General features: G+C 44.1%; 5 protein-coding genes and 2 long non-coding RNA genes across 17 annotated transcripts in view; 6 read left to right on the top strand and 1 right to left on the bottom strand.

Moving 5' to 3' along the window:
* Positions 1–76, bottom strand: part of LOC147246044 (uncharacterized) — a 2484-nt gene extending 2408 nt beyond the window's left edge. The window contains exon 1 of the long non-coding RNA XR_015109756.1: positions 59–76. This is a non-coding gene — a long non-coding RNA (uncharacterized LOC147246044). The remainder of the gene's footprint in view (positions 1–58) is intronic.
* The window catches only part of LOC147246045 (uncharacterized), a 4534-nt gene extending 238 nt beyond the window's left edge, over positions 1–4296 (top strand). Inside the window, exons 1-3 of the long non-coding RNA XR_015109755.1 lie at positions 1–486; positions 1424–3281; positions 3724–4296. The exon at positions 1–486 is cut by the window's left edge and continues 238 nt beyond it. This is a non-coding gene — a long non-coding RNA (uncharacterized LOC147246045). The remainder of the gene's footprint in view (positions 487–1423; positions 3282–3723) is intronic.
* Positions 4297–16154: 11858 nt separating this feature from the next.
* On the top strand, positions 16155–101030 carry fgfr3 (fibroblast growth factor receptor 3). 11 transcript variants are annotated; one of them, XM_086183520.1, is made up of 18 exons: positions 16155–16594; positions 20844–21063; positions 45861–46124; positions 50533–50598; positions 62193–62362; positions 73395–73518; positions 73706–73896; positions 82838–82982; positions 84524–84699; positions 88742–88890; positions 89140–89261; positions 89490–89600; positions 89694–89884; positions 90649–90771; positions 91908–91978; positions 95811–95948; positions 96260–96365; positions 97716–101030. In XM_086183520.1, the coding sequence occupies exons 2-18, from the start codon at positions 20922–20924 to the stop codon at positions 97878–97880; spliced, it is 2454 nt and encodes an 817-aa protein (XP_086039646.1). In that variant the 5' UTR covers positions 16155–16594; positions 20844–20921; the 3' UTR covers positions 97881–101030. The 11 variants fall into 11 exon arrangements, with proteins under 11 accessions (XP_086039646.1, XP_086039651.1, XP_086039647.1 ...); XM_086183525.1 differs by lacking the exon at positions 16155–16594 and adding an exon at positions 18589–18703; XM_086183521.1 differs by lacking the exon at positions 16155–16594 and adding an exon at positions 19102–19234.
* Positions 101031–118203: 17173 nt separating this feature from the next.
* LOC147246047 (homeodomain-interacting protein kinase 1-like) lies at positions 118204–120240 on the top strand. Its single transcript, XM_086183427.1, has 8 exons — positions 118204–118395; positions 118495–118680; positions 119094–119275; positions 119362–119485; positions 119645–119767; positions 119872–119922; positions 120006–120143; positions 120235–120240. Exons 1-8 carry the CDS (start codon positions 118204–118206, stop codon positions 120238–120240), a joined length of 1002 nt encoding a protein of 333 aa, XP_086039553.1.
* A 4344-nt stretch (positions 120241–124584) lies between these two features.
* LOC147246048 (homeodomain-interacting protein kinase 1-like) lies at positions 124585–126624 on the top strand. The gene is made up of 8 exons (XM_086183428.1): positions 124585–124776; positions 124878–125063; positions 125478–125659; positions 125746–125869; positions 126029–126151; positions 126256–126306; positions 126390–126527; positions 126619–126624. The coding sequence occupies exons 1-8, from the start codon at positions 124585–124587 to the stop codon at positions 126622–126624; spliced, it is 1002 nt and encodes a 333-aa protein (XP_086039554.1).
* A 4015-nt stretch (positions 126625–130639) lies between these two features.
* Positions 130640–132681, top strand: LOC147246049 (homeodomain-interacting protein kinase 1-like). Its single transcript, XM_086183429.1, has 8 exons — positions 130640–130831; positions 130935–131120; positions 131535–131716; positions 131803–131926; positions 132086–132208; positions 132313–132363; positions 132447–132584; positions 132676–132681. The coding sequence occupies exons 1-8, from the start codon at positions 130640–130642 to the stop codon at positions 132679–132681; spliced, it is 1002 nt and encodes a 333-aa protein (XP_086039555.1).
* Positions 132682–136709: 4028 nt separating this feature from the next.
* LOC147246050 (homeodomain-interacting protein kinase 1-like) lies at positions 136710–138751 on the top strand. The gene is made up of 8 exons (XM_086183431.1): positions 136710–136901; positions 137005–137190; positions 137605–137786; positions 137873–137996; positions 138156–138278; positions 138383–138433; positions 138517–138654; positions 138746–138751. The coding sequence occupies exons 1-8, from the start codon at positions 136710–136712 to the stop codon at positions 138749–138751; spliced, it is 1002 nt and encodes a 333-aa protein (XP_086039557.1).
* Positions 138752–142548: the final 3797 nt, after the last annotated feature.

Here is a 142548-nt window from a genome sequence, read left to right on the forward strand (position 1 = left end):
AACTGGAAGTAGACGTCAGCCACGGCCTCCCCCCTTCCCTTAACGCTGAATGATTTACCTGAAACGAGTCTTTGCTCTTTGACGCCGAGAGCCTGACATTTCCATTGACAGTCTTCATCGTTTCAGGTGTAGTTGCACCCATTATCTCAGTCCTCCACGGCTGAGGAGAGCACTGCACCCACCAGCAGAACTGCGCTGAGATGACGTCACCTGTACCTGTTGAGTGTGTTTCCTTTTAACCACCTGAGGCTTCCACACAATACCTCTGCCATGCTAATGCAACTATCCTGGAGCTTATCTTCCTCTCTGCAGGGCCTCTGCGCAGCTGCCCTACTTCTCTGACACTGTCAGCAGTAGCCTCAGGTGAACACGCTACCCAGATGCCTGTGTGTCCTTACCGATGTCGCGCTGGTGTAGGATGATCACAGCGCCTGCAAGATAAAACTCAGGGGCTCTGATTTGGCTCTGAGAAGAGCAGCAGATCCGGTGAGTGCAACGGAGACGGCGACGTTTATGTAACCGAAACAGATGAGCTTGTATACTGACTTGGCCGGCTGCCGGCTCACTGCTGGCTTCCATGTATGTTTGTGGAGTGAAATGTAGTCTGCTGTCGACTGTGTGTCTTGGATTGTCTCATGGAACCGAACACATCGTCCTGCTGTCCCCACAACATGGAAAAATACCTCAAACGAGTCAATTTGTTTGGAGAAGCAGAATCTCAGTGAAAAAATAAATAAATAAATAAACTGATCCGAGTGACAGTCCTTTGTTTGTTACTCTACCGTCTGTCACGCTCGCTGAGTTACTGCTTCGGTACTTTAACCTGTTCTCATCCCACGGCGTCCCATAACACCCCCAGCCTGTTGCCCCTGTACCATAAACACCATGCTTACTGGGAACGATGGTACAAGCCAATGGGTCTTTATTTCCTATTGATAAGTTACAAGTCTGGAGCCCAGGAATGGAAATAGAGGGGAAAAAAATATATCAGTATTTTGTTCTCACAAGTTAATAGTTAATTTATTATTTTGAGGTGTTAAAATCATCACGTTTTGGAGGCAAGTTAGGTCTCCCGGCCACTTGTGAATTTTTAATTTTTTTTTTTTTTTTGGTGGGGATCAAACTAATAAAATTGTTGGGATAAGTTCTATCTTTTGGCCACAAATTGATTTACTGTTGAAGAAAGTTATACCTTTAGATTTAAAATGACTAAGTAGGGGGCGCAAGTTGTGTGCTGTGGCCTGAAAAAAATCCAAATTGAGGGAACGATCTACAAATAAAATACATTGAAGGAACAGGTTCCCTCTTGTGGCCTCAGAGTATTTTTTTCTCTCTCACAGAATGTGTTTCGTATTGCCGCTTGAGTGCTCGGTATAAAACAAATGCTGGCAGAATGTTAAATCACTGTCTTTTTTTTTAATAGGGTGATAAACTGAGGGAAGATGGACAAGAAAACTCTCCATCCATCCATTTTCCAACTTAGGCGGTTTTGGTGGCAGTGCACGGGGTAAAGGGCCCCTCCTGGGAACACCTTCTGAGGCCTCCCCACACAGGATGAGATATGTGATCCCCCCCAGTGTGTTCTGGGTCGACCAAAGAGCCTCTTACCGGTTGAACGTGCCCTGAATCCCTCAAATCAGGTGCTGAACCACCTCAGCTGACTCCTCGAGCAGTGGGAAGCAGCTGTGCTCCTGGAGCTCTCCCCTCCTCTCTGAGGCTAAGCCCAGTCGCCCTGTGGAGGTAAACTGATTGGGCAGCGTACGGGACCACAGTATATTGAGAGATTCACTTTCCGACTCAGCCCCTTTCTCAGCACCAAGGGCCCACGGAGCTCCTGCTTACTGCTGCTGCCTCCCGCATCCACATGTCTCACTCTGACACTCCCGCTGAATTCCTTCATTTGGGGCACAAACTTGCCGAACAGGGGAACAGCAGCCGGATACAAAAAAACTACCTTAAATTCCCCTTTTAAATGTGCAGTTATAAAATGAAGAAATGCTGCATTCACATAAAAACATGTCAAGATTTTTTTTTTTTAACATTAAACTTTCAACTCAGGGGTAAATTCAAGAAGGAATGAGATTCTTGAAAATCAAGACCTTAGATTTTCACTTGATACAGAGATCAGCTGGTGTCTGAATGTTTCTTTCAACACCAACGACATGTTTCCCTTTCAGTGAGCTCCACCTGTGAGTGGTGGTTCACTTTGACAAGTATTAACTCTACAATATTTAAGAAGTTCCTAAGATGACGAGCTCGCAACATTTTTTTGGTTTTGTTTTATTTTTTGCAGACTTGCTCTCCTGAAGATTTTTCTCTAGCAACTGAGCAACTTCTGGGTAAATAAGCGTGTTGTTCATCATCTTTAGAGCCAGACATCTCTGAGCGCAGTATGGAGCTCCAGACCTCCACCGGACAGCTGGCTGCTAGTTAGCTTAGCTCCAGTGAATGCTAGCAATGGGGCAGAGGAAACAATCAAGTACACTTTGTGGTTTTCAGTTGTTGTTGTTGTTTTTTTTCTCACAGAAAAAGCTAAGCAGAAACGCCCATCAGTTGATACAGGGTAAAGAGTGTTTTGGAGAAAAGTATGCTTGAAGACTTTTTCCACTGCCTCACTGCTAGCATTCATTGCTAAGCTTGCTTAGCTAAGCTAACCAGCAGTTTGTCATCTGGTGGGGGTCTGGAGCCCACAGAGAGGACAGAAGGGTCTCCGTCTGCTTGTTTTGATTGAAATTACGATGGACAATAAGTTCATTTCCCAAAAGTTGCCAAGTTCCTTTCTGAATTATCCTAAATGTGATCTTAATAATTCCTATTTTAATCTGGTCCCAGACCTTCCAAAAACAAAGATTTTATAATCTTGGTGTGTCGTCAGTCGGTTAAAACCATTGATTTGTCGTGTCCTCAATTCAAGTTTTGAAGTCATTCAGTGGCTTTAATTTCCCAGATTTTCCCCCGCAGCTCCGGTTGTGATCTGTTCTGTCCAGACTTTAAGATTTGAAGAAGAAAAGAACAGCAACATTTCGCTCTAATTCGAGTTCGTATCTGTGCCTCCACTGTCTCCACCTTGATTCAATAAAGTTCAATAAAGTTTTTTCTCACACTGTCTGGCTGGCACGGAAGCAGTCGGCCAAATGGTCCCGCTACACTCCAGCTGACACACAGCAGACTGAGCTTCACATTTTTTTTATTTTTCCTTTTGTTAACGCTGAGATTGATTTTATTTTTTTTGCCAAGCTCTCACTGCCGCCGATTTAACCGAGCTATCACTTGACGTTCAGGTCTGACGATTAGATAACAGCGTTTTGTTTGATCAGACAGAAGTGCTGCAGTTTGTGCTGAGACACTGCATGGGAACAGAAATCTACCCAGAAGTGTGGTGTCTCTTTATGATTTCGTCTCCCCCCACCCCCCCCCCACCCCACCCTTTTGTAGGAACTGGTGCTACGTCTCAAAGCCAGACGTGAGGCCTGCACGCTACGATCACAAGCGACGTTCCCTCCTGTTTGATTTTGTCTGAGTTAAATATAAATGGATATGTGCAGCCCAGAGCTTCTGTTGTTTGTCCCTCGTAAACAGCTGATTTTTCTTGAGTTCTATGAGAAGGCTGAAAATAAAAGAGCTTCTTTTTCCAGTTGTTGTTTTTTTTTTTGGCGGGGGGGGGGGGGGTTGGAAATGCAAATATGGCTGAAGGCTTGTTTTGTTTGCTCTGTTGACTCTAAGGTTCACACCTCCGCTCATAATCAGAGCTGAAGGGAGGGAAGAGATGGAAACAGAGACGGTCGGAGTGTGCCAAGGCCCGGACGTGGAACAACCAGCCAGTGTGTGTGCCGGGACAACAGAGACAAGATTTAGCATCACACCAACTTTGTGCCCAAACAAGCGTTGAATAGCAGCAAATAATCTACTAACGAACTTCTTTTAATTCCCTTGAGGGAGCCACATCAGGAGGATCCAGATGGCGCCAAGCTTCAATAAACCCACTGAAGACAAATAGATAAATATATTGATGAAAAAAAAAAAAGAAGCTCATTTGTGGCATAACCAGAGACAAAAGTCAGACAAGTAATAAAAGAAATCTGGAAGAATCATTCCGCATAAATATTAACCAGCTTTATTCAACTTATAATTGTTTTTTTCCAGCCAATTCTGAAGATTTGGTGTCGTTTGATTACTTTAAAATTAATGAGAGTTTGAAAAAAAACATTTTTTTAATATCTTACATGTTACAACATCCTTCCAAAGTATTTTGATGTGAGTATTGCTAGTAGAGCAAATGGCAAAATTAAAAAAAAACAAAACAAAAAACAGTTCTTATGCTTGTTTGAGTTTGCTTTCTTCTTTTCCAAAAAAGAAACAAAGGTGAATTTATAAAAAATGGGAAATGAAGATTTGTATGAAAGCATCTTTACTACACTTATTATCCGTCCTGTTCAGTGTGGAGCAGACGGAGACCCTTCTGTCCTCTGTGTCCACATCACGGAGCTCCACATGGCTGAGTGCTAGTGCCACTACCATCACTCGGCAAATATCGTCTCAAGCCAAAGCGGTCTTTGTCTGCATCAGGAGAAGAAGGGTGGCGCCCAATAAAAACGCTGTAAATTACTTGACGTTATTTTAGAGTTTGATACATGGCCAGAGCTACTTTCTTGACCAGGCACAGTGATTTGATGCAGCACCTCAAAAGCCACATTTCAATTTTGGTCAAAACAACAACAACAAGTGTGCGTCCACCCAGACGTTGCGCGGTAACTCAAGTGACAGCATTCAATACTACTAGAAACTGAAACTACATTCCTAGAAACCTGTCTATTTTTAGTTGGTAGGCGTAGTTGCTGGTGAAGACTCCTGGTGTTTTCAGCCGATACCATCGCTGTCTGATGAAAATACACATTGTGTAGCCTAGTTTATTTGCTGCAAACCAGTTAGGAGACACGCCTAATTCAAGCTGTAGGGCACTGTGTCCTCACAGCAAGAAGGTTCCGGGTTCAAGCCCCGGCTGCAGCACGGGGTCTTTCTGTGTGAGTCTCCATGTTCTCCCTGTTCCTGCTGGGTTCTCTCTGGTACTCCAGCTTCCTCCACAGTCCAAAGACATCAAGAGGGGACCAGGTTAATCCAGACTCTAAATTGACCGTAGGCGTGGCTGGGAGAGCCAATGGTTGTCTGTCTCTATGTGTTGGCCCTGCAATGGACTGGTGACCTGTCCAGGGGGAAGGCTGCTGGGATAGGCTCCACCCTCACCACCCTCAACAGGAGAAGAGGGGGAAAATGGATGGATGGGTGGATGGAGACTTTGGGGTAAAAAATAATACTTTGATACCTCCATAACTAATGAACCATTTCAGTCGTCGTTGGTTGGTTTTATTTCCTTCCTCTTCCTCTTGTGTTCCTTATTTGTCTTTCTTTCCAAAGGACCAGATACTTTCTAAAAATAAGTGAGTTGCTCATCTTTTCTACTGAGGATTCAAATGGAGTTCTTCCAAGATTTTGACTCACCCCAACTGCCAATCAGCTAAATTGGTCTTTGGAGAAAGTGAGTTGTATCTGTGAGGGTGCAAAATAACTTCTCACACTTGCGCTAAATGTGTAAGCAGCCATGTGGATGGAAGCCCAAACTTTGAGAAACAAAGTTGGTTTATCTGCTTTATTCTTAAACTAATTGTCAGTATAGAATCTTATCTGGAGGTCATGTTAGAGAATGTGAACAGCGGTGATATTGAGTCTGACATTTCATGTTCTCATTCACCCATTTCCAAAAGAGACAACAATCAATTCCCAGGACTGGCGGTGTGAGCACACGGATCCAGTTGTGCTTCACTGATTTAGTCTTTGGATGTATATCTCTGAGCAAACAGCCCCAGGCTCAGCGTCGAGCTGTCAAACTGTTTTGTGGCCATGCCAACAAGGCCCCTCTCTCACACTGAGGAAAAACGTCAAACCGCAGCGAAAAAAATGACTCGCAGCTCGGTGGTCTTCAGCAGAAGTGTAATGGGGCCGACTGCGCCAAATAGGCAGACTGGCTCACTTCTCTACACTCTCCTCCAAAAAAGCTCCCATTACGGAGGCCATTACTCCCAGCAGAAAGAGAGACAACACAAACAGTGAGTGGGAGCCCCACAGAGCTGCAGCCGAGCGCTCAGCTCCGCTCACGTCGCTCAAAGCTGCTGATCTCATTTTGTTTTGAGGAACACGAGTCGCTGCACACTCTGGCTGGCTGGCTGCCTTTGTTCTGGGGTTGTCATAGCACACAGCAAACATTTTCATGGGAAGGAGTTTACATGCAGATGTACAATCATGACCAAACAAACAGAGTGAACGGCCCTCCAGAGTAGACGAGGACCAACTAGAACCTTATCTGGAGGTCTGTCCAGAGATGGCACTTGTTGGCCAGGTTGCACTGAGAGTGATCGTCAAGCCTACTCTCTGTGTGCCTGACTGCTCTTGCTGACTGCTGATAGATGTTTCTATCAGACAAGGTTGCACTTAAGTCCTCAAGACTGGAGACTTAGCCAGGACCCGGGTTTTGGGACTCATGAGCAATCTTAATCTGGTGCTGGATCTCAGCCATTTGGTCACTCCTCCGTCTGAGTGGTGAGTAGCGAGCCGTCTTCGTTTCCACAGACGTTCACGTGGACTCAGTGGGGTATAACACTCTGACTGTGTGTTCACACCAAACGCAAATGCGAATTTCGCGTCTTGTTATTCGCGCGAATTTGACCGCCAGATCATTTTAGTGTCCATTTGTGTCATTTGCGCGAATTCGCTCACTTGCCCGAGCAGCGACTATTTCCGGCAACATATTTTTCCGCCATTTCACCATAGATATTCAAAGAACTGCTGCGTTGTACCTGCTGTGGAAGGCTGAAATACGTCGGAAAACTAAACGCCGTCGTATCTGGGTTCACAACACCATCTAGAGGCGAGCACAGCTCGGTGAATTTCACAGAGCAGTGAAATTCACCCAGGGGCTCCATCTGCATAACCGCCGCTTCGGATTTTCGGGTGACGACTGGCCAGTTTGACGACCTGCTAGCTAGGATCGATGACAGAATTTCACGAATGGACACCAACTTATTCAACCGGTTCTTGTAATTTTGACATGTAGTGTCATACAGCACTGGGTTACCACACACAGCCACAATCAACTTGTCCTCCATCTTGTGACACAGTCAGCCGTGACGTCAGGACAACCTCAACGCTCATTGGCTGTCGTAACAGGGATTTTTCACCAAAGTTGAATATTTTCAACTTGCAAAAAATTTCGCTTTGCGAATTTGCGTGATTCGCGCCGCCCGACTGAAAATTCACGTTTCGTGTGAACACACAGTGAGGGTGCCCCGTTCCTCTATCCTAGCATGAGAGACTAACTTTGTCTGGTTTTTGATGCCAAAGTAAGGAATATCTGCATCGACCACTAGCTAACCTCAGAGATAGCAATCGCCTGTTAGCTCACTCACAGCCTGTTAGCTTCATTTTGCCAGCATAAATTCCACAGTCAATCTGAGCTTTCTGGAAGAAGTCAAGTTTTTCAACGTACCAGACAGGAGGAGGAGCTTCACAAACCCAGCGAGGCTTCCTGTGTACTGTACGGAGTTACGAACGTTAGAGTCGAAGGGTTTTACTGACGGATTTTGATGTCTTTTTTTTTTTTTTAAAGGACATCTCTTTTAATTTGACAGCCATTAAAAATCTATACATTTTTCAGAAAGAAATTTCATGCAATTCAGTCACTGAGCTGACAACTCCAAGGTTAAAAACCCTTAAAAATGTAAAGAGGAATAAAACTTTGTGTTATGATCCAGCATTCCTGTGCTATTTCCCTCTCTCTACCCAGTTCCGAGCTCCGCCCCTGTTGGTGATTGGCTGCTCCCTTTGTCAGTCACTCTGCGGCACACCGGAAACACCAGTTGAATCCATTCCCTGATTACCCCCCCTAGGTATTTAAGTCTCAGCTGGTTGTTTCCGTGTGCCGGAATATTAAATAGCATCCGTCGTCTTGACCTGTTCACATTCCGTGCATTTTGTACGTTTTTTCCGAGTTTGCTTTCTTGTCGCTGTTTTCTAGTTTTTTCTCATTGTTACCTTCCTAGTCCGAGTAGAGAGACCTCCTCGTTGATTGTTACTTTTTCTAAGTGTGATTTCGCTCCACTTTCTCCTGAGCCACTAAGGTGTGCCAGAAGACCCAGTATTTCTGTGGTATTTTTTGTTAAAGCCATTTGCTGGATTATAGCAGCAGAGTGCTGACCTTTTGATTTCCTTAGATTTCCGTTCCCATTCTAATTTGGCTCGCTGATTCCTCAGCCTTGATTTATTTTTCCCCCAAATTCTTATTTCACCCCAGAGTTAGTCTGGCGGTCGCCTTTTGTTATCGTTCCTTCAGCTTGTAGTGCTGCCCGTGTTTAGATTTAGTGTTTTTCCAAATTTTAGTTTTCGCGCCCCGTGCGTTTTATTAGCGTTCCACTTGTTTGTTGTGTCTCAGAGAAACCTCGACCACTGTACACCAATAAACCTCGTTTGTTAGACCTTGAGCTCCGTGTGTGGACGCGTTGTCTCCTTGTGCTGATTCTGGTAGCCTGGTGAAGGCAGGTCTAACACTTTGGTGATGACAAAAAAAGGTTTTATTTGCTTGTATGTATATGCCACTCTCGGAGAAAGAGGTGCTCTCAGGGGCAGACGGAATGACCTTTCCTTGTTACATTTGGGGATACAGAACATTTATCTCACATTAGAAAAATAACAACATGCAAGATATGCGTCCAGAGCTGAGGATGCCTTCCCACTGGGGATTATGTCTGATGTGCATCGCGGCAGCTTTTGATCATCGAGGGACAAATTAAAATCGTTGAACCCTTAGTTATGTAAACCTATGCAGACAGAATGAATTGGGTCATAAAATTGCGAAGCTGAGACAGAAACAGAGACAGAATCATATTTTGATGAACCGACTTAGGATGTTGTCATTGTCCTGTCAAAAGTTTCCAACACATTGGAATCAAAACCGCACAACTTATTGCATGAGCAGTTTCTCCAAATATTTGATTTTGCTCTGTAAATTATTTGTAAAAACTTTTCACAAACAGGCCCATAAATTCAGGTGGACAATGTTTTCTTTTTCCATTAATCATCCTCTGACCCCTCTGATTCATCCCCGCAGGGTCTCAACCTCCCGCATGGGACTCGCTGGACTACAGTGTGTTTGTGAGAGGCGGCTCCAGAGACCAGCCGCCACAGTTGCTGGCCGGCGAGTGTGTATCTGGGTCAGGAGTACAGAGCAGAGTGCAGCGCCAAGTCGAGTGTGAAGTGGTCTCCGTGATCACCTCCCTCCCTTTGTGTTCATCTTTGTCTGGCCAGAATCACTTGTGTTAATGATTGGTCCTGCTGCTTTTGTCCACCTCGTACACACAAAACCCACCCGAGTTCATCGCCTGCTGCCCACACAGGCGGCACGCAGCGTGCACAGAGCCCGGAGAGAACGCAGCCACCAGCTACTTGGCTGTATCAGTGGAAATATGCAGGCTGATAACAGTGCTGGGCAGAAGAAAGAGAATTTTTGAAGGGTTGCTGGTATGTTTTGGGTTCTTTGGAGCTCAGTCATCAAACTTAACACTGAGGTCTCTCGTTTAATTTTTAACTCAGTTTTAAATGAAAAGCACTCACCTTTCATCTCCCGCTGATCGGCTCCCCTGGGGGGCTGGGAAAGGAGGAGTGAAAGTGGTGTGTGTGTGTGTGTGTGAATCTCCATTTTGTTGGGACATCAACATTTTCTCACCTTCCTTTAAAGGAGGGGTAGGCTCCAAGACTTTTATGTACTTTTTGTTATAATCCCTGAGTTTGTCATGATGTCTCGATGGCAATCAATAAACTATGATGTTTAAAAAAAAGGAAGCATCAAAATCCCTAATACATAAGGGGAGGCAGGGACAAATTTACCTCCACCCAATCAAAACCAACTACCAGCTAGATTGGTTGGAACTGTTCAGCTGTCCATCAACAGCCAAAACCAGCCTGCACATGATTGGGCAGCTTAGCTGTCCGTCAAAAGGCTGAGAGCGGGAAGCCTTCAGCGAGCATCAACGTCTTGTTTGATCGGTGTTGGGCGAGCAGCCTCAAGGAGGACGAGCATGAATCCAGAAGAAAACACTTCAAAAAGAAAAAGGTCTTTTTTCTAACAAGCAACAGGTAAGAGGGAGAAGGATAAAAGGCTCGGTGCAGATCGAGTGATTCTTGCTCGCTCATTTGCTCGCTGGGGGAGTCTAGAAGAGCCAAAAGGTTTTGCTACAGACGCGCAAGTAGCAGCCTTTCTTTTGGACGGGTAAGAAACCCATTTGCTGATTTTGCTAGCAAGCTAGAGAGGCTATACTTGCAGTGGTTTATTGTCAGTCTGGGTTGTGAGCGAGAGCAAAACGCTATGTTGCTGATCTGTTCTGTGACAGAGAGCGAGGAGGGAGGTTCATGATCAGAGTATGATCCAGAAACGATTTAGACAGATTCGTGCCATGTTGTTTGTGTATCGTGTCTCTGTTTTTAAATTAAAATAGAAAATAAAAGAATACGTTAAAAGAAAGACAGAATGCCAAAAACAGGCGACGCCCACCCCTCCTTTCAAGAGGCAAATGTCAAGTCCACCTGAGTCTGACAGTTGACGTTTTGCAGGAGACCTGTCACGTCAAAGAGGTAGTTTGGCCTATGAGAGCGGGGTTGTGGGAAGTCTTCTTCTGCATCAGGGTGATGACGTCAGTGCAGAGCGCCGGAAGCAGCGACTTTCTGACTGTCAGTGTCTTCACACTGCTGAAGGCTGGAAACTGCAGAGGAACAGATTTTATCCACCAGATTAAAATCTGTTCCTCTTCCAGTCAAACAGCTCTTTCTTTTGGCTCTACATGTTTGAACCGCAGAACGCTGTTGTATTCCTACGCATGCTGCAGACTTTGCTGTCATGTGTTGGGTTATTTGCATATAAAAGGGAGACAGTGAGCGCTGATGGTGTGGTGACCTGGGGCGTGAGTGGAGAAGCATGTTAAGACCAAGTCCAACCAGGCCTGAGACTCCTTCTGAGGCCAGTTAGGGGTCGAGACTTGGTTCTGGTCTAATTCATGGTTTTGGGTTTAAGTCGAGTTAAGTGGAAGAACTTGGTTTGGCAACAGATTGTGACGGTTATGATTATGATAATGATCACCATCACTCCAACAATTGTGCTGGCTAAGATAGCGATACAAAGCTCTGTGTGTGTGTGTGTGTGTGTGTGTGTGTGTGTGTGTGTGTGTGTGTGTGTGTGTGTGTGTGCAAACGTGTTTGTGTGTATTCATTCATTTAGAGGTTGGGGTGATGCGGGGGTGCAGGGAGGAGTTTTGTTTTTCCTACGAATACGAGGAGTTGCAGAGTGTGTGTGTGTGTGTGTGTGTGTGTGTGTGTGTGTGTGTGTTTGTGTGTGTGTGAGGAGGTCATTTGGTCAGTTTGCCCATCAGTACTCGAGCTGTCTGACTGAGCATTCTCACCATCTGCATGACCTCTCCTCCCCGACTGGCTTTTGTTCCCGGGCTCACCCCCCCCCCCCCACACCCACACACACACACACACACACCCTCCCCCCTCCCACCGACGTCTCTCACAGAGCACTGTAGTCCAAAGGGTCAACGAGCCTTCATCATCCGCTTGCACTCCTCTTCCTCACTTACTTTAATGAAAATAGCATGCTGCTGGTTCTCTGCTTCAACGGTGAAGTCAAGCAAAGTGGGACGAGTGTTAGGCAGCTGCGGAGAATCTGCACTTCTTTAGGAAATAAGCTGCATTTATTTAAAGTTTAAGCGATTCAGTTGATCTGTCCTGAAACAGTTACATGGTACAGCAGGTTAAAAGGTAGGAGCTTAAAGGAAAAGGCATTTAATTTACAGGTAACAGCAGAATTTTCACACTGAACCCCTGACATAGAAACTGCGATTTTTATTTAATCAGGGAAACAGGGATACAGCTTTTTATGACAATGTCAACTTTTAAGATATTTACCAATGCAAAAACAAACCAAACAAAATCAGCACGAGACTGAAAAAAACCACAGAAAATTTCAACAAAATTTCTAACATAATTTTTCAGCTTGAAGCGTTAACATTAATAATGGGAACTTTTTTTTAACAAAAACATACTTGACATGTTATAAGCAACAAAGCTGAGTTTCTGAAACGTCACTGTAATAAAGCAAGCACATACAGAGACTGAAATGAGCCAGGAGTCATTGGTTGGATCATATAAACGTCAATCTTTTGAGTGACAGCTGCTAAATCCCTGGTCACAGCCACGTTTCCAGCAGCAGGCTTCCCATTTTCAACAGTCATTCAAAAATGTCTCTTCAGCTGTCTGAAATTACTCACTGCTCACGAGCAGGACGTTTTCCGGTGCTGTCCGAAGGTGCGGTGAAAGGGATTCTGTCTTACGTCGTCCACACGCAGTTTCCCACAGTGCTGTGGGAAAAGTTGCATACAACCGATGAACAGCAGACGAACAGGCAACAACGATGGCATGTTTATGGTGCAAAGGTCAGTGTGAAGTCCGAAAGTCTTATTTTTTTCATATTATATTTCCTTTTTCATTTTAAGTAGAATCTATCCGCAACTGGACCTGAACTCAACCATCCATCAGCACGTGACGTGAAGGTAATCTAGCTATCCATCCATCTGTCTGTCTGCCTGTCTGTTTTCTGCTGTTTACGGTGTGTTGACGCTGATTGTCACAAATCACGGAGAAGAGCACATCTCTGCTGGACAAACACAGATGGACGACAGCGGCACACTCCTCGCCGGCCTCCAGCCACTCAGCAGAGTGCTGCTCCGCTTTATGGCGTCATAAAGTTTCCCTCTCAAAACAGTGTTGAGGCGATGACAGTAATTGGTGTGTTGTTTAAAGCCGCGTCGGGTGCTATCACCTCTGTCCTGACAGCCGTAATTAGCCTGAAGGCTGCTGGATATGGCAGATTAAATGGGTGGTTAATGGTAATTTACTGGTCACTCAGCACACTTAAGGTTGGACTGGTCAAACACTGGTGCTGATGGTGTGAGTCAAAGACGATATCGGCTGATAATGGCCTCCTTTACACTTACAGAGGGTTTCAATGTGACAGTTGGGATGGCTTGTTTCTAGAGTGACAGAAACACTGGAGTGCTCAAACGAAGATGGACATAACGACGATCAGGTGACATGAATGACAGTCTCAATCTTCCAAAGTGGAAATATCAGAAAAAAACATACATTCCTTGAAAAATCTGAGTTCTTTTATTAAATAGAACCACACAGAGGAGTGACTTTGCTGCTGTCACCTCAGCAAAACCCTCTACAGTTTGTTTGTTTTTGTTTTACAGATCAACCCAAACTTGGAATACTGGCAGTGTCGTTTTTGCGTGATCTTAATGAAAAACAACAGCGCATGTTCCTCGAGTGACATGAGTGAAATACACCCCCACATGCAGGTTTACCCGCTCCCACTGCGAGGAGACGCCTCTCTCCGTGTTTCCTGGCCACGTTTGAGGTCATAAACAGCTTGATGGCACGGGAAGGAAGGGAAACATTGGACTTGTGTACGGTCTTCAGTAGCTGTAGCAGAAGCAGCATGGAGGACAGTGACGGTGTTTCTGCCCTCAGTACCGACTGAACCGTGTTGGACGGTTGGATTTGTGGCTGAGAGGTTTCCAGTTTTCATCGCCTCCCTGTTGATACCAGAGCTCTGGTCTGGTGTTGGAGGCATTGGGCACCATCCAAAAACGACCTCGTTCACCTGGGTTGTGTGTTCCCATAAGTGCTGATTGCTGCCGTGGCTACTGCAGGGTCGCTTGAACTGGGATTGATCACTGGTTAAACTTTTCCCACTGCTGAAAAAAAAAAATGGGTGGGGTCATCCAGGGTTATCCTGGCCAGTGGAGTCAAATCTAAAGAAATATGATCATTAAAACAGGATGGAAAGTGTCAGTTATTCTCTTAATCAGAATAAATAACGGCGACAGTCAAACAGCAAACATTAATGTCATCTGAAAAGAAATTTTACCAACTGGATCGTCTCTACAGATTCTGGTTTATTTTACTCTACACTGCATCTCAGCGTGAGGCTACTTTAGCATTAAAGGACGGATCCACCGTTTCTCAAGTCTCCGAGTCTCACTGACACGCACGGATCACCGTGGGAGGTTTTCGGTTGGTTGGGATTCCTGCTCATGCTGGCAATGAAGAAATCTCCTCTAGAACCAACAACCCCGAAACGATGGGTGACAGCAAGCAGAGTTCAGCAGTTTGAGCCCCGCAATTCAACTGGGGATCTCCTGAAATGGCCTTTTTTTTTGGTTAAACTCCCACTTTGCGTCTCTCCCTCTGGTACGGCTCAGCAAGGACGCACAGTTCACGGAAGGATGAAGCAGAATTTCATTCCAAAATGACTGTATAGAACCACTAAATTACAGCGTGAACATATCCTGCCAGATTACCCCGTGTACTCTGTAGCGTGCAGAAACCTCCAAATATAATTTGGCTGGAAGCTGTTTCCACACTGGTAATTGGCCTGTATTTATGTAGCGCTTTTCTACCTTCGAGGCTCTCAAAACCCTTTACAGTGTTGCTTCATTTCAACCATTCAAGGCGCCAACCTACAACATCGTGAGCAATTAGCGGTTCAGACTTGCTCAAGGACCCTTCGTCACTGTCTCCCGGCAAAGTGGAGATCAAATCGGCGAACCTTCAGTTCCTCTACGTCTGCACCACCGCCTCATCGTCATCACACCGTCTGAATAGGTCAAATTACACGGACGCCAATTAAACTGGAGGATTCTCAGAACACAAACCTCAGCTAAACCCCATGTCAAAAAGTGCAGTTTTTCATGATGTTTTTTTATGCATTCTACCCTGGCCAGTGTTACTCCCCTCCATCAAGCTGAGTGAAAACCAGCGTCAGTTTTTGCACGGTCCTGCTGAGACACACATACAGATCCGAACACCTTCCAGGGCCCCTGTCCAGCTGTGGCCCCATGAGGATATCATCCCCCTGAAGGCCATTGCAGGAGAAAATTCTATGAAGAGAAAAATGAATTCTTTTGTTGTGTTAATCAGAAAGCATTCAGTCACAAACTCCATTTCTGATCTACTTTATTCAGGCCCTCTGAGTCCACTTGTGCTCCCCAGGCTCCAGTCAGGCAGCAGCTACACTTAGAGTTTAATCTGAATCTAAATTCATCATTTTTATCTTTGGAATCTGGAATATCTGCTGGTTTGGTTCAGCTATGTCTGAGGAAAGAGATGTGGGAAGTTCTGGACAATCCGTCACTTACTGCCTCCAGCGGTCCCGGAGGGGCGGCGCGCCGAAATCTGATCTCCCTCCCCCCGCTGGCGGCGCGCTGCCCGGCGGAGAGGCAGCCAGGAGGCATCCTGGACCGCGGAGGGAGAGGAGCAGCGTCAAGCCATCGAGGCACACTGGCACACGACGGTCCGGCCTCCAAAATAAAAGCATTTTAATCTCGCATTGTGAACCACCCGGTGTTGAATAGACCTGCACTACTTTGCTTTTCTCCATTCATCGAAGGCTACAACGCGCTGCCTCACTGTACATCCTTGCTGTTGGTGTTCCTTGACAACTGTGGGACACCGGTTGACTTGAAAAGGTAAGTACGTCTCGTGTAATAGGTTTTAATTGTTTCATCACATAAGATCTAGTTTTATTTACTTCCCTGTATGAAGTGGGTCCGACTCAAAAATAGGACCCACAATTAACTTCAGCCCAAGTGTCACAGGAGCCCGAAGTCCAGGTTAACATCAGCTCCAGCAGAGCCTGGCCGCTCATTCTGAACCACTTTCTATGTAATTACGAGGATATTTAACTCTGGAATGAATCCAAATCATGGACATTTTTACACTTTGTTATTGAGAAAGAAAATAAACACATCAAATAAAAGCAGCTTACACAGAAAAGTTGACATGTGTTCATTATCCTTTTCTTGAAGCTTTTTGTGTTATAAAGCTTTTTTCTTTTTTAAACTGCATGTTCCGGGGAAATGTGCCGAACCATTCACAAAAGCATTGCGTCACAGGTTTTACCGCCTTGTGTATTTTGTTTTGAAAGAACCAACCGGAAGTCCTCCTTGTCCCTCGCCGGTCTGACATGACGGCAGCACCACGCAGCTCCCTACTTCCCAGTCAGCCAGCGGAGGAGAGCCACCAGTCCAAGTTGGTCGACCCAAGAGGACGAAACACACTGACTGGCATCCGCACCGGAGAGGAGCCGCGTCCCGCTCGCCTCCTCCACACACACCAGCCCGCGCACCCGAGGATGAACGTACCCGGGAGGTTTGGACACTTTGGACCGCAGCGCGCTGTGGAAAAGGGGATTTAGTGGAGAAGTTGACTTTGGAAGTGGCTGTGCCGGAGCAGGAGACTCTCGCTGAGGGGGGAATTCGGACTTTTTTTTCCCCTTCAGTGTCGCCAAACTGCTCCACGAAGCGCGAGGACTTGAGGATTTCCCAGTTTTGTTGGGTTTCAGGGAGTCTACTGGAAAACTAAGTCTTTATTTCTACTGAGGGCTTGGTGACACCTGGAAAGACAGACTTGCTGTCAGAAGCGAGCTTCTTGGGTCAGTATTTATTATTATTATTATCATCATTATTATTATTATTACTATTATTATTATTATTATTATTATTTACCTGTCATGGGGAGGAGGAGTGAGAGACGCGGTAAACTTCCCCGTAGATGTGGCGTGTACTGAGTGAGTGTGTGTGCGTGTGTGTGAATGTATGTGTGTGTGAGGCGTGGAGCTCCGGGACCAGACTGCCATGGCGCAGGTGGCACTAAAGAACGGCTCGTCCGTCACCGGTCGGTGCGCAATCGGCGCTCCCCGGAATGCACCGGAGCCGCGAGGACGCAACCTGCGCTTCTTTGAATTTGGATAAAGCGCGTGGTTCACGCGGGCTCTGCATGGGGGGTGCAGTTACGCACGCTGCCGGGCTGTGGAGGCGGACCGGGCTCCTGGTCCCAGTGCCAATTAACTTCAATTTTCTGGAATTATTAAAACCTCGTGCTGGATTATTTTATGGACACTGTGGTTCAAGGAAAACAATGAAAAAAAACATGAAGTATGAGAAAATGTAGTGGCAGAATTTAAAGTGTAAAAACGGTGTTTCTTGTTGTTTTAATTTCGCACCTTGATCCAACCATCATATTCACTCGAGAAGTCCAGCACTGCCCTTCCATCATCCTCTGCTGCTCGCGATGAACACGCCTTTCCTCCCTCGCTGCAGTGACGTCTTCTCTCGTTGGGAGCTGAAATATGAATTAGCTTCTGTCAGACTAATAATACCTCTCGTCATCTCTGAAGTTTCTCCAGAAAGCAGCACTTTTTTTTTCTTTTTTTTTGCTTCAGCCCTTTGAAGGGTCGAGCTGTGCGGTTCTCTCCCCCCGCAGCAGCAGCGGCGGGTCCCCTGCTCCACACACGCGCGCCTCCATGGGATTCAGATGGTGATTTTTATTTATTTTTTCCTTCAGATTTCTCAGATTTGACTCCCATCGAGACATATCATCATCGGAATTGAAAAACAAGAGAAAACCCCGGCTTGCAGCTACGCTGAAAGGAGATTTAACCCATTAAACACTGGAGCCAGAGACAAGCGCGCGTGGCAATAGTTCACTTATGCTGCAAATTAATTGCAACTATCGGCTAGAGAGATAACGCCTTCCCGAGGACATACACACACACACCCACACACACACACACACACACGAGCGCGTTTGACTCCAAACGCGTTTCTGATTGCCTTTTTTTTCTTAACCGAAATTGGCCCTAAACACCAACAGATAACTAATAATTAGTGTTTCCTGTTCTACATTACAAAGAGGGACATAATAAGTGAAAGAAAAGAGCTCATTATTATTATTATTATTGTTATTAATTCAATCATGAACTATAACTTTCCAGTGCTCTCCCAGACCGACAATCCCACCCAGGGACTCACACTGGTCTGCGGCCGTCGTTCGCGGTGCTACTGACACCTGCATGAGCTTCCCTGGATGTCTCTAAGTGTCTGCGGTGGCAGAAACTGAGCTTCTAAGCTGTTTGTTTGCACCTGCCGGAATGTTCACGCCACCGCTGCAGGTCTCAGGAGGTTTTGTGTCGTTGCCTCGTTGTTTCTCAAATCTTCTGTGTTTTTTTTTTTTTTTTTTTGGGGGGGGGGGGCGTCCACACCCGGAGCCACGCCGAGCTCGGCTTCGAGGTGCAGAGCTCTCGCTGCCACTCACTCACCTTATCGATGTCTGCTCTCAGGAAGAGTGTGGGGAGTGTGAGGGGAAAGAGTGGAGGGGAAGAGGAGTGGAGGAGTACCCACTCGTCTCGAACCACCTGGCCAAAAATAAAATTAAATTAAAAAAAAAACAACAACTCACTTTCTCTGATTGAATCTGAGGTTTTATTCTGGAAAGGTGCGACAACCACGTGACCAGCGGCTCGCACTGATCTCGGCGGAGGGATGACGGGGGTTTGAACCCGGGTGAAAGCGCCCCTGTGCCTCCGAGCGAGTACAATGTGAAGATAGTTCTGCATGATTAATGTTCATGTATTATTCACCGCCGTGGCTGTGTTTCCCCTTTCAAGCTTTAAGAAAATATTAGCATGAAAACACTTCGGAGGCTTTGAACTGCTCGCTGCTCTTTGGGATCCGTAGCGGCTCTTCTTCTGCTGCTGTTTGAGGTTGTTAAGCGAATTTAAAGCTTTTTTGGGGGCTGTGCTGGTTGAGTTTCACCAGTCAATTATATATATATATATATATATATATATATATATAATAAAAGTAATGAATGATCTAAGGGAACAATTCTGTCAGATATATAAATACATGAGGACTTGCAGAGAGAGCAAAAGTACACAATCTTTACTCACATAGAAGTACCGATTCAACCTGTTTACTCAAAAGTAAAAACTACTGGCTTTTACTACTTCTATACCAGGAGTATAAAGTATTTTTTCTGCTTTGCCTGCTTCACTTTCATCCATGACAGCACGCATGGATATCAAATCCTTCCCTTCGCTGGATGTGATTTCCACCAGGTGGAGCGTTCATGATGTTCACCTGCCTCTCACGCTGCAGTGAACAAGTCCTCCGTCCCTTAGAGCTCTCCTTTGTTTCACTTATTGCATCTTTTCTGTCATTTTTGTCGGCCGTGCGTCGAAAAAGCGATGCACAGAAAGTATAGATGTTGTGTTGGAGTGCGGTAGGAGCAGGTACCTGAGAAATCTGTCACATTTCTACTTGGTTACTTCCCCTCTACCTCTGCTCTCCTTCCTGCACTCAATCACCTGCAAGACTTTCCTGCAGATTCACTTTGCACGTGGAGTTGTCTAAATGATCGTCTGTCACCAAATGAGTCAGTTCAAAACCCTCCGTGGCTTCCCGGTCTCTCCTCACTCTTTGCCGGAGAGGCTGTCATGTTCCTTGTCTAAATAGATCTGCAGGTGAACGCCAACCCGATCTGAGGCAGCTCCCGCGTGCCTGTAAAACGTCAAGATCTCTCCACTTGTGCGTCTGCCAGTGAAAACACGTTTTTCATTCTGAGGGACCTGCAATCAGCTACCTCCCCGCTCGCCGAGTGAAGACTATCGGCCTGTCTAAACAAACCGCAGCGGCGTGCAGGCGTCGCCTGGTGCTGCGTGAAGGTGAGGATGGGCCGAGCGAGAAGAAGAGCAGCTCACATCAAGGGCTGCTGTACGCCGGAGCTGGAAGGTGCGGTGGCGGCGTGTTTACATTGGGACTATCTACTCCTGTGTGAAGTTTCTGTGTTGAAAAGTGATAATGTGCAAACAGAGTCTTGCAGAGCCGGGCTTTGGTTTGTGCTGAGCAAGGAGTGGGTCACAGGTCCTCTGAGGGAAAGAAAAGCAGTACTGTTAAGACTTAAGACAACACAACCTCTCTCTGGACTCGCTGTGTATGTACAATACACCTCTGTGTGCAAGCACTCCGAAATCTTTGTGTGTATGAAGCTGTGTTTTTGCCGGCGTGGATGTCTGACAGCCAAGGTTATTCTGAAGCCTGACAAAGCTGCTAAAGTTTAAGCTAACAGTGCGTGTGTGTGTGTGTGTGTGTGGGGGGGGGGGGGGTGCTCTGCTTTTCTGGGCACCTCGCGCAGAGCTTTCTCTGTGAACCTCACTGCATTCCAGCTTTTCCCCGCTTAAGCAAACAGACAGCAGAGCACTCCGCCGTCGCTCGCCGTGGCCGTCACGCTCCCTCCTCCTACTCTTGCAAGCCGCCGGGCATGTTGAGCAACTGATACTGTAGACTTCGGCATTCCTCATCCTGCAGGAAGATTAGTGAATCCATGTCGATTGGTTGCTAAACCTTGCAGAAAAGTTTCTCAAGCAGAAAAGAGTGGGAAGAGGAATGTCAGGCTGTTCGGGTTCGAAATCTCTCTTTCTCCTCAATCTAACCCGCTTCCACCAGCGGAAGATGAACCTGTGGACTGGAGGCGTGATGGAAAAGGTGTCCTAAACCCTCAGATAATGTTGGTCTAATATCAGCAGACATCTTGACACTCAGGTACTCGGGCAAAAAAAGCCCCTGAGAAAACCTGTGAAACGGGATTTCCAGCCTAATCCCTGAAATCTATGTGGAATGTCAGGTCAGGGAACGGTAGCATGAATGCAGACCCGACGGCGCTTCTTTGTTCACTTTTCAATTTTACAGTCTTACTTCTTCATTTTGTTGATTTCATTTCTGATGGAGTGTTCTCTCACAGCCAGATCTGCCCGGGAATCTCACTCCGAACGCCCAGATCTCTCTCTCCCTCTCTCTCTCTCTCTCTCTCTCAGCTCTGACTTTTAACTTCTTGTTTTTCAGGCCAGTGGCAGGGAATTGTTGGATAGTTTCTTGCGGCGTCGGACGCCGCTGTTGTGCTGGACAGCATGCAAACGGAGGATGTTGTGTGAGTCGGGCCTCACTGCTCTGCGTCTCACCTCGTTGTCCAGAGGAATGACGGCTCTGTGGTGCTCACTCTGGCTTTCCATCCTGCTGCCTCTCTGCGTCTCTCCAGCCAGGCTTCCCACCGCTCAGCCCACAGGTAGGATTCAACCTCCCACTACTGCTAATTGTCATGAAGGAAACCCAATGCTTAAAGCTAACCGTCTGGCACAGTTTTGTTCCTATGTGATCAAAATTAGCTGAGAGAAAAAACTAGGATTTACAGTAACAGAGGAACTAGAGGGGACTTGCGTACCTCCACCAGCTCACCAAGGCAAAAACAATTGTTGTTTGTCAATCTGTTGAGTGGATCAGCCCTCAAATGTATTGGCAGCTCTCCTGGCCCCTGTGACACCCCTAAACCCGAGTTTACTGAAATTCGGTCGCACAGTTTTTGTGCTAACAGACGGATGAACAATACCTGTAACAATGATGGAATCCAATGAGATTTCATGTAAAACATGAATGGAACTTGAAAATATCCTCTTAAGAACCTCATTACCTGTTAAAATTACATGCCATCACCATGGAAACGCTGTCATTAGAGAGTCTTTTGGGATTCGACAGGCCTCGAGTCTGTGGTTCTACAGTGGTTGTTGTCTAACTGTATTTCATCGATATTTCGTGACAAAAGCTGTTCTTATCCTGTCTTTGTACTTCTACCTTTGGAAAGTAATGCATTATCATTATTGTTCTTACGTTCTCCTCAGTTTGTTTTCAACAATTACCCCCCCCCCCCCCCCTTTTTGGTTGATGCTAACGTCTGGTTAGACTGGTCTAAGTCTGGTCTCTCTATAGACCCTTGTCACAGCGGCTCTGGCGTGTATTGCAGGATAAATATTGATCTAATTAATAACCTCAGCTATGGCCCTGGTCAGTCTAGTCCAGGCTGGTATTGTGCGCACTGGCTCACTGGAACGGCTGCGACACTAAAAAGAGCAGAACCATGATTTCAGTTGTTTACCTGCTGTGACATGCGGAAGGACCCACGGAAAAATCTTGTATTATTTTCGATAAAACTGATGGACATCACCGGCTGCTGGTTGAATGTCTGCGGGTTTTGGATCGTCGGTTGTACAAAACGAGCCTCTATGTGCCGACGTGAGGTGAGGCCACAGAAACTGATGCGGCGCCTTCCTGCAGCGCTGGGATGAGAAGGAGCCTAAAAGGGTGCTTGTCCAAAAACAAGAAAGGAAAGGTTTAGCGGCTTGTTCCTCGCTTCATTTTACATGCTAGTATGATATCTGCTCAGCACCATGTTTCTCTGGCTTCATCACTTCAAATAAGGAGATTTCCAAAGGCACCTTTATTGTTTATGCGAATGCGTATGGAGAGGGTTTTTTTATGAGGAGGATTTAATTGGACTCTTCTTGGTTCGCTGAGCTTAGCACGTTCTTCCCTCTTTGTACCCGAGGCGGAGGAATAGCTGAAGATCAATCCAAAGTAAACGTCGACTGTGTTTGCTTTAATCACTCCATATTGCGCAAAAAAACTAACACAGCAGAGTGATCTTTTTTGAGGCGTTAGCCAAGTGTTGTTTTTCCTCTCCCCTCCCTTTCTCTTTTATCTGCGAGTTATTTCAGATGCGGCTCTGACACACTTCACAAGCTACAGCGCAGCGAGGACGACCAGCGCGGTTGTCTTATAATAAGATCATGCATGTTGTTGCTGGCGTGTATGTGGGGCCTCTTCCTAAACACTGAGGTTAGAGCAGTGATAGCAGAGAGGTAAGTAGTGTGGACGTGAGGCTTAGGTGAACTTGATAATTGACGTGTTAAAGATGTGACCTCTAAAAAAAAAAAAAAAGAATGCCTGTTCGGAGACAAACAAAAAGCGTGATTTATTCATCCTTGGAAGAAAAGGGGATTTGAATTTCACGCACTTTTACATATTCATACTTGTTGTGTGTCTTCGCTTTGACACTGACGAGCCGCTGGAGGCTGAAAAGCAGCTCTGGATCAGACTGACGTGATAGTCCTCCACAGCACCTCGGTGTAAATTCCACTCTCCACAGAGCCGCCCCTGCCCTCGCTCATGTACAAACCCAGTGTTTCAATAGATGTGTTGTGATTCTGTCCGCTTGATTGCCTTCCCTGCTGGGAGCCATCACAGCCTATCCCGCTTGGCATCATCCAAGAGCTGAGTGTGTTTTTTTTAAAGCCCTCCGGGTGGCGGCTGTTGGGGCTCTGATCTCCTTGTACCTGCATGTTACAGACGTGGCCCGACGCACAGCTCAGAGGAGGATATTGTTTCAAACTGCCAATGTTTGTCATGTTATTATGTGTTGATTAATCCAATGTGAAGTTTATGATGGCGAGCTGATAACGTGAGAAGTGTCCCACCATGTTTTCCATCTCCTACATTTCCGTGAAGGATAAAAGTCCTTATGCTCAGTGTGAGGCTGAAAATGTCATTTGAAACTCGGGATGGAGTTATTTGTGTTTTATTAAAGGGAGACACCAACCAGAGCCAGACTAGAAGACACTGTAGATCCTCTCCTCTGCTGCGGGAGCGAGCTGAGACCCGCCGACAGCTAGTTAGCTTAGCACACTGAATGGTAGTGAATGGGAAGTGGTAGCATACCACTGTCATCAAACATGCTTCTCTCGAAAAACAAACATCTTTATGTCTAAATTACAAGACGTTGTAATATCTGAATCAGCGCACAGCTGGAACTGGACGAGCAGAGCGACTGCTGCCGCTAATCATAGCCGACTTTGTGAGAGAGGATGAGGAGGATTACTGTTGGATCAACCCAAGAGAGAGTTGCTAACACTTCCCACCCACTGCCATTCATTGTGCTAAGCTACCTCAGGGTCAGCAGGTCTCTTGGGGTTTCAATCCCCTGATGCAGCACAGAGGAGAGAAGGCGATCTATCTTCTAGTCAGGCTCTGAGGGCGATGGACGGGGAACAGAGTTCCAAAAGAGCTTGCGAATTCCTTTAATTTCAGCATTGGTTTTTGCTCTGATTGTGGTTCCTTCCTGATCATGGCAACAGACGGGTGGGTTTATGTCACAGATGAGCAGTGAGACAGGGAGCTTGATGTATTCTGAAGCCTCCTAGACAGGGAGTTCATAGGCTGCGAGGCAAGTCGATACCCAGCATCATCATCAGAGGTCATCAGCGTGCATCCACAGAGGTGACAGTGACACCAAGCAAGACGCCAGCTTTTGTGTTCATGTGAAAAATCTGAACCCAAGAGGAAGAATAGAAAAATGTGTCTCCTGTGTGGTCCTGCTGATCACGGCACCATTTCATACTTCATTTCTGCTGGTTCGTGAGAGGATGGATGATTAATAGTGAAAATGAGAAGAACCCCCCCCCCGTATAGGAGCGGGACCACAAGTCCAAAATTGTAGATTCAAGCTTTGTTTTTGTTGATTGTTGGTTTGTTGGTTTGTTTTTTTTACAAACAAATACCACCAATCATGTATTTTCTTATATTATGAGGTGGGGAAGTGCATGAACCCTAGCAGCAGCCTCAATGCCTGGCGGGTCCTCCGGGCTGCATCGTCTCGTCTCCCCCGTCCCCCTGTGGCCCGCCGGCCTCCAGCTGAGTCCCCCAATCCCACAGATGGATGAGCAGTAGGGATAAAATGACTGTTGTTTACTGGCAGATGGCACGATTTCCCCCTCAGCCGCCACAGCGCCGGCCTGCAAAGTTGCCGCTTAGGTTGGTGTGTTTCAATGACTCAACCAGTGTGTGTGTGCATGTGTGTGTGTACGTGTATGCACACGCGCACAGATTAATGTGTGTGTCAGACATTAGTAGGTGGTAAAGACTGGAACGCCCTTGAAAGTTTACTGCATATCTGTAAATATTAGTTTAATAGTGCAGTTTTGGACTGTTGTATTCGCATATCCAGCTTGTTTTCAGATGAGTGGATGAATGTTAAGAGGGGAGAATGTGTACGTTGACCGAGCAACACGCTGCGTGTTTGTTGGACCACTCCAGATATGGTATCCTGGATTTAAACAAGAACTCTGAAAGTGTCATCAAGTCCATGTAAAAAGAAAAAGGCTGTGTGTAATAAATCTTTAGCTCACCCTGGTATATATTTATGGATGTATGAGGTAAGGAGACCCTGTGGTTTGTGTGTGTGTGTGTGTGTGCGCGCGTGCGTGTGTTTGTGTGTGTGTGAGTGGATGTGTGTGAAGCGTAATTCCTCGTTTCCATTAAGTGCACCTAAACGTTGCTCCAGAGCGCAGTCTTGTTTATTTCTCCAAACGCTGGTGGCAATTCCAAATGTTTGGGAGGCAGAGCTGACCGACTGTAGATGACAAAGAGCAGAGGCTGTTTGTGTGTATGTGTGTGTGCATTATTCTTCTCTCCTCTGTATTTACCGACCACCCACGCCCACCCACCCACCAGTTCCCCGCTGAGCTCCCATGATTTATGTGGCTCCTCTGCCTTTCTGTGAAACAGCAGACGAACAAATTCAGCACATTTGTTTTTGTCGCTGCATCGTTGTGCATGCAAGTCTGTGTGATGGTGTTTGTGTGTGTGTGTGTGTGTGTGTGTGTGTGTGTGTGTCTGTGTGTGTGTGTATGTGAGTGAGCGACAAAGCAGGCCCATGTGTCGTCTGTAGTTAAGTGAGTGTTATGTCTGTCTGAGCAGAAGCAGACTATGAAAGAGAGGCTGTAAAGAAAGATAAAAAGAGAGAAAGATAGAAATGAAAGGATAGTCTGGTTCTGTGTGGTCACTATACTTGTGTGTGTGCGTGTGTGTGTGTGCGTGTGTGTGTGTGTGTGTGTGTGTGTGTGCGGGCACGTGTGTGGTGGAAAGGTTACTGACCACTGTATTCTCATCATCAAATCAGCAGGTGTTGTGTGGGTCGTTAGAAGTCCTATTAAACCCGTGCCATCCACAGATTTACACTCAAGCTCTGTAGTTTACACACACACACACACACACACACATACACACACATGGTGGGTTTCCATCGACCATCAAACCATAGAGATCATTTAATTGGATGACTGTCCTCATCCCTGAACAGGGAGGAATTGGTTTATTCCCTGAAGTTTGTCCACCTCCAGAATGGTAGGTGGCGCTGTCTCCTCCGACAGCTGATGTGCAGTTAGACTTTCTTCCTGTCACACACCAAATATGTTAGCAGGCAGGCGTTCCTGTCAAACATCAGAAGTAAATTCAAAGGCTATTCAGGAAAGAACCTTTAAGCTTGTCGTTGATTCCTCCCCAGGCTGAGTCGCAGCTGGGACGGCGTGTTTCACGTAGTTTGAACGTCTATTTTTCAGTCAGGCTCACACATTTAACAATTAATCAACTTTTTGAAATCTACTTCTCTATCAATCTTTTTTTCCAGGAAACAGATCCCTCCTGTAACTCTGACAGCAGCAGTGTTCTCCTGAAACTCTGTGTGTGTGTGTGTGTGTGTGTGTGTGTGTGTGTGTGTGTGTGTGTGTGTGTGTAAGGGGGAGTAGTATTGTGTGTTTTCAAGCCGTTTCAGTGTCGATCTTTCGTACTTTTGCAGCCAGCTGTGACTCAACTTTTTCAGCTCGCTCAAGTGGATTTTGGCATGAAAATATTTTCCACGTGTTCGTCTAGAGAGGAAAGTCTCTGGTCTTCAGTTACCTAACTGTTTTTTACCTGAACACGCTTAGCTTGCGTTTGTGTACAGCGGTAGAGCCGATTCAGCCCCTCCAGTGACCCGGCGCCTCCCTCGTCATCTCAAGTGCCCCTGTGATCACCGAGTGTTTTTCTGATCCGTCACTGCGCCCCTCTGATGGACCCCCCCCCCACCAAAAAAGAAATAAAGTGACAAGTGTCCCGTCCACCTGGAGTGCTTCTAGATGCTCTTGTAGTCCGAGCTTGTGCAGCAGGGTCAGCGTGCCTCCCTTCAGGTCAGAGAACATGGCGCCAAACCAAGAGCCAAAAATACCATGAAACTGAGGAACAATACTTTTTTCCATAAAATGAAAGTGAAAGTGCAGGAGTCGGTTTAGTCTTATTTTGAAGGAGCACTATGATCCGAGGGCTTCGGCATCATCGTTGCCTGCGTCTGTTCAGTATCTAGTTGCAGTCTTGGCAAGGCAAGCTTCTTGCACGACTGATGGAACAGTCGTAACCATCACGGTTATAGAACCCTGCTGTTGGCTTTTGCACTCCAGCATGTTTCAGTCCCGCGTAGATGCTCGGCCTTGGCCTCTCCAGCGGTGATTCATTGAAGGGCTCTTTTTCTAGGCCACGACGCTTCTGTAATTTTCTGTGGAGCTCTCAAGCTCACTGCTGTTTAATCATCCTATTATGCAAATGAGCACAGCTCCATGTGTGGGCTTTTCATGACCCTAAAAATTCAAGCGTTTGTCCAAGCAGTCCCTCTTCTTCTTCTACAGCTTTGGCTCTCGGAGAGTCTTTTTCCCGGCAGCATTATCAAGAAATCTTTGGCAAAGTGTGCGAGCCAAGAGAGCTGTGGAGAGTGATGATTTGCTGAACAATAGTTGTTCTATCCCGACTCCATCAGGCACTTAATCTGACACTTTTGGCACATTTCTGGATGAGAATTAAACATTAAACACAAGTGAAAGTCTCATTTACCAGTTAATGATCGTGGGGAGCTTCTCTCAGACTTGGAAGGCAGTCCAGCAGGATTAAGCTCAAACATTTGCACCTATAAAGATGGATTTGTATATTAGTATTAAAAGCCCTGAACCGGCGCAAAGATCACTTTTGGTTAGATGCGTAATAAATAGTGTTTACTTTTGAACATGCTGTACTTTGTATCATGTCGTCCTTCTAAGCACCTTATGTATTAGGGAGATTTTCATTAAGTACTCGAAGAGTATTAGTGTCTAGACTGTCTTTTTCCAGGGATAACACACAGCTCAATTACAGTGGAAACAGTGGAAAAGTCTGATGCTGATGCTGCATATCAGATGAATTTACAGCGTTTGGCTTGACTCTGACCATTTTGGGGAATATTTAGGGCACGTCGGGAGCTGCAGTCCTGATCTGAATGTCTGCTTTGGACTGCAGTCCTGTTCACTTGTTGTTTGGAGGGGCGACTTCACTAGAAGGGGCTTTTAATCTCCTTGGTTTGGACATCATTTGATATTTAAGCGCACGGCTATTTTTTTCTTAAATTAGAGATGCAGTTGCATATCTTGAAATTTGCATTAGCAGATTTTTTTTTTTTTTTTGCTTTCTCTTTATCAGTGCAAACAAGCTGTAAACACACTGACATAATAGTTGACTCGTTAGAAACCTGTTGGCAGCCTCTCTGACTGCCTGATGAATGGTAGTGCGGTTTTCACGCTCCTTTTTCTAGTTTACTAAACACAAAAGTTCATATTGTAAGATGCTATTTGCTAGTTCAGCGTCACCTCTCCATGTTGTAGTCACACTTGGTCAGTGACCACGGGGGCTGGCCTCTCTGCTGAAAGGGAAAGCAGTTGCGTCAGCGAACAGGAAACTCTAGAATGGTCACAGGAAGTGCTAGGTCAGGTGGCAAATAAGTGACCCATGGATAAAAATTAATCCAGAGGAAGCTAAAACACATTGTTCCTTCCCTATGAAATGAGGTCATTACGCTGTGTCCGTGTTCCATGGGCAGTAGTTTTTAAAGATGTTCTTGCAAGTGATCGGCACCGGATCGTCTTTGTGCCGCACAAGAAGTTCTGTTTCAAGTCATTCAGTCATCGGAGACAAACGGCAGCACCACGGCTCTCTGATTTAGCTCCAGTTGCTGGTGTCACATGACAATTTCACACATGTGCAGCAGTTCAATTGCTGCCTAGTTGAGCTTTCAATTTCCATATGGAAATATTGGTATTTTCCTGCTTTCATGTTGTCAATTCTATTAAAGGCGTTCAACCAGTACCTGCACTCTTCAGAGTACAGTTGATTTTTACAGATATTTCTGGCTTTATTTCTGAAACCAGTAAAGATGTGCTACATTGTTGTTGGTATTTGATCTTATTTATTGATTTTTAAACATTTTATTAAATGTAGAGGAGGTGAAAGGGAAGACATAGAAGACCCAGAAACCAAAGCTCATGTTTCTATCAGTCGTAGAGGGCGAGTGCACATTTTAGCGGACACTGACAGTTCTATGCCGTGTTCCACTCTCAGGTGGCTGCTTACAAAAGCAGCATGATAAACTTGATTTTTTTCAATGGGTCGAAATGGTTCTCGGACCTTTTATCTTGTAAGGAGAGACTAAAAGCCTACGATGAGTCTCTCAGGTGTACGGTAGAGGAGATGAGCAGGCGGCTGTAGAGGAGCAGGCCACCATCAGCTCGCGGCCTCCGTACGTAGCAGCCCGGGCTGCAGCCACCTATGAATTAATACACCTCATTAATGCCCTTTGAAACCTTCCCTGCATTTCACCCTATGAATTATGGATGAAAACAGGGGACCGTTCTGTGTGGTGGTTTCTTCTCCTTATTGTCTCTTTTTACTTTCACTCCCCGACGCACAAAGAGGCATTATGTGGCAGCCTGTGCGTTTACACGTTGAGCCTTAAATCTTCCTGAATAGTTGCTAATTTGCCCACTTTTTTTTGGCTGGTTTTCAAATCCACATGAGCCCTTTGATGGCGGCATGCATCACCTTCTGCAGCCTAATGATGCCTCTACAGCTCGGTCTCACTCACACCTGTGCATGTCCTCTGCCTTACCTCTGGCTTCGGTTCATGGCGGTTCTTAGCCCGCTGGCTGACAGCGGCGTTGACATACGGCGTGTTTTTAATTACAAACCTCCCCTTAAGGAAATTGTTGAGCTACTTAACAGATAAGGCAGACTCAGAGAAAACAAAGAGGCTCATTGTGTCGTAGCGGGAGGACGGCTCCGGGAGGCCGCGCAGGTAGGGGCGGCTGGGGGCTCGTCAGGTGGAGCGGCGGTTAAATCTGACAAAAGATTTCTGAGCTGCGAAGTGACGGGATGATCCAGTGAAAGTTCTCTCTCTCCTCACGCTGGATTTATTGCCATGTTTTCTGCAATCGCATCACTTTTTTATAGATTTGTCATGACGGCTGGTGAATGCGAGGCACTATACACTGTTAGTGCAAGTACCAACGGGTCTGCGTGTGCGTCCTCGCTCTGAGCCAGTGTGTTTTGTTGCTGGCAGAGGCAAACAGATGGTAGTTTTGTGTGCCAAGCTGCAAGGAGTCCAACGCATCTCTGCACACAAAGGGAGAAAGAGTCCCACCCATCACTCAGCCCGTGGAGCCCCCTCTGACCACACATACATCCAGCTATTTGCTTTTCCCTTTTCTGCTTGTATTTCTTCTTCTATCGCTGTTGCTGCTCAATTCTTTAGGTTTTGATTGGCTGTGTTCAGGCAGCTCCTGAAGGCTGGAGGAGCGCGGGTGCCAGTGCAGAGGCGCGAAATGTTGTGTAATCCGGTCCCGGTGTAAGACGACAGCCCAGACAGTCAACAGCTCCTTAGCATACGTGATATGAGCCCCATGTGCAAAATAAATACATGGATGATCATCCAGGATCATGTGTTCATATGTTGTGATGTATTTACCAGACACTGAAAATCACATGGGAAACACGCTAATCCAAACACTTGCTGTGTTACTCTTGTCCATTTCATTTATCTATCACAGCTCTCTCTCCCTCTTTTCTCTCTCTCTCTCTCTCTCTCTGTCTCTCTACCCCCCCCCCCCCCCCCGTCTCTCTCTGACCACTAATCAGAAGCAGAGCTCTCCTGTCTGGCTCTGCTGCACCCCATTTACATTTCTGTGAATGGAAACAGGGAGCCAACAGACTCTGTGTGTATTTGTGTGTGTGTGTGTGTGTGTGCGTGCGCGCAGAGGGGTGAGTGAGAGGCACGAGTGTGTAAGGGTATGTGTTACCTCCTTGCTCGCGACTGTGCTCAATTCTCTCTCTCCAGCCTATACACTTTTTTCTCTCCTCCATCCTCGTGGTCCCCACTTGGAAAATTCAGATTTGCTTTATTGGCATCACTGAATACAGCAATGCTGATTTATGACGGTATAATAAAGATTGAGATTAAAAGAAAAATGGCAGATTTTCACATTAACACACACATTTCACATCTGTTTCCTTTGTTCTGCCTCTTCTACTTGTTTCCCCTTCTTTGCACCCTCTCTCTCTCTCTCTCTCTCTCTCAGCTGGCTAATCCATCCATCTTTGCTCGCCGTGCTTCAAAAAGATGCTGGGTCTCCCCTCACGCCTCCGCATGCATGTCTGCTTAAAGCCCCACACACGCACACACATCCAGGGCAGCTGACACATCTAATATTGAAACCGAACTCGGCTTCTATCCCCCCCCCGCGTCTCTCCCTCACCCCCCCCCCATCTCTCCCCGTATGTTATTTTGCCAGGAGAGCTAAAATAATAAACCCTTGTACCGTCTGCAGAGCGTAATGGAAGCCTTTTGCTCCCTGGAAAGAAGAAGGGCGACTTTGGTGTTGTGCTGGCTAACTGCAGAGCAGTGACAGTCGAGCTGACTCGAGGTTTGCTTCTTTAGAATAACCCACACCAGACAGTTTTCAAAACGGTGTTATTTTTGAATGCGGTACATCTGGTAATTGGCTGCATCTTTTCCTCGTGTGGCAACTTTCTCCTCCTCGCTGGCACATCAACATGCTCAGAATCAGTAAACAGATTTACGTGTTACAGTTTGTTGTTTTTTTTCAGGATGGAACTTTGAACCCTGCTTCAGACGTCTCCATGGTCTTTACCCTCCATCAGCCACTAGTTGTTTCTCCATTCGATTCCTAAATGTATCAGAAACAAAAACTTGGCATGTTCTCATCAGCTGGTTCGGAGCAATCAAACTCACGTGGCGTGTATTTCTGTCAGTATAAAGGAAGCATTAATCACGTCAGTGACAGAGCAGAGGAGGAGTCGTCTTCGTTATCCATCAGCAAAAACTCCAGGAGAACAAGTTGGAGTTGTTCTCTGGTACAGGCTTGTGCCAGCCATGTTGCGGCTTCCTAAAAAGGTTCTGGGGATGTTGTGAAAGTTTTATAAGCTAAGATTCTATACTCTGGTGCCTTGAAAAAGATTTTCAGAATGTTTTTGAAGAATATTGTCCTGCCTGTTGGAGGAACATAATTAAAAAAATAATAGTAATAATCCAATATGTAATAATCTAAGAACACTTAGAGCTGGGTAGACAAACCTACCTCAAACAAGAACAGACTTTTTTGGGGGTTTTTTTTGCTAAATTGAGGTTGTTTTTTTTTCCAATTTTTATGTGTATGATCATGCGATAATTCAACAAATGCATCAGTAAAGATGGAGGGAAACATGAGTGAAGACATTTTGATATTCATACGTGTCATGAAGCCTTTGGCGCTTGTTCGTTGGTCATCCGCCTTCATCACCGTCCCGTGACTCCAGGTTATTCATGTTTTTTGGTGTCACATCTCCGGTGTCGCACGTTCCTGCTGCTCAGTTCAACCACAGCCTCAACCTGTCAGCCAATGAGCCACTTCACCGAAGCAGCCGGGAGTCAAGTACAAGCGCTTTGCTCAGTGGCACGTTGGCGCTCACTGAATAGGAACATTTTTAGGAAACTCCATTTAGTCTTCAATGAATGGCAAAGAAGAACTGCAGGCCACAGCGGAGAGGAGCACATACAAGCACATGCATGCTGGGTAGTGAAGTGGTTTCCGTAGTTACCTGGGTTTTTTTAGGTACCTGCAGGGAGAAGCTAACGAGTTGGTGATGCTAATAGTCTCAGGTGGATAACAGTGAATTTCTGTTGAGTCAGGATGCTGATGGTGACATGAGAGTGTTCAGGCTGCAGACGTCCCAGCACCACCGTTCTCCAGAGGCTTCCCAGCAGAGGCTCCTGTCTGTGGCCTGTTTGAGCTCCTGGAGGGACGCAGGAGGAAGGGTTTACGGGATTAGAGGCTTTCCTGCTTCTGTCCTGCTCTCTGAACATTTAACATGCCGGTCCAGTGCTCGGTTTCACAACGCTCAGATGGAGAGCTGAATTACTTGACATATTCCTTATGTTTCCCCATCAACAAGAAGAAAAGAAAAGGGAAGAGAGCGGGGCGACTGATCCAGGACAGGAAGGAGCTCAGGAGTGTTTCAGGGAGTCCGGCATGGCGGCAGAGCTCAGTGCAAGTGTCGCTTACCGTAGAGGCAACAAGCAGGTTCAGGGCCATTGATGCTTTAGTTTCCTGCTGATTCCACCCAGGGCCACACCCACCCCACCTCCACCTTACGACCGCTGTGCTTTATTTTATTTCCATGTGAAATATAATTTGATAATTGCTGACTTGTCTGAAATAGAAGCAGTTTTTGAAAGTTTTATTACAAGCAGCTCTGTAGCAACTTGTTTTGAGTTTAGTTTACTAACGCTTCTTCAGAGCCTTCTTTCACGCTGTCAGGAGGGAAAATCCAGATCTTGGAACCTGAACGTTGCCTTGAACTGAGTCTGAGGCGGCTCATAATTCAGACATGGTATGAAGCAACGGTACCTAAAGTGAAAACGCCCTAAAAGTACTGGAGCCTGTGTGTTTATTGCAGTTTTAACTGTTAACCTGCTGTTAACCTTGGTGTTAGCACCTTCCCTCTGCAGGTTCCCGACTTCCTGCTCCGTGCCTCTGCTGCTGTTGATTCCAGGAGAGGAGAACACGCCTTCGCAATGCTTGACAGATTAATTAACGAAGTTGATGAGGTTTTTACGTTGAGCTCAAAGCTTCTCTTCATCGCCTTTGTTAACTTCTCGGAAACACAAAGTTAGTGTGAGAAACTGTAAACACGATTACTGTGGTTGTTTTTCTTATAGCGTGAATGCACAGCGGCACGGCTGTGTAGGTTTGCAGCGTTGCCAGGGCGATGCCTAAATGCAGAACAATCCCGGCTTTCCTCTTGTTCTGTGTGTGTGTGTGTGTGTGTGTGTGTGTGTGTGTGTACGCGCGTGCGCGCGTTCAAGTCCGAAAGCCAACTGTGCCTTTAAACGGATCACACTCCATGACACTGACGTCTCTGTCACCTCCCACAGACACACACCATCACCATCAGATGAGGATGTTGTCCAGTGTGTGCGCGTGTGTGTGCGACCACACAGAGGTCAGGGCAGGGTCCCTGTCGGGGTCAGCTGAGGTTAAAGTTGAACATTTCCATCAGGCGTCTCTTCAGGCTGCTCCTGTGGTGTCAGGGACGGTTTCATCAGCCGTCTCTCCCGTCGACCACTTCGGATACGACATCTTCAGGCATTTTGCAAACACTGCTCCTTATCATTTTTTTTCAGCGTTTTTCAATTGAAGTTCTGGAAATCCCCCTAAATGTACAACCTCCAGCTTTTTAACCACAAACTTGTTCAGCCATGGAAATATGAAGATATTTTCCTTTAGAGGATAGACTTTTTTTACTCACACAGACTTTGTTTTACTACTTTTGAGGGACCAATCCAGGTTTTCCCGTTCATATTCTGGATGTCGGGTACGGAGTACTGATCCAGTCAGACTCATCTGTTTGCCCAACTGGATATCACCAATAAAGACAAATTAATCAGAGCTGTGATTTGAGTCAAAAAGGGAATTGAGTTAATCTCAATAATCTATAAAAGAAAATTAAGGTTTTCAGATGAATTCCAATTTAATAAAACCCTTGCCATGTATTTTTTTATTATGACGCCTTAAATTTGAGAGGATGCTGTCGGATATGAGAAGAGAGCAGCCCATCTCCAGGATTTCACCAGAGCTCAAAGGTCTAGTAGCCAATTCTTCATATCCAGCAGAAGTTTTTTACTCCTCACCAAATCTGTTTTTTTGTCTTTGGCTGATAACTTCCCTGATTCATCAAGACTCTTGGGATAAAGGAGTGCTGACGGAGCATCAAATTTGCCTCCAAAGTTCGAGTGCAGTCATTTGGCCGTCCCACAGTGACCCTAAATCAATATGTTGCTCAACTGGCTCTTACAATATGACCTCTGTTCTCTTTGTTCAGGGAACATAAAGTGCATAAACAACTCAACACTTAAACAGCAAGCTTTCACATTCATATCGCGATGGTGGAACATGCTCAGTAATCGCATTGGTTCCTCTGTGTTGTTTAGAGTGTGTGATTATGTTGTATCGTAGCCCCACACACTTCGCAGACATCCTGGCCTTTGTGGGCTGAGCTTCTTACACTTGTCTGCTGAATTGAAACTAGGCCAGTTCGTCTTTGGAATGACAATTACCGCGGATCCAACCCTATTCTGAGGCTGGAGGGATGGAGGGGAGGCGACGATGAGGGTGTGAAAGGAGCAAAGACGATTGGGTGCTGCCAAGATGCTCTGGACGTACGGTAGCTTCCGATGCTCGTTAGCAAGGCCGAGCAGAGGGAGGGTGACGTTGGCACAGGCCAGGGCGGGATGCTTCCAGGCAATGTCTATCTTTAACTTGATTTTTAGGGGCTCTTTTGGTGTAGCGCAGCTCAGCCTGGCAAAGAATAGAGGCAGCAAGTGAGGGAAACCCTCCCTACCCCCCTCTCCTCCCCTTGATCTCTGCCGAGCCATCACCCTTTTCTCTCCATCTCCTCCTGGCAGGCTTCTCCACAACGGTGTGAGGTTGTCAGGATGGCCCAGATTAAGGCCATTGTTCAGAGGTATTTACATCCGGCCAAACCATATTAAACAGAGATTAGGGGTTTTCACTGCACATTTCAAAAAAAAGAAGGAAAAAAACGGAGGGGGTTAAAAGAAGAGGGAGCTCTTCCAGGACGAGCGGGATTTACAATTGGCATAGCTGTGAAATGGAGGAAGAGAAATGTGGTCTTTATGGAGGGAGGAGGTGATGGCTGGTGGTGGTGGGACGGTCGTTGTGGGGATCCTGTTTGAAGGTCATGTGATTCTGGCTTGTCTGAAGGGACGTTGATCGTGCCAAAGGGTTGGCAGACGGTGCAGTGCTTCAGCATAGGAAGTAAGAGAATCTGTTGGCGGGACAGAGCAGGCAGCGGCTCTCTGTCGGAAGCAGGCTGATTGTACATGTGTCTGGCTCCTCAGTGTACTTCTGTAAGGGATTACTTCATTTTTGTTCAGAATGGAGTCCACCATTCTGTCCTATAGGATATCTGAAAAAAAAAAAAAGCAAAAAACTCTGTCAGTCTCTTTATTCCTATTATTCTCATTTACCTGCATAAACAAACAAAAGGTAAAGGCGACTTTTAAAGGATTACATAAAAAGTTCTTTGTAAACGTCTGTAACAGTTGATTGACTGATTTTCCTGTCACATTTTATCCTTCCATACACATGCGGTATTACAGCACATTCAAGTTTGCCTTCAAGTACACTCATGGGGAAGTCTCTAAACACTAGCGACTGAAGACCGAGGTTTTGATGCAGAAGTGGGTGAAATCTTAAATCAAAGGTTGCTTGGGTGCCGTTCCGGTGATGCGCCGCGGTCGTGTAGCAGTGAATGCTCTCCTACCAGCAACACAGGCAAAGTAGGATGGCACAGTTGCGATCAAGGAAGAAAACACCTCACATTAGTTAGTAGTGTTTTAGAAAAGTGAATTGCTCTGGTTTGTTTTGCTACGAGGGGCGTTAAAGGGCGTCCTTGACTCGATGTATGGAGCGCAGGTTTGTTAGTGCTTGTTCTTCCAAGCATTACCTGGTGATCAGAACTTAGGTAGGCAGAAGGCTCTGATGTCTGGTGGCGTGAGACTAACCTCCGACAAGGAGGCGGAATGCGGCTTGAGGGACTGCATTTTGATGCTATGAATCATTGGCAGCATCATGACGAGGTCCTGACCACCTGTCTTACAATGAGAGTTGAAGAACGCTCAACTTTCAGCTCTCATCAGTGTCACTTTTTACCAAGCAGCCCAATCAAACACCACAGGGACCGTCACAACAAAAACACTGGCGAACCAGACGGTTGAACCCGTCAAGACGTTTACAAGCAACATCTCATGAACCACGAAGACCAGCAGGTCCGTGTTCACTTTGTGTGGTTGAGTCCTCATCCAGTCCTCATCCAGAGAGGAAGCGCTCTTCTTTGTGTCCAGATTTTTACTCCTCAAGATGTTACGTATCTCAGCAACCAAAGCATCCACACTGAAATAACGTTATGATCTCAAACGCTCCCAACTGGGCGTTTTTCGGTGGACGGGGGCCCGAAGTGTTGGCTTGTTTGGAGAATCTATGAAACTTGACAGTGACATACGAACGAATGATTATGCAAAGTGCAGCTTTCGATATCAGATTATCTCTCTGCTGTGTGTTGTGGCATTGCTGCTGCATTCTTACGTCTCAGAATCTTCTGAAACAGTGCAACACTATCACAACCAATAAGAATAATGGCCAGAACTAAGAGACAGACTCTGTTTGGTTTGGTCTCAGCCTCACACACATGCACACCAACTGGCATGATCCCACAAATGTGGAAACTATTTGTTCTCCCAGTTCTAAAAGGAGACGTCCAGCCTTTCTCAGTAGTAGACGCAAACAACTAATTACCTTCAATAAAAAAAAGGTAGTTTTTGGCTGAATTATTTGCCACTGGTTTTGGAGCAGCCCTCTGTGCAGATGTGGGGAAAATAGCCTCATTTTATTATTAGCTCAGTGTGGTGAAGAGGAGGGAGAAAAGGGAGCTTGATAAAGATGAATGTCTCCCCAGCCCATCTGGAATCACTCACATTCAGCAGCAGTTTAAATACAGATAGGGTTTAAAGAGGTATGTGTTGCTGCTTTTCTACCCGACTCAATAAAGGTACCTGTTAAGCCCCTCTGGAGAAAGAGACTCTTGTAATATTTTTGTCTGTTTATGGCCCTTTTCACCGCCCTGTTGGAACCTGCGTGAATGCTGCTTTATGCAAAGCACAACGTCCACAAACCCGCGACCCTCAACTGATAAGCGATATAGAAAATAGATGGATGGAGAATGTCCACAACAGCATGTACGCCCACTAAAGTGCATGCATTTATATATATACTGTATGTATATATATATCTATATATATATATATATATATATATATATATATATATATATATATATATATATATATATAAACTACATTTTTTTCTTTAATTATTTAAAATGATTTTTCAAGGAGATGGAGGAAGCACCCTTCAATGACAATAATAATTTTAAGAATGTTCGGTTTTCTATAGATGGAAGGGAGGAATTTGTGAACGTATGACGCATACGTGAGGGATCACTAAGAGATTATTGATTCAGTTTATCCCGTGAAGATTCTTGAGGTAAAGCAAAAGCCACTCATGCACCAGTCGGCCAGAAAGTGCACATCAACAGTGATGAACCACAACTGCTTCCAGAAGTATTCCAGAACGTATCTGTAATAATAGTTGGTTGTTTGTTTGTTTTTTATGATGTTAATGGCAGACACACATAAGAACCCACTTGCGTTTAAGTTCATTAAATTACTTTTGTTGTCATAGTTACAATAATAACTGAAAATGTGCAACCTGTGCTTGCAAATAGGATTCAGACGGTTAGTTGGAGCATCCACGGCCTCACCTGCGCACGTTCACGTTAGCTTTCAGCGCCATATTTACTGGTAAATTGAATGGCTGCTAAAGTACACGTGTCAGCTTACCGAGGGACAAACAAGTAGGTAATGAAACCAACATTTCCTTTATCCTTTTGACTCTGTGTGCATATGTGTAGTCTTTCTTGATTTATTTTAAAATCCCAAAGGTAAGATACATAAATTGCTTCATTGGAATAAATATCTCAGCTTCAGAATACAGAACATGTCAGAACAGACGCTATATGTGCAGGAACGATGTCGTATTTACTGTCATCAAGACACACACGTGAAGTTGCCCCGCCCTGATTCCCAGTCACTCCTGATAATGGCCTTTTAGTGCACTGATAACATCCACATCTGCTCAGCAGCGTCTCTGAACACGAGGACATCATTTTACAAGAGCGCCATTAATACGCCTGGAGAGGCAGCAGGAAGTTGAAAGGATACCAAACTTATTTATGAAGCGGTGATCCCGAAGAGCCGTTGGCTCGGAGTTTCAGCCCAGAAGAGATTAAACTCTCTATATTTCTCTCCTCCGGAGCAGAAAAGGAATTCATCAAAGTGCCACCACAGCGATGAAATGATACGGGTGTTTACTGACAGATGTGGAATCCAAACAAATACCCCTCTCACTCTGAATTTTAAAGATGGATACACATCAGGAAACATAACACCCTCTTAAAACATTTAGAGACAGTCTAGAAGAGCTTTCTGTTTCTTATTGATACGTGCAGCACATTTGAACCACAGCACTGGTGTCTCCGAAACTTTGCCTATCAGCCTGATGTGGCTGCTCACTGTGTTGGAATCAACAAACTCATTCATGTCGGCCTGCAAGAGACCAAAGAAGTTGAGTAAACGTGACTGAAGTGGCTCTATGGAGCTAAATCAGTGTTCCCTCTTGTGAGCTGATAGGACGGCAGCCGTGGCGACGGCTCCTCATCTGGTCTACACTCCTTCCTGTCCTTCCACCATCCCTCTCTCAGTACCCCAGTGTGTGTGCGTGTGTGTGTGAGAGAGAGAGAGACAGGGAGAGAGACAGAGGGAGAGAGAGAGGCAGGCGTGGAAAGACTTCCCACATAAAGAGGCCTTTTCATCCCCGGGGCCGCAGCCTGCCTGTCGGCCCCTGGAGGAGTTTGTAGAGGATAAATAAACCTCTTCAGCCTCACAGAAAAGATGGAGTCTGTGAGCGGCACGTTAACGGACAGCGTGCCGAAGTATCTCAAAGAGAGACTTTATATTATTCTGAAGGGCTATTTGTTATGATATTGAGCTGAGAGGGTAAGTAGGGCCAGGAGGGCAGGGGCCTCTTGATTTATGGAGTGACCGTCCCGCCTGTACCGCACACACACACACGCACACATTTACAATCGCAGATACATACTGTACACACACATCTACACGCACACACAAATATATCACACATTACTTCCAGCTGGCCTCAGGTTCCGGAGAAAATGTCCCCCCACACACACACACACACACACACACACACACACCAGGCAGTCGATAGCTCACACATGCTGCACCGGACGAGGAAACAGCGGGAAAGTCTAGATGTTGATGTCAAGCTGGACGCCAGCAGAACGCTGCGGCACAGCTTTCATCAGCCTCACTTCAGACCTGATTTATTCAGGAAAAGTGTTTCACGGAGAACAGGACCTTTTGATTTTGCGCTTTTAATTGCACAAGTAAAAATATGACATTCTGGTCAGAGTGGTGTGGTTATTTTCCACCGTATTCATATTTTAGTATAATTGAATGAGTATTTTTGGCCCTCAGTGGCTTCGTTGTTCTCCATCCTGCACTGATGATGTGATGTAGAAGCAGCATGGAGAACAATCATCATTGAGCAGTTATGTCAAGGACATTAAAGATAAAACAGATTACTTTTAATTTTTAGTTTTTTATCACATTTATATGAAGTCTTGTGCAGTTTTTGCATTCACCAAAGTTCATTTTGATGCTCTTGTTATTTTTTTTGCTAAACATTCCATGTGTACGTACTGTGTGCATATAGTCTCTACAAATGTAGGCTACATTTTTTTCCCAATGACTTGTATTTAAAAAATTAAATAAAAATGCCAGTTAAGTAAAAATGGCAATTAAAAGTAACACTGGACCACAATTTTCATAAATTCAGCACAAAAGTATTCAAATGTTGTCCCGGCTAGTGCTGCAAGATTAATGAAATCGCTAGAAAACATCCATCCATCCATCCATCCATCCATCCATCTATTTTCTGTACCGCTTATTCGTTAAGGGTCGCAGGGGGTGGAGCCTATCCCAGCTGACATTGGGTGAGGGCGGGGTTCACCCTGGACGGGTCACCAGTCCATGGCAGGGCCATCAGGAGCAATCAGGGGTTTGGTATCTTGACGCTAGAAAACAATAAAAATGCTTAATTTTTGTAAAAGACATTTTTGTGTTTTTGTCATTTTTCATTTTTTATGTCATTGCACAAATCTTTGATTCGGTGATTTTAGTCTGTATGTTTGAGTTGAGAGAGGCAGATCTTTTTTTTTTGTTTGTGTACATTTTTCTTCAAGTGGAATCATGCTTCCATTTGTGTTTAATACTGAATATTGTACACAAAAATCGCACGACTTTCTTCACCAAATCGTGCAGCCCCAGTCCCAGCCGGACTGGAAACTGCGTCACAGATGCCACAGGAGGCGGTTTTCACAAAGCAGGTGAAGGACCTGACTTCCTGTAAAGGTTTCTGGGAAAGTTCCTCTTTTCTCAAACAACCCCGGAGCTTTTCCTGGTTTGGCGTCACTGTCAGATTCAGGGAACCACAGGAGAACTGGCCCAGTTTGACTCACTAAAAAAAACACACTGACACAGCTCCTGGGTTTTTTTTTTTTCTAAACTTGCGCGCATGCATGTGAAGGTGACTGAGTGTCACATGATCCCACCTGTTTGACCATAGCTGGACGCTCGCAGCTGGAATGTTCCTGTCACTAGCGAGGAATTCCTCCGGCTGTGACACACTTGTACGACCGCATTTACGTGCTGCATCGCTGCCTGTTGTCAAGGTGATCAAACATGTGACCTCACCTGTGGTGCTGGAGGTTGAGCTGCGGCACTAAGTGAAGCCTTTCAAGCCAAATCCACTTTTATTCAAAGTGCAGCATTCGGAGCAGAAACAGTTCTCTGACGGGGACCTTTTTCGCTGTAGGAAGGACGGATCTTTGTTTTGTTCTGTCAGTATTTGCATTTGTTTGTCCTCTGGCGGTGGAACATCCAAACGGTGCACAAGCGGCCAGTCTATCCTCTTTCCTAGGATCAAAGCAAATGTATTCTTTTTAGCACAGGATCAAATGAATGTATTGTAAATCCTAATGAATTAGTTTGTATTTGTAGTTTCCTCCACCGAAGCCACTGTTTGCTTTAAGTGCATATGAATAATGACCAGTAAAACAGTTTGTAGTTGAGCTCCCCCCTTTTTATACAAGACAGCACTTGTCACACTCAGAATCGGAATCAGCTGAAAGCACGCAGGAGGAACAAACCTCAGACTCAGGATGTGGCTCCATAATCCAGATTACAACCACTTCTTCGGTTTATTGCCGCATATAATCCTGGGAGCTCAGCATGGAGGTATTCTGGCGAGTGTTTTAGTTCTTGAGACCACAATTGAAAGGTCTCGGTCTTGTCTTAGGATCTGCCACATTTTTTCTGGGTCTTGTCTCAGTCCTGCAGACTCGAGATTAAATGAGGAGACCCGTCCAGACCACGGCTGTTTCCGACAAATCGCCTGTGTGTTATTTGATATAATGATACAACCATTAACTTGATGAGTTTCTCTCTCTCTCTCTCTCTCTCTCTCTCTCTCTCTCTCTCTCTCACACACACACACACTTGCCTGGAACCAGAATGTTATTCCCTCCCAAATTAATCCCTTGTGGTCTATGATGTGTGGATTCCCAGTTTGAAATTTCATCAAAACCTGTCCATTAGTTTCTGAGGTATTCGGCTCACAACAAACAGACACGCATCACATTATCTGGCTCACTGGTCAAGGGGAAGTCCACACACACCAGCAGAAACAGGGCTTAAACCGAGTCCATCTGCACGGCTCCCCACCAGCAGTGTCAAAATACGTGTCGGTAATTCGGCCCTTTAACGATGAAACGTGTGCTTAATTCAGAGTCATGGTTCCATCCCGCCTCGGGGCCGCCGCTCGCTCTCAGCAGCCAGAGGAGGTTGTTCCTGAGTGCGCAGGCACCATAAAGCTGAAGTGAACTACGACTCTCTGGAGATTCTTATATCTACTCCATCAAGCCCACTTCCTCATGTTTAAGACCTGAAGATATTCTAAGGCCTCTTTTCTCATTTTCTTTCTCCGAGGTCCCAGGTAATACGTGACACTTGGGAGGGGGTCATGCCGGGGTTGGATTTATTCTCCCTGCACCGCCGCCCCTGTGTGTTTCTGCTCCTGAATGGAGCTTTTTGTTAGGAAAATATGTTGTAGATAAAGTTGTGGCTGCCAGAGGCCCCGAGGAGAAGTGCACAGCCGCTCTGAGTACCTCAAATATTCAATCATTTTAATTGGTTTGATAAGACAAAGATGACACATTTCTCATCCGTGAAGGTCACGTTACGTAACACCAGCAGAGGAAAATCTCTGAGCATGTCTGAGGTATGCGGGACAGTTGGTAGTACAGACATGAAGTCAAACCGCGTTATTACGGTAAGGCGGTGCGTGCCTTGGCTATGAGAGGAGTTTTTAAGATTTTGAAAACTCATAAGTGGAGATGAGGACTTTTACAAATCAGAAAAATAAAGACGGCAACGGCTCATGGGGTCCTTTGAATTTAGTACACAATCAATGTTTTTCTTCAGTGACATTGTTACTTCGGCCAAGATGACGCGATGGGAGTGAGTGAATGAATGAGATGATGGATTTGAATGAAATTTGGTGAAAAGTGCAAAATCCTAAACAAAATTCAGGGATACAATATTATTATTATTATTATCATCATTATTATTATATTGTTGTTACACTATGTGTGGTGAACCACACAGCAGAAAATACAAACAAATGCGTTAAATTTAAACACGGTCCAGCGAAGAACTAAACTGTGGTACTGTATCCAGATCAGGACTGACATGCCAACAAGGGACAAGTTATTTGAACTGTTTTTCAAACTGTAGATCCTGGATCCTGACAAAGCTCGAGACCATCGGCAGGATAGAGGTAGTCGCCGTGTTTTATATGTTGTAGAGGAAATTCTATTAACTGGTGAACTGGTTGGAAGTTTCAGCTTCTGGAAATCATCAGGACCTGTGACAGTCAATACCTTTCAACGATTTTGTTGAGCCATGTATTTTAATTGGAAGGAAAAGTATGTTGCTCCTGGAGATGTCGTGGACTGGGATCTGTTTTTTGACGGAACCTTAACCAACAGATTTGTATTCTACGTTTATGTTGTCTCGCCATGTAGCCTCGGATCATAGCTCGGCGACCTGTTTCGAATTACCACTGTTCCGTCTTTTGCACAGCAAGTGAAGCTCACCCGAACAGGGCGCAGTGTGCGTTGATGAGTCCTGAAGCCTGAATGTGAAATAAACCTCCGCGTCACCTGCGTTTCTGCGACGGTGTTTTGGTCTCGGCGGTTTGTCCGCAGCAGCAGCAGGCCTCATATTGAAAGACCCCATCTATAATTCACAGCACCTATTATGTATTCCCCGTGAAGATTGTCTCGTCTGGGCTGGCTCTGATTTCAACCTTGCCCATCAACCGCAATTTCCCAATCTCAGTTGGAGGCTGTCTGTGCCAGATCGCTGGAGCTGCCTGACTTCACATTTGCTGCCTGTCAGTGCCGCCGCTGCCCTTTCAGCGGGTCAACAGCGGGTGTGTTTGCCTTCATAAATCACACTTTTAACACACCTCGTTCAGCCTTTCCCATGAGCGTCTGGGTGTGTGTGTGCTGTGTACTCTGTTGCCTGAGCAGCTCATTGAAAGACGAACACAGCGGGTGTTTCTTGCGCATGTGAAAGTATGCATGTGTACATCCCAGCGTTCCCTTGACTGGTTTCCAGGGCGACAATGAATGTGTCTGAGGCACGCTGACGACGATCATGTGTAATTGAGGTCTGGATGTGAGGAGACACCTCTGATTTAAACGCCGAGGAGACTCCAGGGAAGCCTCTGTTTATTTATTCAGACATGTTCCTCCATCGCTCCTCCAGTACATGTTGATTTTTCCCTGGCGCTAACCAAGCTGGCACGCAGACCGTGGCCAGTAAATTAGCTGATGTTTGACAGAGAACGTTGAAGTGACGAAAGCCCCAAAGCTGTCTTCTTCTTCTTCTTCTTCTTCTTCTTCTTCTGCTTCTACCTGATGGAATAGAATGTTTAGCTGATAGCTTGTCAACAGGTTGCCAAAGATGTGTTGCTGGAGGAGGAGGGGTCCTCTCTCAAACTGAAAAATCCATTTTACGTGCATAGTGGCACGGGTCATATGAATGGAGTGCTTGTCTCAGTGTACTGGAACTGGAGAAGGATCCATCTATTTGTAGAAGTATCTTCACCTCCAGAACACTAGGTGGCAGTATGAACGTTTTATATACGTCTTCTGGGCAACACACAACACCAAGGCTGCGTCCAAATTGCCAAGTGGCAACCTACGTCCTACTGCTACGACCTACCGCTACGTCCTACTCCTTCAACCTAAACATTTTAAATTGGTGGTGAAGCACGACCTCTGCTGGCAGAGCACAGATACTGCAAATAGGTGGACAGCACCAACGAAAGCCCCACCTGCTGGCCTGACGGTCGTACTGCACTCCACTCTGAACGCACCTTTCACTTATTCTCTAATATTAAGCACATGAACGCACCTGTAAAGGTGCGCTCACATGCATCGCGTTTGGTGTGAACACACCTTTTGTCATCAACAACGACTATAAATGTTGGTGTTGCATAAGAATGGGAGACTGTTGGTGGCGCAAACTTTGCTTGCGCGTCCACAAGTTTTTAGGGGACGACGAAGAAGTCCGCGGTGCATTGTGGGCCATAGGTTGCTCCATAGGATGCACCTGAACCGACCTACAATGTGGGCGTATTTAGGCTGGAATTTAGGTTGCGAAGTAGGTCGCTACTCAGTTGTGGTTTCAGACAGCCTACGACCTGCTCTGAGACCTACGATCAGACCTACTTGGCAATTAGGACGCAGCCCAAAATTACGAGCCGAGTATTTGATTCCTGGCTACATTGTGTGGGTGTGTTGTGGGCTTTTAGAGATACGTTTCCCTCTTATTATGTGTTTATATGTATTTTAAAAGTAGGACTAAGACATTAAATCCACCTTTTCTACAATTTGTTAATGTCGTGGCTGTTTGTTTGATCATTAAATGATGATTTGATTCTGAAAACTCACGATTAGATTCAAGTGATCTCAAAACATGTTTTTAAAAAAAACAACACCTTGTTCTCTCTTCCTGCATAGAATCCGTGTCCAGTGAGACGGCCTTCCTGGAGGACTATGTTCTGGGCATGGGGGACACCCTGGAAATGTCATGTGACCTGGAAGACCCCTCCCAGGTTGTTATCTGGTTCAAAGATGGCGTGGGGCTGGTGCCGAACAACCGCACGCGGGTGGGCCAGAGATTGTTGCGCATCATCAACGTGTCGTATGAAGACTCTGGCGTCTACTCGTGTCGGCTCGCACACAACAATGCACTGCTCAGCAACTACACCATCCGGGTGACAGGTGAGACACGTGAAATCCCCAGCTGATGGAAGACGTGCCTCCGTAGAAGCCCCCTGCACCAGAGGCCAGAATTCATACATGAGAAATCTTAGTCTTTAACCAAATCTTCCCATCCAGGAGAATTTTTTAAGCAAAACAAGTGGCTGCAAAGTACCAGTGGAAACAGACGTTTTGGCTGCAGCTCTCTGAAAACTGATCTGCTTTGGGTTTTATGCCCATCTGACAAATAAGAATCAGAGTATTTCCTATCAATAAACATTGTCAAGCCGTCATGTCTCAACATGACAGCTTTTCATAGCCATCACTAGAAAAACTGGGAAAACTTTTCTCTGTTGGAAAAAGGCTTCTTATTTTCTCCCCCTGCTTGGTTTTGACTCCCAGTGAGCTGCCTGCCAAACTGCACGCACACACACACACACACACACACACACACACACACAGCATCACACTAGCACAGACGTTCACCAGCCCTCTCTGAGCCAGGTTTCTCACAGACTGGCCTCCTGATGCACAGATAAAGGTGAAATTTGTTACAATGGAACGTGCAACTTCTTAAACAAGTGTGTGTGTGTGTGTGTGTGTGTGTGTGTGTGTGTGTGTGTGTGAGAGTAGTAGTTTAAAAGTCAGGCAGCATTTTCCTGTAAAACTCACGGACACCAGCTGAGCCTGTTATTGACAACTAATTAGAAAGCAATTAGCTCGAAACATATCAGCATTGAAAACAGATGGGGTGGCAAGAAATGAGAGCATTTGCTCCCCCTGGACTCACCCCCTCCGTCTCCTGACACACACACACACACACACACACACACACACACACGAACATGTTTGGCTGCAAGCCGAGGAGAAAATGGCCTTTTCCAGGCCTGTTCAGAGGTGTGTAGTTTTTCCTCCTGGACCCACATATCAGCTCCAGACTGCAAGAGGACACATGCAAACACACTCCCCACATTAATGATTTAAAAGGAAGAAAACCTGTGTCCTAACCATGTTGGTCAGCCATGAATTATCAGTGTTTTCTGTTCAAACAAGTGCAAAAAAAAAAAACCTACATAGGTGAGACAACTGAATTCAGCCTGCAACCGACGTAGCGCTGGAACGAAGCACGTTCACAGGAAAAAGCACTGCACATCGACCAGTACCGTCTGCTTCCTTTTATATTAAACCCAACTATTTGTTACTTTTATTTGATTTTTTCCTCCATGAGCATTAACTAAATAATGCTGGCCCATTCTACTACAAATGATTCTGAAGCAATACCTCACCTGAAAAGTTTTGCTTTCCTTCAAGCATTCACAAAAGTTCTCTTGGTCACACTCATGTTCTCTTCTCTCCTGCGTGACTTCTTTGAGACTGCAGAAAGAGCAAGCCACGTATGTTTAGCTTGAAGCTAGTGGCAGCTGATAGCTATGCAAAAGCAAAACTGTTCAAAAATATCTCTGGCCACTTCTGCGCTATTTCTCAAAGTGGAAAACAATAGAGAAAACACAATGCGCTAAGAAAAAAAAGCCACTGTCCACACAAGTCTTACACGCTTTACTTTTTACAGTTGTGTGGTGGTGATATCCTGTTCTCGCAGCTGCCGCCATGCACCCACGTTTCCTCCCTCTATAGTAAACACTTGGATGTGCCTCCATCTAAAACACACATGGAGTATTGTGTTTAGCCTCAAATATTTGAGTAAGGTGTCAGATATTTAGAAGCCATATCAGATTTAGCACCTGGATGGTGTCCAGACAGCAGTGGTTCAACGGCCGGCTCATAATACACACACACACACACACACACACGGAAGCACGAAACTGTAATATGAAAGAATAAAATGGTTATTTGTTCGCCAGCTTTCGTCATCTCTGGAGTTCTACTGAAGGAAGAGAAAAAGCGTATAATGTTGGATGAACACAGGCGTCAGTCAGTTTTACCAAAATCAAACCATCAGACAATCGACCTGATCAAAAATAAAATTCTCAAAAATGTTTCTCTGTACTCAACTGAAGAAAAAAACTCCATGACATTTCCATCACTCCCAACAAAACTTTTCTTTTGTCATGTAATGTTCGCAATTGAGATAAACTCTATATCTTCAAACATAACTCTTTCTATTAGCACTACCATGGACCTTTCCCATAAAAGACCTTTTATATCACAATGAGTTGCTTGTCAAAGGTTGCAATTGTCTCCCCGTTGCTGCAGAGGAAACTCAGACTAATGCTTGAAGGCTCTCACGCACATTACATTCCTCCAGAATTTGACCTGGAACTATTCCTGTCATGTTGCTACTCTGGTACTTTTGAGTGTTTTCTTGTCTTATGGTGCTAAACCCTGTGATTTACCACTTGCTGGAAGTTGTAGCGTGTGTGCTCGAGCGGACTGACAGCTCTACGTGTCGTGGATCGTAGCGGACGATGCGCTGGAGACTCTGTAAATGGATGTTTTTAGTTAGTTTTGCCGTGGTTAGCAGTTAGCGTGAAGTCTCCATCAGCCTCCAACTAAATGGATGCGTCTGGCTCTTTCTGGAGTCGCAGAGAAATGATGCTGGAGGGAAAAAAATCGTTGTGAGAACACGTTTTTTTTGGGTGAAATATCGTTTTAATATCAGAATATTCCCATCTATGTAAAGGCATTGAGACATTTGAATGTGGTAGAGTCACTGTTCATGTCATTAGTTACACGTGTGCTTTCACTGCTTTGACAAGTCAGAGTGTGTCCCTGAGAAAGGCCTCCACGCACCAGTTAGCATGCTGACATTAGCGCACGGCAATGCTGAGTCAAGCCGGACAGCCCCAGAGAACACACACTGTTGTCTAAAGAGTCTGTGCTCTCCTGTGAGTTATTTCTTTAGTAACACAATGTTCTATAGTGAGATTTATTTTGACAAGCACTACAATTTTCTAAAGGTTGGATCTCATGTTAATAATGGAGCTGCTCCAGTCTGTAATGTGAGCCAGACAAATGTCTTCCTCCTGAGCAGCTCCACAGTAGTTGTAGAGGGGAGACATTTTCCTTCATAACTCACCCCAGAAATACACCCGCCATCTTTTGATTTAAGAAAAGCATCAATCTGCACTAATTGACAGCACAGTTTGCTATATTTTCACAAATAGATACAGCAGGATGGAGTTTATCGTTTCCCGCACCAGGGAAATTCACGTGTTGCAACAGTTCAACAGTGAGTCATGTCACCTTGACTCAAAAGAGTACACACACCTTTTATAGTACATTCACCTTTTACTTCCCACTGATAGACAGACAGATAGACAGACGGATAGAAAATACAGTACATGTGCATTTTTGGTGTTTACCTTCATTTAGTGTGCTGCTACAAATGAACCACGTTGAATCTGCTCATCAGACAAGCTGACACCACCATATTAATATTCCCGACTATGGTTTGAACACATTCAGTAACCATAGATGCCACATTAACATTATTTGTATGCAATACATTTGTGGGACTTACTTTATTTTTGATCTCATATTACAGTGATGAGCTGCTCTTCTTGAGCAAACATGTTTAGGAACAATGTCACGTGACACTTGATGGTTCAATTCATGAAATGTCCATTTTCTGAAGGTGTGTCAAACAAACAGCCTGATTGGGCAGCCGTGATGAAGTCTCGTATGCCAGTTGGCACCATCTACTTTAGCATCCGATTTTCATTTTAATCCAAATAGAAACCATTCGGAGAAGATGGGCAGCGGAAGAACATGCAGGGAAACCCCCACTGAGCACGTGCCAAGGAAGTGCCATCACTCTCCTGTAGATTTTTTTTTCCCCCTGCTCAGAGGAATTTAGTGTGTCTCCCCTGGAGGTGTCAAATAATGGAAACCCAAAACCTGCTTGTCAGGAAATTATTTCAGGTCAAATCGAAGATTTTTCACCTCAGTGTTCGATGCGGGGAATGTAAACAGTCGAGGAATAATTAGATGTTACATGACGAGCTTGCCAGTGTGTTAAGATATCTGGAGAGAGTTGTTAATGTCTGTAAACGTGTGTGTATTTGTGTGTCTGCATTCATGCACGCACGCACACACACACTCGGGCGAACAGCGACACTAATGACCCTCTCATTTGTAACATCTGTGGAAATGTTTGGCTTGTAATCTCAGAGAGAGCCGCCACACTGAGAACTGTAGGCTCATTCATGACCGTCCCGCCGTGCACACACGCAGGCTTGAGTCTCCGTGCGTACAACCATGCTTATCCATTCGGAGCGCGGAATCACCACTGGGCTTCAGTTCCACACAAAAGTCCTGCGGTGCTGTTTTTATTTGTTTCTTTCTGACCTCTGTTTCCTGGTAGCCGATTAAAAATAAAGGCCTTTTTCTGAGTTGAACAGGTGGAGAGGCTCCCTGTCACCTGACGTTTGACGTTTGATGAACGTGTCCTACTGTTTTTCTCTTGCAGATTCTCTGTCGTCTGGTGATGATGAAGATTATGATGAAGACCCAGAAGATGCAGGTAATACAAATGGTGAATTCTTATTTACTCCCCTTTCAAGCTACATTTTTATGTCATAAGATAGAAATTGTTTGGTTTTTACTAAGCTTCCCTGGTTTTAGATGCGGCTCACAGGCAAAGCCAGTAGGATATGTTACCACTCAAATAACTGAGCCATAAAGCTGCTCTGCTTTTACTGAGAGGGAATGACAAAGTAGATGAGTCACAAAGAGGAGTATGCTGTATACGTTGTCAGGCATTCATCTGGGCATGGGCGTTTGGCTTGTCTGACTAGATGGCAACTAAATGTATGCAGTAGTACATCATAATTCCCCATAAACGCACATCCTCCCTCAGAATCAGGCCCTCAGTGCTCATGAAGCTCATCGTCACCAGGTAAACCTCTCCGCGTCTCGCACCAGGGGGTGATAGCGCGCGTGGCTCCAGCGAAGCGTACAGCGCGCACTCTCTTGGCCGAGCTGGCCACTTCTGCTGAGCCCTGTCCCATTAGCCCATTAGCAAGTTTTCAGATAATAACCATGAGTCCTCTGGAGGTGCAGAAATACTCATCCCCTGATTTGAGTGATTTCACTGCACAGCCACTGGAACGCCGAGCGAGTGCATTTGTGGGCCATTATACATCCATTATTAGATTAATTACACCAGATCACTTTCATACGGTTGGAATCCGAGTGTTACATCAGTATTTGGAGTGATGTGACTTTTATTACCCCTCACTGTCTTGCTGTGCACACATTAAAGCATTTCCCCAGAGCGCTAAAGTAAACGCAGCCAAGGCACAGATGAGAAGCCGGTGATTCTCCAGCGGGTAACACCCCACTCCGCGCGCTGTTGTGATGTGAGCTGTTTTGGCATTCAGAGATGTGCGGAGTTCAGGTGCAGGTGAACAAAGAAAGATGAGGGATGGCTTCTTCTGGTTGCGCACACTTTTTATTTTTTATTTTTTTTTACACGCTCTGTTCTGTCAGCTAGCGTGACTCCGTAGGGACAGACAGTGTCTCCGCCACTCAGCGGGTTCTGGACCAGCTAGACGCCAAGCTGTGCTGTCTTTGTTGTACTATACAGAAGGAAACAGGGGAAGGTGAAGAGCACACTCCCAGAGACAGATGAAAACACACGGAGGACTAACATGATGGATGTGCAGTGGAAGGAAGGTAGAAGACTGACTGAGCTGTTACCACTGCAAACAGCCCCTCATATTGATCTGAGTCCACTTCGGCATAACTGCATGACGGGCTCCCAACCAGGAGCTCAGACCTGAGCAGCCATGGTCACACTCAAGACATATAAGATGAGGGTGCTGATGGTGCTGCTGACACAGCCCAAATCTCTCATGGGTGTCATAAATAAAGACATAACCCCGAAGTCAACTGCAACGATGTGTCGTCCAAAAGCCCTCGTTTCATCGCCGTTTAACACACTCCCAGATAAAATAATGTGCTTTTGAGTTCTTTTCATTCATCTCATTTATCCGTCTGACTTTGTGAAGCGGTGCAGCACGCGCCAAGGAAGAGCCCATTCTGTGTTTTGGCAGATCCGTTGAACGCGGCAAATCAAAAAAATTGCAATTTTTCTTTTATTTCTTTTTTTTTACGTTGGACAGCTGACATCAGCTTGGCAGAGGTTTCTCTGAGTTTTTCCTCACTGTTGCAGGAGAATACACAAAAGAAATCTTTTATTTTTACAAGGCAACTGATGCTCAGGCGAAACTTTAGAGAAGCACAGCGAGTTGAAAACAGACAAAACCTTCAAATAAAGAGTTACAAGTGAAGAAACCACCTGCCATTCTCCTACCACATAATAAGTTATTTCTGTCACGTTTACAGACACAGGAATATACATATATATATATATATATATATATATATTCTGTCTCGCTCATACTTTCAACCTTTAATGTCTTCATTCTATTCACCTCATATGTAAAAGAATTACAAATGTAATCTTGCTTCATATTTGCCCTTTTCTCGAAGGCATTTGGCAGCTGCTCTTATCCAGAGAGATTACAGAGTAGCAGAGGAAGAGAGTAGCAGAGGAAGCTGGAGAGGAACGCGAAGGGAAGCAGCCTGTAGCCACCTTTGTACTGTCATGCTCATAGTTCTGAGAGTTTCGTAGCCTTCTGACAAAAGCACTCGTTCAGAAGCAAATCTGTCCTCTCGATGCTTTGCCAACAATCATTCTTGCATCTTAAATATTTTTGATCGATCGATAAATTTTAAGGCCAACAGGACGGGAGCACGCGACCCAGCGTGAGGGTAAACCTGCTGGAGGTGTTGTCCGTGACAAAAGCAACTGTTGTTTCTGCTCCCCGAACACAACAAACCAGCCGCTGCGAGTGAGCTCCTTCAGGATCAGGCGATACGGTGTTAACGCATTCCAGTAACGTCGAATTCTACCACCCCTCTTTTCTTCTTTTCCCAAACGACTTGAATTTGTTTTTCTGGGACGCACTGTTTTTGAAGGAGAGTACCTGGTGTACGCTTTTCACCCCTTCCAGTGTCATTTCACACCATATATTTGAAACCAGACACACTAATCTTGGACTCCTATGTGAAATCCCTTGTTGCTGCTTTGTCAGGTAGAGTCTAACACACGACTTTAAGATTCACATTCAAGACGGCAAGATATACAAGATACAATACAATGTGATACGATGCAATTAATGACAAGATATGATAAAACACAATATAATGGGACAGGAAGGGCGGCACGGTGCTGCAGGGGTCTTTCTGTGTGAGTCTCCATGTTCTCCCTGTTCCTGCTGGGTTCTCTCTGGTACTCCAGCTTCCTCCCACAGTCCAAAGACATCAAGAGGGGACCAGGTTAATCCAGACTCTAAATTGACCGTAGGCGTGGCTGGGAGAGCCAATGGTTGTCTGTCTCTATGTGTTGGCCCTGCCATGGACTGGTGACCTGTCCAGGGGGAAGGCTGCTGGGATAGGCTCCACCCCCACCACCCTCAACAGGAGAAGAGGGAGAACATGGATGGATGGATGGGATAGGATATACCTTATTGTATCCTTAGGGGACATTGACAGTTCTCGATAAGTTCGTTGTAACTCACCACTTTAGCGTAGCACTGCACAGATCCAGTATTAAGCAAATGCATGCACGTAGGTCAAAGGTCAGGCTGTGTATTGTTGTATTATAGTTTAAGATGTTCATGGAGGCATAAATGAGTTTCTAAATTGAAATTTTAGCATGTGCCAGAGGGTAAAAGCGTGAGAGTGGAGGACGCCTGATGAGCCCGTCATTATTCTCCTCTCAGCACAGGCTGCTCCTGAATAGATTGAAGGGACTGAACAAGACGGGTGGATTTTACCTCTGCGGCTGTGTGAACACTGTGTATCTGACAGCCTTGAATGTCGTGTCTAGTGTGATCTTGCCTAAAGTCCCTGGACAAGCTTGATGCCTGTAATGTAAAGCCTAAATGTGCAGCTTCACTTCACGTTGAAAGACTGGAGGGGTTTTTAAATGGGTCGAGGTGGCAGCAGCAGCTTACAGCAGACATCCCGAATGCCAGTAAATAGCCTCAGACTGCCAGACTTAATCTCTGGAAGTAAGTCTACCTCATGACATACAAGGCTTCGATTTCCTGGCCAAAAGAAGAAGGATTAGCCCAGAAACGTTAAACCCCATATCGCTGCTTAATGTCGACTAAGCCAGCGCTAATTAGCCTGCTGTAACAGGAAGGAGCCATGTGACGAGCCACACAGCCAGACGGAGAGTCCATGGCAACATCCGCATGCAGAGACGACCGTGATGGAGATGTGGAGACGGGGAAGGACTCGGGCTTTTAATGAGGGAGAAGGGGCCGAAAACATTTGCTGACTGAAAGCAAAACAGAGAGAATAGCAAAGCGAGGGGAGAGAAAATATGTGACAGAAAGGAGAAATTGAAGATTTGAGGAGTTGAGTCACTCGGAGCCATTGCTGTAGCTGCCAGTTGAAATAACGCTGCTGGCCTGAGCTGGGGGTTCAGAGACAAACAGAGACAGAGGAGACAGACAAGCTGCTGCAGTGATGAGCTCATTCTGTACCAACTTCTAGGACTCGCTCAGCTGTCTCCCACGGCCTTCTGGGAAAAAGTGGATAGAGTAGCAGCGCACAAACAATATTATCGCCCAATTTATAAGATTGACACTAGATTTAAATCTCAGTTTAATAGGAGGAGAAAGACAAGGACTGTGTGTGTTGCCTCTGTCTTTCCAGTCCACAATGAGTGAGTTAAAGTTTAACAAGCCTTAACACACACAGGAGTGATGTCATCGAATAAACTGTGAGGGGTACAAGTTGTGTTTCTGTGTACCGCTCACACTTCCCGTCAACAGGGGAACTTGATTCCTGTGGCCGCTGGTGCACCGGGAGAGCAGCATGTTGTTCTCCTATGTACTTGACGTAACTGCATCAAGTCAGGCCACATTTCTTTTGAGCATTCACCGAACTTTAGTCCCACAATGGTGAATGAAAATGTTTTGTGCATGAAGAAAAAGTAAAATCTCACTTGGAATCAGGTTTTGTAAAGAAAAAAAAAATCCTCAGAAAAGTCACATTTATTCAAATCAGAGAACGCATTGCAGTTAACACACTTTCAAAAACGGAGGTACGGGACAAAAGCAGTTCCACACTATTTAAGAATGTTTACTCGAAGGTACATGAGTGAATTAAAAAGTGCAGAATTGGTTCTCAAGTCACTAGAGTTTGATGTTTTGACTCTCTCTGAAGGGCATCCCCCAGCAACCAGCTTTTCTCCCGATTCAGGTACTAATTGGTACCTAAACTAAGGAGGCGATGTGGATTCATCAAAATCCATCCATGGCCGCCAAAAATAGGTCTTTGGAGCGTGATCCTAACTGTCCCCAGGGGCTTTATCTCCGATTAAAAATACATGACCTCAACGGATTTCATCAAAACATGCTCACATGTTTTGGAGATGTCAGTCATTTTATGAAAGAAAAAAAAAGGGTCCTCTGGGTCAAGAGGTTTTTCCTGGATGTCTTTGACAGGTCAGCAAAAATATCCTTCCAAAGTTCCCCAACTGTCTTCAAGTGTCTACAAGTTGATCTGAATCACTTCCAGTTAATCACTTGTTCCCTGTAATATGACTTTACACCCAAATTTCATCAAAACCCACCCATTACCATTTGGGATTTCCTGCGAAGGAACGAAGACACACTGGTGATCACATGACCTCCTTGGGGGAGGTGATAAACTGGACTTGAGTAGTTCCTTATTGGGGCAGTGAAACTATGATAACTGACAAAAATGTTATGAAGAGACGTTCAACAAAGTTTCAAAACCAGTGATGACCTGATGCAGACCCCCCTCCAACACACACACACACACACACACACACACACAAGCTCATGTTGGGCATTTGTTATCAAAAAGCGTATTTCTTGTAGTACACGCTCAGAGCCTGGGAAGTGGGAAGGTGCAGTGTGTATGTGTGTGTGTGTGTGTGTGTGTGTGTGTGTGTGTGTGTGTGTGACTGTTTGGGTGGGGGGGAGGAATGTTAACAGAGCTTAATCTGTGCTGTGTTCCTGAGCTATGCAGCCCCCTTGTTTACCCTGGCAGGAGAGCAGAGAGCCGGACGCCAGGCCACGCTACGCTGCTCGCCGGCCACCATTCCTCCGACACTGTTTGCCTTGAGTCCCTGCAGGCTCTCTGGGGCAGCGCACCTTCAAAGAGCACCAGTGTAATCTGTAATGAAATCTGCCTGTGTGCTCGCAGGCGTCAGCGAGAGCAAATTATACAATTACACAATTAACCCCCTCCTCCTCTTCCCCAGATCAGTGAGCGCTTAAGTGCCTTGTGCCATGGCGATCGGCACCACAGCATGCCCTGCTCCAACTAATTGCTGTTGCAGCAAAGTCGGGGTGATTCAGAGCCACAGTCACGCTCCCCCGACCCGCAACGGAGTCAGGAGAGCAAAAGGAAACAGAGCTTTCGGGGGCTGTGTGTGGTGGGCGTGTTTCTATGTGTGTGAAACACTTGTCACGGCAAACCTTGGTCCAAATACAAAGAAAATTGTAGTCACGCTTTGGGAAAAAAAAGCCCAGAGGCAAAAGGCAATCCTCTAAATGTGTTATTTTAACAATACAAAGTATTTGGAGCATTTTAATCTGCTAATCTGGATCTGCATCAAAATACACACGGCGACAGAAAAACGTACGGGTTACAAGCTCCAGATATTCCTCCCTTTGAGTGAGCGCATTAGTTCATGAGAAAATATGAAGAATCCTCTAAAATGCCCTCGCGTAGAAGGACGACAGAAAGAAAGCAAGAAAGAAAGAAAGCAAGAAAGCATTAGAGAAATTCCTGGAGTCTTTCCAAAAACAAATCACTGTGCTTGCTGGCTCACGGCCCAACTTTCCACCGACGTTCAATGAAACCCGCTCTGTTTTTGAGATATTATGCTAATTTACCAGAAGGGGGAGGAAGGAAAGAGTTTGAAGTCCATTCCATTTCTTTTATTGATATATATTGAACACACATTAATAAAACGCTCTGACCATGTGCCCCTTTTACCCAGCTGGTTTAAGATGTTCGGAAACCCAAACTTTTTGTGGATTTGATCAATGAGTCCTGGAGTGAGACCCCCCGCCCTCACACACACTCACACACACACACACACACACACACACACACACGCACACACACACACACACACACACACACTCACAAAGGTTAGTTACTGTTGTCCTTGGCAGTTGTAATAAAAAATAATTTTAAAAAAAACACCACCATGCCTTCAGTTGTAATATTTGTACTTCTCTCTTACCTCATCACCACTGAAATGAGCACATTCTAATCCATGACGGTGCTCCTCCAGCTCCAGTCTTGGACGAGCCCTGAAGAATGTTGCCTTCCTAAACAAAAAGTTTCAAGAACAAACTTTTATGATGTGTTAGTGTCCTGCGTGTGGTCTCGTCTGCTTCAGGTACAAATAACACTTGGTTAAGAAAACATTCTCCTCAAGCTGATGTTATTTAGTCTGGAAGATGACCTAATAGGTTTGTGTCATCCATCACCAAGTGAAAGTAACCAGATGTGTCACTGAGTTGAAGTACTTCATCACCGGGTTGACATACTTCATCACCGAGTTGACGTACTTCATCACCGGGTTGACGTACTTCATCACCGGGTTGGCGTACTTCATCACCGAGTTGACGTACTTCATCACCGGGTTGACGTACTTCATCACCGGGTTGGCGTACTTCATCACCGGGTTGGCGTACTTCATCACCGGGTTGGCGTACTTCATCTAGACTCCAGACAGTTCTGAAAGTGTAAACATAATGAGGTGCTGAGCTCCAGCTTGCATCGGTCGACCGTCGTTTTTGGTGTCATAATCTAACAAACAATATGAATGACTAAATATTGAAATCTGCATGGTCTGTCTTTGTTAGAAAGCACTGGTAGAGAACTAGATCGGCTCTACGCGTGATGAGAACGTGGCGGCGGTTCCTCCTCCTGTGAGTGTTTGTGTTGGAGGGAGTTTCTCCGCATGCGAATGAGACGTATCTCTCACTGCTGGCGACCTCTCCCTGTTGGTGTTCAGTATAACCACAGCCGTGCTCTGGAGTCTGTTATCAAGCCAAACACACAGCGGAAGAGTAACACAGCCGTGTATTTTTAGGCTTCCAGTGGGATTCCCTCCCCAGTTAACCCCCGTAGCTGACAGGTGGACGTGACACCGTAGAGCTCAGACAAGATGTTATGGTGAACCACTCTCAACTAGGATGGCTGCATATCTTCCCAGGGCAGGGTTATCTGCAGCCCCTGTCCCTGTGGGGGTTGTAGGGTATCTGCCATGTCTCCCCTCAGAAAATCCCAGACCCCTCTGCTGAGGAAATACCATCCGGCCAATTAGACATGGGATGGGATTTCTGTGTGTCGCTGAGCGTACAGAGCAGGGCTCCACTGTAAATCCAAGACATGCTGAAATCAAAATACCGACGGCAGTTTTACAGCGGCAGAAACTCCAAGTTTCCTTTTTTTAGGGTGAAAAGTGTCCAAGAATCAATTTGTCAGCTTTTTAAAGAAACTGTGAGCTGTGCTCCTTTATTACAGTCCTAACCACAGTGATGTTCAGTTATGATGTCATCACACCTCCTGATTTAGGGCTCATGATTTTTTTATTTTATTTTTTATAGTTCACATACATAGACGTGAGACATGAGAAATATGTGATCTCATGCAGAAAGCAAAGATGGTATAAATGATGGATCAAATAAAAGTGAGGCCAATGCCTTTACCCTGCATTCTCAGTAATAGCCAGCAGGGGGACACTTGAACGCCCGATAAAATCTGAGATTTTATAATCTGTGAGAAAAATTTAATTTAATACCTCAGTACACAATTTCTAAATGAGTATGTGATCACTAGTTTGAAGTCGTCTTCAATTTAGCGACTGGGAACCAAATGTTCATGAAGCTTACAACTCTCTGAGATTCTCATAATATAAACATAATACACGTAACAAGAAATATGGCAATTACACAGCATCGCACTGTATTTCCTTCTGCTACTGTGACTTGTTGTTTTAACTGAAACTGAAAAGAACCCTGTTTCTAATTGAAATGTTTGAAAAGTCTGACATTTGAGAACTAGAGGGCGCTAGAGAGAGCTGTTTGAGAGCATATGCTAAAGACTGCTCAGTTGTGCCACGCCCTAATCGTTCTACTACATTCAATCAAAATCTATCTTCAACTTTTTGAGTTTTGCTTCCAACAGATAAACGTCGCAATTCTTCTTCACAATTCCAAACATTATGCTTACGGGTGTTGCTAACGTGTGATTGACCAGGTGATACCTCATCAACCAGCTCCACATTCTAATCCAAACAGGGAAAAAAAGCCAAGATGGCGACGGCCAAAATGTCAAAGTCAAGGCTACAAATGCGAGTCCTCAAACCAGTGAGTGAGGTCGCAGTTGCTACATCCACTTCGCCTGTACAGTCTGGAACAGAATCCTCGAAATTCAAGGCCAACAGCTAAGCTTTCAGTTAAAAAAAAACATGTAACAGAGGCGAGATTGTGCTGGATTCACGCCGGCGTCTATTTTGGGTGAAAAACGTGAGCGTGGCTGGTGGATCAGCAGCAGCAGGAAAGCCCAGATGAGTTCAGGAGCGGCAGTGAGGACCACACATCAGGAGGGAGATGGTGTAAAAACTGTGTGTGTGTGTGTGTGTGTGTGTGTGTGTGTGTGTGTGGCTGATTACTATGCCAAGAAAACAATGTGTCCAGACTCCTCCGAGGTTTGTCCCATGCTGCGTGGCTTGTTGCTCCAAATACACAGAGACAGAAGCGAGACAGCCAGAGAGAACTAATGAAATCTAACAGATAATTCCCTTTTAAGGTGGATGCATGTGTGGAGTGTTTGTCTTAGCAAGCTGGGGAGTCTCTAACTCGAGCAGGGAGACACTGCTCTACACACACACACACACACACACACACACACAGAGTTTACAGTCTTTTCAAAAAGAGTGAAGTAACATTCTGTTTCTTGCTTTCTGAGACGACACGTCTGTGTCTTTCATCACTGAATCTCTCTCTCTCCCTCCCTCCCCCCCCACTCCGTCTGGTAGCAATTACTTTGTGAAGCTGAAGCCAAAGCGTGATGGCAGGAGTCAAAGAAATGTGTGTCAGATATAAATCAGAGCACCGCTGGCATTGTGATAATCCTCAACACGCAGATCAGAGACGATCGCGGGCAGGTGTACGTTACACCTTTAAGAGGCAACACCTGACTTTGATCGACATCTCACCTGGGTTGTCCTGATGAGATAAAAACCCACCCTTGTTACGCTCACAGGTGGAATTAGTTGTTTGATAGCACATCACACAAGCATGAACACACAAACATGCATGAGCATTGATATGGTAATTATCTCTCTCTCACTCACTCCCTCTCTCTCTCTCTCTCTCTCTCTCTCTCTCTCTCTTTTTCTCTCCTGCTGGATTGAGAAAGTAAAAGAGACATCTGATGACCGGTCAGCCACCTCCCCTGCTTTTGTCCCAGGAAACACACACACCAACACACACACACGCAGGCCTATAAAGAGAATGAGCCATGCATCAGTGCGCTCGCCCTCCACACCCACACAGCAGCAACAATAGGCCTGTCTGACTCGCTCTACCCTCTTTGTCCGCCGTCCTCTCAATACAACTCAATAAATCGCCCTGACAGGTTTCCAAACTCTCAGAAACGGAGGATTCTAATGAATTCTTGCATTGTTAGTGGGTGAAGAAGATGACGCTTCTCCCAGAAGTTTTACATTCTCTCAGCAGCTGTCAAGTGATGTTTTACACCGCTTGGATGTCTTGTACTTAACTATCTCTGGAGGCTTGACATCGGGGAGACGGGTCGAGACACGGCTCCAACCTGCTGCAGCCACTATCTGCCTGTTTTATATATGACGTTTAACCATTATTTTTGTTTGGTACATAAATGTCAGGAGATGTCTTTATATTATTGACTAAACGAAAAACCCTTGAAATGTAGCTGCTAGACGGTGCATGGACTGCATGTGGGTTAGGGGATCTGAGCGGTACCTCGGGTGAAAACACAACCTCACATCTGTTCTGGCAAACTACATAACTCATCCAAGCTGGACCAATTTGAAGACGGGGCAGAAGAGCAAGTTGTCCCATCTGCGCCATCTTTTAGCAATTATAAAAACATGGAAGTATGAATTCCTGCAGGGTATTTACCAGAATTTCTATGATCTGAGAAAATGGGAGATGAAAACAAACAACAGGTTTGTTTGGATCGATGAAAGTGGTGCTTCTTGGCAGAGGGGGTCCGGCGAAAACCAGAAAAACAGGGACTTGAGTGAGATCTAACTCACCGTTGCCTCTTTTTCCTGCTTCTTGGACCAGTGGATTTGTTGTCAGCTACTTAAAGTCTAAATTGTAAAACCTGCAACTACCTCTGGGCGACCCGATACACCTGCCGCAGCAGCCTGGGAGGAGTCTTTAGGAAACGAGTTGCCTTTTCTCTTTATTGTTTCTCTGCTCAGTCCTGTTCAACGTCCAAATGCATCAGAAAACATGGTAAACAAACGGCTATTCATCTCGTTCCCACTGCTGACAAAAGCCAGATGTTAGCGTGTCCGTTGTTAGTGGCAGAAGGAACAGCTGCCCTGGGTGGCAGAAGGGTGGAGGGTAGGTCGATGGCCCAAACATGCTGCAGAGTTTTGCGGCAGGAGCAATGATCCCAACTCTCACCAAGTGTTTGGGGCCTTCACCTGACCACCAGGTGCTTTGGAGAGCTTTGGAACCTTGTAGACGTGTCCCGCTGCTGTTTGATAAAATATCGTTCCTCTATATAGTATCGACTTTTAGGTTTCGTTGCCAATACTAACTATTCAGCAATGTCTAGTTGGGTGCTTGATTGATGGAATGGGAGAATTCCTCTGGTGTGAGTTGGTTGTTGCCGTACCTTTCTCGTGTTTTTCTCTGCCGTCTTCGTGTGTCTGTTAATTACACAATACTCTATGTGATTAGGGGGCTCCCCACAAAGCACTGGCTTCAACTACCCATTTCTATTTCTGGCAAGTAGTTTTCCCATGACTGACACAACATTCTGTTTCGCTGACAGAAGCACCATACTGGACCAGGCCTGACCGGATGGACAAGAAACTTCTGGCGGTTCCAGCCGCCAACACCGTCAAGTTCCGCTGTGCTGCGGCTGGAAATCCAACACCGAGTATCCACTGGCTGAAGAACGGCAAGGAATTCAAGGGAGAGCAGAGGATGGGCGGCATCAAGGTGAGAAGACCTACATGAACATGTTAACACCTAAAGGTTAGAGGAGCTGGGCTCCAGTCCTTGCAGCAGCTGCAGACATTTGGCGGGAGGAGGTGATGCTCTGGCCTCCCTGAGCTTCCACTGAAGAGCCTTTTAGTATGGCATTTTAATCCCTTCATAGTCAAGTGGAGCTGATGTGTGTCCATCAGTAAATCTGAGTGAGTGCTGCGATGCTCCCTGGTGTTCGTTTCTAGAGAGAGTTGAGAGACTTTGAATGCTTGGTGAATCTTTCCGTGGTAAATGAAGGTCAGAAAACACCCTGCATAGATGGACACCCTCCACAGGATTCATGCTTCTTGCTGACCGGCTACGATGACCAAAATAAATCCTCGCTGTGCTGAAATCAGAGTGGTGCACAAATACGTGCCTGCTCACATGATAAGCACAGTGTTGACAGTAACACAGTGCAGCAAACAGCTGTTGTACTCACTTTTGTCATCATTCCCGCTCCAAACACTGGGCCCTGCTGTGGAATGGCACTGCTGAGAGTAGCAGGCCTGGGTTTACTTGTGTGCTCCTCTAATGGCCCCGAGCTGCAGGGTTAAAAGACAAACTCAGGGTGGTGAGAACGTCGGAATTCAAACAGTCCAAACCTGTGTTTGTTTCAAAATAAACTTGAACTTAATGACACATAAATTCTAAAACGAGTCCCACGTTCATTGTCTTACTCCTTCTCAGGCCTCCCACTGTCTCGATTAAGTCATCACAAGGGGAGTAGATGTCGTCTCTGTCGTCATGGAGACTGTGATGCTGTAATCATCCCTCAAAACATCCCTTTTTCAGTCAGAAGTCACACATGCAGCAGCATCTTGAAATTTCCAATCATGTTTCGCTTTACGAGTTATTAAAGTAACCATGGTGACAGTGTGAGGACCGAGCTGATGCTGTACTAAACCCAACCCTGGGTTGTGCCTCTAATCAAGGGTTTCTTGGGCCTAAATTTAACCAGGTATCAACCATAGTGTTAAAACATTATATTTAAAGACAGATGCGTTTTATTTCGGAAGGTGCCACACTTGCAGGTGTGAGAATATTGGTGAGGTCATGTAGCAGTACGGCGTAGTACATTGGAAGTACAGGACATTTGTATTTGTTTGAAATAAGAGCGAGAGATCTGTAACTTGCCGTTGCATTGGTCACTTTCCTATTTCCAGAATATTTGCTTTTAATGGGGCCAGCTAGTATCAGGGAACAGTACCTTCATAAAGGTGATTTATTTAAAAGCCTCTTTCAAAATATGATTAACTTGTTCTTTCTTGTACTTTATTTCAGAGCAAACAGAGTTATAGCAATTTCATAGATGTTTTTACTGGATATTTAGGTATAAAAGCCAAAACATCGAATTTATAATAAGCCATAAACGCTTCCCAGTTTGTACTGGAGGTTGAATGGAAATTCTGACGTTCAAAGTTGAAGCCCAAAGCTTCTAAATCCTCACGTGCCCCCCCCCCCCCCCCCCCCCCCCCGGAGAGAGAATGTGATTCATGGCTTCATGTTTGATTCTCGCCTACTAGAAAGTGAACAGTACAGCAGACTTTTCCTTTCCTGTTAGCCTGGTTTGTTTTCATTTTCAGAGCCGGAACCGTGTTAACGTTTGCTGAATAGAACAACCTAAAGTGGGAGTTGCAGTTGACAATGATGAATGCGAAAGCATTGAGCAAGAATAGCACAAGTAAAGTCGTAAAGTCACTCAGCGAAGACGGTAATAGAGCAATATTTTAGAGCTAACACCAACCACCGTAAGCTAAGCATCAACTGGGAATTATAACGTTTAAAGGGAAGAATTTTTATTCTACCTTTAATTTAAACACATAAATATAAAAAAAGGCATTTAAAGTGGTTTATTTTATCAGAGTTACAGCAATGAAATTGCACCTTCTTTGGAGTAGCAGCATAGCAGTGAGAGACGCCTTACCCCCCAGGAGCTTTGGCATTTAAAGAGTTAATGGTAATGGGATCCTGCAGCTATTAACAGTTTACAGAGATCTCCAACATCTGCTCCCAGCAGACCAACAGCAGTTGTCTCCCTCCCTCTGTCCCCACTGCCCCACACACACACACACACACACACACACACACACACACACACACACACACACACACACACACCTGTCACGAGCCCTCAGGACCATCATGGCTCTCCGGCAGAGACTTTTAGCCGGTTTATTTACTGTGATCACCAAAGTTTCTCCCAGAGTAGCATCAGGTAGGAAACGGCTCACCAGAGGGATGTTTAGTGTCGATGGAGGCCATCTTAAGATTTTAATGTCAGGCTAATCAGTGCAATTTCCCCACGCTTCAATGACGCAGTGTAGCACTTGTCACCTGATTTATACCCTCGTGCAGCTTTGATTCAGTTTACTTCCCCCACCTGAACACAGGCTGCTATGGGATGTTTACTGTATAATTAGCAGCGGCTACGTATCACTTGCTCTCCATACTAAGCCTTTACAGTATGTCAAGTGCTGTCGGCCTTGTACTGTGTTGTGCTAGTGGGAGCTGTGAGTTGTCAACAAGCCACCGGGACAAATTCCTGTACATTTTCCGCTCCGTATAGCTCAGCAGGTCAAGCTTGGCACCAGCCCGGTCACTGCTGTGGGTTTAGTTCCCACTGTGGCCACCCAAGCTGAAAGTATGGCACCCGCGTCATGTGTCCAAAGAAAGGCATGATACAAACTTTTGGTGCAGATAAAGGAGGGTCAACCAACAACTGTACTTTCTGATTATTATTTTTAGTTTCCAGATAAGTTTTTCAACATTCTGCTTTTCTTTTGAAAAGCACTTAAAGGGCTGGTTCAGTTCACCACTTACTGCTTTCCAGCAATGAGAAACTGAATCTTTGCTACCATCTGACTTCATGAAGCTGTATAGCTCAGTGCTTTAAAGCTTGGTAACCCTACACCCCATCACTACGCTTCCGTGATGTTGGATAAAGGCCATTCATGTTAGTCTGACCAAAACCCGAATTTTCAAACATCAGATGTTAAGCGGTGCAATGCAGGCCTTAAAGATGTCACAAAATGGTCAGAGCCTCAGGAAGACGTTCGTCTCCTTGTTTTTTAACAACTTCTCAGTCTCACCTTTCTGAATTCATGAAACGTTGCCATCCATTCGTTTTCACTCACAAGCGTAGGACGATTCTTGGCAACGATTCCACCGTCAGTACCTTAAAGCGCACGTATCACCGTTTTAGTGTGATTCTGAGATGGCATTCATGAAGACGTCTCTCTTTGTGTCTCTATCGAGGTGTCACATGCCCCTCCCCTCCCACCACTCTCAAGCCATTTTAAAATCCAGTTAGCCAATCACTGCGTGGCGCCTCTTGGCCTGGAGGGAGGTGAACAGAGAGGTCACCGTCTGAAGAATCAGGGTGCTGGGTGACAGACAAGCCTGTGACACGGTCACGCCTCACCAGGGTCAGGGGGTAACAGCTTCGCCCGCTCTTCACCTCTGATGAGCCCTGGATGCTGCCAAAATCTTCAATTATGTCATTTCCTTCATCTGTTTTAGAGTCAGATAAAATCATTGACCAGCTGCACGTAACACGGAGAATTCTCTTCTTGAGTGTAGAGTTCTGACCTTTTAAAAATAAGATTTTTCTACTTCCTGTCAGTAATCAAGATAATCCACTAAGACTGACCAGGGGGAGTTTTTTTTTTAAGGTTCTATTTATTAGACAGCAACATTTATCCTGAATGGTTTTTGTTTTATTAGTTTCTTTTGTAATCCTTTACTTTGCCCTTGAAGGCGTGATGGGCTCTTTTTTTTAAAATTCCTGTGAAAAGCAAAGGCACAGTTACCGACTTGACCAACCTTCACCGGCACCCGCGCCACGTAAGAGATGACGCCCGCCGACGGGTTCATCAGCAGAAGCTGACGGACGCCTGAACCGTCCGACACACATAACTTTACCCAACATTAGACACAGTGTTTCATACAACACTGCACATCCCACACAACCCCCTGTAACAAGTACCTCAAGCTGCATGTGTTTGATATTTAGAAGGAAAAAAGAATATGTGAAATAGTTGTGCCAACGCTGCTGTTAAGGCCCGGTTACATTTGGTCAAAATAAAATGAATGAATTCAATAAAACGGCTGCAAATGTCTCGACGTCTCACTCCTGGCTGACTTCTTCCGATACAAACCAACCGATCGATTTGATTATTTATGGTCCACGTGTGTCACCTCGGGTTTGCTTGGAGTCCTGCCTCAGCACCCTCCTCTAGATTGAATCGTTTTTGTGTTGACAGGCGGCTTGTTGTGAGGGCTCATATTTTTGCGGTGTCACAGTGTCGCAGCCCTCGTCACCTCACCTCACATCTGTTTGTGATGAGTTCATCCAGCGGGGGCCAGGGGTATCAGCGGTATATGGATGGTGTTTGTGTGTGTTGGGGTGGGGGATGCTGTCAGCCTGACAATGGTCCTCTAAAGACTCTATTCCTCCCGCATCCATATTGAAGTAGCAATCATTTCTGATTTGACAGCCATGCTTAATTCTGGTTGACCTTGTGTGATTTTCACTGACGGGTGACGGGTGGGTTTTGTCACAGATCTCTCAGGCTGGGGGGTGTGTATGCGGTTCAAGGGATCCGTGCACACTTGAGTCCTCTCCACTCAGCGCTGCCAGTTTGTCATTTACCTTGAGTGTCTTCAGGACAGGAAGTTTTGGCTTCCAGAGATCACCTTGATTATGTTCTGGTATCATCCAGATGAACTCATACTTAGTTTCCTGAAGTCTGTATCGATCATCTTCTGGATGAGTGATCGATAAGAGGAAACCGTATGGATGGATTTTGATGTTCACATTCTTCCTTCCTGGCACTCAGAGATGCCCAGAAATGTTTAAAAATAATAATAATAAAAAAAGAACCTGCTTGAGTTTCCTGTGTGACATCACCGTCAGGGCTAAAAGGGCTAATAAGTAGCCACCGGCTTTAAAATGCGTTCAACTATTTTCGTCCTGCTTTAATTTCGCTCGTCATTTCTTTGTGCTTGCTGAGAGTTTTTGTGTGAGTGAATGCGAGTGCTCGTGCTGCATTCACATGTTGCCTCCAAGAATTAAAAATATCAGATGGCTTTTTTTGTCCCATTTAGCTTTTAACATGCCAGACGTGTGAATCAATGACTTGAAACGCTGAAATTTGAAGATACACTGCAAGTGTGAGACAAATTAACCATATATTTGACCCTCGCAGTAGTTGATAAAAGCAAAAATTAACCTACTTTTGCATGCGCTCTCTCCCGTGAGAAGCCTGGTTAATTCAGTTCTATCCTTCAAGCGCTTTCTAAGTCTATTGAAGCACAACACAGAGAACTAAATGCCGCGTTTGTGGGGCCTAAATGAAACGGTAAATAGGTTGTATGGCTCATTTGTAAAATGGAAAATAAAATTCCTGCAGGGCGACGGCATGCTGGAGCATTGTGCGTCCTCCCAGACAACTGTGGCGCTCTGAGTCTGCTCCTTTATGGAGGGGCATGGCCTAAAGGTCAAAGTTTATGACTCTATTGAGCCATCAGATGGAAGTGGGGAGAGATGGGCGTGTCGCCCTGCTATTGAGTCGGCCCGAGTCTTTGACAGCCAAAGCCAAAGCACTTGTATGCTGCCACATATGGTGGAAGGGATTTTATTGTGTTCATGCTAAACTGTGGCGGCGCAAGCGAGACAAAAGTTGACAATGTAATTATTGTGTTCATTCCGTCCAGGTCGCTCGCTGACTTTTCAATCCCTGTTTTGACAGGTTTCCAAGGCAGGCTTCTTAAACTGGCTCCTCGCTGTTACTTTTTAAGACTTTAAGCACTTTAAATCCTTGTTTTTTTTCCACTTCAGATTTTAACACAGCATTTATTGTGAGTCTGTTGGAATTTACACTTTGCAAGATTGTTTTTGGATTCTTTTTCATTTGAAACCTGCCATTGAGTTTTCTCCACTGGTCAAGGTCTCTGGTGTATTTCTCCCAAATGCACCATGGATATCTACAACAAATTATTCTAATTTGGGGTGTTTTTCCACCTTTGAGCTCTCACGATCTCACTGTTGTGACACTGGTGTGCAGAGCCAAACAGGCAGGAGCTTTAATAACAAGGCCACTGCTTCTATAGGTTTCTGCCTTCTCTGTGGGTCAAATTAGAGGGTTGCAGAGATCTGGGCCGCTGGTCCGCACTGACACAGTCATAAATTCTGGTAACTGGTCCCCCTGGTTCTGACAGGGCTATTTTTGTAAGGTGAAGATGGAGAGTTTGGACTATAAAGGGATCTGAGCTTCCTGTGTTACCTCAGATTACTGCCACCCTGCAGAAAATGTCTGTTTCTTTACGAGCCCTTTAAGTTAGAAGTTTTGTTGTGGGTTGTTTTGATTAAAATAAGTGAAGGGATCCGTCATTAGTGTGAAGTCACTTCTCAGTTTTCCATGGTGGGGTCCGTGAAGCAAGCAGAAATAACTTCCAATGTGGCAGATTAATTTGCTTCAGGATATTTCCCGCACTAAAACCCTGAATTTAATCTACATTTCAATAGGCGCTGTATGTTGGTTCACTGCTCTTTTCCTATGCACACTTCTTGCAGTGTGAAACTCCTAGTCCATTCCCATGGCTTGTGCCCTTCTTTAGGTCCACGGCCAAAGCCTTAAAACCTTTAAAGCCTCGTATGACTCTAACGTAAGCTCCTTAATAATTTAATTCTGTTTGGAATCTGGCATGATTGGAATGGATGGGATTATCACATTCGGGAACTAATGCCGCAGGTTCAACAGGGGTTAGCCAATCTAACATGGTAATAAAAGCAAGTGGCATGTATGGAGATGTAATTAAATGTGCCAGACAAAGAGAAGTAGGAGAAGAATTCAGCCTGAACTTTAAAACTAACAAACTGTATAAACAGTCAGTGCAATTTGAGGGTGAGTGAAGCTTTAAAACTTTGTTTCCCTAACGAATACCGACATGTAGAGATCCTTTGAAGTTGATGTAAAGATCTACAAATAATAGTAAATAATAAACATAATATCATGCACTTTTTCTTTCAGAGTACCTTCAAAGTAAAAGCTAGCATTTCTTGAACAATATGAGATTTCATTTGTTATATTTCGGTGTTTTTCTTGTTCACTTGGTGGTTTAATATTCATTTCATGGCTGAATCTGCTCAGTAACTACAGCGGTCCAGGCCAAGAAGTGACCCTTTACTCACATATTAGCCTTAATACTGGCAAACTACAGGGAACAAACAAGATGGAGGGAATTGCCGATGTTTGCAGCACAAATTGATTGAACATTATATTACTGTTATTAAATATACCATGCATTATAAACAGTGATACCATGTATCCTGCATATTTTGTGTGGGTTACGTACGTATGATTTTTTTTCCCTATTTTTGCTTATCCTTTTTAGCATGTCTGCAGCCAACTTAACATTAATGCTAAAGAAAATGAATGCTAATAATTCTTGTTTTACGATATATTGTAACAGTAAATGGCCTGGTTTTCCAAAAGGCTACAAAGAGAACATGTAAAGAGAGAAGTTCCCATGCGAACGGAGAGCAAACCAGGACCAGTAAGCCTAGCATTAGCGCAACTCATAGCATTGAGCAGCTTGCTCATGTCGCGTCTGCAACAGTCTGCTGCAGCTGCTACGTTAGCAATGATGCTAGTAAATATGAACGGCAGTGGTACAGTTTATGTATTTGTACTTGTATCCCATATACATATCAAAGAAGTTATTAGCAGCGGTATTATTGATAATGATAATATACTTTTATAAATAATGGTGTTTGATGCTTGACCACTTCAAGAGGAGCGAATCAGAGCAACAAAACTGCAACCAGAGTAACATGAGGTCAGTGGTTTGAGGACAGAATACTTCCAAACACATCATTTAAAATTTGTACTTCTACTTTTAAAACTTATGTTAACTTAACATCAAATACTTCTTTACTTTTTACGTCCTAATATTTTTTGAATGGAGACTTTTACCAAGAACTATTTTATGCGGATATTTACACTTTAACGTGATGGAAGGAACTCTGTACTGCTGGCATGTTAGAAAAAGTGAAAAAATGTCATATGAAGCATTGTTTTGAGTGCTGCTGTGGAGTAAAATTGCAATATTGACCCTCAAAATGGCATATATATATATATGTATGTATGTATGTATATATGTGTATATATATAAGAAACTTCAAAGATTACCTACTTGAGCTCTGAGCTTGACTAAACGTCCTATTTATCATCGTGAATCATGATCATTAATCAGCCAAATGTCATGATTATTATTCTGCATATTTGGATGTGTGACTATTTGAGCGCTAAAGCAGAGGGATCATCACCTCCTTCTGTTTCTGTTGGTGGTCCTGGCCTCTGCTCTTATACCACCTTGTAGCTCGCCTCCTCACGCCATCATTTTCTTCCCCCTGCTCTTGCTCAGCAACCGCAGCTCAAGGCGTCACTCATCTGAGAGCAGCCTTGGACTTCACTTTGACTCCTCGCTCTCTGAGAGGGGTAGACGGGGCGGAGCCAACCACCTCAGAAAAACCATTTGCCAGCGCTGAGCCGGCTGCCTGGTCTATGTTACCACGCAACTGCAAAAAGCACACACAGGCATAATATTTATACTGTTATATTATTTTCCGCGTGCCCCTCCAAGAGAGAGCGAGTGTGTATGCTGAGGTAGGGGGAGGAGCGGGGAGTGTGATTCTCCACCTCCATGTATAAAAGTTCTTTGAATGGCTGGCCAGTTACCTAAATGCGTGGGGTTAAACGTTTGTAAAAACACTAAGCCCCCTCTCTGGGTCGGCACATTTTCCTACACAGGTGATGTTAAATATTCCAGCCTGAAAAGCCTCCTTGTTGACATCACCCATTTCTGTCTTTAGTAATTCTGACCTCTTTGGGAGAAGTTCACTCCGCGCTCGTCTTGCAGCAGTAAACACAGTGGCGGCGTCTGTGGCGCATGTTTCCACTTAAGCTGCTGAGGTCGTCCCTCTTGGCCCCGTGGAGACTCTGCCTATCGACGCGTAGCAAGATCTCTGTTCTCGCCTCGCCACTCACTCACTCCTCTTAGCCGCTTCTGAATATGTCAAGTTAGTATCTGTCTGCTTCTGCCATGCACACGCACCTGGTTTGAATTACGACACAAAATTTACTCCTCGGCTCTCCCGGGATGGATTGCTCTTGACTGGCACAGTGGAACCAATTTCAGTGGTGTAAAAAAATAAAACCCTGTCTGCCTTCTCTGCAAGCAGTTAGAGGAAAATGCTTTAAAGAGAATCCGCTGATCTCTCTCTCTCTCTCTCTCTCTGGTGAAAGGAATACCCAAAGATTATTTCTCTCTATCATTAGTTTAACTGATGGCTCTCTGTTAGAAGACGCCAGAACTGTTAAACAATTGGTTCATCAAACCTACACCTTCACAAAGGCTTTCTCACCGTCATTCACTCAGTGGGAAAACTTCACCCATACAATGCAATCCGGCGATGCATCAGACCGCTTTCAGCTGTGCTCACCTCACCTTAAAACTAATTATATCCACGTGTGAGTAATGGAGGTTTATATTACCATTTGAAATGTGTGTTCAAAAGGACCTGTGAATGTGTACACACACACACACACACACACACACACACACACACACACACATACGCGCACGGTTGTTTACCAACCTGGCTGTCCTATGATGTTGTATATCAAAGGAAGCACTTGATCTGGTGCTGGAGAGGCACTTTTCCCTGGACAGAGCTCAAGCACCTCCTCTGAGCACATACAGGAATATACTGAGTGTTGCAAGCGGGCACCGCATTTAAATTTGAGCAGATAATGTGTGTGTATCTTATGTGTACCTTAAAGGAATACCTGAAATTGAAATAAAGCATTTTACTTTTCGGTTACTCACAAATAGGTTTGTTGAGCTCACAAAGATGTTTTTCCCGTCCTGTGTTTCTTCTTTGTGACTCTAGAATGCAAAAAGAACCAGCCATGTATATTTAGCTTAAAGCTAATGGTGTTTCATTGCCGCCGGATGCGAACAACAGCGAAACTGTCCAAAAGCATCCGCTTACGTCGTCTGGTAGAATGCACATCTTCCCTATCCATCCGTATCACCAATTATCCACCAATGATTCCAAGAAAATGTAAAAGTAGATGGAAATAATAGTAAAATAGTTGTATGTTAAAAAAGTACACAACATTTACCAAAAATAGAAAATGAAAATATATTCGAAAATATGACCGAAATATTGACAATTGAGGAACATACAGTATAAAAAATGTGCCTGCTACGACATGCTATGTAAAAGTAATATGTATCTATACATGCAGAATGCAATAAATACTTAGGAATGCCACTAGATGGCAGTACCTGTGACCAAATCACAACTGAAGCACTTTTGCGCTTCCTATGGACTTTTCCTTAATTAGGTCTAAATTCTTGCTTGTGTTGTACGTTGCTTTGGACAAAAGCGTCTTCTAAATGAAATTGTAGAATTGTAGAATAAAGAAGAAATAGAAGAAATGTATGTGTAATTTTAGCAATAGCAATGTATATATTGGGGGGGACGGCGTGGCTCAGAGGTAAAGTGGCTGTCTAGCAACCGAAGGGTCCCTGGTTCGATCCTCACTTCCCCCAGTGACCATGTCCAAGTGTCCTTGAGCAAGATACTGAACCCCTAACTGCTCCTGATGGCCCTGTGATGAACTGGTGACCCATCCAGGGTGAACCCCGCCTCTCACGTGATGTCAGCTGGTATAAGCTCCACCCTCTCCCCCTTAAAAATGAGCAGTATAGAAAATGGATGGATGATTGATGGATATATTAAGTGCTGCAGCTGAGTTTTTGCACAGGACATAATCAGTATTGCACAGTTAAGGAGATAATAGTGAAAAATGTATGAGGTGTTTCTTGTTACCAAACTATTAAAGTTTTTCCTTCACATCCCAACTTGTTTAAATAAGTTTAATGAGATATGACGGTGGTGGCTGACTGTTCCTCTCTGTCCCGCACACAGCTGAGGCACCAGCAGTGGAGTCTTGTGATGGAGAGCGCCGTGCCGTCGGACCGGGGAAACTACACGTGTGTGGTGCATAACAAGTACGGCACCATCACCCACACCTACCAGCTGGATGTGCTAGGTAAACAACACAAAAACATCCACTTTCATTTCTGTGTAAACGGCGAATAAATTAACATGCACAAGTGCTTCAAGAACCCAGGAGGAATGTTAATGGAATCAAGATGTAAGACTAACTTATTCCTACATTTCTTACAGCATCATTTGTGGTAATGACTTCATGCTAATACGCTGCCGTTCTCTGTCAGAGCGCTCCCCTCACAGGCCCATCCTGCAGGCCGGCCTGCCAGCCAATCAGACGGTGGTGGTCGGCAGCGACGTGGAGTTCCACTGTAAGGTCTACAGCGACGCCCAGCCGCACATCCAGTGGCTGAAACACATCGAGGTCAACGGCAGCCGCTACGGCCCCGACGGCGTCCCCTACGTCAACATACTGAAGGTGGGTTTCATGACTCCATCTTTCAACAGGGTGGGTTTCAGCCTGTGATCGTTTCACTCATGACTTAAAGCCTTATTTAATGGGTTTTTACAGTAAGTGGGTCTGGGGGCCTACAGGCTGTTTGCACTGCAGGGTATAATTGACAAGCTCATTCCTCTGTACTTCACCTCCATCACGGGAGGGAAAACCAAACCTGCTCTATGCTGCTTCAGCTACTACAGAGCAAGTTGATGTTCAGATGTGTGACACAAAAACAGCCTCGGGATGACAGGCTTTTATTCTGTTATACTCTGTTGATGAGTGTAAAATGTACACAGACCAGCAAGATCAGATGAGAGTGTGGAGTGAGAACCAACAGGTTTAACTGGCCTGCAAGAACACAAACTCATCAGATTGTTAGGAGTCAATATCAATCAACATACAATTATGTATCTTGATACACTTATGTATGGAATTGCAACATCCTGTTTGTTGAGCTGCCCTGGAAAACATTAAATCTGCTTGAGAGACTTATAACCAACATATAAACATACATCCAGTTGCACATGTCAGACCGTTAAGGTAGAACCCTCTCAGAGAAAATCCTTCTCACTAAAAATGAAATGCATAAAGTTCAGAATTCTTTATGTGGATACCCGGCCTGAATGGTTTATGGCGTCTTTTTATCTTTTGCACCTCACGTTTTGAAGTGGCATCCAACAACTTCTGACCACAACACACTTGAAGAGACTTAATTGTCTCTGTGCCTCCACAATGAAATTACAACCACATTGCCTCACGTGGTGCAACAGGAGCACGAAGCCGCTGCGTTTATGTGCCGTAGCGTCGCTATCAGATCAACGTGCTTCTGTTTAACATTCCTCTGATGTCGTTTCAAGTTAAATTCTCCGTCGCAGCGGATGCGGACGCACGCAGATGTTTCACACACATCCGGAAACAACCGTTTGTTTGCCGTGTTTGTTTGTCTCGCTGTGTCCAAATGCAACGTACAAGCAATTAAACCTCTGTTTAGGTCGACGTATTGCACTTAAAAGTGGAAACGTTTTCTGTATCTTGACTGCCATCCATCTTTATAACAGGTTAATTTCGTTGTGTATCTATTTAGATCTGGCGGAAACGCACTTCATTAATTGTTGTCTTTTAATCATTTCAGACAAATAATCAAAAACAGCAGATATATTGACCCTGTCAGGGTGAAAAGAAAAGAAGATACAGTAAAGGACAGAGAATTCCAGGACGAATGAAAATGTAAACTTGGGGAAAGAATAAATCCATTTTATGGAAAAAAGGTTAAAAACTGGCGGGAAAAACTTTGGTTTCCACTCCAATTCTAACTTAAATAAGTGATGCACCTTTGTGTTTAATTATCCTGAAACAAAATCCATCTATTATAGACGAAGTAATGAGTAAGAGTGTGAATGTGTGTTTACCTGACTTGCAAGTAGTTCCTTGAAATAATGGACGTATGAATAAATCATCAGTGTTTTGATAGCATGTTTGTCTGCAGCCTTTACGGTGGCTCTGACGCTGCGTCTGTGTCGCTCTTTCAACAGCTCAATCACAAGCACTCCCTCGTGAAATAGAGGTTAAATAAAAGCAGCGGGGAAGGCGTCAGATAGTCTTAGGAGGCTTTGCTCCGGTTGAAGAAACTCCTGGAGGTCTCATCTCCTCCCCAGTCAGCATTCAAGAATAGAGTAGAAATTATTTCTTCACCACGGAGGACAACACCCTAAACCCGCTGCGAGGAGTGTGTTTTTATTTGGGGTGAAGAGAGAAAGGTCCTTTGCTTTCTCATTTGGCCTCCCTTTTCTGCCTCTGGAGCGAGCGAGGGAATAAAACAAACATCTGGTTTAGACTAAGTTAACTGCTGTGGTGGCGGCAACGCAGGGAGAGAGACAGGCCCTGTTAACCGCCGCTGCCGTCAGATGTGCTGCGTCGCGTGGTTTGAGGAGGAGGAGGAGGAGAGAGAGAAGAGGCACTCAAAAAAGCCATGGAAAAAATGAGTGGAGGAGCATAAGGAAGGGCATAGTCAGCAGGGAGAGAGAGGGAGAGAGAGAGTGTGACAGAGTGAAGGGTAAAGATGGAGGGTGAGAGACATTGGCGGGGGAGGACAAAGACAGCGGGGGGGGAAAGAGAATAGAGGGAGGGTGTGACAGAGAAAGACATTAAAGTGGATTAAAGGAAGTGAGAGAGTGAAAGAGAGAGAAAAAAAGATCAGAAGAAGAGTGACAGGAGTCTTTTTCAGACATGATATCTGTGACATTGCTGGGTTCAACTGTTAAATATCTGTGAACGTAATGGCTCCAGGGCTTTCGCACAAAGATTCCCTTCATCTAAGTGTTCCAGACTCGTCGCCAGAGGACACTTAATTGGAAAAACAATATTTTATTCCAACAACATTGTTGGAGAGAGCACACAAAGCGATACGTTAAAAGATGAGGGGCCGCTGCACCTGCTGCATCATCATCTTCAATATTTACACAGCAGGACGTCTTGAAAATGGCTAAAATCTGTTGTGAACCACGACAACTCAACCGTGTCATCCAGGCGCAACTTTGTCAGAAAGCTAGGGGTCAGACATTTTCCTGAGCTTTCATTCCCTCCATGATGAGAAGTACACTTGTCATCACGTAGCACCATTATTTTCATTCTTTTATGTCATTGGAAATGCAACCAGGTCATGAATAATCATAAGAATTAAATGACTAAATAACTTCTCTCGTAATTACGTCAATTGCTTAATTCAATTTCCAACACAAGCTAAGCACTAATTCTCCAACGCGTCATGTTAGCCGTTAGGTGTGTCATTTGGCAAATTCTGGCAACATGTTCTGTAAACATTTCAAACCATCTCCCTTGTTTGGGCCTTCACTACATCACATTAACACTCGCCACACTCACAGTGGCAGACGAGGATACGCGTTGTGTTTACCAGCACACAAGAGAGCCAACTCCTGCAAGATGACTATGAGTCCCCGCCCACATTACAGGACCATGGAAGATGATCTAGTTTATATCACAAATGAGGACTTTCTTAGTCTGAAGAATTTATTTTGTCAAGAATGTCAAGGGATTCGTTTTAATTTGGAAAAGAGCCCAATCCTGAGGATTCTTTTATTTTCCAGGAGCAGTTCAAATGTCAACCTAACCTGACCTCACCCACAGCCTCGTCACAGTTGTTTTAAAACATACTTTCACGTGAGAAGAGTAGAAATGTCCAGCTTAAGGGTTCTACCTCAGGGGTTTTCACCAGACCGTCGAACTCTGGACTCAAACTTATCACCAATAGCATGGGAGGTGGACATGCTGCAAATCTGAGCTGCTGAAATACCTGCCGGCTGCTTTAACTCAAGCACACTGATCACTCGTGTCCTTGTGCATAATTTTGGTTGATATCCATCACAAAACGTTCAAAAAATGGTTGCCAACGATTGGAAACCTGCACAGCCCTCAACACCTGCAGCCTACGTATTTATTATTGTAAGATTTTATTAAAGCATAAACGTACACAAGTACATCCAAAGCAAACTGGGCAGGTGCTGGGCTGAAATAAAGCAAACATAGAAAACAGCAATGAAACAGCTGGTTTGTTTATTACACCGGTGTGACATTTCGGGCCAAGCTGCTCTTCATCAGACTAAATGGAAACGTACATTTCCAAGAGGACGCTGCAGGAGCCCTGCCGTGGGCAGGCCGCTCCACTCGCTGTTGCTTCTTATTCAACAAGTCCTCCAACCGGAAGACCTGAGAAATCTTTTCCATCTCACCTCCATGAAAAATATTGAAATATAATGGTTTATGGCGTGTCAGTGCGGTAAATATGGTCTCGTTAGGGTTAGATACAAAAACACTTGGTGTTTAGCTGCAAATAAGCTTTTTGTGTGTGTGGATGTCAGAGGACAATCGTGGTTTTGAGAAGTCTCGACTCAGGCTGGTAAACAAACAGCCGTCTCCTATTGCTGTCAACCCTGCCGTCTGGCTGTTAGTTTGACCCGTCCAGCTCCCCGGTCCGTCTCCTTTTCAGACTTTCTCGCTTTGTATTGACTTCACCTGATTTAGTGATTTTACTCACCAGATGACATCTGTCACTCAAGGGGTCAGTTTCAAAACTTGAATATATGACTTAGACCCTTGTTTCTGTTTGGCAACAGAAAACATACTTGAAGATACGCGTCTCTTTCAGCTCTGCCACATGTGTTCAGTTAGCCTGCTTATTACTTACAAAACCATAAACCTGAACAGTATTTTGACACCAGAAAGACTTCATGGAATGAATATAAGTGAAATTTTTATAAGTGAAATAATCTGCCAGTGCATTCATAAGATTGCAAGATTTTTTTGGGCCTTTTTTTTTCTTGTATTAAGTTCAGAAGACAGCAAATTTATCAGGCTGATGTTTGGCTTAATTTAAGCTCAATTAACAAGCAGGCACATCTACGGGCAGCCCAATTTCACACCCTTCTACTGGCAGGCTCACTCTGAGTCTGAAATCACTCCATACAATCATGCGGTGTTAAATACATGTTTATTGAGAACTAAAGCAAAGAGAGCCTTGTAATTGTTCATTTATTCTGTAAATTAACACAATGCCGTTATCTCTCGGAATCAAAGAGATGCTGCTATCTGCTGATCAATGCTGTTAAGTGAAAAATGGATTTGTTTTTCATTCATAAGCGCTGCAGGGCAAGTTGAACAAGTAGTCTGTCACTTGGTTGGATTAAGCTCTGTAGAAATTTGATTCTCATCAAATCTTTGGTTCTGAGGTGTAAACTAGGTGATAGTTAATGACCTCATCTGTACGGGGGGAAAAAAAACCTTCCCGATTAAAATGGCAGCCTGCCAGGGCACCGGTATGCCACCCTTCTAAGCAGGTAACTGAGACTCAATCATGGGCACATGATACTGAAAACTTAATAGCCTGAAGTAAAACTTAAGCCTCTGAAATGTTCCGTGATTACTTTATTCAAACATGAAAGTTACATAATGGGCCACAGTGCTCCTGAGTATTTTGGCAGCGGAGAAGTGGAGGGAGCTAACGTTATCATTACCTGCGAGTAATACCTCGGGACAGTTGAGCTTCACACACATCAAACCTCCTCCTCAATTAAGTTGGAACATAGGGAGTTTTTTTTCTTCCTGATTTATTGTCATATTAGCTGTGATGATAAAATGAAGTTTATGGAAGTTTTGAAAAGGCCAAAAGAGACATTTATCATGTCTGCGTGTGTTTAGGCTCGGTGCAGCCTTCACGTCACTGTCTCAAAGTAAAACAGCCCAACGCAGAAAGGCTCCTGTTGAACAGAAAAGTGATTCTGGCACTCAAACAGGAGGCTGACGTGTAAAATTACTAGCATATTTACATAGAGAAGTGCATGTCTAAAAGGAGTGAGAGAAGAGAAGCGGGGAGAATAGAGAGATGAAGGAGGAAAAGACAGACAGGAAGAGAGAGAAAGAGGAGTAGCGGGACGGGGGGAAAGCGAGCCCAGACCGCGGCTCCACGCTCTATTTTCGACTACCACATAATTGAAACAGTATTTAGTGAGTTCGTGTGAGCCTGCCTCTCTCCCTCTCTCTCTCTACCTCTCTCTCTCCTTTTCTCTCTCCCTCTCTCTCTCTCTCTGGCCCCACCACAGTTCATTCAGGCGTTCTGCGACATCTCATGTGTGGTATAGAGGAGTTAAATACAGCTGAGGGTGGAAGGAGAGGAGTTCATGCGGGGGGGGGGGGTTCTTTCTTTTTTGAGAAATGACTGAATCGCTCTTTTGATGCCTGGAAAAAGCTAACGATGAGCAACTCACCCAGCGTGGGGAGGGAGAGGGAGTCTGGAGCCGAGCCCTGGATGTTCATTAAGCAACCATAAAACATGATATGTTTTCTCCTTTATGTGCTTTGCCCATTTAATTATTCATCAGCATCAGCTCGGCTGGAGAGACGCTCAGGAGCAATGTGTGTGTGTGAGAGGGCAAAAGAGAGGGAGTGGGTGTGTGTGCACGTGGTGTACACACTTTATAAAGATTGACACACTGTAATGCCTTTCATCTACTAACAGACAGCATGCGTTACGAAGGATATGCAGTGCACAGCGTGTATTTGCCTGTCTGTTGGTTCGACGGTGTGCAGTTATGCTTCAGTCTCACTGTACTGTGGCTGCATGCGTGTGTGAATACAACCTGCACGGATGAAAAAGTACAATTTATTCTCCTCAGAGGCAACACGAGTAAGTTAAAGTGCTCATTTAAGGAAGAGCTTGTAAATTGACTTCCTCGTTTCAGAGGTTGATGTAAATATTGTATTTTTGCTTTAAAATAAGAGGCTAAGAGGTCATTAGCTTAGCATGAAAACTGAAAGCAGGTTATCTGCCAACTTTAAAAACTGAACCCACAAGTATTTAAAGACTGAGTACTTATGAAGAGGTCAATCTTTTTGTCAATTCCAACAGAATTTTAAAAATCTATTGTTATCATGCTAACTGCTAATGCTACTCCATGACAAACAACAGATCAACTTCTCTCACGTATGCACATGTGTTGGTTTCCTAGAGCAGCTGTGGGGGTGTGAGCGGATGCGTTTACAGGCCCCCTCGCAGCATCAGATAACAAGCTTCGCGCGAGCTGGCTAGCTGATCGCAACACGCGCACAGAAAATGTTTTGACAAAGATTCTGACTGTAAAATAAGGAGGCCTGTTTGGATCTTCTGGTGAGTCGCTGTAAATTTAAACATCAAATATAAAGACTCACAAAGACACCAAATCTTGAATGGAGGCTGGCTTTATTTTATATTTAGAAGAGCACTGTTGTAGCATCCTTTGCTTGGCGCTGTCCGCAGCTCTTATGGGTAGGCTTGCAGAAATTCAAAGAAGCCAGGCCATTTTTGTTGCTGCAGTATTTTCTACAATGTGTTTGTTCACAGTCTTTGGGCTGGTAGAAATATCAGTGACAATGAGGGAAAAATTACCTGCCAGTCCAAAAAAAATGGGGATTGCAGATGTATTGACAGAGCCAACAAGGGTCTCAAAGTCTTCAGATGCTTCCATGCTTGGATGCTTTTCCGTGCACTCACATAACGGGGCTCATCCCAGGTTTCATATCACTTCTTTTAAACAGTCAGCTGTATTTTGATGTACTTGAACACCTGCATGCATGGTGTGTATGTTCGACATATTTGTTTTGTACATGTTCTCTTGCAGGAGCTAAAGGCCTCCCTCACTGTGCCTCTCAATGTTCCCTTTGCAGAGTTTTGTCAGTATGCGCACTGAGGCCCTCGATAAGTTGAAACTGTTCAACGTGACAGTGAAAGACGCTGGGAAGTACTCCTGTCGTGCATCTAACTTTGTAGGCAAGTCAGAAAATGTTTTCTGGCTTAAGATACACGATCCAGGTAAATCCGGCTCCCTTCGCCATGTTTTGATCCTCTGCTGCGCCTCCTCCTCTCCGCGTGGCTCCTTTTGGTTGTGGGTTGGTTTGGCTCGCTGGTTGGCTAATCAGATGATTTACACTCACACACATTCCTCTGCTGGGTTTGGAACGGTCACGTTCTCTTCGCAAATGGCGGTTATCCATTTTAATAGCCTGTGCACTTTGTCTTTCCTCTTAATCAATAATAAACACAATAGCCCCCCGTTTATTATTGTGACAACTTCAAAAGCCCTCATTCTTGCTCACACACACGCGCGCAGACACACACACACACACACATGTAAAAGCCCAAATGAACCCACTCCTCCAGTATCGATTTTCCAGCTCCTTCATATGAAAGCATGCAGCAGGACTGGCTCATGCCTGAGACTGGGTGTCACTGTGCATTACTGAGGCCCGCCAATAGAGAATCCCCCACCTGCCTCCGACCAGACACCGAAATGGACACCCCCCACTGGTCATCACCCCCACCATTAGTCACAGGGAATGCCACAACTGCTCACCTCTGAGACACTCCAGTTACTCTTTATCCATTTTGAAGTGAATATGTAACCATTCCGGAAATATTTGTTGTATTAGTGATCTCACATTTTCACGATTCCTGCAGGTGAAGGGGTCAGCCTTGCTTTGACAGCTACGGCTGGTTCGGTTTAAACTCGCAGCAGCGACTGAGCGAAAACTCTCACTTCATCCAAATCAAGTCAAACTCAATTCGATTTTTGTCCACTACAAAGCCCTTAAGGTCTACTTTATTAGAAAAATGAGAGACCTGACAATGCATTAATAATATTTTCAGGAATTCAGCATCGTTGTTTTTCCTTATTTGTATGTTCTTCATTTTATTTTTTTGTGATATTCAATTTAGTCTAGGGATTTTATTATGGCGCAAGGATTTCCTTGATTGTTAATAAAGCTCTTAACCTAACAAATCAATACTCTAGAAATGAGTGACAGTATCTTACAAGAAGCTCTACACAAGCTGATTGGAGAAACTGGGATAAATTCTTCCTGTGGTGTCACAATTTCCTCTTGTAAGAAAACTAGAGCTTTTAGGACTGGACATCATCCGATCGGAATGAATCACAAAATAGATTTTGCATCAATCTGTCAAAATTTCAATTAAATCCATTCTCACCTTTATGTGGTATCCCGCTACTCGACAGGCCGATACCAGTGATCACATGGCTTGATTGGTTGATGGTTAGTCCCGGCCAGGTAGTACAACATGGGGTCTGCTGGTTTGATTCCCCATGCTGACTTAAAAATGGCTTGATAGGTTGTGGTTGCCATGTGCGAGGGTTCCATGTTTGGTTGTGGCTTCAGGTTGAACGAGCGAGCTTCTCTTAGCGTGGTGACGGTGCTACTCGGGTGTTTCCAGGTGCTGCGGGGGAAAACCTGCCTCCTCTCCCACCTGCTTTCCTCCACGGTGTATCTGGTGTCGCCTCTGAGACGCTTTGGGCTCATGATATCTCCTCTCTTCTCTCTCTTTCCCTCCTCCACCTTATCCTTCTCTCATCCTCCACAGACGGCTGGTATTAATACCACAGATAAGGAGCTAGAGGTTCTCTTCTTGACCAATGTGTCTTTTGAGGATGCAGGCGAGTACACTTGCCTGGCAGGGAACTCTATCGGCTATGCTTACCACTCTGCTTGGCTGACGGTGCTTCCAGGTATATATCTCTTTCTTTTTGTGGGTGTCTGGACCGATGACCTCAAATGTTATTAATTCCATGGAAGAGTGGTTTCCTCTGCAAGGTTCACTGTTTTACTCAGTAGCACACACTTCATTTTCAAGCCTCAGTTTCAAGGTGGTTTCACACCAAATCGGGCACTGCATTCATTTGAATAGGGATAGAACATTTATGGCATGTATGTAATGTAACAAGTCCTTTGTTCCAAACGCCTGGTAAAATACATTTTAGCATGGTTTCATTAAGTTTAGGCAGAAAATCATTTAATGATTTCAAGGAAAAGGTCACAATTGGTTCAAATGAGTATACATATTTAACAGAACCAGGAAGCCAACACTTGTCGCTGGCGACATGAAATCAGGTGGCTCCCGCTGCAGCTGAGTGGTATCACGTATCCACAAATCCCGTCAAAACAGTCACAAGACAGTGTTAAAGAGCAGCAACCATTGGGACAGCTGCCTCCACTCAGTCGCCTCAACCATCGCTCAACCCATCCTTCGCTCCCTCCACCTTCATATACAGGTGGTCGTCCTGTTATTGATGTCATGTGACTTCCCACTTTCGTGTGGTTATAATTACTTCAGCCACTGGGAAGATCAGGCCATCTCTAATTAGGTTCCCGTACCTGTAAAGTCAACCATCCAGAACCTCCCCAGAATCAATCAAGAACCTGACATTGTGTTGCAGTGGCCAGTTGCGTTAGCTAGAGATGAGACCGAAAGGCGCGCGCAGAACGAAACACTTGATTGCAGTTTGCAATGTAGGATTGTAGCATTCTGCTGTTTGCAGAGCAAAATGTAAGAAAGGACAAATTGTCCCTGGAACGTCCTTTCCAGAGCTGCGAATCCTCGAGAAAGTACAGAGACTTGATCTGAACTCACGTGGCCTTGCATTAATTATGTGGTAAGACACTTCCTTTCGTGTTTAATAGTGGTGGGGAAACTCTTTTAAGTTGCGTATTACTGCCACCCTCTGGATTGCAACTAACAACATACGTGACGCAAAGACCTGGCGCGATGGCAGATCTGGTGTGAAACCAGCCAACTGCCCCATGTCGTAGATCTTTGCCCGAGACGATTTTAATTTGGCAATTGTGTCAGCGGCCTTTTCATTGGACAAACCAACCCACAAAAGACGCTTTTCAGTTAGAGCATTCATGTCTCCAGGCTTTGAAGCAAATTAAAGGCATTTCTCTGTTCGGCGCTCATCACAGTACTTTCATCACCGGGGAGAAGCAGGTGTAATTACCTGCTGAAGGATAAAATACGAGCAGACACAACTTTTAAACTAAACACATGCTTGTCGATGCATCAGGAGAGTTTTTAAGCTCCTTTTGTTGTTTAAATCTGCTGAAATGTGCTACTGAGGGAAACAATATTCCTTTTAATCAGAATGTTGAGTGAAGGAAACGGCGTGTAAAAGAATAAAACTGGTTGTTATGTGGAATTGCTTTCTAGGTCTAATTTTGCATTTTGACTGAAAACCCATGTTTTGTAACCTCCTCCTCCTCCTCCCTGAAGCAGTGAGCCCAGAAAAGGAGGACTACTACGCCGACATCCTTATTTATGTGACCGGCTGCGTGCTCTTCATCCTCGCCGTGGTCATCGTCGTTCTTTGCCGCATGAGGATGACCACACAGAAGACGCTGCCCACGCCGCCTGTACAAAAACTCTCAAAGTTTCCCCTCAAGAGACAGGTAACAGAAAGTAGATACAAGATTAGTACAAACACTTTTACATCTTTTCCTCTCTCCTTTGTCTCTTAACCTTAAGCTCCACCAGGTAAATAACTTTAGTCCGACTACATGTGGGTAACGGGGTGTTGCTGTTTTGTCCAAAACACGACCCCCTGAAGTTTTTAATTTTTATATCTATTTTAATTCATTATTTTTTCAATTCAAATCAAGGACAAACATCCATCCATGCATTTTCTATACTGCTTATCTTATGCGTTAAAGGTCTGGGGGGGGGGGGGGGGGGGCTGGAGCCTATCCCAGCTGACGTTGGGCAAGAGGGGTTCACCCTGGACGGGTCAAGCATGATGAATATTAAAAATAATGCTGTTACACGAGTGAATCTATTGTTTCCTTTGAAGCTGACATTAAGTTAAGACTTCCTCATTGTCTAAAATACGTTTTAGCTTATTCTTGTAAAATTAGGTTACAAGTTTTGATCTCTCATGAATTCAGATGTGAGTGATGCCTACAATGTGACACGCTTGTAGCTGCGGGGGCTCATGCAAAATTGGACAGTTCAAGGGAAGAATTTATGACATTCTTTGTCAAAGGTGAAAGCCAGACACTCAAAGTTGGGAAAAAGTCTTGCACATGATTGAAAGATCCTCAAATAACATTTCTTCTGAAATGAAGCCAAAATGCTGATGGTTTTTGATAAGTAACCTTATAAAATGACTGTATCAGTGTTATGAAAGCTGGTCGCATCTGTCCCTTTAACTTGGGGGTATTGCATGCAGGATAGGATTCACATGAGCTGGAGTATAAATAAGTAGAGAAGGTTATTGTGTGGGTATCTGCCATGGATCTCTCCGTCCTGGTGTTTGGCTGCAGCGTGGACACTGGAAGGCATCACACTGGTGACATATGTTCACATTTATCTTGGAGCAGTTTCAGCTCTGGGATATTTATGCCCTCCTGTGACTGTCAGTGTTAGTTTTAGATTTCACTCTCGTGTAATACACACTGGCCCCTCAACTATTTGGAGAGAAACATAGAGAGGAGCAGCTGCATCTTCGCGGCCTGCAGGCTGAAGACGCCCTCACGCCGTTGTCTCTCAGGGCTGCTGTGGTCAAGATGGACTTCAGTTTAGACCGGGTCAAAGTCAAGACCATGTGGGCACTGACAAGATCCCATTGTAAAAGGGAACCACCATTATTCACATTATTCACTACGATAAACAGTCATATATTCAACACTGTAACTGGAAAACAGAAGTCATACATAGTGCAGCGTTTTTCCTACAACTTGTTACTGTTGTTGCTCAAAAACCGTGGTTACACAAACCGACTCGCTTCAGAATTAGAATCTGATCAGTTCAGTCTGATAACGTTTGGAAATTCTAATAGAGCCAGACTCAAGCATGCAGCAAGGCGGGAATGTCGCCATAGGTACAAACTCCCTCGACTGTGAAGTGCAGAGAGATTTACCTGCTGGTGAGGAGGTCAAACAAGTGTCTGGAGCTCACAAAGACACCCCCCCCCCCCCCCCCATGCATCTCTTCTTTGTGACTCCAGAACCCAGGGAGAGCCAGCCATGTATATTTAGCTTGAAGCTAATGGAAGCTGACTGCTAACAATAAAGCAAAACTGTCCCAAAAAAAAAAAAAAAAAATCTGTTTGTAGTCTTTTTGATTTAGTTGACAACAAACTATAAAACCCCTCTGGTTCTGTGCCACCGTGAACCAGTGTTCAGTTGAATGTACCAGCTTGTCACATCCCCCCACTGGAGCGGTTGCGTAGTTTGTTTTTATCTCAAACCAAAGCGTCATTTATCACTGAGCATGAAAAAGTATCTATGCATTTATTAAAAAAGAAGTGATACTTCATGGAGCAGAATGAGAACTGGTGTGTTCAGTGAGGACTTGAATTCTCTTTCATTTAAACAGAAATACGATGCACTCTTGCTTTAATATCCTTTATCAAATTCCCTTCATGTCTCCGCTACAAATACTAACAACTCTGGACAACTGCAGCTATCGGTGCAGGCATCCAACCTGGGGCTCCAGTTCTAGTATTGAAGTGATTCTATATTTAGGTGCATATTTGTTACCAAATTCAGTTTAGAGTTCTGTACATGACAGTACTTTTAGTAGAAGAAGTGGCAGGAGTGAATTCTTCAGGAGAGCAGCACTAACACAGATTTGTTCTGACTCAGTGAGGGTTCACACTCACAACACGACAGGTGCGAGTCAAAACAGGAATGATAACCAGAAAAAAAGACTTTCTGGTGACCAGAGTTTTCCTTTCCAGCCCTTTGCTCTCTTTTGCCCCCATCCAACCTCCTCTTTCAGCTCCCGAGCCTGGATTTCTTCTCTCAGTGCTTCTCTCTCTTGTGTAATCTTCAGAAAACTACAGGAGAAATGCAGTGAGGCTCCCACACTTCCACTTTCTCTTTCTTGCACCGACGTGCCTTTTTTATTTGCACAGTTGACTGCAGAGTTTAGTGACTGTTTACTAAAATGCCGATGAGTTTCCCCGACCCTGCAGCGGCTATTTGGCTGTTTAGTAATCCAACTTCATAATTGAAGGGTTTTGCTGAATCTATTTCTTCAGCTTCATTATTGGGAAACAAACATATTATTTGTAAAATCAAGTTCATAGTTATGAGCCCATTTTGTTTCATTACAGTCGTTTGAGGCTAGACCAGGTCGAATGTTTGATCTCATCTTTCAAATATGCTCTAATTGTAGCCTCTAAATCTTTCCTACTTCTTCTACCTTCACATGCTCTTATAAGGGAACGTTCTTATTGCATTTTCTGTAATCTTTGCTTCGTTTTTGTAAAGCTAATCTCCCGCTTCTCTCCTTTCTTTTTCATAACTTTGGGTAAATCTCCCATAAACCTCCTGGCATGTTCTATCAGATATTACTTTTCATGCCTTTCAGATTTTGGTCTGGGCTGGGGATTTTTTTTTTTTTTTTTTTTTTTTTTTTAGCTTCACAGCATTTTCTCATTTTCCCTCAGTAGAGAGGTTGTGGAGGGAGGTCTGGTCGGTGGACATGTTTGTTTCTGGAGCCCAGCTGAAGGGGCAGAGCTGGCAGACACTGACACAAACAGATTCATCAACAGGCGGGTGGGAGCCGGCGTTTCCCCCCAGCAGTCAGATAAATGGTAGGAGGATGTAGAGCCCACGGCCCACCAGCAGCACCCGCAATCTGGAAATGGAGTTAGCTGATGGATAGAGAAGTCTGTCGCCCCTCTCAGCTCAGTCGCCCACCTCTGCATCGTCCTTCATTTGTCTTTGTTATCGCCCGCTTCCTCCTGTGTGCAGCCACAGGACGGCTGTTTGTAAAAGTCACTGCCGGTGTCATAAGTCGGCCTGTTTTTTTTGAGGGGGGGGGGGGGACTGAAGAGCTGTGACATCGAATGTGTGATGTTCGTAATCTGTTGCTGCATTCCCACCTGATTGTAATCTGCACAGACTATAAAACACAGATTAAAAAATGAATATGACATAATATGCTCTCACTTTTCAACGCAATTGAACCGTTCTTGAATAATTATCATTTAAATGTGACCATTTTTGAATAATGATCGTTTAAATTAGACTCATAAAGATCTTGCGGTACTAAAACCTAAAACTTTTACGGATGCAGTTGTGACAGCAGCGTTGAGGAATATAGCTATCACTCATTAACCTAAAAAGAATTTATAAAGATGTAGTAGAAACACTTCAAATTTGTTTCATGGTCACTGTTACATGTAGTGTTATTAAGCTCAAAAAGTTGACTAAATTAACTTATTTGTATTTAGTAAACTTTTTTTTTTTTTTTTAAAGAACCTTGGATTTTTTTTCATTTATCATTTTAAAACGACACCCTGAGTTTAATTTTGGCGAAGCCTCGATAGTATGTTTCAGTTTTGGCCCTCCAGGAGAACACGTTTGGACACTCCTGCTAATAAAGTCACATATTCTCCTCCTCTCTGTCCTCTGTCTCTATGCTCACATACTCATCACCTCCCACCCTTTCAGAGACTATAACAGTTTGTTTTTTGCACCCAAGCAGGTGTCCTTGGATTCCAATTCCTCCATGAACTCCAACACGCCGCTGGTCAGGATTGCCCGTCTGTCGTCCAGCGATGGGCCAATGCTGGCTAACGTCTCGGAGCTGGAACTGCCCTCCGACCCGAAATGGGAGTTCCCTCGAACACGGTAAGATAGAAGAAAATCGATTCACTGTCACAGGGAAGTTGTCTGTTTTCATTCAGTCGAGCATCGCATATCAGAATTGGCTGACGCTGCTGTCCTTGTACCTTGATGTGCTGTGAAAACATGTCAGCCATCAGTGCATCAAGGTTATCATGACACCCATGCACTAAACTTGGCAATCAAATCAGTTACATTCAGAATGCGTGTCAGCTCTACAATCCAAGCTCTGGCATGAGCCCTCTCTTGTTTCAGGCTGACGTTGGGGAAGCCTCTGGGCGAGGGCTGCTTCGGGCAGGTGGTGATGGCCGAGGCCATCGGTATTGACAAGGAGAAGCCCAACAAGCCGCTCACTGTCGCTGTGAAAATGCTGAAAGGTTAGTGATTGTTGCACCTCCGGCAGTTAACGCTCAGCCTTGACAGACGTCCTGTTGAAATCAGCAGTATTGTGGCTTTCTATTGTTTCTTTGTGCTTTCTCATTTACTTTACAAGTATAATCTTTATTCTTTTATCCAGACTTTATCTGAACTCAGGCCTTTGTCCGTCTTTGCCTCTGTCCTCCTCACTAGTGATCACTTGGTCTGACTTTGGTCTTTTGTCTCAGATGACGCAACAGATAAAGATTTGTCAGATCTGGTGTCCGAGATGGAGATGATGAAGATGATCGGAAAACACAAAAACATAATCAACCTGCTGGGAGCCTGCACACAGGACGGTGGGTTGGCGATGCAGCTCACAGGAGGACATCATCAGCAGGGAAGCGGAGTTGCACATTCGAAAGTGACTCGCTGCTCTGTGTTGTCTGCAGGGCCACTGTATGTCCTGGTGGAATACGCCTCCAAAGGCAACCTGAGGGAGTACCTGCGGGCGCGTCGACCACCAGGCATGGACTACTCCTTTGACACCTGTAAAATTCCAGACGAGCAGCTTACCTTCAAAGACCTGGTGTCCTGTGCCTACCAGGTGGCCCGAGGCATGGAGTACCTGGCCTCGCAGAAGGTCAGCTGATATCTCATGAGTGTTCATCAGTGTAGTTTGATCTGCAATTTGAAGTATTGTGTCATAAAAGGTTAATGGAAAGCGCAAAAGAATAAAAACAACTTTGCAGGAGGGTTTAATCCTCACTTGAGGGTTTTTGTTTTTTTCCTACTCACGCTGAATATGAGTAATTTTGCAAGAACGAGAGATGGAAACTCTAGTTTTTGTGTAAGGATCGACAGTGAATCTTTACTCTCGGCTCTGACCAGCTTTTTCTGCCACTGACATCTTCACGGATAATCCCAACTTTGCCCTCATTTCCAGACGGCAGCAACATGTCAGATACTCGCTAGTACGTTAAAACAAATACAAAGTGTCTAACTGAAGTAACTCCTCAAGACTCCTCATTTTTGCTTGAAGATGAATCGGGAACCTGAATCTGTTACTCTGCTACAGCCACAACATCTCCTACACCACCATCCTCTGGCAGCAAACACACCTGATGTGCATATCATTTTTTATGACAAATCCACAGTCCACTTAAAGTTTGCTAGGTAATTAATTCAAAGCACAACTCTTGTTCAGCTTGGATGAGTAGCTAGTAGCTCGCCAGGTTCCTCCTTAGATGAGCCCAAAGTAGCACTTTTCAGAAATATTGGAGTTCAGGAAAAGTAACATTTGACTTTGTTTTTTTGTTTTTTTCTTTGAAGAGCTGGATTGAATAAGGAACATGTTGGGAGCATGCTGTTTGCCCGTGTTTGATGTGTTTGCACGTCTTCCCTCAGTGTATCCACAGAGATCTGGCAGCCAGAAATGTTCTTGTCACAGAGGACAACGTGATGAAGATCGCTGACTTTGGTCTGGCCAGAGATGTGCACAACATAGACTACTACAAGAAGACCACAAATGTGAGTTGAGTTTCTGTTTGTGTTAACTTGCTTGAGGAATGTTGTTGACTGCAGCATTGGATGTTTGCTAACCAAACCATGGAATTATATATATAATATATCTCCTACCATCCTTGAGTTCAGTAAGGTCACAGATGGAGAGTAGATAGAACACCTGCTGTCACTAAATAACTCCAAAGTAGTTAAATATCAGTGTGTGTGTGTGTGTGTGTGTGTGGGTGATTCCTGATGAGCTGGACAGGTCAGGATGACTTAGTTTTTCCTCTCATCCAGTTATTACCAAGAGTCAAGACTCAAAAGAGACCGGCAGCTGTGCTAAAAGTGATTCTTGATCCAAAAAATGTTTCTTTTTTAACCTTTCAGAAATTCATCACTTCTTTGTGTGCAGAAAGAGCCAGACACTTATTAGCTCCAAGTCCGTAGCTGCCAAAAACTGACCAAATATCAGTTTACAAACTCTGAAGCAGGCTCATCCACTACAATCCTCGTCTTCTTTATTCAGACGTGCGCTCAGTTATTAATAAACACTTTGATTTGAGCTAAGACAACCTTACTGGATTCATCCCTACTGTCAACAAGCTCTGTTGAGGGTGAGTGAGTTGGCTCAGACAAATCCACCAGCTGGTCGCACTGTCGCCGAAAGTTTTTAGCTCAAATCAAAGTGATTGTTGATTACAGAGCACACGATTGGATTAAAAAGATGTGGATTATACTTGGCAATGTTTATGAGCGTTTGTAAACTGACATTTACAGGACAATTTGCCATTGTTACTAGTTTGTGGCTGTGTGGCTCCATTAACCTCAAGCTAAATATACATGACCGGCTCCTTCTGCGTTCTGTAGTCACAACGAAGTAACGCAGGAGGGAAAAACATCTCAGTGAGCTTAAGAAACCTTCTGTATTTGTGAGCACATGAAAAGAAAAATATACTTTTTGGTTGATGTATCACTTAAAGAGAGGAGTTTGTGGTAGAGATGGCGCCATCGTGGACGCCACTGTACAAACACCATGTTCTTTGAAAGCTGCAAGCTGAAGTTCAAGGTTGAAGTCTGTGTGTTTGGTCTCCGGTTCCGTCTGCTCTGTACAGAATGGTTCTGCTGACCTTAGCAATACTGATGTGTCTCTGTTTTCGCAGGGTCGTCTGCCCGTGAAATGGATGGCTCCGGAGGCTCTGTTTGACCGGGTCTATACGCATCAGAGCGACGTGTGAGTTTCCACAAACCAACTGTCACATGCCAACTGTCCGCTCATGTGGAGCTGCTGTTCACCGGTGGAATCCGGGTGTTGAAATATCGTGACTAAGCGTGTTAGCATCAAAAGCAACGTTGTGCGTGTGAATATGGAATCACGGCGTTCCCTCCAGAATATGTCCCGCTTGCTGTCATCTGTGCTCGCTTCATGGTCCTGAGCTCCTCCTGTATCAGCAGCGCTGCATTCCTCGCTGCGTTTGTTCCTTAATCTCCCATCACAACATCCCAGATAGACATGGTGCCTCAACATCTTACCGTTGTTTTATCAGCCTAAATCCAATCCACTCGCCAACAGAAGGAGATAAGAGGGTCAGTGGATTTATCACAAGGGCTCCCTCAGGGTGTTTTTCCAGAATTCAAAGGAATCAGAGCGGCAGGGACAAGCTCTCCTTTTACGACCTCTGATTGCTGCCATGTTTGCTCCGATCAGCAGAAGAAAGGCCAGTTTAGGCAAAGAGGTCACAAAGTCAGTCTGTCTTGTAGTAGCTGTTCTCCCCCAAACCTCCTGGCCCCCCTGCCAGCTGCAGCCAGACGCTGTGTCCCCAGCACAGCCATCCAAGCCAAACACGGGCCCCTGTCAACACTGGCTCGCCGAGTGATTACACCAGACTGGGAACGGGCCGAGTGGAGAATCAGCCTGCTCTGTTATTTCAGCAGGTCTGGATTACAGAGTCAATCCTCCCGCCAACCCTCCACCTCCCTTATACAGTAGTCACTCTGCAGTCAGTTTACTCTCACACACCCCAGGGGACTAAGTCTTTTGACCTGCGATGCTTTTTCATGAAACGTTACGCTGAAACAGATGGGGAACAATTAAAACACATATGTCAAACACATACAAGCAAACAGCCAGAGAGGAGCTGCAGCAGCCCACGCAGTTGTAACTGTCACCACGGCTCGCGCACTACGTCTCTCACATGTTGCACAAACATTTACAGCTCAGAGCAGAACTGGCAGAAAAAAACACTCATATTCAACTATCATATCCATCATTTCTCCCTTTTTTAACTCATCAACCCTGGTTATTCAATGCCAGATGTATGATATTTTTATTTTTTCCCCCTCTATTAATGTGATGGCGGTGCTGATTTGTTAGAGAGCTTCAGGGTGCTTTCACATCCCAGCATTCAGTCTGTTTTATTCAGTGTGGTTCAACCACTGGTGCGGTTGGTTTAGGTACTTGTGAAAGCAGTAATGGTACTCTGCTGCAGACCAAAACAACCGGTCTGAGACCACCTCTCACAAAGTCCGTTTCTGAGAGAACTCTTGTGCACTTCAGTGGCAGAGAGAGCGCAATCCGACCCAGCGGCTGGAAGCAAACCAAAGCACAGAGGATCATGGGCATTACAGCATTTTATATTATTATTATTATTATTATTACTTAGATCTTACGTACATTGCCTACTTTTGGTCAGTCAGGTTTGGAGACCCAGCACCCCCCTGTGAGCTAGGACCTGGTGACAGCAGTGGTTACAAACAGGCAGAAACATCAGAACTGACCTGGTCAGTTGGTGGGTGGCCAAATGAGCCAAATGAGCCAAATGAGCAACTTGTGTTTGCTGTTCCCCAAATTTCTCCCCGCTCATATCATCTAATAGAGACATAAACTGCATATTTGGCCATGAGCAGTGGAGGTTCTCCAGCTGATACGTTGTGGTGAGATGTTTTAATAGCATATCTGCAGTATTCGAACTAAAGATGGAAACTGTTTGTTAGGTGCAATAACAAGACTCGCGTAACTAGAAACAGACTTGTAGTTTTAGGGTAGTTGTAGTTCGAGTCTATTCTGATCTTCTACGTGAAGTTTCAGAGGCTTGTCAAGAATCAGTCTGAACTTTGGGATTGATGCCCCATAAAACAGGTCGGAGTATTTGTCAGGTTCTTCCTCTCGCGTGCAGAGTGTCTAAATGACGATGGCCTTCATTCTCATTCTCAGACTGTCACCACTGTTTACTGCTTGATTACTTCCTCCAATTAGCCACCAAATAGCTTGTTAATGCTAATCTCTGACAGCGAGCAGTGAGTGTAAACGAGCTGAGTCTCGGCTCTGTTCCCTGCACGTTCTGCTGATTCCTGCAGTCCTCCGTTCTGACCCTGAAGACCTGCTTCCAGAGCACAGCCGTGATAAGCGCTATCTAAAGGCCTGTTTTAGACTTCTCTCCAGTCGCTGGTTGCTAAGTTTCATCCTTATTTCTTTATTCTCTCTGAGCGTTTGGGTGCTGGACTCGCCGGCCGAGCCAGTAGCGGCTGTTTTCGACCCTTTCGACCGGAGCATGGATAATTAGATTAGGCCCGCTGAGCGCCGCAGCGAGAGGAGGGGTCTGATTGTGATTCACTGGATGAACAGGCGAACAATAGTACACTGGGTTAATAGACTGGCCATTATCTCATTACCTCCCCTCATTTCTTAGCCATTTAGGAATAATGCAGCAGTTCAGTGGAGCTGCTGCCACTGAGAAAGAAAGAAGTATAGATGATGGCTCCACCCGCAGCTGGCCTGCAACTGTAGATACTGTATAATGTGTCCTCTATTCATGTTTTGTGCTCACTTTGGACGAGGGCTTGTAGGTGTTTTGGAAACACTACGGCACTCAAGATACATTATAGGCCGCGTTCACACAAATAAGCAGATAAATTGCAAAGTGTTGTTCTCCTGCCAACAGATTTCTTTCCACACTTTTGATTTGTTGTGAAAAAGCTGCAAAACAGAGACGAGACTCTTTTATTCAACATGTGCTGGCCTCTCGAGCTAGCAAGGACCAGCTGAAGTATTATTTTGTGTATATAATTTAGTATTGTGTCTCCGGTGTGCTATTTTACTGCTTTGTTGGCTAAATTATGTATTTCAGTCAATGCAGCTCTGGATCATTGATTTGTTGCCTCAGCTAATAATTTCCTAAAGACATCATTGTCTCCATTGCTAGTTTTAAAGCTACAGTGCAGCGTTTTCTGTCGACACGCGTTAGGTTGAGGGCTCCTCCCATGGAAGATTTGCTGTGAGTGTCTCACATCCCCTGTGAAACATCACGATCAGAACTTGGTACATTTGGTCTGATAAGATAGGGGAGCTGCATGATCATTCATCCACGTTCAAGTTAGCAGAAGGCTAACCAGAGGTAGCTTCCTCTCAGCAAAACGTGACTCCCCACACTGTGTAGTGACATCACTCCAGGACCCATAAAAGATGCTAAACTCAATAATCAGCAAGATTCTTCTCACACACAAATATCATGACGTGCTGCTTGTTTCAGTGTTCCTTCATTTTTTTCATGACGACAGAAGGTGGTGTGACTGACAGAGTCGTCTTCATTGAATGGGAGACGATGCTGCTGACACACATTTACGTTCAGCTCAGTTTGGCGTTGTAAATCTCTCTGTTTCTAACTTCAGCTGTGCCGCTTGGTGTCGAACAGCTCTCACTCTTCCCTGAGAGGACAGTGTCCTGTCTAACCCTGTACAGACCTCGTCGTCTTCTGTTCAACTAAGCAGCATCTTCCATTCCTGTGTGTTTCTTATGTATTTCAGTCTTCACTTGTATCATTTCTGGCCCGAGGGACTCGTTTTTGATTACAACTAGTATTGACTGACTGTCTCAGACTATAAGAATGTCAAGTACACTTCTAAATTGAGTCCAGCAAACATTATTGAAGATCAATATTTCTTCAACCAGATTGATCGCTTTATCTGAGAAGATTTTTTTCAGCCTTGACGGCTTCAGGCCACTGCTGTTCGACCTCTAATCTGTATCCGTTGTGTGTGTCTGTGTGTGTCTGTGTGCGTGTGTTCAGGTGGTCCTACGGTGTGTTATTGTGGGAGATCTTCACCCTGGGGGGCTCACCGTACCCAGGAATCCCAGTAGAAGAACTCTTTAAGCTACTGAAGGAGGGACATCGGATGGACAAACCTGCTAACTGCACCCATGAACTGTAGGTGTTCACGTGGCCTCCATCCACCTGCCCATGTCCTTTGTTATCCACAACCCTTGATTGATTGTTATAGGACATACAGAAACCTACATACATGCATTAATCTTGAAGTCCACCTTAAACAATGAACATTACCACTGTGCCTTCATGCACAATGGTGAATTGATCCCTCAATGTTAACGTGCTTGTTGCTAATGAAGATGCATCGAATGAGCGGAGACCGTCACCAACCTGCTCCAGACCAAAAGGACCAGAAAGCAACATTTGTCGTAACCTCACAGTAAAGCTCATGAGAGCCGCGTGTGTTTCAGGTACATGATCATGAGGGAGTGCTGGCACGCCGTCCCGTCTCAGAGGCCCACCTTCCGGCAGCTGGTAGAAGATCACGACCGGGTTTTATCTATGACCTCAACCGATGTGAGTCTCTACTGCTCTCTCATGAGACGATGCACGTTCAAGCTTCAAAGCCTTGACTTTCCAAGTGGAGGTAGATAATGGGGCTAAGCTACAAGGTAAAATCTGAGAGCTCAGAGGAAGGTGATTCTTTCAGTCGAAGAAAAAATAAGACTGAGAGTGAAAACCAGGTTTTATGCCCCCCCCCCAAAAAAAGACTGAATGCTGTGAGAACCAGCCAGAGCAGAAAGCTACCACACAAAGTCAAGCACCTGTGAATTTTGTCCTGCTGATCCTCAAGTTGATTTGTAATTTTGAGGAAATGTTAATTATCAAATCATTATTTTAGTTTTCATTGAAAAACCCATTAAAGCAATACAAGTATAACTTTCATGTGTGTAGAAGATGATCTGGATCTCCGCCGTACCACAACATTTAATTTTTGACACACAATTAGCAATGCTAGCAAACACTGCACCATCCTGTGATTTAAAAAATGGCAGTTGGCCTTACCGCCGTTAATTTGATGATTTGTGCAGCTCAAATCGACTCAGTCACTCGCCACTCTGCTCGCTGCCGTTACTGATCGTTCCAAACTATAGTGTGATGTCGTTTATGGGGAGCAATGCAGCCGTTGAAGCCCTGCAGCAGACATTTATCGTGTGATGCGAGATCGCTGCACAGTCAATAGACCGTCCCATGATTTGGACTTGGAATATCGAGTCAAAGTTTGTCAGTTATTGTACAGGACAAAGACAAGATTCAGGATTCCTTTTATTGTCATGCGCAACGACATCAGAGATGAAGAGCAGAAGGAAATGAATAAGCAGACATGGAGATAGAGACCTCAGTGAATAAGCAGATAAAGAGTAACTGGCTCTTGCACAGGTGTGGTTATTGCACATTTATGTTGAATTGCACACACATCAGATAAATTTGCATTTATGTGTAGAAATGTTCAGGTTGTATGTGCAGTGTTGTGCTCCTGAGAATAGATTCAGCTGGCCTCATTTCTTCCTCTCACCTTAACTTATTGTACTTTGGCATGAGAGGGAGCTGTGTGAGTGTCAGAGTCGCCAAACACTGGTATCACCAGGAAGCACACAGCACGCGTGAGTGTGTGGAGCCCCTGGCTGCTCCGTGTGTAATAACTATGATTAGTCCTCCAAAATGTCTTGAGGGAAATGAACAGGAGTCAAAAGCTTTCAGAGCTTTGGGGAACGCAGGGTTGCAGCTTTCGTTTTTATGTAAAATATTTGTGAATGCGGTAAATTCTCTCGAATCACTAATCTGTCCTTTGGACTTTGACTTTACCACAGAGGTTTGTCTGTAACCCTCCCACCCCAGAATAACCTCTGACCTCTCATGTGACAGGAGTACCTGGACCTGTCGGTGCCCTTCGAGCAGTACTCGCCCACCTGTCAGGACTCCAACAGCACCTGCTCCTCAGGAGACGACTCTGTGTTCGCCCACGACCCACTGCCTGACGAGCCCTGTCTTCCCAAACAGCTTCCCAGTAACGGGGTGATTAGGACATAAAACCTGAGTAGGGGGGTGGGACGTCAACCCCCCACCCTCCAGCTTGTGACATATAATCACCTCTCAGTGACTCCTCAAGATATGGAAACTCAGCATGCAATACTTCCACAGTGCTTCAGCTCCACGATTGGTCTTAAACTCCTGGTCGTAATCCTCTTTGACTGAGCTTTCCTCCTCCTCCTCCTCCTCCTCCTCCTCCTCCTCCTCCTCCTCATCCACAAGAGACTCTTGAAACATTGAAGGATTATTTTTTTTTGCCATTGAACCATATTTGTGTTCCTCTTTTCAGAAATGAAATTATATTTTTGTACTCGGGCCAGTCTTTTCTTACAGACAATCTGTGGGGGGAAAAAACCATTCCGTGCCTTCTGGGATACAAAAAAAATAAATAAAAAAATCCTCCCAAGACTGAAAATTTGTCAAACAAAGATACACAAGGAGGAAATGAAGAAATGAAGGGCATTTGTCAGCGACTGGATGGCGATTCATGTCAACGCGGATCTCTGAGATGCTGATGAAAGACTGGGAGAAGATACCTGCAGAATATTGGGACTGGTTCTACCGAAGCGATTGGAATTCATGGAAAACCGAGAGGATCACAAGAACACAATATCTTTGTTTTTAGCATCCCGAAAAAAGCAGTTGTGCCATTGCCGTGGAACAGATTCCTCGTCAGATGTGAGGCGAAGCGTCAGGGCTGTTCAGTCAGTAAAGTTCGGAGTTGTTTTTTTGTTTTTTTTAAATGTATCTAGAAAATGATTTATTGTAAATATATAAATGCAAATATGTACCATATTGCCATGTGCTTATAAGACAAAAAACAACATTTTTTAAAGTATTGTTTGAGGATCGAAGCATTGCAATCTAGAAGACACTGTCATGAACGTGTAAAACATTTAATCATTTAAAGTGATACGGAAAAGGTTTATTTGAATAATTAACATGTATATTTGTAAAGATATTTATAGACTTAATATGTGGTTCTTAAGTTTGAAAGGTCTAGTTTAGGATTTTAGTACTGTACGCAAAGATTTTATTTCAATTTTTGTAACTTATTTTACAACAGAACTGCAAAGTTATTTTCACAACTGGCAGACTTCTCTGGTTTTTCATCATTTTTGTTTGTTTACAGTTTTTATAAGAATGTATGACAGACAGGAAGATGATGAGCTTTTTTTCTTTTTTCTTTTTTGTTTTATTTCCTTTGGATAGTGCGATTCAACCGCCAGAGGGTAACTGATGAACGGAAGACTCCTGCTTTTGCTTAGTTTACGTTCTGGTTTTGAAAAGTTTGCAATATCAAAGCAACGATTAACTCTTGCTGGGCAAGAAATAGCAGCGCTTCACCGTACGAACCAGAGAGGCCTTCTAGTACAACAGAAGTACTTAAAGACCATTTAAAAGATCTTCAAACAACCAGCTGTCAATCATACAGGAAGCCTTGGGAGAAGCTGGTCAGCTTGTTCCAAGGAAAAATGTCCCGCCGATTCGCTGAGATTGTGTTTTACTTCATTTTCCCTCCAGCTGGTGCACATATAAAGATATTACTGGTAAAAATGGTGCTTTCAAAAACATACAATCCAGTGGAAGCGTCCACTGGAATATATTTTCCTCAACAAAAAGAAAAATAGCTTTTTTTCATTCAAATTCAAATCCAGATGAATCTTCTGAATGCTCTAAAAATCCTGGACTGCTTTAGAAATCACCAGAGAACACGCGCCAACGCTCCGTGAGCAGCTGGAACGCGGGGATGTTCCAACCTGTGAGATGGGAGGAGCGCGGCGAGTTCTAGTCTAAGAAACGGAGCAGATTCTCGGGGGGCGGCCATATTGCCTGGATCGCCCTTATCACTGACGTTTAGAAAGTCACCTTCCAGATGCTGAATGCACCATTATCCTTCACAAAAACGTGAGAAAATTCTGAGAACGAAATTCAAAACAAAGTCAGTTGTCGGTGGACGTTTCCCTCAGGCAGCTTCTTCAGAAGAGTTGGAACTCTCAAGAGAAGGGACAACAGGGTCGATGCCAGCAACTGTCGCGTGGCATTGATGTGCCTTTGAGCAAGACTCTCGACATCTGTACACACATGCATAATTCTGAAGCCAGAAACGTAAAGCTGTTGTGTCCTTTAGTGCTTGATTGTCACTACAACAGCTGCCCAGACGCTTGAGATTTCATCGTTGCTTTTTAGTGTTAAAACTGAAATGAAGGCAGGCTGCGCGACGTACAAGGAGCCCAGCGAAAAGACAAAATATATATATAGAATATATGAATATGTATCAGTTACTTAGAGGAGACTCTGAAGTCTGTGGTGGATCCGTCTTCTTAGAAAAGTGCTAAATTAGTCTTAAAAGTCTACTTCACTGAGTTCTCGAGATCCCGGAACCAAATATCGTGCGATGGGTGGGGGGGGGGGGGCACAGGGATTTCCAAGTAGATACATTTTTAATGCAGTGGTCTCTCTAGCAGACCCCCCCCCCCCCAAAAAAAAAGGTTGAAAAGAGTCTTGCGAAGCCACGAAAGGGAACATTCAAGTGGCATTGAAGGGTTGGCGATTCACTTGCTGCTAGATGAAAACGGCGGTAACGCTTGACTTTGCAACGGCCTTCCTCCAGTGTGGCTGAACTGATGTACAGAAAAATATCCCAAGACTGAAATCTCCCCTAAAGCACTTAAACGTGTGAATGTTTGTATTTAATGGTGTCTTGATGCTGGGAGTACTTTTTGTTCCACACGAGGACACAGAAGCAAGGCCTTTGTAAAGTGAAGTCTTGCACAGGTGGAATGCTGTTCTATTTCTGTTCTCATTCATTTTGGCCCATGAAGTGCCTCGAGAAAACTTAGCAAACAAAAGGAGATGAATCGATTCAAACGTTTTGAATGTATAATTGCAAAAAAAAAGAAGAAGAAGAAAAAAAAGGCCATTTAGATAAGAGTTCTCACTAGAGGCAGGTTATCGAAAGCCCAAACCTGAGCGAACCAGACGGATAAAAAGGCACTTCAGTAGAGAATAGATGGATCTAAAGAAACAGATGGTGGGTTTTTTATTTATTCTTCCATGCTGTGTAAAAGCTTTCCCTATGGTGAGAGTATTTTTATTCATAGCTACCTGCTTTTCAATGTTTTTCATTAAAGAGCCACATGATGAAGATGATGTAGTCATTTTACTAAACGCTCACACTCCCCCCAAGTTGCTGTTGGCTTACTTTATCCTGGATTTGATTTTATTTTGAAGCCCTCCCTGGCCTTTTCCTGTCTCAGCTTTTTTTTCTTTTTCTTTTTTCCTTTTTTATTAATGCTCTGTCACTTTTAAGATGGATGTGCTGTTTTGTTTCGTTTTTTTTTCTGTCAAGAATTATTGCATGCTCCAAAGTTGCAACCAAGAACTGAAGCTATCACCTTTTCATTCGCCTCCTCAACAAAGCTGAGTCGTGTTGTGGTTCGGCCAAACTTGAAGCATTAAAACACAAATAATCAACCTGCAAATATTTGCTCTTTTTGTCCAGTAAAGCAAGAGACAGGATTTCACCTCTGTGTGCACAAACAATTCCCTCCCGCGTTGTCTTTTCGTCACAAAAACCATATCGCTCCCTCGTGGAAGTGCCAACGAACCAAACGCCAGTGTGTGTGTGTGTGTGTGTGTGAGACATCATCTGAACGCAGCTGAGTGGATTTCACAGCCACCTCCAGGAAGGTGATCCGCGCTTCAGACTAAAATGAACTGATCAAAAATAGCGACAAATAACGTCTTGGTGCAGATTTGATGGCAACGCCATGAAAGCAGCTTTCAAAACGTCTATTTTCTAGAGGGAATTAAGATCAGAAGGAGAGGACGCACCTTTTCTCTTCACGTCTTCACGTCGACTTTGTGTGGTCGTCCCATGTTTGGTCTGAACGCAACATTCGACTGATGGGCCATTTTCTTTCGCAGTCAGCAAATTCTACCGTGAACGCGTTTTGTTGTTCTTTGGCCAGTTTGTCCAAAATTTCACTTTTAAAATCAGCAAAATGTGTTGAGACGCAAAAAGGATGATTTACAGAGGAGAATTAGGACAATGTTTTTGTTTTTGAACAGAATATCTGACTTTAATCGCAGGATTTTAATTTAACCCTGAGAGTAAGAGCAGAACTGACCTTATTCTCATATTCTCACTTTCTTCAAATAAATAAATACATTTAGCAGAATAAATCAGGTGGTCTAATTCTTCTCGGTGCAGACTTGTTGATGACGCTGAAGTCTCCGTGGGAGTGAACCTCAGCAGCGAGGGGGCAGTCACACGTCGGCCTGCCTGACACTTCTGCTCTGACTGATTCATTTATTCTAGCTCTTCTAAAAAGATCTCTTGAAAATCAAGTTTGAAGGTGAAAGTTGGAGGAGAGTCACATTCTGGGTTTTTTTTGTTTTCTTTTTCTCCTCCAAGCTGGGATGACAAGTCTTCCCCTCGCTCTCCTTTACCACCGTTGTATGACGCAGTTCCGGGGCGCCTCGTTCATTCTTGGTTTGAAATGTGCTTCTACGTTGCTGATGTACATAAGAGACGTGAGACGTTAGAGCTCCGTGTCGCTGCGTCAGCTGTCCTGTACGAATGTTAGACAGGAACTGATTTTCATTTATTTCCCCGTTGCATCACATTCGTTTTGCATTCTGCTCCAGGTTTTTACCATAGCCAGAAAGAAAAATCAGGTTTGTCCTTTGAATGATTCTTCCAGCCCCACGTAATTTATTCTTCCTCGTGTTTCTAACATAGAAAGGTGAAACTAACATTCGGCTTTACGTGATATTTTTTACTTGTAATTCATAGCTTGTTTTTTGTTTTGTTTTTCCTGCTACAGTATGTACCTGTTTTGATCCTGATGAATCCTCTGTAACATTCCACCATCACCACCACCACCACCACAACAACAACAGCCCCTGTGGGCAAACATCTCCCACCGGGAACAAAGAACAGTTTCTCTCTCTCTCTCTCTCTCTCTCTCTCTCTCTCTCTCTCTCTCTCTCTCTCTCTCTTAGTGTGAGTGTGTGTGTCTGTGTGTGTGCGTGCCTGACAAACTACGCTGTCAAAATGGTTTTCAATAAACATGTTATAATAGCGTTTGCTGCCAATGGAGTGTCTGTCACTGTGTGTGAGAAACAACCCGTTCCCGTGGCAAGAACAAGTCAAATAAACTTTGTTATTCACAGTGAACAAATCAGAAAGTTTATTTTAATGATGTGAAACCAAAATACCACAAAATACACATGGCAGTGTTCGTGTTTGCCTGGTGTCTCAGTTTGTTTTGTCTGCACACTGTCAGTCAGACTGGGAACAAACTTCAGCTCCGGCAGCGACAGAACGGTTCCTCCTGGCCGTGCTGGGAGGAGCAGGACGGTTTCTAAGCTCCAGTCGCAGCACACTGATCAGTAAATGATGAATGAATAAACAAATGGCTCCCTCATATTAATGCAAATGAAACAGTTGTACAACATGGGCCCCAGGTAACCACCTATTTGGATGTTGCTGATGTTGAATGTCTTAGTTTTACACAAATACATAAATGTGAGACTCCATATCAACACGGGGGACAGAAGGAAGTACACGTATTCTACTGATTCTTCGGGAAACTCGTTTCATAGTAGAAAAAAAACATTTTTTTATGTTTCTGAGTGTTACTTTTCCCTTCTGGTAATATATGGTGTTGAATTTGAGTCACATGACATAGACACCACTAACAAAGCTAAATTTAGCCTTGAACTATTCACATATGTGTCAATCAGATGCAATAAAAAGAGGCGACTCTCATTTGATGCATTTGTAATTATGTCTGAAAGGATTTGAGTCAGTGAGTCACATGACATGGAAAAACCCTGCGACTTTAACACATTGTTAATCTTCTCCCTTCTCTTTCTGGAGCTGCAATTGTGAAATGGAAGCTGCTAAACCAATAGAGAACTCATTTTTTCATTTCCATGTTCATATAAAGCAGACAGAGCAGTAATCTCACTTGCGATTTGTCACTTGGTCACATGACATGGAAAAACCCTGAGAATTTAACAAAGTGTTCGAAGAAGGCTATTCAAAGACAAGCGTCCTATTCAGACATTCATTTAAAATATCTCCATTACACATTCACATTCAAAGTGGAACTGATTACATTTTACAATCCCTTTTTTGTTGACATCTAAGGTGTTGAAAATAAGGCTGGTCCCTCGGTGGCGGCGGGACGGCGTGACCTGCGGTGAGCCGTCCGGACAGCAGTCGTACATCTGAATCCCACCGCGATTCTCTTCACATTGCAGCAGGAAATGCGGGCAGCAGAGATTTCCTGTTGTTTCTGTCACACACTGAACAAATTAGCCTCTCATAGCATCTTAACTGCTCTTTAATCATGGAAAGTCTTTTTGTTTGCTGAGTGCACGCCCTCCCTCACCGCCTCACTGGCTGCAGCTCAGTACGCGGCGGGGAGAAGGGGAAGGATCCGGCAGGCAGGCGGGCAGCGGGGGTTTGGAGGGGTTACTGAAGCCACTCAGCCCGGGTGGGAGGGCAAAGCTGGACAGTGACAGGGTGAGAGAGGGAGAGAGAGGGAGAGAGAGGCGTCTATGTATTCAGGCTTCTGGCCCTCAGCCCGGCTCAAGTGCGTCCTGAGGGGAACATCCTGCCCCTCGTTGGAACTTCCTCGGCTGGCTGAAGTGGCCCATTCATGGAGGTCTTGTGAGGGGGGCTTGTTTTTGCTGCTAAATGGATGTTTCTGTTTCAGAGGTGTTTGCGTTGGTGGATGCTTTCCACCCCCCCACCACCACCGCTGCTCCCCTCCTCTCTCCCTTTCCCCTTTCTCTCCTTCCCCTCTGTTTCTTCTTCACACTGCTTCCCACCCCTCTGGCGTTGATCAAGCTCTCTCTCCCTCATTGCACGGCTGCTCGACCTTTAAACCACCTCTTACCCATCCCACCAGAGGAGGAGGAGCTGAGGAGGAGGAGCTGTACTCTGAATGCATCTGATATTCCTGCTTAAGCTGCAGGAGGTGTGGAGGGATCTTGGGCTGACACCAAGATTCCACACTATAAAGTTGTAAGATCCGGGAACCAAAAATCTGAAGAATTCTCCAACTACCTGAACTGGTAGATTGGGGGTGATATTTTTTGACACATCCTGGCATGGCGCTCCATAATATCCTGGCTTGCTGCTGGACCCCCATGTGAATGTACGCTTTGATCGTTGGGTGGAATTTGCTGAAAGCAGCCATTTTGATGAGAGTCTCAGAAAAAAAATCTCAAAACCAACAGATATTCTACTGTATTGCCTTAGAACTGCTATTATGAAGCAAGCAACGCTGGTGTGTGAATGTACATAACGACCTCCACTTCTGCGACAGAGTTGTGACGTATAAACCTGATCATCTGCGAGGCGTCACGGCGATGAATTCCTCCCGCCTTGAGGAATCTGTGTGAAAGCGGCTAGAGGTCGTGCTGTTGATAGATCAGCTGGGATGTGTTGTCATCAGCTGGTGATCTCATACAGTAGTAATAACAGATCCTTTCAAAATAAGAGCAAGTTTTACATTTCTGAAAATGTTGTCACTGCTCGTGTGTTCACCACCAACATAGTCAAAATGTCATTGTTTTGACCTGTGTTCTTGTACGCAGGCAACAACATTCCGGTCCACCCACCACCTGCCCATTTTTACCTGTCAGAGCTGCAGGCTGGAGGCGTTAGGACGATAGGCTGTGCATCCTGTTAACACAGCACAGGCACGCCATGAGGGAATGTCTTCAACTTTGGCTCAAAGGTCAAAGGTCATTGTGACAGTCACACATTAAGTGTCGTAAGAATTATTCGTATGGCGCCAAATCACAACAAAAGTTATCTCTGGACACTTTACAGATCTCGTACCACACTCCTTCAATGAATTACACCCAGCAATCCTCCATCAGCAAGCACATCCTGCAACAGCGGCGACGAAAACCTTCCTTTTAACAGGCAGGAAGGTGGAGCAGATCCAGGCTGTATACACGTATGAGTATGATTTATGTATGACACATACAGGAGGACAGTTTATTCACTCCAATTCTACATTACGGAGGAATGATGGAGTATTTCTAGTTGAATCACTGGTGAACTGTCAGTCCGTTATTGACCGATACCGTTAAGAGCACTCAGCCAAGAATCATCCCAGACTACTGTGATGAGATGGAAGGAATGATCAAACATGCTTCCAGTTCATTGTCCACTACATCTGAAGCAAACTTTTGAAATCTTTGAAAATAAAAAATGCACATCACACTGTCACCAGTACTTGGAAATGACTGAGACTGGGAAAAGTTTGTCCAAACAGGCTTCATGATGCATGGATGAGAGAACTTCGTATTTGTTTTTGTCACATCATCGAGTCATGACACATTTCTTGAATATGACATTGTATTAACAAACGTTTTGTAAGTTTATTTTTCAAATTGTGCTGTTTTCATCAGTCTATTCAAATCCAATACTTCAAAATGTGTGTAAAAATACCTTGATTCATGATTTGTGGGTGTAGCAGGCGCCAGCAGAGAGTTATGGTCATTGTGTACACAGAAAACATATGAATCATCACAACAAGCAACTTCAATGTGAGCAATCAAATCAATTCACTTTCATCGTTTAAAAATCTACTGAGATTAAAGAGCATGAAGAGGAAAAGGGGCAGGACTGTGTTTTCATTGGCGTTTGTGTTGCTTTGCTATCTGCAGAGTGTGTCTGCAAACGTGAGGAGAGACTGGAAGATTCTCAGGCCTCTAGACAGGCCGAGCTAAAAGGCCCCAGTCGTGCTGAAAAGCTCAGCCGTTTTTATCGCCATCTGGCTTCATGTGATGCCAAGAAGCACTTTAATTGTTTCCCATTCAGTCGCAGCCACAGAACTTCAAGCCTTCCAGTATATACAAACTGTCTCCGCCCCCTCCCCCTTCTTTTTTCATAGAACTGAAAATAATTGCACGTTTTAGCCTGGCTTTGGAAACACAGCCGTCTGTGTTTTGCATGGTTTGAAGTTATTTCGGTAAGTCGCAGGAAAGTCAAAGATGGCCGCTGAGTCGTTGGACTGTTTGTCTCATTATGAGTGTTAAACAACCATTGTGAGATACGTAGCGGCTATATAAGAGTGTGCTTCTCACTGAAGTGTGTGTCGATGTGAGTACGGGTCAGAGGTCTGAAGTGATACTGTGTGTGTGTGTGTGTGTGTGTGTGTGTGTGTGTGTGTGTGTGTGTGTGTGCATGTGTGTGTGTGTGTTCAGTTCCTGAAACTGGACCTTGGTATGTTGTCACTGTAAGTGTGCCAAATCAGAGATTAACTGCGCTCCCTTGGAGACAGGCGTGTAGTCAGATGACGTGCGGGAACAGGTGTGTGTAAAACAATCCGGGTTTCTGCGCTCCTTGGAGAGCGCCAGCCCCACGGAGCAGCAGGAATAGACCTGGTGATAGTTGAGGGACCAACACAGGTTTGTTTGCTTCCTCACTCGTGATGCTCCTCCGACAGCAGCGCTCCTCCCTCCGTTCATTCTCAAGTCCAGATGTAAGGTTCAAGAAAATCCCTCGCATACTCGGACCGAGTGGCAATCAGAAAATACAAAGTACCGCCTCCACCCAACAGTTATGCTGTGCAGAGGCATAAAAAAGAGAGACACCACCTGAGAGGGCGGCGCGGTGGAGCACTGGTGAGCACCGTCAGCACGCAGCCACAAGGTCCCAGGTTTGAATCTGACAGCCAGATGAGACTCGTCTTTGCGCTTTGGCTTCGACGCACACACCTAAGAACATTTATGAAGTTAATTGACTCTAATTTCAAATGGGTGTCTGTCTCTGACCTGTCCAGGGTTTCACGTGGCACCTGGGGTCCCTGTACCCCTTAACAGGATTAGCAGTATAGGATGGATGGATGGATGGATGGATGGATGGATGGACACCTACAGCATCTCCCAATCTATCAAAGGCAAAATAACAAAGAATAAACTCTTTTTTGTCTGCTGTAAATGTACGAGTGTGTGTCAGCTCAGTTGTCTGGAACGTCCCAATCAATGGAGCAACAATCTCTCGTAGAAAAAAGTGCAATGACCCTGAAAATGACCACAGTGGATTTTGTGGTGGTGGCAGGACATCTGTTAAAATCCCAATGACAGCTCCATGGAAATAATTCCAACAGAAAGTAAATTAGAATCCTTTCATGGTGAATCCCTGCTTCATCAATGAGACGCTCTGGTTACTTTATTCACTGACATCAGCGTCTTGAAATGAAACTCGCAGTTGGAAAATAATGTTTTATGATGTGTCAATAGAGAAGTTCAAGTCTGGTGTCTCTTGGTTTAGGAACAAAAAAACACGGGGTTAGGGAAAAGTCACAGTTAAGATGGCGAAAACGTCCAGTGTTTGTTGCCCCGCCTCTACCTGCAGCACCTGAGGCGTGACGTTGTTGGAATAAAAGAGATTTAAACGACGTATGGAGGACTTGTTTCCGTGGCGCTGCCTGGAATGGAGAGGAACTAAACCGTATATTTGTGGGATGCATGAGGCTGAAGATTCAGGTTTTAAAAGAATCAAAGAATTTAATAATGCGAAGAAAAAAGGCAAAAAACATGAAATGGTTTGAAAAGTACTGAAATATTCCTTTCTCAATGATACTCAATGCTAGTAACTGCTGATACCAAACAGTTCCACTCCCCTTAAATACAGGATTTTTACAATAACATGAGGAGTGTAATCTGTGACTGTCTCCCTGAAACTGTCATCAAAACACGTACTTTGACTTTGATTATTACTCCGACACGTCTGCATCCTCCCACAAAAGGCAGAAACGCTTAAAAAACGTAGCATCCTCACGCTGGAGAAACATTCCTGGTTCACAAGGTGACATGGGCGTCTACACATGTGATTTATCTGACCCGCGGTCCATGTGGCCTTGTCAGTGTTGGGAAAACACAAGGAAACTCAAAGGGGATCAGTTAGCATAAAAGTTCAACACAGTGAGCGTGACAAGGGTCATGGATCCGCACCTTCAAACTCTGCTTCTGAGGGACTCAACGATGAATTCCCCCTGAATAGTTTTCTTTGACCTAAGTATCCATCCATCCATCCATCTTCTTCCGCTTGTCCTGTTAAAGGTCGTGGGGGGTGGAGCCTATACCAGCAGCCATCAGGTGAGGTCAGGTTTACCCTGGACAGGTCACCAGTCCATGGCAGGGCCAACACATAGAGACAGACAACCATTGGCTCTCCCAGCCACGCCTACGGTCAATTTAGAGTCTGGATTAACCTGGTCCCTCTTGATGTCTTTGGACTGTGGAGGAAGCTGGAGTACCAGAGAGAACCCACACAGGAACAGGGAGAACATGGAGACTCACACAGAAAGACCCTGTGCTCCAGCCGGCGATCGAACCAGGAACCTTCTTGCTGTGAGGGGACAGTGCCGCCCTCTAAATAAACTCAAATCTTTTTAGGCCTGGGTTGAAACGTCCAAGATGTTAAAGTTTATTGACTTTTCCTTCTGTTAGATTTGAACTGGGAAAGTTATCCATCCATCATCTATCCATCATCCATCCATCCATCCATCATCCATCCATCCATCCATCCATCATCCATCCATCCATCCATCCATCCATCATCCATCCATCCATTGTGTCCATTCATACAGGAAGAACTGCACTCCATCAAATCTTTTTAGGCCTGGGTTGAAACGTCCAAGATGTTAAAAATTTATTGACTTTTCCTTCTTTTAGATTTGAACTGGGAAAGTTAGATTTGAACTGGGAAAGTTAGATTTGAACTGGGAAAGTTAGATTTGAACTAATAGGACTCTGTTGTATGGTTTGTTTTTTATTGTCTCTGAATGTCTCCAGTAGCTTGTTGGGCTCATCTACATGAGAGTGATGTGATTGGTTGCTGGCTTGTAGTCGTTGCTCTCAGGCAGATTTCCATTCACAAGAACTGGTAGCCTGAAGAAGGTCTAGGACTGAAGCGTCAAGATACTGTTGAGGTTGGACAGAGTGTGGGAATACTTTTTTTTTCCATAAATATTTTTATTATGGGTTTTTTCAGTGAGATAATGTTCAAATATATTTGTACATACATATCCGTTCACTTAGATTTTTTGTACAAATATAGAAACCAAATATATAAAGAAAAACATTAACAGAAAAAAAAAATAAATAAAAAGGATAAGACACAAAACCAAATAAAACAGGGCCGTACATAAACATAGCTTCTCTTTATAGTTTAGGAGGTAGTCATCCCTAAATACAGTACATGGTTGCAAAGGATTCAAAAATTAGTCAAGTCAACAGAAACGTCCAAGTCCTTAATAAAGTCAATAAAGGGTCTCCAAATTCTTTCAAATACATGCTGCTTTGATTTATGGATATATGTTATTCTCTCCAAAGGTAAGCTAGCCAACATCTGTTTTAACCACTGGGAAACACCAGGTCCATTCACATTTTTCCAGTTTAAAGCAATACATCTTTTTGCTATCAATGAGCTGAAATCAATAAAAGCACATTCTGTTTTACTAAAGTTATGTTTTTCCGGATATATAGCCATAATTAACAATTTAGAATCCAGCATAATCTGTTTCAAAAGTATCTTTTCAATTACATTTTTCACTTCTAACCAAAAAGTTTTTGTCTGACTGCATTCCCACATACAGTGTATTAACGAACCTTTTAAGCCACATTTTATACATGTCTGGTATGTTACTATTGTGTACTACACTACAGGTGTTGTATATATACGCATTAACCATTTGAATTGTAGTATCCTTAAGCGACTATTGATTGACATTGTATGAACTTGACTGCATGCTCTTTCCCAATCCTGTCCACTGATATTGACAGATATATCCTCGTTCCAAGAGATTAATGTCTTTGTTGAATTTTCTGATGTATTACTTAACAACAGGGTATAGAAATCTGAAATAATACCCTTCCTCCAAGCATTTTGTACAAACAGTTTTTCCAGCTGTGTATGAGGAACCTTGTCAAGACAACCTTGATCGGTATTAACAAAACTTCTTAACTGTAGATATTTGAAGTAGTGTTTTCTGTCCAAATTGAACCTGACTTGTAGATCCTCAAAGGTCATAAAAATATCTGACTGTGGAGGGTAAAGGTTAAAAATTGTTTTCAGTCCTCTTGATGCCCATCTTTTAAATGTAGCGTCCGCCCTCCCAGGTATGAATGCCCGATTGCCCCAAACTGGACTAAACTGTGACAAGAAATTTGTGTCATTCAAGTACTTTCTGACAACATTCCAGACTTTTACCATGTGTTTCAGAATCGGATTTCTTATGTGTTTAAACATTTTTTTAGCTGTGTCAGAGTATAGAAATGAGGGAAGAGGTAATTTTAAGTTATGTGATTCCATCTCCACCCAATGTGGATTAACTTTTTCTGAAAAATAAAATGTCATTGAGCGAAGTTGTGCGGCTCAGTAATACCATAAAAAATTAGGGCATTTTAACCCCCCACGATCGAACGGCAAGTAAAGGAGGGAGAGACGAAGTTTTGGTTTACCATTGTTCCAAATAAAACTGGTTACAAGCTTTTTTATCCCGATAAACAAGTCAGAAGGAGGGGGCAAAGGAACATTTTGGAATACATACAGCAACTTTGGAAGTATGGTCATTTTGAGAACATGAACTCTTCCCATCACCGATATTGGCAATTTCATCCACCTGTTAATTGAATTATTAATTTCCTCTTTTATTTTTTCATAATTAATTTGAACCGTCTTCTCTAAACTTGGCTCTATCTGTATCCCTAAATATTCAAATTGTTCTACTATTTTAAAGTTAAAATGTGTTATTTGTGGAGCAGGATTTGCTCGTTCTGTTGTATTTAACAGTAAAATGGAGGATTTAGTATGATTCACTTTATAACCCGAGATATTTCCAAATAACTGTATTACTTCCAACACTGCCGGGATTGCAGAGGTGAGTCTTGACAAAAATAAAATCACATCATCAGCAAACAAAGAAATTTTATGTTCAGTGGGGCCGATAGCAATTCCGCAAATTTGAGAGTGCGCACGAATAGCGAACGCAAATGGCTCAATCGCTAAAGAAAACAGCAGGGGAGAGAGAGGGCACCCCTGTCGACAACCTCTCTTGATTTCTATTGGCTTGGAGAAAATATTATTTGTTAGAACTTCTGCAGTAGGCTTACCATAGAGTATCTTGACCCATTTAATAAAGTTGTTTCCCATCCCAAATTTCTCAAGGACCTTAAAAAGATAGGGCCATTCAACTCTATCGAAGGCCTTTTCAGCATCCAGTGAGAGGAGAGCCATATCTTTTTCCTCTTTCTTGTAATGAAGGACATTTAATACCCGTCTTAAATTATGGAACCCTTGTCTCCCACTTACGAAGCCATTCTGATCTTTATTTATTATGTCAGGAAGTATTTTTTGAATGCGCCTTGCTAATAGTTTACAAACAATCTTTAGATCAGAATTGAGAAGACTGATGGGCCTCATATTCTCACACTTGTTAGCAGGTTTACCCGGTTTTGGCAGGAGGATGATTAGTGCTTGGTTTAAAGTATCAGGAAGTGCATCCTTTTCAAATGCTTCTTTAAACATGTCTAAAAGCGGCATTAATAATTTGTCCTTAAATTTTTTAGAAATATCTGAAGGGATACCATCCGGTCCTGCTTGCTTACCTGTTTTCATTCCATCAATGGCTTGCGCTATTTCCTCTTTTGTTATTTCTAAATCTAAGTCTGCAAGGAACCTTGGGGTCATTTTTGACCAGGACCTTTCCTTCAGTTCCCACATAAAGCATGTGACTAGGACCGCCTTCTTCCATCTGCGAAGTATCTGCTAAGATTAGGAACATCCTTTCCCAGAGTGATGCTGAAAAACTGGTGCATGCATTTATCACTTCTCGGCTGGACTACTGCAACTCTCTCCTGTCAGGATGTCCTAAATACTCTCTAAAGAGTCTCCAGCTGGTCCAGAACGCTGCAGCCAGGGTTCTGACGGGAGTTAAGAAGAGAGAACACATCTCTCCCACTTTAGCTTCTCTCCACTGGCTTCCTGTAGGATCTAGAATGGACTTCAAAATCCTTCTGCTGACTTATAAGGCTCTCAATGATGAAGCCCCATCCTATTTGAAAGAACTCATTAGTCCCTACTGTCCCACCAGAGCACTCTGCTCCCAGAATGCAGGTCTTTTAGTGACTCCCAGTATCAATACAAACAGACTGGGAGGTAGAGCCTTCAGTTATCGGGCTCCTCTACTGTGGAACCAGCATCTCTCCATGGGTCAGAGAGGCAGACAGTTTAACTACGTTTAAGTCCAGGCTTAAGACCTTCCTCTATGACAGAGCCTTCAGTTAGGACTGGTTCAGGTAGCTCTGAACCATTGATAGCTATGCTGCTACAGGCTTAGACTGCTGGGGGACAAATCAGGTTACATGGAGCCCTTCCCTCCTCTCCTCTCCTCTCCCCCTCTCTCCTCCTCTCCTCCCTGCACATTTTTGGAACTGTCATTACCATTACTTGTTGCACTTTGTAGTTTGGCCTTGGTGTCTCGCAGTCTCTCTGTGTTTCCACAGATCCACCTGAGCCCCAAACGCCGCCTGCATCGCCCCCCCTCCCTCCCCCCCCCCCTCTTATTCTCCACTGTTACACCGGCCTGCGCTCCCCTTCCATGAACCAGTCTACCATCCAGTCCCCCATCAAGCTGGCTTGCTCTCCCTGCCTCCCCTACCAGAAGCTTCCTTCTTCAGCTGTTATTAACATTTCCGTGTTTCCCACATTTTGTATTGTAAACTGTTTTCTTGTCTGTAACAACATCTACTGCACGTCTGTCCGTCCTGGGTGAGGGATCCTCCTCTGTTGCTCACCCTGAGGTTTCTCAGTTTTTCCTCAGTCGATGTGAGGCTCTGAGGACAGAGGATGTTGTTATGATGCCATGTGAAGCCCTTTGAGACAAACTGGTGGTGAAAACGGGCTCTACAAATAAAATTGCCCTGCCTTGCCTTTAACATCATCCAGAATAACTGGGATATTTAACCTATTTAATGCAACATTAATATCCTGTAAGCTGCAATTTTTTTCGGCTTCATATAATTTCTGATAGTAATCCCTAAAGGAATTGTTGATATCTTTTGGATTTACTATTGTTTGGCCTTTGTCATCAATCGATGTTATTGATATTTTAGTTTCCAGCTGTTTAATTTGCCACGCCAATAATTTTCCTGCTCTGTCGCCTTGTTCATAAAACGTCTGTTTCAGTCTTAAAAGACTGGATGCTGCTTTGAAGCTTGATTGTTTCTCATATTCCGCCCTTAAAAGCAATAATTCCTTTTCGGCTTCAGGATCACTTTTTTCATAAACTTTCTTTTGGGTGTATTTTATTTTATTTTCCAAGTGTAGTTTATCTCGCCTTGCTTTTTTAGATTTATACCCTATATCGCTAATAATATGCCCTCTGAGAAATGCTTTAAAGGCATCCCACTTTGTACATGCTGACGTCTGATCAGTATTTATTTGAAAAAACTCATCTATGTGCTTCCCTATATAATGAACAAACTCCTCATCTTGCAACCATTTATGCTGAAAGCGCCATCTAGGTGGATCAGAGCATATCTTTTCATCCCTATATACTGAACAACACGGAGCATGGTCTGAGATTACAATATTATCGTATATACAATTTTTTACCTTGGATATTAACTCAGAAGAGACTAAAAAATAATCAATCCTTGAATATGTCTGGAATGTTGCTGAATAACACGAGTATGCTTTAGTTTGTCGGCGTAGTTCTCGCCAAATGTCAAGCAGTTTCAAATCTTTCATGAATCTTTTTATGGTTAATCTGCTGTTATTATGAGATTGGTCTGTACCTGTAGACCTATCACAACTCGGGACAAGCATACAATTAAAGTCCCCAGCGATTACATATTTACCCGGCAGTGTTGCAAGCAAAAGGAACAAGTCCTCATAATATAAATATAATATAATAAATATAATAAAATATCTGCCCCTCTTGTCTTTAATAACATTTTGGACACTGAATGGAACTGATTCATGTATCAAAGTCATCACTCCTCTTGATCGTGAAGAGAATGCTGCTGTAAATATATTGCCTCGCCACCTTCTCCTAACCCTTTTTTCATCCTCCTCCATTAAATGCGTCTCTTGTAGAAAAATTATTTTAGAGTCCATGTCCTTACACTTTGTCAAGACCTGTTTTACCTTTTTAAAACGTTGAAGTCCCCTGCAGTTCCATGTAACAAAATGAATATCTTTTCCATGTACCATTGAGCAAGTCAAATGAAATTAAACGAAAATCTGAACACTACCTCGTTCACATTCTTCATGGATGCATAAAATAAAACAACTTTTTTTCTCTCTCTCTCTCCTGAGAAGCTTAACATGGCCCAAGAACACACGAACAACAACAAATGAACTGAAAAAAATCCCCTGATCTCCCCCCACCTCTGCAGGTCTCCCCTCCCACCTCTTTATACCTCCCATTACTGCTTGTGACTGTTCCATACGACGTAAGGAGCAGTCTAACCACTCCACTCGATCCAAAACAAAACCAACAATCCCGCCGCCGTTCGCGCTTGACTAGAAGTAATTGTTTACTCTTTACCGCTAGTCTATAAACTGGTGCGTTAAGAGTCCGTTTTTATAATATTTTTACGTCTTACACCCCAAAGAGATACACATTATTGTCCATGCATGGGTTTTTGATATAATCTCTTGAGCTTTATGCAAACTTCAAACCGGTAGTGGATAAAACTATAATTAGGCGTATTGTGATAACTATTGCCCATTCTCCACTTTAACACCACCATTTATGATTACTCACTGCTGCAACAGAAAGTCATTTCAGTCCATTGTATTATCGTCTTCCCCCTTTTTCTGGATCTTATTTATCATCATACGTGCCTCAGCTGGGGATGTGAAGGAGTGAGTCTTCTCCTTGTTGGTCACCAGTAGCTTCCCTTGGTGTGTCACGCCGTGTCTCAGTCCCAGTTTACGCAGGTCTTCCCGAACAGAATCGAACCTTTTCCGAAGCTGCTGCACTCCTGCGGCAAAGTCTGGATACAGCCGAATCCACTGTCCCTCGTAGCGATTTTCCCCTTTAGCCTTCGCTGCATTTAAGATAGCCTCTTTATCCCTGTAGTTGAGGAATCTCATTATCAGTGTGCGGGGCGCCGCGTTGCCTTCTCTCCGTGGGCCGATTCGGTGCGCCCTTTCAATGACCAGTGGGTTCTGTAAAGTCATGTCCAGGACCTCGGGAAGCCACTTTTCCAAAAACCTACACGGGTCTCTTCCCTCTGTAGCTTCAGCCAAATTAACGAGCCGAATATTGTTACGTCTTGAGCGTGTTTCCAAGTTCATTACTTGGTCATCCATGGTTTTCTGCTTCGCCTCCAGTATCCCAACTTTTGCCCTCAGGGCGTCAACTTCGTCCTCGTTGTTGGAGGTGCGCATTTCCACTTGTGTTATCCGCTCGGCGCAGTCTTTAATATCCCTCCGAATGTTGTCCAAATCACTCTAAATGGCGATAACTATGGACAGTATTTCATCCACTTTGCTGCTCTGGGATTTTCCCTCGCCCTTTTCCACCGTTGTTGTTGAGAGAGGGGTGCTATCGCTAGCGAAAGCGTTAGCATTCTCACCTCGAAGGCCGTAATCCGTCAGCTTTGGCTGTTTTGTTTTCTCGCTCGCTTCTTGAGCGGCTTTAGCTAATTTAGGAGACATTATTTCGTCCCTGTAGACAGTGCGAACAATAGTAAGCGGTATAAAGTATAAATTTGTACGAATATGTAGCACGAACAGCGGAGTGGTCAAACACACGTCTTGTTACATGGCCGCCATAACAGGAAGTCCCCCGTGGGATTACTTTTGTTACATACAAGAATTATATTGTATTATATTTATATGTAAAATCTGAAAAAAACAGTTGTGTATATACTTATGCTGCTTTTTTTATTTTTATACATTTTGAAATACAGATGTTTTAACTTTTCGATTTATCTCATTAAAGATTGATTTATGTTGCACTTTTGTCGGTCTTTTTTCCCCCCAATGCTGCTGTAACAACAGAATTTCCAGAGTCCAGGATGAAGAAAGTTTATCTTATTTTATGAGAATATTTTTTTCAATTTGTATTGAAAAATAACTAATTGGTGTGTTGGTGATGAGGCTTTTTTCAAATTACAGGAAGCTATTATTTGAATTTCCATTGCTGCACAACATCAAAGATATTAAGGGGTGACGTCATTGTGATTGACAGCATAAAGCCGTCCAGTCACTTGATCAGTTAGTTGGTTCCTGGACTCCAGACAGCAACCTGCTGTCTCTTGGTCAAGAATCAGCTTCATTAAACACTTGAGACATCAACACAACACCTTCTACCAGCAGCTGTCATTTGGTGAGTTCAGTAAATCTTCAACATCTAGTAGTAAACTGTCTGATGGGTTTTCTTCAGGGGGGGGAAATAGATTGTTGGTTTAGCCCACTAGCATGTCCGCTAGCGTTAGCAAGCCTCACTGCTAGCAAGCTACCGGTCTCTTTTACTGTGTTGGCTGTGAATAATTTACTTTAATTTTATTAAAAACTGTAGCTTCGAAGTTGAGAGTTTGAATTGTTGACTTTTGAAAAAAAATCGCATATATCTGTTTTATTCTTGCTGTGGGTTTGTGTCATTATCAAATGTATCTGCATTTTAAAATTCAAGAAATGGGAAAACTGCATGTAAAGAAACACACTGTGGTATCATTTCTGACATGAATCTGGGTGTATGAATAGTACCAACACAGTTTTTTATCTTCATATGAGTGTATTATTTTTATTTGTGTGTTTGTTAATTTAGCTAGCACTCCCCGCTAGCGCGCCTCCTTAGCGTTAGCATGCCGCTCGGCTAGCAACCGACTGATGGTTTTTTCTAAGTTTTTCTCTGAAAAATTCACTTTAATTTCATCGACAATTATCTGACAGACCATTTTCAATGTAACATTGTCCTGCTTTGAGGTTTTGTTGGGTTAAAAACACGTGAATGCTTAAGTCAGTCTGTCTGGATGTCTGTTGATGTTTGACGTCAAAAGTCAAGGTCACTGACAGTCCCACTTGCTGACACAACCACCATGTTGTTCCTCCATTGAAGGTTTTTAAGGTTGAAGCAAGTGTTGATTGACTGACCCTGACACAGGACTTTCAGTAACATGGCTTTCTGACGGTCAAGACTTTGTTGTACGTCTGCTGCTTCAAAGTGAAAAGTCAGAGAGACGAACCAGAAATGAACATTTCAGGGATTTATAAAGACTCGAATGTTATATTTTCTCTGTTTTCTCAACAGAATATTCCATCATGGGAGAACTGAACCCCGGATTCAGACTGGGGGATATCATTTTTACTGAATCCTCTGTGTACACTGTGGAGAAAATCTTGGGGGCTGGCGCTTTTGGGGAAGTTGCCGAATGTTGGAGGAGCGACACAGACAAAATGGTCGCGATAAAACGGATCCGGGACAAACAGAACATCCTGGCGGCAAAAGAGGAGGTGAACACAAGTTCCTTTGAACAGTATTTAACTTCCATGGCTCTGAAAATCCACCACATTCCAATACAGGTTGTTTTCTCTCTCTCATACCTTTAACAGGAGAAGATGCTGAGATTATTGATGAGCAACAACGGCAATAATTTCAACATTGTTGGATGGAACGGGTCGTTCATCCACGAGGGAGCGTTCTGCATGGAGTTTGAGAGACTGGACATCAGCCTCTTTGAATTCCTGGGGCGGCGCCGGGCTCTCTCACTCAGAGAGATCAGCCCCATCCTCCATCAGGTGTGTTTCCACAGTTTTTAGCTGAACTTACCAACTAAGGTGGGAAAATAGAAGAGAAAAGTTTTCATTTTAAGAACTAAATGTTCTCGTGTATTTTGCTGAGTATGAAGCCAAGTGGTTCCATCAGGGAGAGGATAAATTGGTGGATTCTAATCAATGGAAGTAGATGCTAAAGTTGACTCAGTCATTATTTGCAGTGTGAAACTGCAGGTGTTGGGTGGTCCTGCATCACTTCATTTGTATTCTCTCATTAAAAACTACAATCACGCCAGGCTTCGTTGTCAACTGCCAAAATATGTTTTAAATACACAGTGTTACATTTTCCACTGTGTAAAAACGATCCTCTATCACATGTTGATGACGTTCCACTGCAGTGAAGCTGACTTCAAGGTTTCTATTTTTCATGATTTCAGCTCGCAACGGCGCTCCTTTTTCTGCGGAGCCAGAGAATCGTCCATGCCGACATGAAACCAGAGAACATCATGATGGTGGACCATGTCAGGCAGCCGCTCAAAGTCAAGCTCATTGACTTTGGGTTGGCGTTTCAGGTCTCAGTGAGCCACATCGGAGCGGAGCTGCAGACTTTGTGGTACAGGTTAGTAACAGAGACACTGGAACCTCCATTTTCTTCTGTCAGTGGTGAGAACAGGAGTCATGTTGTGGTTCTCTTCCTCTCGTCAGAGCTCCTGAGATCCTCCTTGGAGCCCCGTTTAACGAGGCCATCGATGTGTGGTCTCTGGGGTGCATTGCTGCAGAGCTGCTGACTGGGATCCCACTCTTCCCTGGGCACAGTGAGGCTGAAATGGTCAGTATGGTGCAGTGCTACACTTGGAAATTCACAACAAGCAATGGTGATGTAAAGAGGAGTAGTGAGCGAGAGATGGGTCACTTATTTCAAGTATTCTTTTGTGTAAAGCAACAAATGGAGGTAAAACCTGGTGCTCTCATTGTGTCCTTCCTTCAGATGGAGTACATCCTGAGGACAGTGGGGCAGCCACCCGACAGCGTCCTCCACCTCGGCCTCTACACCCTCTACTATTTTTATGCCCAGGGTGAGGAAGGAGTCTTCAAGCAGTGGACAGCAAAGGTAATTCCAGCAACTGAGAAGGACTTCATCCCTCCATGAGGTCCTTCAGTCCGTCAGCCTGCATTTAGCTCTCATGTGCTAACTGAAAAATGTCTTTTCTGTAGCCACACGTGGAGGTTCCTGACCCCATGAGGACCCTGATGGATCTGGTTATGGTGGGCTGCACCAGAACACGAGAACATACAACACAACCGTCTCTGAGTTCCTAACCTTTATGTTTTATTATGTTGCCACACAGATGTTCTTGGAGGGCCAGGACCTGGATGACCTGGCAGACTTCCTGGACCTGCTAAGTCAGATGCTGGAGGTGGATCCTGAACGCCGCATCACGCCGGACCAAATCCTCCAGCATCCATTTCTAACAGGAAGCCACCAAGTAGGCCCCATCACCAGCAGCCCAGCGCACCACTTTGATTGGTCCGTGTTCATCAGTGCTGATGTGAAGGTGTTGGACTGTTGTCTTTCAGGCTTGAATCCTGCTTGGACCAAATGGCTTCAACTCAGGCAACGGTGAGGAGGACTCCTGGTCTATCCAGGTGAGTTCAGCTGCTTTCACCTTTCATCCTGGGGTCAACTGGCCAAGCTGATTAGCCTAGCATTAGCATGCAGCTTAGCACTTCATTTAAAAGAAATGTCTTTAGCTAGAAAAAGAATAAAAACTTTTGTGCATCTTGACTTAACATTTCAGTTTGAAAGATGCTTTTGTTGGATGAAGAAGAATGATTTTACTGCATTATATTGTTAAAATACCTTTTGTGTCAAAGCTATTTCCGTGTTTGATATTAGGCTAAATAGGTCATGCTAATTAGCCTAGCATTAGCATCTGTTCTTATCATTTCAGAGTGAAAAACCCTTTGCGTTGAGTGAAGCATGGACGCACTTTTCCTGCATCATCCTCTCCTACCAGCTCAGGGAGAGGGAAGGTAAGAGGGAGGGAATCATTTTCTCTCATGTGGTTTCGTTTCCTGCATCACAACAGCATTTAGAAGTAGAACATGAATTGGCTCAGTTACAGAACGTGACCTGCAGTCTTTGCAGGATTCAGCTCTATTCCATGGAACCAGTAAAACCAGTGTGATCAGTTTTATCAGTTTTACCAGTTTTATCAGTTTACGATACTTTTAATCATTTGGAATTTTAATCCCACCATATTTTGCCACCCTTCGACGTCGTATAATAATTGTAGTCTGGTAGCCGTCGGTATTGTAGTGGTTTGAATGTAAATTATGCTGCCAGTCTCACTCTGTACAGGAGAGGTCCTGCTGTACTTTGTGCTCAGACCAACATTCCACTTTACTGATCCATTTCTTCCTCACCTGTTTTGGAGGAGAAATAGATCAGTATTTGTCACTTTGGTCTCTACTGCGTTTTTTTGGGGGGGTAAAGTCAGGCGGTGTAACACAGACGTTTCTTTTCTGCGCCCATCAAGACACCGAGGTTTCTCCAACACCTGAGGTCCCCTGGTTCTACTGGTCCAGTGTGAATCGGGCTTTCAAAGCTCATTGTAGTCAGGATGCCACAAAATGCAATGCTGGCTCTCATATGCTGTTGCTCATGCAGGTTTTGCTTTCCCTTTCATGTAGCATCAAAAAGCAAAAAGGCACTGGTAATGGTACTCCTGGTTTACTGGGACGGGGTTCGATTCCCTGCGGTGCCTTGCTGATTGATCGGCCATTTCCTGAAAGGTGATGTCACTTCCACTCTTTGCTCTCTGTTTCAATGGTCATGAAGGGATGTGTGACACCTACATTTAGTGATATCTGTCCTTGACATGGACGTGGTTCCACTTGGTTCTTTGCTCTCAGCCTCGTAGACTTGTGGTAAGAAACGACTTGAATTAATACAAGAAAAAAAGGAGAACTAGAACGCCACGAGCAGTGCTAACAGGCCCTCGCTCTCCTGGTCCTGACCTGTAGATGTCGTCAGGCTGGGACTTTTATCAAACCTGAAGGTTGAAACAGATTCCTGCCACAGTTTCATAGTTTAGTTTCCAGTTTGTATTTTATATATTTTGTAATAGAAACATCTTTCATTTCCTGCAGTCCTGCCTGCTTTCCTCCATCTCTGGATTTGGGTCCAGCACCACCACTGATTTGACAACGCCAGTACATCGGTGTTGAACACACGTCAGCCAGTGACATCCTAGACAAAAAATAGTGGACAGAGTTTTTGTAAAGGTGCCAACAACTGAGAATTAAAAAAGATCAACATGTAAAAAAAAAAAGCATATTAACAAACATCCTGTATGTCACGTGTGATGTATGTGAGAAAAATGATGCTTCTAATCTTCAATTTAATGTAGAATGTTAATTTACATCATTATATTTATATATTTTCATTATTCATATTGTGTGCAATACAAAAATTAGCAGTTTTGCAGATCCTTATGCTGCTTATTGTCATTTTTATACTCTTATACATAAACATTTTTAAACTTTCTATTTATCTAATTTAATTTTCTGTGCAACATCCATCCATCATCCATCCATCATCCATCCATCCATCCATCATCATCCATCCATCCATCCATCATCCATCCATATTCCATCATCCATCCATCATCCATCAATCCATCATCCATTGTGTCCATTCATCCATCCATCATCCATCCATCCATCCATCATCCATCCATCCATCCATCATCCATCCATCATCCATCAATCCATCATCCATTGTGTCCATTCATCCATCCATCATCCATCCATCCATCATCATCCATCCATCCATCCATCATCCATCCATCATCCATCCATCCATCCATCATCCATCCATCATCCATCCATCATCCATCCATCCATCCATCCATCATCATCCATCCATCCATCCATCCATCCATCCATCCATCCATCATCCATCCATATTCCATCATCCATCCATCATCCATCAATCCATCATCCATTGTGTCCATTCATCCATCCATCATCCATCCATCATTCATCCATTCATCCATTCATCCATCCATCCATCCATCCATCCATCCATCATCCATCCATCATCCATCCATCCATTGTGTCCATTCATACAGGAAGAACTGCACTCCATCAAATCTTTTTAGGCCTGGGTTGAAACGTCCAAGATGTTAAAATTTATTGACTTTTCCTTCTTTTAGATTTGAACTGGGAAAGTTAGATTTGAACTGGGAAAGTTAGATTTGAACTAATAGGACTCTGTTGTATGGTTTGTTTTTTATTGTCTCTGAATGTCTCCAGTAGCTTGTTGGGCTCATCTACAAGAGAGTGATGTGATTGGTTGCTGGCTTGTAGTCGTTGCTCTCAGGCAGATTTCCATTCACAAGAACTGGTAGCCTGAAGAAGGTCTAGGACTGAAGCGTCAAGATACTGTTGAGGTTGGACAGAGTGTGGGAATACTTTTGTTCCATACAATAATTATTTTGTATTATATTGTATTTATATTATGTGTGCAATCTGAAAAAATAGCAGCTGTGTATATACTTATGCTGCTTATTTTATTTCTATACATTTTGAAATATTTGTGTTGAACTTTTTTCTGTCCCCCCCCCCCCCCCCATGCTGCTGTAACAACAGAATTTCCAGAGTCCAGGATGAATAAAGTTTAACTTATTTTATTATAATATTTGTTCAATTTGAATTGAAAAATAACTAATTGGTGTGTTGGTGATGAGGCTTTTTTCAAATTACAGGAAGCTATTATTTGAATTTCCATTGCTGCACAACATCAAAGATATTAAGGGGTGACGTCATTGTGATTGACAGCATAAAGCCGTCCAGTCACTTGATCAGTTAGTTGGTTCCTGGACTCCAGACAGCAACCTGCTGTCTCTTGGTCAAGAATCAGCTTCATTAAACACTTGAGACATCAACACAACACCTTCTATCAGCAGCTGTCATTTGGTGAGTTCAGTAAATCTTCAACATCTAGTAGTAAACTGTCTGATGGGTTTTCTTCAGGGGGGGGAAATTGATTGTTGGTTTAGCAGCACCCCCACTAGCATGTCCGCTAGCGTTAGCAAGCCTCACTGCTAGCAAGCTACCGGTCTCTTTTACTGCGTTGGCTGTGAATAATTTACTTTAATTTCAATAAAAACTGTAGCTTTGAAGTTGAGAACTTGAATTGTTAACTTTAGAAAAAAAATTGTCGCAGATCTGTGTTTTATTCCTGCTGTGGGTTTGTGTCATTATCAAATGTATCTGCATTTTAAAATTCAAGAAATGGGAAAACTGCATGTAAAGAAACACACTGTGGTATCATTTCTGACATGAATCTGGGTGTATGAATAGTACCAACACAGTTTTTTATCTTCATATGAGTGTATTATTTTTATTTGTGTGTTTGTTAATTTAGCTAGCACTCCCCGCTAGCTCGCCTCGTTAGCGTTAGCATGCCGCTCGGCTAGCAACCGACTGATGGTTTTTTCTAAGTTTTCCTCTGAATAATTCACTTTAATTTCATCAACAATTATCTGACAGACCATTTTCAATGTAACATTGTCCTGCTTTGAGGTTTTGTTGGGTTAAAAACACGTGAATGCTTAAGTCAGTCTGTCTGGATGTCTGTTGATGTTTGACGTCAAAAGTCAAGGTCACTGACAGTCCCACTTGCTGACACAACCACCATGTTGTTCCTCCATTGGGGGTTTTTAAGGTTGAAGCAGGTGTTGATTGACTGACCCTGACACAGGACTTTCAGTAACATGGCTTTCTGACGGTCAAGACTTTGTTGTACGTCTGCTGCTTCAAAGTGAAAAGTCAGAGAGACGAACCAGAAATGAACATTTCAGGGATTTATAAAGACTCGAATGTTATGTTTTCTCTGTTTTCTCAACAGAATATTCCATCATGGGAGAACTGAACCCCGGATTCAGACTGGGGGATATCATTTTTACTGAATCCTCTGTGTACACTGTGGAGAAAATCTTGGGGGCTGGCGCTTTTGGGGAAGTTGCCGAATGTTGGAGGAGCGACACAGACAAAATGGTCGCGATAAAACGGATCCGGGACAAACAGAACATCCTGGCGGCAAAAGAGGAGGTGAACACAAGTTCCTTTGAACAGTATTTAACTTCCATGGCTCTGAAAATCCACCACGTTCCAATACAGGTTATTTTCTCTTTCTCTCATACCTTTAACAGGAGAAGATGCTGAGATTATTGATGAGCAACAACGGCAATAATTTCAACATTGTTGGATGGAACGGGTCGTTCATCCATGAAGGAGCGTTCTGCATGGAGTTTGAGAGACTGGACATCAGCCTCTTTGAATTCCTGGGGCGGCGCCGGGCTCTCTCACTCAGAGAGATCAGCCCCATCCTCCATCAGGTGTGTTTCCACAGTTTTTAGCTGAACTTACCAACTAAGGTGGGAAAATAGAAGACTAAAAGTTTTCATTTTAAGAACTAAATGTTCAGGTGTATTTTGCTGAGTATGAAGCCAAGTGATTCCATCAGGAAGAGGATAAATTGGTGGATTCTAATCAATGGAAGTAGATGCTAAAGTTGACTCAGTCATTATTTGCAGTGTGAAACTGCAGGTGTTGGGTGGTCCTGCATCACTTCATTTGTATTCTCTCATTAAAAACTAATATCACGCCAGGCTTCGTTGTCAACTGCCAAAATATGTTTTAAATACACAGTGTTACATTTTCCACTGTGTAAAAACGATCCTCCATCACATGTTGATGACGTTCCACTGCAGTGAAGCTGACTTCAAGGTTTCTATTTTTTATGGTTTCAGCTCGCAACGGCGCTCCTTTTTCTGCGGAGCCAGAGAATCGTCCATGCCGACATGAAACCAGAGAACATCATGATGGTGGACCATGTCAGGCAGCCGCTCAAAGTCAAGCTCATTGACTTTGGGTTGGCGTTTCAGGTCTCAGTGAGCCACATCGGAGCGGAGCTGCAGACTTTGTGGTACAGGTTAGTAACAGAGACACTGGAACCTCCATTTTCTTCTGTCAGTGGTGAGAACAGGAGTCATGTTGTGGTTCTCTTCCTCTCGTCAGAGCTCCTGAGATCCTCCTTGGAGCCCCGTTTAACGAGGCCATCGATGTGTGGTCTCTGGGGTGCATTGCTGCAGAGCTGCTGACTGGGATCCCACTCTTCCCTGGGCACAGTGAGGCTGAAATGGTCAGTATGGTGCAGTGCTACACTTGGAAATTCACAACAAGCAATGGTGACGTAAAGAGGAGTAGTGAGCGAGAGATGGGTCACTTATTTCAAGTATTCTTTTGTGTAAAGCAACAAATGGAGGTAAAACCTGGTGCTCTCATTGTGTCCTTCCTTCAGATGGAGTACATCCTGAGGACAGTGGGGCAGCCACCCGACAGCGTCCTCCACCTCGGCCTCTACACCCTCTACTATTTTTATGCCCAGGGTGAGGAAGGAGTCTTCAAGCAGTGGACAGCAAAGGTAATTCCAGCAACTGAGAAGGACTTCATCCCTCCATGAGGTCCTTCAGTCCGTCAGCCTGCATTTAGCTCTCATGTGCTAACTGAAAAATGTCTTTTCTGTAGCCACACGTGGAGGTTCCTGACCCCATGAGGACCCTGATGGATCTGGTTATGGTGGGCTGCACCAGAACACGAGAACATACAACACAACCGTCTCTGAGTTCCTAACCTTTATGTTTTATTATGTTGCCACACAGATGTTCTTGGAGGGCCAGGACCTGGATGACCTGGCAGACTTCCTGGACCTGCTAAGTCAGATGCTGGAGGTGGATCCTGAACGCCGCATCACGCCGGACCAAATCCTCCAGCATCCATTTCTAACAGGAAGCCACCAAGTAGGCCCCATCACCAGCAGCCCAGCGCACCACTTTGATTGGTCCGTGTTCATCAGTGCTGATGTGAAGGTGTTGGACTGTTGTCTTTCAGGCTTGAATCCTGCTTGGACCAAATGGCTTCAACTCAGGCAACGGTGAGGAGGACTCCTGGTCTATCCAGGTGAGTTCAGCTGCTTTCACCTTTCATCCTGGGGTCAACTGGCCAAGCTGATTAGCCTAGCATTAGCATGCAGCTTAGCACTTCATTTAAAAGAAATGTCTTTAGCTAGAAAAAGAATAAAAACTTTTGTGCATCTTGACTTAACATTTCAGTTTGAAAGATGCTTTTGTTGGATGAAGAAGAATGATTTTACTGCATTATATTGTTAAAATACCTTTTGTGTCAAAGCTATTTCCGTGTTTGATATTAGGCTAAATAGGTCATGCTAATTAGCCTAGCATTAGCATCTGTTCTTATCATTTCAGAGTGAAAAACCCTTTGCGTTGAGTGAAGCATGGACGCACTTTTCCTGCATCATCCTCTCCTACCAGCTCAGGGAGAGGGAAGGTAAGAGGGAGGGAATCATTTTCTCTCATGTGGTTTCGTTTCCTGCATCACAACAGCATTTAGAAGTAGAACATGAATTGGCTCAGTTACAGAACGTGACCTGCAGTCTTTGCAGGATTCAGCTCTATTCCATGGAACCAGTAAAACCAGTGTGATCAGTTTTATCAGTTTTACCAGTTTTATCAGTTTACGATACTTTTAATCATTTGGAATTTTAATCCCACCATATTTTGCCACCCTTCGACGTCGTATAATAATTGTAGTCTGGTAGCCGTCGGTATTGTAGTGGTTTGAATGTAAATTATGCTGCCAGTCTCACTCTGTACAGGAGAGGTCCTGCTGTACTTTGTGCTCAGACCAACATTCCACTTTACTGATCCATTTCTTCCTCACCTGTTTTGGAGGAGAAATAGATCAGTATTTGTCACTTTGGTCTCTACTGCGTTTTTTTGGGGGGGTAAAGTCAGGCGGTGTAACACAGACGTTTCTTTTCTGCGCCCATCAAGACACCGAGGTTTCTCCAACACCTGAGGTCCCCTGGTTCTACTGGTCCAGTGTGAATCGGGCTTTCAAAGCTCATTGTAGTCAGGATGCCACAAAATGCAATGCTGGCTCTCATATGCTGTTGCTCATGCAGGTTTTGCTTTCCCTTTCATGTAGCATCAAAAAGCAAAAAGGCACTGGTAATGGTACTCCTGGTTTACTGGGACGGGGTTCGATTCCCTGCGGTGCCTTGCTGATTGATCGGCCATTTCCTGAAAGGTGATGTCACTTCCACTCTTTGCTCTCTGTTTCAATGGTCATGAAGGGATGTGTGACACCTACATTTAGTGATATCTGTCCTTGACATGGACGTGGTTCCACTTGGTTCTTTGCTCTCAGCCTCGTAGACTTGTGGTAAGAAACGACTTGAATTAATACAAGAAAAAAAGGAGAACTAGAACGCCACGAGCAGTGCTAACAGGCCCTCGCTCTCCTGGTCCTGACCTGTAGATGTCGTCAGGCTGGGACTTTTATCAAACCTGAAGGTTGAAACAGATTCCTGCCACAGTTTCATAGTTTAGTTTCCAGTTTGTATTTTATATATTTTGTAATAGAAACATCTTTCATTTCCTGCAGTCCTGCCTGCTTTCCTCCATCTCTGGATTTGGGTCCAGCACCACCACTGATTTGACAACGCCAGTACATCGGTGTTGAACACACGTCAGCCAGTGACATCCTAGACAAAAAATAGTGGACAGAGTTTTTGTAAAGGTGCCAACAACTGAGAATTAAAAAAGATCAACATGTAAAAAAAAAAAGCATATTAACAAACATCCTGTATGTCACGTGTGATGTATGTGAGAAAAATGATGCTTCTAATCTTCAATTTAATGTAGAATGTTAATTTACATCATTATATTTATATATTTTCATTATTCATATTGTGTGCAATACAAAAATTAGCAGTTTTGCAGATCCTTATGCTGCTTATTGTCATTTTTATACTCTTATACATAAACATTTTTAAACTTTCTATTTATCTAATTTAATTTTCTGTGCAACATCCATCCATCATCCATCCATCATCCATCCATCCATCCATCATCATCCATCCATCCATCCATCCATCCATCCATCATCCATCCATCATCCATCAATCCATCATCCATTGTGTCCATTCATCCATCCATCATCCATCCATCATTCATCCATTGTGTCCATTCATACAGGAAGAACTGCACTCCATCAAATCTTTTTAGGCCTGGGTTGAAACGTCCAAGATGTTAAAATTTATTGACTTTTCCTTCTTTTAGATTTGAACTGGGAAAGTTAGATTTGAACTGGGAAAGTTAGATTTGAACTGGGAAAGTTAGATTTGAACTAATTGGACTCTGTTGTATGGTTTGTTTTTTATTGTCTCTGAATGTCTCCAGTAGCTTGTTGGGCTCATCTACATGAGAGTGATGTGATTGGTTGCTGGCTTGTAGTCGTTGCTCTCAGGCAGATTTCCATTCACAAGAACTGGTAGCCTGAAGAAGGTCTAGGACTGAAGCGTCAAGATACTGTTGAGGTTGGACAGAGTGTGGGAATACTTTTGTTCCATACAAGAATTATTTTGTATTATATTGTATTTATATTATGTGTGCAATCTGAAAAAATAGCAGCTGTGTATATACTTATGCTGCTTATTTTATTTCTATACATTTTGAAATATATATGTTTTAACTCCTCTATTTATCTTATTAAAGATTCATTTGTGTTGAACTTTTTTCTGTCCCCCCCCCCCCCCCCCCATGCTGCTGTAACAACAGAATTTCCAGAGTCCAGGATGAATAAAGTTTAACTTATTTTATTATAATATTTGTTCAATTTGAATTGAAAAATAACTAATTGGTGTGTTGGTGATGAGGCTTTTTTCAAATTACAGGAAGCTATTATTTGAATTTCCATTGCTGCACAACATCAAAGATATTAAGGGGTGACGTCATTGTGATTGACAGCATAAAGCCGTCCAGTCACTTGATCAGTTAGTTGGTTCCTGGACTCCAGACAGCAACCTGCTGTCTCTTGGTCAAGAATCAGCTTCATTAAACACTTGAGACATCAACACAACACCTTCTACCAGCAGCTGTCATTTGGTGAGTTCAGTAAATCTTCAACATCTAGTAGTAAACTGTCTGATGGGTTTTCTTCAGGGGGGGGAAATTGATTGTTGGTTTAGCAGCACCCCCACTAGCATGTCCGCTAGCGTTAGCAAGCCTCACTGCTAGCAAGCTACCGGTCTCTTTTACTGCGTTGGCTGTGAATAATTTACTTTAATTTCAATAAAAACTGTAGCTTTGAAGTTGAGAACTTGAATTGTTAACTTTAGAAAAAAAATTGTCGCAGATCTGTGTTTTATTCCTGCTGTGGGTTTGTGTCATTATCAAATGTATCTGCATTTTAAAATTCAAGAAATGGGAAAACTGCATGTAAAGAAACACACTGTGGTATCATTTCTGACATGAATCTGGGTGTATGAATAGTACCAACACAGTTTTTATCTTCATATGAGTGTATTATTTTTATTTGTGTGTTTGTTAATTTAGCTAGCACTCCCCGCTAGCGCGCCTCGTTAGCATTAGCATGCCGCTCGGCTAGCAACCGACTGATGGTTTTTTCTAAGTTTTCCTCTGAATAATTCACTTTAATTTCATCAACAATTATCTGACAGACCATTTTCAATGTAACATTGTCCTGCTTTGAGGTTTTGTTGGGTTAAAAACACGTGAATGCTTAAGTCAGTCTGTCTGGATGTCTGTTGATGTTTGACGTCAAAAGTCAAGGTCACTGACAGTCCCACTTGCTGACACAACCACCATGTTGTTCCTCCATTGGGGGTTTTTAAGGTTGAAGCAGGTGTTGATTGACTGACCCTGACACAGGACTTTCAGTAACATGGCTTTCTGACGGTCAAGACTTTGTTGTACGTCTGCTGCTTCAAAGTGAAAAGTCAGAGAGACGAACCAGAAATGAACATTTCAGGGATTTATAAAGACTCGAATGTTATGTTTTCTCTGTTTTCTCAACAGAATATTCCATCATGGGAGAACTGAACCCCGGATTCAGACTGGGGGATATCATTTTTACTGAATCCTCTGTGTACACTGTGGAGAAAATCTTGGGGGCTGGCGCTTTTGGGGAAGTTGCCGAATGTTGGAGGAGCGACACAGACAAAATGGTCGCGATAAAACGGATCCGGGACAAACAGAACATCCTGGCGGCAAAAGAGGAGGTGAACACAAGTTCCTTTGAACAGTATTTAACTTCCATGGCTCTGAAAATCCACCACATTCCAATACAGGTTGTTTTCTCTCTCTCTCTCATACCTTTAACAGGAGAAGATGCTGAGATTATTGATGAGCAACAACGGCAATAATTTCAACATTGTTGGATGGAACGGGTCGTTCATCCACGAGGGAGCGTTCTGCATGGAGTTTGAGAGACTGGACATCAGCCTCTTTGAATTCCTGGGGCGGCGCCGGGCTCTCTCACTCAGAGAGATCAGCCCCATCCTCCATCAGGTGTGTTTCCACAGTTTTTAGCTGAACTTACCAACTAAGGTGGGAAAATAGAAGACTAAAAGTTTTCATTTTAAGAACTAAATGTTCAGGTGTATTTTGCTGAGTATGAAGCCAAGTGATTCCATCAGGGAGAGGATAAATTGGTGGATTCTAATCAATGGAAGTAGATGCTAAAGTTGACTCAGTCATTATTTGCAGTGTGAAACTGCAGGTGTTGGGTGGTCCTGCATCACTTCATTTGTATTCTCTCATTAAAAACTACAATCACGCCAGGCTTCGTTGTCAACTGCCAAAATATGTTTTAAATACACAGTGTTACATTTTCCACTGTGTAAAAACGATCCTCCATCACATGTTGATGACGTTCCACTGCAGTGAAGCTGACTTCAAGGTTTCTATTTTTCATGGTTTCAGCTCGCAACGGCGCTCCTTTTTCTGCGGAGCCAGAGAATCGTCCATGCCGACATGAAACCAGAGAACATCATGATGGTGGACCATGTCAGGCAGCCGCTCAAAGTCAAGCTCATTGACTTTGGGTTGGCGTTTCAGGTCTCAGTGAGCCACATCGGAGCGGAGCTGCAGACTTTGTGGTACAGGTTAGTAACAGAGACACTGGAACCTCCATTTTCTTCTGTCAGTGGTGAGAACAGGAGTCATGTTGTGGTTCTCTTCCTCTCGTCAGAGCTCCTGAGATCCTCCTTGGAGCCCCGTTTAACGAGGCCATCGATGTGTGGTCTCTGGGGTGCATTGCTGCAGAGCTGCTGACTGGGATCCCACTCTTCCCTGGGCACAGTGAGGCTGAAATGGTCAGTATGGTGCAGTGCTACACTTGGAAATTCACAACAAGCAATGGTGACGTAAAGAGGAGTAGTGAGCGAGAGATGGGTCACTTATTTCAAGTATTCTTTTGTGTAAAGCAACAAATGGAGGTAAAACCTGGTGCTCTCATTGTGTCCTTCCTTCAGATGGAGTACATCCTGAGGACAGTGGGGCAGCCACCCGACAGCGTCCTCCACCTCGGCCTCTACACCCTCTACTATTTTTATGCCCAGGGTGAGGAAGGAGTCTTCAAGCAGTGGACAGCAAAGGTAATTCCAGCAACTGAGAAGGACTTCATCCCTCCATGAGGTCCTTCAGTCCGTCAGCCTGCATTTAGCTCTCATGTGCTAACTGAAAAATGTCTTTTCTGTAGCCACACGTGGAGGTTCCTGACCCCATGAGGACCCTGATGGATCTGGTTATGGTGGGCTGCACCAGAACACGAGAACATACAACACAACCGTCTCTGAGTTCCTAACCTTTATGTTTTATTATGTTGCCACACAGATGTTCTTGGAGGGCCAGGACCTGGATGACCTGGCAGACTTCCTGGACCTGCTAAGTCAGATGCTGGAGGTGGATCCTGAACGCCGCATCACGCCGGACCAAATCCTCCAGCATCCATTTCTAACAGGAAGCCACCAAGTAGGCCCCATCACCAGCAGCCCAGCGCACCACTTTGATTGGTCCGTGTTCATCAGTGCTGATGTGAAGGTGTTGGACTGTTGTCTTTCAGGCTTGAATCCTGCTTGGACCAAATGGCTTCAACTCAGGCAACGGTGAGGAGGACTCCTGGTCTATCCAGGTGAGTTCAGCTGCTTTCACCTTTCATCCTGGGGTCAACTGGCCAAGCTGATTAGCCTAGCATTAGCATGCAGCTTAGCACTTCATTTAAAAGAAATGTCTTTAGCTAGAAAAAGAATAAAAACTTTTGTGCATCTTGACTTAACATTTCAGTTTGAAAGATGCTTTTGTTGGATGAAGAAGAATGATTTTACTGCATTATATTGTTAAAATACCTTTTGTGTCAAAGCTATTTCCGTGTTTGATATTAGGCTAAATAGGTCATGCTAATTAGCCTAGCATTAGCATCTGTTCTTATCATTTCAGAGTGAAAAACCCTTTGCGTTGAGTGAAGCATGGACGCACTTTTCCTGCATCATCCTCTCCTACCAGCTCAGGGAGAGGGAAGGTAAGAGGGAGGGAATCATTTTCTCTCATGTGGTTTCGTTTCCTGCATCACAACAGCATTTAGAAGTAGAACATGAATTGGCTCAGTTACAGAACGTGACCTGCAGTCTTTGCAGGATTCAGCTCTATTCCATGGAACCAGTAAAACCAGTGTGATCAGTTTTATCAGTTTTACCAGTTTTATCAGTTTACGATACTTTTAATCATTTGGAATTTTAATCCCACCATATTTTGCCACCCTTCGACGTCGTATAATAATTGTAGTCTGGTAGCCGTCGGTATTGTAGTGGTTTGAATGTAAATTATGCTGCCAGTCTCACTCTGTACAGGAGAGGTCCTGCTGTACTTTGTGCTCAGACCAACATTCCACTTTACTGATCCATTTCTTCCTCACCTGTTTTGGAGGAGAAATAGATCAGTATTTGTCACTTTGGTCTCTACTGCGTTTTTTTGGGGGGGTAAAGTCAGGCGGTGTAACACAGACGTTTCTTTTCTGCGCCCATCAAGACACCGAGGTTTCTCCAACACCTGAGGTCCCCTGGTTCTACTGGTCCAGTGTGAATCGGGCTTTCAAAGCTCATTGTAGTCAGGATGCCACAAAATGCAATGCTGGCTCTCATATGCTGTTGCTCATGCAGGTTTTGCTTTCCCTTTCATGTAGCATCAAAAAGCAAAAAGGCACTGGTAATGGTACTCCTGGTTTACTGGGACGGGGTTCGATTCCCTGCGGTGCCTTGCTGATTGATTGGCCATTTCCTGAAAGGTGATGTCACTTCCACTCTTTGCTCTCTGTTTCAATGGTCATGAAGGGATGTGTGACACCTACATTTAGTGATATCTGTCCTTGACATGGACGTGGTTCCACTTGGTTCTTTGCTCTCAGCTTCGTAGACTTGTGGTAAGAAACGACTGGAATTAATACAAGAAAAAAAGGAGAACTAGAACGCCACGAGCAGTGCTAACAGGCCCTCGCTCTCCTGGTCCTGACCTGTAGATGTCGTCAGGCTGGGACTTTTATCAAACCTGAAGGTTGAAACAGATTCCTGCCACAGTTTCATAGTTTAGTTTCCAGTTTGTATTTTATATATTTTGTAATATAAACATCTTTCATTTCCTGCAGTCCTGCCTGCTTTCCTCCATCTCTGTATTTGGGTCCAGCACCATCACTGATTTGACAACGCCAGTACATCGGTGTTGAACACACGTCAGCCAGTGACATCCTAGACAAAAAATAGTGGACAGAGTTTTTGTAAAGGTGCCAACAACTGAGAATTAAAAAAGATCAACATGTAAAAAAAAAAAGCATATTAACAAACATCCTGTATGTCACGTGTGATGTATGTGAGAAAAATGATGCTTCTAATCTTCAATTTAATGTAGAATGTTAATTTACATCATTATATTTATATATTTTCATTATTCATATTGTGTGCAATACAAAAATTAGCAGTTTTGCAGATCCTTATGCTGCTTATTGTCATTTTTATACTCTTATACATAAACATTTTTAAACTTTCTATTTATCTAATTTAATTTTCTGTGCAACATCCATCCATCATCCATCCATCATCCATCCATCCATCCATCCATCATCCATCCATCCATCCATCATCCATCCATATTCCATCATCCATCCATCATCCATCAATCCATCATCCATTGTGTCCATTCATCCATCCATCATCCATCCATCAATCATCCATTCATCCATCCATCATCCATCCATCCATTGTGTCCATTCATACAGGAAGAACTGCACTCCATCAAATCTTTTTAGGCCTGGGTTGAAACGTCCAAGATGTTAAAATTTATTGACTTTTCCTTCTTTTAGATTTGAACTGGGAAAGTTAGATTTGAACTGGGAAAGTTAGATTTGAACTAATAGGACTCTGTTGTATGGTTTGTTTTTTATTGTCTCTGAATGTCTCCAGTAGCTTGTTGGGCTCATCTACAAGAGAGTGATGTGATTGGTTGCTGGCTTGTAGTCGTTGCTCTCAGGCAGATTTCCATTCACAAGAACTGGTAGCCTGAAGAAGGTCTAGGACTGAAGCGTCAAGATACTGTTGAGGTTGGACAGAGTGTGGGAATACTTTTGTTCCATACAAGAATTATTTTGTATTATATTGTATTTATATTATGTGTGCAATCTGAAAAAATAGCAGCTGTGTATATACTTATGCTGCTTATTTTATTTCTATACATTTTGAAATATATATGTTTTAACTCCTCTATTTATCTTATTAAAGATTCATTTGTGTTGAACTTTTTTCTGTCCCCCCCCCCCCCCCCCATGCTGCTGTAACAACAGAATTTCCAGAGTCCAGGATGAATAAAGTTTAACTTATTTTATTATAATATTTGTTCAATTTGAATTGAAAAATAACTAATTGGTGTGTTGGTGATGAGGCTTTTTTCAAATTACAGGAAGCTATTATTTGAATTTCCATTGCTGCACAACATCAAAGATATTAAGGGGTGACGTCATTGTGATTGACAGCATAAAGCCGTCCAGTCACTTGATCAGTTAGTTGGTTCCTGGACTCCAGACAGCAACCTGCTGTCTCTTGGTCAAGAATCAGCTTCATTAAACACTTGAGACATCAACACAACACCTTCTACCAGCAGCTGTCATTTGGTGAGTTCAGTAAATCTTCAACATCTAGTAGTAAACTGTCTGATGGGTTTTCTTCAGGGGGGGAAATAGATTGTTGGTTTAGCAGCACCCCCACTAGCATGTCCGCTAGCGTTAGCAAGCCTCACTGCTAGCAAGCTACCGGTCTCTTTTACTGCGTTGGCTGTGAATAATTTACTTTAATTTCAATAAAAACTGTAGCTTTGAAGTTGAGAACTTGAATTGTTAACTTTAGAAAAAAAATTGTCGCAGATCTGTGTTTTATTCCTGCTGTGGGTTTGTGTCATTATCAAATGTATCTGCATTTTAAAATTCAAGAAATGGGAAAACTGCATGTAAAGAAACACACTGTGGTATCATTTCTGACATGAATCTGGGTGTGTGAATAGTACCAACACAGTTTTTTATCTTCATATGAGTGTATTATTTTTATTTGTGTGTTTGTTAATTTAGCTAGCACTCCCCGCTAGCGCGCCTCGTTAGCGTTAGCATGCCGCTCGGCTAGCAACCGACTGATGGTTTTTTCTAAGTTTTTCTCTGAAAAATTCACTTTAATTTCATCGACAATTATCTGACAGACCATTTTCAATGTAACATTGTCCTGCTTTGAGGTTTTGTTGGGTTAAAAACACGTGAATGCTTAAGTCAGTCTGTCTGGATGTCTGTTGATGTTTGACGTCAAAAGTCAAGGTCACTGACAGTCCCACTTGCTGACACAACCACCATGTTGTTCCTCCATTGAAGGTTTTTAAGGTTGAAGCAAGTGTTGATTGACTGACCCTGACACAGGACTTTCAGTAACATGGCTTTCTGACGGTCAAGACTTTGTTGTACGTCTGCTGCTTCAAAGTGAAAAGTCAGAGAGACGAACCAGAAATGAACATTTCAGGGATTTATAAAGACTCGAATGTTATATTTTCTCTGTTCTCTCAACAGAATATTCCATCATGGGAGAACTGAACCCCGGATTCAGACTGGGGGATATCATTTTTACTGAATCCTCTGTGTACACTGTGGAGAAAATCTTGGGGGCTGGCGCTTTTGGGGAAGTTGCCGAATGTTGGAGGAGCGACACAGACAAAATGGTCGCGATAAAACGGATCCGGGACAAACAGAACATCCTGGCGGCAAAAGAGGAGGTGAACACAAGTTCCTTTGAACAGTAATTAACTTCCATGGCTCTGAAAATCCACCACATTCCAATACAGGTTGTTTTCTCTCTCTCTCTCATACCTTTAACAGGAGAAGATGCTGAGATTATTGATGAGCAACAACGGCAATAATTTCAACATTGTTGGATGGAACGGGTCGTTCATCCACGAGGGAGCGTTCTGCATGGAGTTTGAGAGACTGGACATCAGCCTCTTTGAATTCCTGGGGCGGCGCCGGGCTCTCTCACTCAGAGAGATCAGCCCCATCCTCCATCAGGTGTGTTTCCACAGTTTTTAGCTGAACTTACCAACTAAGGTGGGAAAATAGAAGACTAAAAGTTTTCATTTTAAGAACTAAATGTTCTCGTGTATTTTGCTGAGTATGAAGCCAAGTGGTTCCATCAGGGAGAGGATAAATTGGTGGATTCTAATCAATGGAAGTAGATGCTAAAGTTGACTCAGTCATTATTTGCAGTGTGAAACTGCAGGTGTTGGGTGGTCCTGCATCACTTCATTTGTATTCTCTCATTAAAAACTACAATCACGCCAGGCTTCGTTGTCAACTGCCAAAATATGTTTTAAATACACAGTGTTACATTTTCCACTGTGTAAAAACGATCCTCCATCACATGTTGATGACGTTCCACTGCAGTGAAGCTGACTTCAAGGTTTCTATTTTTCATGATTTCAGCTCGCAACGGCGCTCCTTTTTCTGAGGAGCCAGAGAATCGTCCATGCCGACATGAAACCAGAGAACATCATGATGGTGGACCATGTCAGGCAGCCGCTCAAAGTCAAGCTCATTGACTTTGGGTTGGCGTTTCAGGTCTCAGTGAGCCACATCGGAGCGGAGCTGCAGACTTTGTGGTACAGGTTAGTAACAGAGACACTGGAACCTCCATTTTTTTCTGTCAGTGGTGAGAACAGGAGTCATGTTGTGGTTCTCTTCCTCTCGTCAGAGCTCCTGAGATCCTCCTTGGAGCCCCGTTTAACGAGGCCATCGATGTGTGGTCTCTGGGGTGCATTGCTGCAGAGCTGCTGACTGGGATCCCACTCTTCCCTGGGCACAGTGAGGCTGAAATGGTCAGTATGGTGCAGTGCTACACTTGGAAATTCACAACAAGCAATGGTGACGTAAAGAGGAGTAGTGAGCGAGAGATGTGTCACTTATTTCAAGTATTCTTTTGTGTAAAGCAACAAATGGAGGTAAAACCTGGTGCTCTCATTGTGTCCTTCCTTCAGATGGAGTACATCCTGAGGACAGTGGGGCAGCCACCCGACAGCGTCCTCCACCTCGGCCTCTACACCCTCTACTATTTTTATGCCCAGGGTGAGGAAGGAGTCTTCAAGCAGTGGACAGCAAAGGTAATTCCAGCAACTGAGAAGGACTTCATCCCTCCATGAGGTCCTTCAGTCCGTCAGCCTGCATTTAGCTCTCATGTGCTAACTGAAAAATGTCTTTTCTGTAGCCACACGTGGAGGTTCCTGACCCCATGAGGACCCTGATGGATCTGGTTATGGTGGGCTGCACCAGAACACGAGAACATACAACACAACCGTCTCTGAGTTCCTAACCTTTATGTTTTATTATGTTGCCACACAGATGTTCTTGGAGGGCCAGGACCTGGATGACCTGGCAGACTTCCTGGACCTGCTAAGTCAGATGCTGGAGGTGGATCCTGAACGCCGCATCACGCCGGACCAAATCCTCCAGCATCCATTTCTAACAGGAAGCCACCAAGTAGGCCCCATCACCAGCAGCCCAGCGCACCACTTTGATTGGTCCGTGTTCATCAGTGCTGATGTGAAGGTGTTGGACTGTTGTCTTTCAGGCTTGAATCCTGCTTGGACCAAATGGCTTCCACTCAGGCAACGGTGAGGAGGACTCCTGGTCTATCCAGGTGAGTTCAGCTGCTTTCACCTTTCATCCTGGGGTCAACTGGCCAAGCTGATTAGCCTAGCATTAGCATGCAGCTTAGCACTTCATTTAAAAGAAATGTCTTTAGCTAGAAAAAGAATAAAAACTTTTGTGCATCTTGACTTAACATTTCAGTTTGAAAGATGCTTTTGTTGGATGAAGAAGAATGATTTTACTGCATTATATTGTTAAAATACCTTTTGTGTCAAAGCTATTTCCGTGTTTGATATTAGGCTAAATAGGTCATGCTAATTAGCCTAGCATTAGCATCTGTTCTTATCATTTCAGAGTGAAAAACCCTTTGCGTTGAGTGAAGCATGGACGCACTTTTCCTGCATCATCCTCTCCTACCAGCTCAGGGAGAGGGAAGGTAAGAGGGAGGGAATCATTTTCTCTCATGTGGTTTCGTTTCCTGCATCACAACAGCATTTCGAAGTAGAACATGAATTGGCTCAGTTACAGAACGTGACCTGCAGTCTTTGCAGGATTCAGCTCTATTCCATGGAACCAGTAAAACCAGTGTGATCAGTTTTATCAGTTTTACCAGTTTTATCAGTTTACGATACTTTTAATCATTTGGAATTTTAATCCCACCATATTTTGCCACTCGTCGACGTCGTATAATAATTGTAGTCTGGTAGCCGTCGGTATTGTAGTGGTTTGAATGTAAATTATGCTGCCAGTCTCACTCTGTACAGGAGAGGTCCTGCTGTACTTTGTGCTCAGACCAAAATTCCACTTTACTGATCCATTTCTTCCTCACCTGTTTTGGAGGAGAAATAGATCAGTATTTGTCACTTTGGTCTCTACTGCGTTTTTTTGGGGGGGTAAAGTCAGGCGGTGTAACACAGACGTTTCTTTTCTGCGCCCATCAAGACACCGAGGTTTCTCCAACACCTGAGGTCTCCTGGTTCTACTGGTCCAGTGTGAATCGGGCTTTCAAAGCTCATTGTAGTCAGGATGCCACAAAATGCAATGCTGGCTCTCATATGCTGTTGCTCATGCAGGTTTTGCTTTCCCTTTCATGTAGCATCAAAAAGCAAAAAGGCACTGGTAATGGTACTCCTGGTTTACTGGGACGGGGTTCGATTCCCTGCGGTGCCTTGCTGATTGATTGGCCATTTCCTGAAAGGTGATGTCACTTCCACTCTTTGCTCTCTGTTTCAATGGACATGAAGGGATGTGTGACACCTACATTTAGTGATATCTGTCCTTGACATGGACGTGGTTCCACTTGGTTCTTTGCTCTCAGCCTCGTAGACTTGTGGTAAAAAAACGACGAATTAGTACAAGAAAAAAAGGAGAACTAGAACGCCACGAGCAGTGCTAACAGGCCCTCGCTCTCCTGGTACTGACCTGTAGATGTCGTCAGGCTGGGACTTCTATCAAACCTGAAGGTTGAAACAGATTCCTGCCACAGTTTCATAGTTTAGTTTCCAGTTTGTATTTTATATATTTTGTAATAGAAACATCTTTCATTTACTGCAGTCCTGCCTGCTTTCCTCCATCTCTGGATTTGGGTCCAGCACCACCACTGATTTGACAACGCCAGTACATCGGTGTTGAACACACGTCAGCCAGTGACATCCTAGACAAAAAATAGTGGACAGAGTTTTTGTAAAGGTGCCAACAACTGAGAATTAAAAAAGATCAACATGTAAAAAAAAAAAGCATATTAACAAACATCCTGTATGTCACGTGTGATGTATGTGAGAAAAATGATGCTTCTAATCTTCAATTTAATGTAGAATGTTAATTTACATCATTATATTTATATATTTTCATTATTTATATTGTGTGCAATACAAAAATTAGCAGTTTTGCAGATCCTTATGCTGCTTATTGTCATTTTTATACTCTTATACATAAACATTTTTAAACTTTCTATTTATCTAATTTAATTTTCTGTGCAACATCCATCCATCATCCATCCATCATCCATCCATCCATACATCCATCCATCATCATCCATCCATCCATCCATCCATCCATCCATCATCCATCCATCCATCCATCATCCATCCATATTCCATCATCCATCCATCATCCATCAATCCATCATCCATTGTGTCCATTCATCCATCCATCATCCATCCATCATTCATCCATTCATCCATCCATCATCCATCCATCCATCCATCCATCCATCATCCATCCATCATCCATCCATCCATTGTGTCCATTCATACAGGAAGAACTGCACTCCATCAAATCTTTTTAGGCCTGGGTTGAAACGTCCAAGATGTTAAAATTTATTGACTTTTCCTTCTTTTAGATTTGAACTGGGAAAGTTAGATTTGAACTGGGAAAGTTAGATTTGAACTAATAGGACTCTGTTGTATGGTTTGTTTTTTATTGTCTCTGAATGTCTCCAGTAGCTTGTTGGGCTCATCTACATGAGAGTGATGTGATTGGTTGCTGGCTTGTAGTCGTTGCTCTCAGGCAGATTTCCATTCACAAGAACTGGTAGCCTGAAGAAGGTCTAGGACTGAAGCGTCAAGATACTGTTGAGGTTGGACAGAGTGTGGGAATACTTTTGTTCCATACAAGAATTATTTTGTATTATATTGTATTTATATTATGTGTGCAATCTGAAAAAATAGCAGCTGTGTATATACTTATGCTGCTTATTTTATTTCTATACATTTTGAAATATATATGTTTTAACTCCTCTATTTATCTTATTAAAGATTCATTTGTGTTGAACTTTTTTCTGTCCCCCCCCCCCCCCCCATGCTGCTGTAACAACAGAATTTCCAGAGTCCAGGATGAATAAAGTTTAACTTATTTTATTATAATATTTGTTCAATTTGAATTGAAAAATAACTAATTGGTGTGTTGGTGATGAGGCTTTTTTCAAATTACAGGAAGCTATTATTTGAATTTCCATTGCTGCACAACATCAAAGATATTAAGGGGTGACGTCATTGTGATTGACAGCATAAAGCTGTCCAGTCACTTGATCAGTTAGTTGGTTCCTGGACTCCAGACAGCAACCTGCTGTCTCTTGGTCAAGAATCAGCTTCATTAAACACTTGAGACATCAACACAACACCTTCTACCAGCAGCTGTCATTTGGTGAGTTCAGTAAATCTTCAACATCTAGTAGTAAACTGTCTGATGGGTTTTCTTCAGGGGGGGGAAATAGATTGTTGGTTTAGCAGCACCCCCACTAGCATGTCCGCTAGCGTTAGCAAGCCTCACTGCTAGCAAGCTACCGGTCTCTTTTACTGCGTTGGCTGTGAATAATTTACTTTAATTTCAATAAAAACTGTAGCTTTGAAGTTGAGAACTTGAATTGTTAACTTTAGAAAAAAAATTGTCGCAGATCTGTGTTTTATTCCTGCTGTGGGTTTGTGTCATTATCAAATGTATCTGCATTTTAAAATTCAAGAAATGGGAAAACTGCATGTAAAGAAACATACTGTGGTATCATTTCTGACATGAATCTGGGTGTGTGAATAGTACCAACACAGTTTTTATCTTCATATGAGTGTATTGTTTTTATTTGTGTGTTTGTTAATTTAGCTAGCACTCCCCGCTAGCGCGCCTCGTTAGCGTTAGCATGCCGCTCGGCTAGCAACCGACTGATGGTTTTTTCTAAGTTTTCCTCTGAATAATTCACTTTAATTTCATCAACAATTATCTGACAGACCATTTTCAATGTAACATTGTCCTGCTTTGAGGTTTTGTTGGGTTAAAAACACGTGAATGCTT

Source organism: Aulostomus chinensis, chromosome 17 (assembly GCF_037954235.1).
Source record: "Aulostomus chinensis isolate RoL2024-O1b breed Wild chromosome 17, RoL_Achi_v1.0, whole genome shotgun sequence".
Lineage (NCBI taxonomy): Eukaryota > Metazoa > Chordata > Actinopteri > Syngnathiformes > Aulostomidae > Aulostomus > Aulostomus chinensis.

What these genes read in the sequence shown, in the direction of transcription:
- LOC147246050 (XM_086183431.1), top strand. Translation starts at nt 136,710, where the DNA reads ATGGGAGAACTGAACCCCGGATTCAGACTGGGGGATATCATTTTTACT. An exon ending in CTGCAGACTTTGTGGTACAG is followed by an intron (nt 137,787 to 137,872) that starts GTTAGTAACAGA and finishes TCCTCTCGTCAG; the next exon opens with AGCTCCTGAGATCCTCCTTG. An exon ending in TCAAGCAGTGGACAGCAAAG is followed by an intron (nt 138,279 to 138,382) that starts GTAATTCCAGCA and finishes TCTTTTCTGTAG; the next exon opens with CCACACGTGGAGGTTCCTGA.
- LOC147246049 (XM_086183429.1), top strand. Translation starts at nt 130,640, where the DNA reads ATGGGAGAACTGAACCCCGGATTCAGACTGGGGGATATCATTTTTACT. An exon ending in TCCTGGCGGCAAAAGAGGAG is followed by an intron (nt 130,832 to 130,934) that starts GTGAACACAAGT and finishes TACCTTTAACAG; the next exon opens with GAGAAGATGCTGAGATTATT. An exon ending in CTGCAGACTTTGTGGTACAG is followed by an intron (nt 131,717 to 131,802) that starts GTTAGTAACAGA and finishes TCCTCTCGTCAG; the next exon opens with AGCTCCTGAGATCCTCCTTG.
- LOC147246047 (XM_086183427.1), top strand. Translation starts at nt 118,204, where the DNA reads ATGGGAGAACTGAACCCCGGATTCAGACTGGGGGATATCATTTTTACT. An exon ending in TCAGCCCCATCCTCCATCAG is followed by an intron (nt 118,681 to 119,093) that starts GTGTGTTTCCAC and finishes TCATGATTTCAG; the next exon opens with CTCGCAACGGCGCTCCTTTT. An exon ending in GGCACAGTGAGGCTGAAATG is followed by an intron (nt 119,486 to 119,644) that starts GTCAGTATGGTG and finishes TCCTTCCTTCAG; the next exon opens with ATGGAGTACATCCTGAGGAC.
- fgfr3 (XM_086183515.1), top strand. Translation starts at nt 20,388, where the DNA reads ATGTCAGGCTGTTCGGGTTCGAAATCTCTCTTTCTCCTCAATCTAACC. An exon ending in AGATGCAGGTAATACAAATG is followed by an intron (nt 50,599 to 62,192) that starts GTGAATTCTTAT and finishes TTTCGCTGACAG; the next exon opens with AAGCACCATACTGGACCAGG. An exon ending in AGAGGATGGGCGGCATCAAG is followed by an intron (nt 62,363 to 73,394) that starts GTGAGAAGACCT and finishes TCCCGCACACAG; the next exon opens with CTGAGGCACCAGCAGTGGAG.
- LOC147246048 (XM_086183428.1), top strand. Translation starts at nt 124,585, where the DNA reads ATGGGAGAACTGAACCCCGGATTCAGACTGGGGGATATCATTTTTACT. An exon ending in TCCTGGCGGCAAAAGAGGAG is followed by an intron (nt 124,777 to 124,877) that starts GTGAACACAAGT and finishes TACCTTTAACAG; the next exon opens with GAGAAGATGCTGAGATTATT. An exon ending in TCAGCCCCATCCTCCATCAG is followed by an intron (nt 125,064 to 125,477) that starts GTGTGTTTCCAC and finishes TTATGGTTTCAG; the next exon opens with CTCGCAACGGCGCTCCTTTT.